Here is a 144179-nt window from a genome sequence, read left to right as displayed (position 1 = left end):
GAATTAGACTACTTCCTTTAGACAGGGAATACATACAAACATCTACCACCCCCACTGCTTTATCAGCTTTGAAAGCTGGAACAACACATCAATTTTTTTTTAATCTTACTTTTGATTAATTTGTAATACACGGAGAACATAAAACTCCATGTATTACAAAGAATTGAGTGGTTCAGTGAATCATAACCCTGTATTATGCATTTTTTGACACGGATTCCAAGATTCACCACTCAAGCTTTGCTCTTCAGGTGAATTTCTTGTCATCCATGTCTCGAACACATGATAAAGTGGTTATGATAGCCGATGCAGTCATAATGTTGTGCAGGTTATTTCCTGCCTGAGCAGCAACTCAACGAATCAAAGTGGAAGCTTATATTGCATATCCTTCTTCATCATAGTCCACAAAAACTGAAAAGGTAAAGTACAGAGATAACGTGAAGTTGTGTTATTCACTTCCAAAAATATCAGTCCCTATCAAATACAGGAATGTGACTTTAGGTTCTTGTTTGTACTGGATTACAACACTGGTTCAGTAACATGCAATGACTCCAAATCATTCCAACCTGATCAGACACAGTGCTAAACAAATGCTTACACTGCAGTTTTTTTATATGCATTTTGGAAATGAAGATCATGTCTATTTATTTATATATTTTATCACCCAGGTTGTCCGGCTGAGTTGACACCCATTTTCAGTGGAAGCCTGGAAGCACTATCTGGTTAACTGACTTGCTCACAGTCACACATTAGGCAAACGAGTGTAACAAGAATCAAGCTTAGCACTAAAGGATGATGCTCATTAGTAGCTCAGCCCATAATCCTAGTCACTAAACTGCAAGATGGAAGTACACAAACGCATGTGTGCATGCATGCAGAAATGCGCACATACATGCATATAACAATACAGATACACACACACACATACACACACACACACACACACACACACACACACACACATACACACACACACACACACACTCTTGCACATACACATTCACACACACACACACACACACACACACACACACACACACACACACACACACACACACAGGCACACACATTTCACACCTTACACTCATATGTATTAAGTATGATTTTGCATATATATGCACAAAGCTATGATTATATTTGTAATGTGGGTTATCAGGTAATCTTTCAAAGGCAAATCAGTAGAGACAGCATTCAAATTTTAAACTAAAATGTATTTCTCATTCATCAGAACACAAACCCCATAACAACAATGACATTCCTTTTTCAAATGTGGAAGAGGAAATTTAATACTCTAAGGAAACTACTAAATGTTGGAAAATTGGCAATGACTGAACAAATCAGTCTTTAGGGTTTATATAAATAAAGAAGTCAGTCAATGTATAACATAACATTTTAGAAGTGAAGATGGCAGAGTTATAAAATGAATTATTTTGCATTTTGCCTATTCAACAGGCTTATAAAGCAAACAACAATAACTTTAAGCGTAAATAGTAAACACTGAGGAAAACATGTTTTACTTGCTTTATGGATGTGTTAAATATTACAAGTAGATATTTAAAGAATGCTCAGACCCATGACATGACACTTAGCTGGCAATAATGTTATGTGTGACTATAATAGATTTACAGCTGAATGTCCAGTTGGACTATAAATTCATCCATTATGTTCTGTTCTTTAAAGAGGACAATCTTAACCTCTGGCTGTCAGCAATGGAAACAATATAGTTTCTGAGTGCCATTAGGGATCTTGGTTGTTTAAGCTGCAGCTTATGGGAAGGTATGTTTCAGGCCACATAACTGTTTCTGCTTTTACATCTTGGAAAAAGAGTTTTATATAAAGAAATGCCATCTTTCAGAAATGAATAATTGATGATTGCTGTCAGATTTCTACATATCAGTGCTCTTCAGTGACCCAAAAACAAAGACAGTATGCAGTTATACAAACCTACTGGAAAGTTACCATTAATATTGTAAATGCAAAGAAGTACTCTATTGCTGAATGTGGTTTTAGGAAAGCCTTTTATTTTATAAGCTGTACAGAGTGCTTATTTTGTATGAAAATTGTAAATTCAGAAAAAGTTTTTTATTTTACAAGCTGAGCAGAAAGTTTATAGTGTAATAAAGTTGTGTAACTATACAGATGAAAGTTTTTATTTTATATGTAAGGTGATGCATTTTGTAGAATAGCAGAGCAGATAACTATGTATTTTTACACATGTTCTGATTACCACAAATTGCTTAATATAACACATTTGAGACTTCTTTACTAGGGGGCTTACCTCATCGGCTTTGCACCAGAAATGCTTCAAAACATTACTGAAACATAACTAAATTTCTTACTCAGTCCAGTACTGAAAACACGCTTATTAAAAAACATTATTTTGGTGCAATGCAGTAGTCTGGATAATTCAGAATGAGTCAAGCAATAATTTCATAAAAACATTTAAATAAGGATCTCACCAAATTAATTATCTGAGTGAAATTCAAATAGCTTAAGGCTATTCAAAGCTCTAGAAGTGTGACTGCACATGCATTACAATTTGAAACATCACATCCCAGTGACAATGATTTTTAAAGTTGAACTTGGTTTGTTTCTTAATACTGGTCTCTAGCCTGGTCAGGTAGAGTCCAGGTCATATGAACTATTGCTGATTGCAGACAGATGATGATTTAAAACAAAGGACCCTATTTGAGTCAGTGATGTTGCATGCCTTACAGGAGCCCTTGGAACCATGGGTGTTTATCTGCAGGGATATACAGTGCCCAGTTGCAGTCTGGTCTTAATGGTAAGGGGGGGTGGGTTTTGCTACTGTTTGGTGAAGAACTGCTCTTTGTCATGTGTGCTTCAACTGAGTTTGCCAGAAGAGAGATCTGGATATATACCTGCCGTGCAGCACTAGACATCAGTGACTGGCAGATGAAGAGTCCGCTACGTGTGTAAGCGACATCTGTCACATCAACAGTTGACCAGCATGTACAAACTGCATAGCTGACGTGTGCTGGGAATTAAATATTCTGAGAAGTAACTGATGCACGATATTGGTAATTAATGATTTACAGTGGACTGTTCTACCTGAGAATACATCATGTCATATATCTGCCCAAGATAGGAAAAAATGGAGGAGAATCAGCACGTTGCTCGGTGCATTGTGGACTGTCTCGCTTTCTAACTAATGCTTGGACTATAGATTAAAATAAAGATTAGTACCATGGACAAAGTTCTTTTTACTACTGAACTTAAATGTTTGGCTCACAATTTAACTTGTTAAAGGATATACCTGGAACCATTATTGGCCACTCTAATAAGCTTAGGACATGTAGATAGTGGTGGTAACACTGGCTGGGTGGAGGGCTATGGTAACGTCATTCTAGCTCACTGTGGTTACATGCCAGTCCAACACTAACAATTACTGATGGATTTTTTTCTTTGTCTTAGTGAGGTTAAGATATGTAGTCATGTGACATGAGGAGAAACTCACAAACCTCTCTTTCATTCAATAAGTGTGTGAGCATCACTAGGATATGGATATTGCTGGATGTCCAGCCTGATGACTGGATAGATGAGAAGACATGAACTTAAGTCTATGAATTAGTCACTGTTGGTGGGGGTGGCACTTTTCAGAGTATAATCACTGTGACTGAGGGTTATGGCACCAGCTTACTTTTGAGAATGTTTCCAATGTATTTTTTTCTTCTAATCCACTTAGTGACCCTCCAGTGACAGTGTTTAGGTTCCTGTGGGATAGTATGATATTTTGGGGTGGAGAGGCTTCTCTTTCTATCTCATTTCCTTTTCTGTTTCATAAGTGGCAAGGCACCAATGTACAGCACGGTCTGATGTACTGCTGTAGCAGCCATGGGTATCTAATTTGGCTTGCAAAATTAGAGGGCTAGGCATTGATACTTTTCCTGTTTTCCATCTGTGACTGCATAGGACAATTTGATGATGTGAGCTAAAATGAATTATTACCTACTCATTTATATAATGAAGTTGTAAGGCTCCCTAATAAGAAAATCTGCAATAATAAGTTTATGCAGAGAGGGTAGTAAATCTACTGTAATGTTAGACTATAATGTTGATTTACAACATGTGTATAGATGTTATTCATGTAGATTAGTGATACATATTAGTTCTTGATGAATTGATGGTACAAAGGTGTGATGAGATTGTATTCTTGTAAATAGCCTGAGAAGCCATATAAAGGGGTAACAAATATTTCGGTACATGAAATATGTATCCCTGCTGTGGTCACCTGTCACAAGCAGAGCTACCAAGTTCAGCAGGCAGAGTTATGCCATGTTGGCATCCTTTTTTTAAGTAGCAGGAAAAAAGGGTGTTGTAGCTATATTGGGAAGGTCACCTTTATAGTTTGATGACAAATTTGTGGGTGGGTATGGGTGTTAAAAGAGTGGACCCAGTATGTTTATCTCTCCCAGATCTTCCAGAAGGTGAATCTGATGATAAATGTGTGTATGACTTTAAACACATGTTTACATGTGAATAATTTTTGTGGCTCATGTGCCTTAAAGGATGTAAATACCATAATGCTTTTAGAGTTTAGTGTGTCAGTTGAAATGTAGTTGCTGAGATGTTAACTGTCTTTTGCTATGCTGCCAGTTTATGAGTTATTAAAATTGCAATATAACTTTAAATGTTTGTGTCTACGTTAGTAGCACAGAACAAGATAACCAGATAAACACTGGTGTGCATCATGACCTGATGGCAGTGCTAGGATCATTTTTCCATTTAAAATGACTAAAAATAGTCATTCAGACCAGAAAACCATGTCAAACACACAAGAAGATACCAAAGACCTCAGAGTAAGCCAGTTTTCATATAAATAAAGTAATTTCACCAATTATCAGCCTTAAAATCACAAATAACTGAAATGTTTCAAAAAATGGTCACATTTAGCATTCCAGAACTGTTGAATTTCACAAAGCTATTTATGTAGCCATTATGGTGTCAACAATTTGCACTTGTCTGACGTGCAGCCAGGCTAGCGGAATAAACATTCTGTGCCAAAAAGAAATATTATTTACAAAATGGCACGCTTTCACAGACGTGTTCAACTTAAAAGAGAGCCTACTAAGTTTTTTCTTGGGCACTTGCATGAACTGTCTGAAAATTATGGGTTTGATCACTCAAACTGGAAAAATAATTGTGATAGGGCTGGTTGATGGTATGTTTCCCAAAAGTTTCAGCTGGAAGTAAATTAAACTTTTGGAAAAGACTATTCAGATTGCTAGACAGAATGAACTAATAAAGAGATAAAATGTTAATGTGTAGCTCAGCAATACATCTCAACTGCCTGGCATTTCTCAGAACATCCTGAGTTTTACTTTGAAATAACAGGTTGCTACAAAATGCTAAGTGACCCCTTTAAATGTTGACATTTTTAAAGTTTGATGACTTGTACCATTTCAGTCACCACTGTATTAGCCTGCTGATATCCCCAAGACCCAATATCACTAGAGGTAGGGCCAGTGTGTTATGGACTCAGTTGTGAGTTCTGAAGTGGAACACGAGTAAGACTGTAAATAGGCAGCTAGATCCAAGGGCAGGATAGTTTGTGCTGCAGCCTCTTTGTGCATTTAGATGGGACAGGAGGTAGGAAAATGTATAGTTTGAATAGGTTGCCGGCTGTTCAACACCAACTTTCTTTGTAAAGAAATGTTTAGGTGCTCCTCAAAGACAGGAGAGACAGTGCTCCTCAAAGACAGGAGAGACGATGCTCCTCAAAGACAGGAGAGATGGTGCTGGTCATTTTCCCTCTGCTGTTAATGCAGGTTTAGAAAGGTTGTCTGGTAGGTGATAAGTAGGTGTGTTCACTTGTATGCAGGTTATGAAAGGGGTAGGAGTGAGACTGAAAACAAGTAGCATGAGCTGAGGGTGGAGCAGTTTTAAGTCTGTCTGTATACTGTGTACAGATGCCAGAGAGGATGTAAGAAAGTATGTATTCTCTGAACAGAGTACCCAGCCAGTGAACAGATTTGGCAACACCAGTCCTCCGTCTAAGGAATAGTTAAGTTCCTTTTTGAAGTCAGCCATCAGTGATCAGACATTTTTTATCAGTATTATACTCCTTTTAAAAAAATAAAAAGATTTCTCTTTGTTGAGTAGATCTCTTTATACTCATATGTGTCATTTTATGTTATTTGTTAACTGGATAAGCACAGATATAGGTTAATATGTTCCAGATGCACCTGTAAGTTTCCATTTTTACACATACTTAAGTATGCTGATTTGTATTACTTGTATCATGGCTTGAAAATGAATATTTTGGTCCTTTGTAAAGATATTTAATACTTGGGTTTTGAATTTATTTAAAATGTACATGAACAATGCTAAACCCATTCATTATAATCTAAAGGTGTTAATGCAAGGAGTCGAAACAGGATGTTCCCTGCAAGTTCTCCTCATCCTACAGAATATAGATATCTGTGCAGTTACTGAAACTTGGTTTACAGCCTCAGAGAGCAATCCGGCTGTGCAATGTTATAATGCCTTTCACACATTTAGACCAGCTACTGCACAGGTAGGTTCTAAAGGTGGAGACGTCTCAATTTATATCAAGCATGAATGCATCTCATGGCTGGTCAAAGGATATGACACACTTGAGCTTCTCCTTGTCTAAGTTACCATAAGTAAAACCCCATACCAATTCCTTGCAAGTTATAAGTCTCTCTCTATGACCCAGGAAGTCCATACTACTTATGTGAACAGACAGGAGACACTTCTCATTCAACCAAACACAATAGTCATGGGTGAGTTCAACTGGGAATCATACACAACCTCAGACATTAAGGCTGAGAGATTCCTGGACTTTGTTAACATAAACACCCTGAAACAGCTTGTCTGCATGCCCAGCAGGGGTGCACGTATCCTTGTGAGGACCTCACAAACATGGGGAAATAATGCACTCCTCCTAGTGTAATGTCCTCATTGGTCGGGTTGGACCACAACTCTGCCACCTTTGAAATAAATATTAAGCTTGGGACCCCTGCTAATTGCAGATTATTTAAATAATACTTCAAGGTTAACTACCACCTACTAAGCGACAGTCTAGCAAAATTCCAAGCCACCCCTAGACTCTGAGAGCACAGCTGCCTATTCTTAATTTTTTACAGAAACCCTGTACAGTCATATAAATCGTTACACAGAGACAGTTTTACCTACCAGACATAAACATCGGACAACTTCCAAAAGCAAGCCATTCTGGTGGAATTGCAGTATAAATAGGTTGTATAACAAAAAAATAAATAAATAAAAAATAAAATCATTTCCAAAAACAAAAATGGCATTGACCAGTAAGGTAAAAGAGTCTTCATCATTCTGAACAAACAACTCAGAGAACTAATCAAGTCCACTAAAGCCAAATTTGAGATAAAAATAGCCTCTCAAGCTAAAGACAATCATAAGGCTTTCTTCAGTTATATACTCAGCCTTAAAGGCAACACCTAATAATGTGCTGAACTAATGGTAAATGGAACCACCTATACAGACCCAGAGGATAAAACAAATATAAGGCTGATAAATTTAGCTCTAATTTTACCTGCATCACTTCCAGTCATGCCCAGGTCCCCACTATTTCTCCACCAAACATCACTAGGGAGTAGGTGCTCTACTCACTATGCTCTCTAATGCCAAAAACACTGGTTTGAAGGGCCCTGATAATATCCCAGGATGCCACCTTAATAGTATGAAACATGGCCTGTCAGGCCTGCTAGAATCTCTATTTAAACATAGCCTCCAGACTGGTTTTGTGCCAAAGAAATGGAGGACTGCAACAGTTATCCTTCTAAAACAAAGGAAGGCCTTGCATGGACCTGGGGAACTACAGACCCATAAGCCCGACTTGTCGCATATGCAAAGCCATAGAAAAAATTATTATGGATCTGATAAACAATTACATGGAAAACCTACAGATACTGGACTCTACCTGATTCAGTTTTATTAAAGGCAGGTCATGCCAACTTAAAGTGATGGACTATTTTGAGAAGGTCACTTAAGCTATGGAAAAGGGTAAAACAGTGCACACTACCTACCTTGACTTGGCCAAGGCATTCAACACAATACCTTAGTCAGGCATTGTAAATAGACTTACAAAATGTTACCTAATGGATAGCCACAACTGTACTGAATTCCTCGGTATTTACAGGTTTTGAGGGCAAAATAATGGGGTGCCGTGAATTTCTGAGTGACTTCTTCAATTCCCATTTTTTTTTAATTTTTATTTACAGTTTTAAGTTATGGCTGACATTATCATGCATCACCAGCATATCCTGCAACATCATCAACGTGCAGCGGTGTGCGTGATAACATCAGCTTCATGAGGCAGTGCCTGACTGCCTTTCAGACTTAGAGATTGGGTTGGGACTGAGAGATGGAGAAAGATGAGTTCTGTGGCACACTGCATTTGTTATTGTTACTATAAAGTGACAATTTGCAGTTAGTATTGTTAGTATAAAATGTACCTGTAAAGTATGTGGACTGACTCTTGATAATAAACACATACATTCCAGCCATTATTTACTTTTGTTTTGTTTTCCAGCTGCTTGTTTTGTTTGTTGGTTACTCATAAGTTATGAGGCAAAAATCTAAACAGTTGAGCGGTATTCTGCCCTCATATGAAACAACTTTAATAAAAAGTGTAACTAGAAAGGAGTCATAATCGACGCTAAATAAAAAAGAACACATCGTGATTTTATAATTTGTTCTGAAAAGGGCTAGCAACTTGCAACACAGTAAACCAAAACATATACAACTCCAAAAAAATGGAAGATTGTTGCAGGAAATCAAAAAAATAGGCTTTTTCAAGGAGGATGTGCTCAATAACCATAAATAAAGGGAAGCTGTGTTACTATTGTTCTTCTGATTGAGCAGAACTGAAATCAAGATGCTTAGTGATCCACATCTTTACTTTAAAATTATTGCCATGCATTGTATCCATAAGCTATGTAAAAAAATATATATATATATATATATATTAACTTGTTCTCTTTTGTCAATTACAATATCCCTCCCTTTTGCTGTGGGCTGGTACTGCCTGCTGTCATTCATGTTGTATGTGCATTTCTGTGCTTGTAGGCACTGATGGCTCATTCTCCATGAAGAGGAGGAACTTAGGTGGCATGTAGGGGTTGGAATCTGTGTCCAATTTTTTGCAGATATTTGAGGAAAAATATGGCTTTTATGTTTCCTGGTTCTGTGGGAAGGTATATTTGGTATCAGTACTTCAGCCCTTATGTCAAGTAACCTTTATTGCTGACTGCAGTAAGGCGTTAGTTGAGCTTCGGTTCAAGGCTTTCCTATTTGCCTTTTCTGGTTTTGTTGCTACGGTTACCCAGGGCCATGTTTGACAACTACATCCTTAAAACAATGCCCATCCACTGAGGCTTGCATTCCGAGACATAAAGGCGCTTATTGTGTTTCTGTACAGGTGTTCTTGACTATAATATTTAATCAGAATTATCCAGATTCAGAGAGTGACATCACTAAATGTTTGACAATAGTAATTGTAGTTAATCAGTGACTACTTTGAGTTATCTTAGTACTGTCCTATCTTGTAGCTTCAACTGAGTTGACAAGAAGTAAAACAGTGGAATAGCCTTTAGATTTCCTTTTTGAGTGAATTTTTTTCTGCCGTGTAAGCATAATCTTTACAATACAAGATTTTAACATCTGGTAGACATTTGTGCAGTAAAATTATACTCCCAAGACTTTCATCCTGAACTAGATAGGAGTAAACTGACACTGAGATTTATTGGCCCATATTTTTACATTGCCTATTGAAGAATTTGCATGTTTTTTTTTGTTTATCTGAAGAATAAATGACTCAGATAGGAATGGTAACAAATCTTATTTTCTGTGAGTACATGCATAGATGTATACATTTCCTGTGTACATGGCTAACAAGTCACAGAAATATTGGACTTCATTTTTTTCGTGTTTCAGATGGTGTTAAATGCCATTGTTGAATAGACTAAAGCCTTGATTAAGGTCTACTGATTTCAAAACATCTGTCAGCAAAACAAATGATTCACTGTAATTATTACTGTGGAAAGAAATGGAGGCAAAGTTACCCTTTTATTTGTAGCTGTGTACTGCTTCTGCAATATGCCAAAAATATGTTGCATCATCATACTTTTAGATATTAGCATTTCTGTGTAGTCAGCTGGGTTAGAGAGACCTTTTATTGTAGGGAAGCATAGCTGCATCCAGAAATCTTTGTCATTTGATAAAGATGCTGGATTAAGAACCAGAACAAGAAAAACTTGCAACACCAAAAAATGAGCCCAGCCAGGAACACAGTACCACAGGAACTCCACCAAGGTAGTAAAACAACAATTTATTAAGCGCTTTCATCAGATTGTAACAAAAGACTTCATCAGAATAATAAAAAAACAAAAAACACTCCCTTTAAATACACTAAAAACTGTGAAAACACATGACATAACAGACCAATGAAACTAGTCAAAACACTAATTACCAGCAGACTTTCTCAATTAAAACTTGCAAAGAATCCACAAAAACATTCTTAAAGGTGAAATCCTTGATAAAGTAACATAAATTCAAGTAAAACACTCGTGTTACTTACACATAAAAGTACACTGTATACATATATATTTACTGTTTTAAAAAATACAACTATATACTGTAAGAATGCAGCCTAAGTAGGCTGCTAATGCTGATGTTGTCATTAATGCCTGGGGGGACACAGGCATTTAGTTTGATCTGCCAGCACAATTCCCTAAATTCCAAATAATTTTCCCAAGGACCTCCTCTGGGATACTTTTTGACCCCTTCTACAACTGCAAAAAGAAAGCTGTGTGATGAAAATGTTTCTGTGTGCTTGAATAAGGCATTATTTCTATTGCCATTAGGTATATCCCTGTGATGTCCATAAATTCTGTCCCTCAACCTTCTTTTAGTTTTCCCAATGTAAAAACCATTACAGTTCTGACACAAGGCAGCATAAACAACCCCTACAGAGTTACAAGAACATTTACCATTGGGTTTAATAAAAGTGAGATTTAATTTAATATTCTCACAGTTCTTGACCAGATAACATTGTGAACAACAGCCACATTTTTTGTTCCAAATCTAGTAAGATTACTGTCATTCCCAGTATCTCTTTCAAGTAATTGCTTGATACTAGAACCTTTCCTAAACACTATCTGTGGCATGTCACCCAACAGGTCTAAAATTGCAGGGTCACTCCAAAATGGTTGCCAGTTTTTCTTCAAAATCAGAGAAATACTTCGATGGTCATTGGAAAACTTAGTCACAAAGGGACAATAATATTTGAAGGGACCAGTTTTGTTATTGTTTTTTCAAGAACTGCTCGTAATGTTCCCCCTGTACTGTCCCCCAAAATGGGCAAAATACTTTTGTTGTTTCTTTTGCAAACTATCTCATTTTGTATTGTGGAAACCAAAGTTGTGGGATACCCTCTGGCCAAAAACAACTCAGTAAGTGTCTCACATTGTATAAGAAAATCTTCTTCTGTACTGACCATCCGGGCAATCCTCACAAATTGTCCCTTTATAATACCACGCTTTAAACATATAGGGTGATTGCTGTCATAATGTAATAAACTTATTACAATAAGTAGGCTTCCTGTATAGGTTACTAACAAAGCATTTCCTGTCAAGATCTTTTTTAATTTCCACATTTAGGTAATTAATACCAAACTCATTGTGTACAAAAGTGAATTTCAAAAAGTCAATGGTGTTATTCAAGTAGTCTAAAAAAAGTAATAGCATCTTCTCACGTCATTCCATAAAAAAAATAAATCGTCAATATATCGCAAATAAACTGTCCATTTATTCACAAACTCAGAATTAAGTAAGTACTTTTTGTCCCACATAAGCATAACGATGTTAGCAAAACAGGGGCACAAATGGCCTCCATAGCTATGCCTGTTTTTTGTAGGAAGTACTGCCCTTCAAAATAAACAAAGTTATTTTTTAATAATAACTCCATAAGTGTCACTAAAACTGCCACTTCACTGTTGTTAAACACTCTACTGTCATATAAAAACTCCTCAAACCATTCCAACCCAGTGATGTGTGGAATAACATTATACAAATTAGTGACATCCACGGTAAGAAAATTCACGTTATCTTGAAACACTACACTGTTCATTTTGTCCAGGAAATGCCAGGAGTCTATACAAATATGTTTTTTTTCCTTTTAAGATATCCTTAAGAGCAAAATCTATGTATTTCCCCAACGTGTGAGTCTTAGAACCGACTACACTCACAGTAGGTCTCATGGGGGGGGTGTTATATTGATTCTTATGTATCTTCGGAATTCCGAAGATACTTGGAACTTTGAGATATCTATTAACAAGAAATTTAAGCTGACCTGGATCCAATTGCCCTTGGTCACATAGATCTTGTAAAGTCAATCAATTCTATGATATGACAGATTGACAAAATGCTGTGAAACCTCTTCATAAGTGCTTTCATCAAACAGCAGAGAGTTCATTCTTTCAACATAATCCTGTTTACACATAATTACAACCCCTCCCCATTATCGGGCTTCATAACTCTTATTGTTCTGTCCTTACAAATGTTTACCAGTAAGTTTCTTTCACCAGTGGTTACATTATCAAAATTATTCTCATTCTTGTGGTTTAACAATGCTCTAAAGTCAAACTCAGAAAGTTTTTCAAACAATGTAAGGACATGGTGTACAGGGGGGTTGTAAATACTTTTTTTTCTGTAACTTGGAACATATCACATCAGTGCTGTTAAAAAGCAGTTTAAAATTTAAATTCCTAATGAATAATTTAAGGTCCAAAACTAAGTCAATAATGTTGAAACATTTTGCTGGCATAAAACTAAGCCCTTTGCTGAGCAAATCAGCTGCAGTTTGATCAAACACATGATCAGAAAAGTCGGCTTTAGCGTTACACATACCACATTAGTTTCAGAAAAAAAATTGTCCACCCTATCAGCCACATCATTGTCGAAAAGCAAGTGTTCAGTACCTTGATTAGACAAACAAGAGTAGAAAGAAATGTCCCTTAATTCCGCTGAGTGAACCTCCTGTTCCTCCTCTGATTGTGTGAAGGCTGAAATGTCCCTGAGGGCCTGTAATTCGGCTTCTGCCCATTGTTCCTTGTTCGTCGCTGATTTTGCAACCTCTCGGACCTCCGAGGTAAATCCCGTTCTAAAGGGGATTGCATGTCAACTTTGTCTGTTAAATCTCCACCCTCATTGTTTTCACTATTGGTCGAATTCGGATGATGGACAACATTCAAGGCAGGATTAGGCGGCTTAGCATAAGCCGAACCAGAAAGATAAGCCTTTCTGTCCCTATCCAGTTTTTTTCTTTTCTAGTCTTCACCTCACTAATTATTTTGTTGGTTTTAAGGAACACATCTCTATAGGTTAAAAACGAAGGATCAAACAACAGATCATTGTACAAAACTCTGTCCAGTTCAATGATCTCGTTTTGCAGCGTTTCAATAGATCTAGTGTTGAACTTCATAAATGTCTCCATAAGTTCGAACCCCTGATGGTCAAACAAGTCAAGTAATTCTTTGTGCATGGGAGAATCAGCTATAAGTCCTGTTGGATAAGTCCAACGTCTTAGCCCTTTCGGCACCACTTTATTCTTAACACAGTCCACAAAGTATAGATTCTCAAGCTCCAGTTTTTTACATTTAATCATCTTTTTTTCAAGACAAGTAAGCAACTGTTTGAAAGTCTGGACCTCAGAAGAGGAACCTAAATTTCCATTGAAAATAAAGTCCTGTTTCAACCAACAATGTATGTTAAATTCATTGTTAACTGCTACTTGTGTAGAAGACACATTAACAGTCTGCTGTGAACCAGTATGCACTGTAGTGGGCTGAGCCAATGCTAAACAACCCACCTGAGTAACTCCTGGTTGTGAAGCTGTCAAACCAGGAGAAACCCCAGTTGCTTGCTGTGAAAATTGCTGGGTAAGTTGTGTTAAAAGTCCAATATTCTCCACAGGATTGTTACCCAAGGTGATGGTTCTAGTGGAAGACTCCATCCTCAAGCAGGTCCCACCAATGAACAGTGACTAAGAACCAGAACAAGAAAAACTTGCAACACCAAAAAATGAGCCCAGCCAGGAACACAGTACCACAGGAACTCCACCAAGGTAGTAAAACAACAATTTATTAAGTGCTTTCATCAGATTGTAAAAAAAGACTTCATCAGAATAATAAAAAACAAAAAACACTCCCATTAAATACACTAAAAACTGTGAAAACACATGACATAACAGACCAATGAAACTAGTCAAAACATTAATTACCAGCAGACTTTCTCAATTAAAACTTGCAAAGAATCCACAAAAAAAAGGTGAAATCCTTGCTAAAGTAACATAAATTCAAGTAACACACTTGTGTTACTTGCACATAAAAGTACACTGTGTAGATATATATATATATATATATATATATATATATATATATATATATATATATATATATATATATATATATATATATATATATATATATATATATATATATATATATTTATTTACTGTTTTACAAAATACAACTATATATTGTAAGAATGCAGCCTAAGTAGGCTGCTAATGCTGATGTTGTCATTAAGGCCTGGGGGGACACAGGCATTTAGTTTGATCTGCCAGCACAATTCCCTAAATTCCAAATAATCTTCCCAAGGACCTCCTCTAGGATACTTTTTACCCCTTCTGGAACTGCAAAAAGAAAGCTGTGTGATGAAAATGTTTCTGTGTGCTTGAATAAGGCATTATTTCTATTGCCATTAGTTATATCCCTGTGATGTTCATAAACAGATGTGGGATTTGGGAAGATGTGGAATTGGCTCAAAAGTACTATGGGTAATTTGACAATATAGAGTTGTCTTTGGTTTTTGCAACATATCATGCCTCTCAGTCTCTCAGAGCAAGAAATCTGGACAAAGCCAAAAATAATGGTGAGACAAAGGCCCAACATAGGGACAGATTTTAAATATTGCTCCTGTAAACTTGGTTGCTAAAATAACAGCTTTTGCATTATTATGTATTCTCTGAGGGATATGAAGTCTAAAATTTAAATGTCTGCCATTATTTATTATTATTATTTAGTGACCTCAATCTTCATGTTGGCATCCTACAGTTTCATAGGAGTGGGTGGGGTTACATGATTATGTATGCAGATTTTTATGTTAATCAACATCCCGATTTTTGGCCAGTTGTACCTACTTTTCATGGGCCTTTGTATAGATTTTTGGTGTTTCCAGGTTGAGAGGTATGAGCCACAAAGAGGTCAGTCACTAGCAGAGTCCCAGAGGGATCAGTGCTGTGACATTTACTTCTTTGAAGTTAAGATGGACATCAAAGGCCTCTGACTGGCCAGGATCATAGACAACTGCAGACTAGGCATGGTCATTGTATCCCCTAAAGATATAGATACCCTTCAAAAAAGCCTGAAGCAGACAAAGAACTGGTGCAAGAGCCATGGAGTAAAACCTAATGTGAAAAAATACATAATAGTAGCCTTTGGAATGATGGTCACTCCTGGAAATTACCACATTGATAATACACCTATAAAAGTAGACCCAGTGGTGAGTGATCTGGGAATGCATGTTGTCAGTAACCTAAACTTTGACTACCATGTGTCTACTGTGGTGAGAAGATTGGTCTACATTGTACAACTCATAAGTAAAAGCATGGCACCCAGGTCCAAGGGTAATCTATCAGTGTAGTACCTCACAGAATGTGCAGTAGCAAAGCCTACCCCAATCACGCCTCCAGCCCTGTGGAGGCAGCAGCAGCATGATTATTCAAAAGTGTGCAGAATGCAATGTAATTAATATTCAGCATCTGTGCCGAAAGCAGCCCAATGTTTTATTGCAGACATTTAGTACCAAAAAATGAAATGTTTTATTAGGGACATAAAACTAAAATGCGTGTTGTTCATCACATTTCAGTCAGTCAATCGGGCAGAGTTCACACAACCAAACTGTTTCTCTAAACGAGACTGTTACATTTTAACGGCTAAAAATGTTTCCCGAAGATGCTAGCAGCACTGCTGCACAGCACTTGTTCAGTGCTGAACTGGTCACTTGGCCTTAAGGCATCCAAATCTGAAAAGAAGCGGGGGGTGTGAGGGGGGCACAGTACGAAGATGGAGTTCGTTGTGTCCATGAATATTTAGCAGTTTACATGACGTGACATGAATTACCATGCCTGTCAGTCTTCCTCAATACCCCCACCCATTTGGCGTGCCAATCAATTATGGCACACCCAAAGCTGTGCAGAACTAAGTGTGAGGTACTACACTGGTAGATTACCAATCCAAGAAGGTCATTGTTCCACTGTACTTGGCTCCCTCATGACCAGTCATTGAGTACAATGCAGCCTTCATCATGTACCTGACCAGACACTTGAAGTAGCTTGAGAGATCTCAGAGGGTCTTCATAAAAGGAATACAGGGAGTAAACAACACTTCCTATGTGGGCCATCTGAAACTCCTATCTCTGAGCTCCGTCTGTTTCAGACTGCTGTGTACCTACAATGCATCCTCTGATCCCATACTGATGGATTTGTTGCATATCTGCAAAACAGCCATGAGTGTGGGATCAGAGGATGCCACACTGATGGATTTGTTGTATATCTGCAAAACTAAAAGTATCTGAAATGCTAGCTAATGACCTAAACCTCATCTATGACATAAACAGGACAAGTTGGAGGGACAGGTATGTGTCTCATAGATTACCCCTTTTCTAGAAAAGGCTTCCAGTCCATGTGAAACAAAGCTATTCTCTGACTACATTCGATGCAACTTGGACCAGTTGATGAGAAATCACAAATTTACCCCTGATGTTTGGCATATATGTGCCTAATGTGTAGAAGCCTATATCATAATTTGTTAAATTCCCTGGAGTATTGACCCATGTCAGCAATAGTTTGGTAAATTTGGTATAAACTTGGCTAGATTTAAAATATCTCTTGGGCCAATAGCCTAGTAATCACCAATGAACCTGTAAACAGATGGGATTGAAGGTAGATTGTTTACCCAATCCTGAAGGAAAGACACTTTATTTTTGAAGCATTCTATTCTAAACATGTTGCCAGTCTATGCTGGTGGTTAATTCAGTTTTTATGCCCTCTGTATCTTCGTGGGGTACTCATTATGCTTTACTGTTGCTAAAAAAGGGTCTGTTTTGTCAGTAAGATTGCAGGATTCAAAGTTTACTTTTTGATACATGGTATAATATAATATTGTATGGTATGGCAGTTAGGCCAGTAAACTAAGGTTGTCAGCTGTTAATGCACTTCATCCATTGTTTAATTCTCTCAGCCTTCATTAACTACTGTGTGACCCTGAAAAAAATCACTTAGCCAGAAAGTGATCTTGGGCTGAGTCTGAAAAAGATCCACATAGAGTCCCTACCCTAGTTAATACATATATAAATAATATCCATTTTATTATTGTCAGCATTTTTTATTGCTGTTGCTGTTCTTGTCAGTTGCATTAGGTAATAGATGCTTTGATAATATGAAGATGAAAGAATTGAAGTTATTTGCTGATGATTTGGTCATGTTATTGTTAGAGGATATGTAACTCACTGAGATACTTTAAATCATATATTAACACATTTCTAAATCATATATTAATACATTTCTAAAACTGTTCTATCTTTTGTATGGTGAATATTTGTAAGTATTTGAAGAGGGGTGGCCATTTTATGTTAATCTTTCATTTACTGTACAGTTCTCTATGTGTCTGAAAGTATCATCCTGAGTTTGGCGTCTTACATTCCTGGAATTTAGAGGTCAGAGTACAGATAAGAATAAGATAAGTGCAAAGGTAGGAGTGTCTGCAGGTAAAGAAAGGTGTTAACATTGACTATGGAAGAAACTTATAGCTACTGCAGTCAAAACATTTTCCACTGGGGGGTTATAGGTTTATAGATTCATACCAGACATTTGAAGCCTCGCCTCTCTAGGCCCCAGTACTAGTTCCTTCTATGCTCCCTCTATCTATAAGGATCTGTGAAAACAGCCAGAGGGTGCATTTATGAGTCCCTAACTACTCATCAGGATTTTAAAGAGAGCTATGGAGTTACTTCATTTCATGTGGGTATAAGCTTATTTCATAGGTAGGGAATCCTTTATGAGAAGTATATATCCCAAAATCAGCCACAATCTACTCGAGCAGCCAAATAAGAGCCGAAGTAGCACAAACACAATTTATTGAACAAATGAACGCTGCTAGTACATGCATGATGTTCACTATTAGTGGTCTTAAGTTTATGTTCCATTTTCCTGATGTAAAAGGAATGGTTCTTTTTACATCGGGAAAACAGAACGTAAACTTAAGACCAGGATTTATGAACATCATTATGAGATCAGTAGGGCCAATTCATAAATTAACATGTTCACAAGCAAGTTATTTCGTTTTTGTCCTGGAAATTGTTCCGAAAGAAATTCGGGGGGGTATGTGGGAGGCAAAATTACAGTACCGGGAACTGTACTGGCAAATACTTTTGGAAGCCACCAGGGAACCCGGTTTAAATGATATGTTGTCCATTACATCAGTTCTAAAACTTAGATCAGCTAAACTGTAAAATCTAGTTTTGGAAAGGCAGTGGTTTATTTATGAATTAATCCATCATAAAAGTTTTTACATATATATATATATATATATATATATATTTCTTTTAACAATATTTATTAACCACATCTCATGTCCCTAAATGATTTTAATAGTATTACTGGATAGGAATTATTAACAACAACTGTTTTTATTCATTTTATTCAGTTTTAGCAAATATATGCGATTACAGCATGTAATTTGTTTTTTTTTTTCATTTAATACTATTCAAATGAGTGGATTGTCCAATAGTATTTGGGTTTTGAATTGTGTCATAGTATATAAATGGAATTGATGTTTTGTAATAGTATCTGAGGAAGTGATAGTACGAAAACGTATACGTGTACTAGCAGCGTTCATTTGTTCAATAAATTGTGTTTGTGCTACTTTGGCACTTATTTGGCTGCTCAAGTGGATTGTGGCTGGTTTTGATTTTTATTTGTGGCCATCCTTTGTAAGTATATATCCCAACCCAACACCCTAATAATGGGCGATTTCAACTACCCCACCATTAACTGGGAAAACTACTCATGTACCAACTCTTTTGCTCAATGTTTTCTAGAATTCATAAATTCCAATGCCTTGGATCAACTTATTCACACCCCCACCAGGGGCAGCAGTATCCTAGACCTGGTCATTACCAACATGGGAAACCGGTGTTCCACACCAGAGGTCAATTCCTCTTGGTCAGATACAACCACAAGCTAATCAGCCTAGACATCCACATCCCATCCCCACCCCCAATTAGGGAAACCATCATAAAAAACTTCTCCAAAGCCAACTTCACACTTCTTAAGACAGAAGTGGCAAACTTCACGACACCCATGCAGATGGACAATAGAGGTATGACTGCTGAATCCTACACAAATGCACTTTATAAGCACTTACACGAGTGCATGGATCATGCTATCCCTAATAGAACCAAGATGTTATCTCCAAAAAAAGGAAGCCAATCTGGTGGTCCTCTGCCATAAACAAACTCTACAACAGAAGAAAGAAACTGTTGCAAAAAAGAGTAAAATCCCATGACTGGAGGAACTCCCTGGTCAACCTCAGTAAGAAGCTGAGATCCCTCATAAAATCATCCAAAGCTAGTTACGAAAACAAAATTGCCACTGACTCTAAAGACAACCACAAAGCATTCTATAGCTATGTCAAGAATCTCAATGGGAACACTCAGATCTGCTCTGAGTTACAGCACAATGGTGCTAAATATACAGAACCAACTGATATTGCCAACATCCTAGCAGATAGGTTCAGTGCTAACTTTACCCCCCCCCCCCCACCCCCTAGAGGGCCCATCTTTATACCGGAAAAATGCAAAATTCCTATAATCATGGCTGCACAGGTAAAAAACACACTCTCCAAAGCCAAGAACACAGCATCCATGGGACCTGACAATATCCCAGGCTGCGTTCTACATGAACTACAGAATGAACTGGCACCCTACCTAAGTACCATGTTCAATCATAGCCTCAGCTCAGGCTTTGTACCCACTGAATGGTGCACCATGATGGCTATCCCACTCCACAAAGGTGGAGTCATGAAGGACCCTGGGAACTACCGCCCCATTAGCCTGACGAGCCTGGTCTGCAAGGCCATGGAACGTATCATCATGGATCTCATAAACAAAGGCATTGGTAATCTCCAAACTCTGGACCCTACCCAGTTTGGATTTGTAAAAGGCAGATCATTTCTCCTAAACCTGATTGACTTCTCTGAAGCAGTCACCAAAGCCATAGATGAGGGTAAAATGGTTCACACAGCTTATCTAGATCTCGCCAAGGCTTTCAACACCATCTCCCACTCTGGAATTATAGATAAGCTCACTAAACTAGGTATAAATCCCTATGTCACAAGATGGGTTGCCAACTGGCTCATGGACAGAACCCACACTGTGAAAGTAGCGGATTCCAAATCTGACTTCAGACCAGTGACAAATGGAGTACCACAGGGTTCAGTCCTGGGTCCTCTCCTGTTTGGTATCTTCTTCTCTGAAGTGCAGGCTAACACATAAGGTCTTTGGCTAACAAAGTTTGCAGATGACTGCAAACTAAGAGCCATAATCGAAACTCCTAATGATGTGTACAAACTACAAAAGGGCCTCACTGAGACAGATACCTGGTGTCAAAGCCATGGCCTGAAGCTCAATGCCAAAAAGTGTATTGTCATCCCCTTTGGTAAAAACTCTGTACCCATGAACTACCACATAGCTGGTAGTCTACTTAATGCCAAAAATGTGATAAGTGACCTTGGGACACAGGTGGACAGTAGTCTCTCCTTTGATAATCACATCACCACAGTGGTCAGAAAATCCTTCTACGTGGCTCATCTCATCACAAAAGGATTCTCATCCAGAAAAAAAGAGGTCATTGTTCCCTCTACTCATCACTCATTAGACCCATTATAGAGTACAATGCCCCTTTTGGTATGTACCTCACAAGATATCTACAACAACTGGAAAGACCACAGAAATACCTCACAAAGAGGATTACTGGCCTCAAACAGATGCCCTACACAGACCGTCTCAAAAAACTACAGCTTTACTCCATCGCATATCGCCTACTCAGGGGCGATCTCTGCTTAACATACAAAGCTATGTCAAACCCAGAGCTGTTGGACATGCTCCACTTAAAGAAATCCCAATCCCTCTGAGCTACACGGTCTAGGAACTTAAACCTTCTCACCACAATAAACAGAACATGTTGGAGGGATAGATTACTGTCCCAGAGACTTCCCATACTCTGGAACAGACTACATATCTATATCAAACAGAGCTCCTCATTAGTACTCTTCAAGAAAAATCTTGATGATTGAATGGGAAATGGGAAATTCACCCCAGGGATCACTTCTGTGGCTCTGCTTGACAGGGGCACAGGAAAATAATTTTCTTGGGTGGCGAAAGCCAGGGTACATTTTTTTGGCTAGGCTTATATAGGCCCTAGGGCCAATGGCCTAGTATCTACCTATGAACCTATGAACCTAACAGCAGATTGTGTTAATACAGCAATGTAGGTTTAGCCCCTTAGAATAGATCTTAGTGGTACTTCTGTTTTTGTTTTTTGAAGGAATAAAAGGTCAGTTTGGTTAGGGTTTTTCATAGTCCTCTAAGCCAAGCAGAGGTCACTGTATAAGAACCATTAAGCGGCAACAGTTAAATGAGAGAGATTTTAGTCACTCTGGAAAACTTAAGGAGCTCATACCGGAGATGTTTTGGGTCAGGAATAGTTGTGTTTTTTTTTTCAGGTTTGGCAGTATGTTTGGATAAGTATGTGCCAATGGGATTTTATTTTATTATTTGTTGGATTAGGGAGGAGTAGATGGGTGCAATAGCCTCCTTTGGTCTGGAGTATATGCCTTTTAGTAATTAGTTGGACAAAGTAGAAGGATTTCCTCAGAAATGTTTATACAGGGTAATCAAAGGAGAGATCATTGTCTACAAATGTATCAAGGTCTCTGATAAAGGTATCAGCTTTTCGTGAGTATCATTTATGTAGCCAGTGCAGTGGTGGTCCTATTTCTCAAGGCATACTATGCTGCATTTTTCTTTTTACATTGAAGATGAGTGTATGGTCATGACAGTAGGTACTGATGTGGTTCAGATCCTCTTTCAGGAAAGGAGTATCAATAGGAGAGCTAATGGTGGCTCTGAGTTTGTAGCTATGAGCAAACCTTTTCCATCATAGACCCTGAACATAAACTTGAACATCAGAGAAGTATATGCTGTAGAGGAGATGACCTAATAAGGAGCTCTGTTTGACACTTCTGGTGATATGTCCCTTAGAGGATAGTGTGTTGTTCTATGAGTTCAGTTTGCTGATGACATATGGAAATGTTGCATGTCTTCACAATTAATTGCAAGCAGCTAGCAAAATCTACAGTATAGTGTACTGTAAATCAAATAAATGGACAGTGACAATGTATTTTTCTGTGTTCCACCATGTATCTCAATAACATGTAGCTTTCTCAGTTAAGAAACTTCTTCTTTCGGCTTTTCCCGGTTAGTGGTCGCCACAGTGGATGACCTGTCCACTCATGATTGGCAGTGGAGTTTTAAAGTGTCGAGTTGTCAGCCTGGCACCCAACCTTCCACAGAAGGCACACACGCACACTCACGCCTAGGGCCAATTTAGAGTGTCCAATCCACCTACAGCATGTCTTTGGGATTAATATAAATAACAAATGACAAATTTTCTCCACTACAGGGTATCCTAGATTAATAATCCTACTATAATTATGCTGCTTAATCCTTGCTCTTTTTATGCTACACATTTTTATTTTGTAAGTCCTTGATTTGGCCAGAAGTAATTACTTTTTAATAGCCTTCGTCCAGCTTTACAGTGTCTGCAGGTTGAAAGGAATGGTACAGTGTCAGGTAAAATGCAAAGAAAATGGCAAATTCAATAAAAGGCATGATATTAATTAACAGCCAAACACTCATTTGAGGAACCACTCTAGCTAAAGCTTATTTAGCTGTTTTACTTTTTATTGTTAAAACTTCTTCAGAATGAACTCCCATTAAAAAATTCTCTATGACATGTATGAATTTTAAAAGGTTTTACTTTTTTATGCTTGACTGGGTAGAAATTGGTTATTTTAAAGGAGATGTTAACAACTTGTTTGAAGTGAAAAAAAACTGGGATGGCAACTCAGGCTAGGGGCAAACATAATCCTGAGTTAAATGACAATCTGCATACTAAACATATTACAAAAACAGAGATGCTAAATTATAAACCTTACCTACTGGTTTTACATATCATCATGTGACTATAAACTGAGTTATAAACAGACATGTTTTTAATGAGTACTCATTCTGAAGAAAGTCTTGGCAATGAAAGAAGAAAGAATTAATTCCCCCTCCCTTCTCTCTCTAGTAGGGTGCAAGATAGTTACAGGGTTCACTGGAACCATCACTAAAGTATGCACACAGCTGGATTATCCAAAAGGCAGTCTGAGCTCACTCAATCCACCCACCATTTATTTTGGACAAACTTTGTACCACCTCTGCTGTTGATTTTTAAGAGAGTGTTATTTAGTCAGTCTTTTCTGAGTGTATTTTAGCCTGCACACTGACTAGTCTGAAAACAAGTGCTTCGGTAGCCTAGTTTGAAAGCAATAGTCTTATAGTCTGTAAACCTTCCTTCACAGACATCCTGCTGGTTAGCTTTTACACTCTACTTCCTAACAGACACTAATTTTTACACTTACTGCTCTAACTTAAACAATTTTTTCTATGATACATTTTCTTCACTTTTTCCTAGACTTGCTTCCCCCATTGTTTATATCCTCCTGTCTTTTTTCAGTAGAACTGCATGCCTTCAAGGAAGTCACCCTTGGTCACCCTTCCTTTCTTATTTCACGTTGCCTTAGACAGTTATTAAACCACTTTCAGCTCTGAGCCAGTATTTGTGCACAGTCTCCATTGACTCAGTGCACTCAACTGTGTCTTTAAGCAAGAAAATTGTGTTTTTATTTTTCTATAGAAATGTCCCTACAATCAAATAGATATGTATGTAACAGTGAAGTCTGCACTTTGAACACTAGTCTGTGGGCTATATTTTTATATAAAGTATAAATATTTTGGCAGCCTAAAACAAAGAACTTTGCCCAGTATAATAGCTCCATTTTCTTAGGCCATAGCAGTTCTATTGGTACTTTCTCCATCAGCTGTGCTCCATTGATTATTTTTAGCAATATACTGTCTCCCTTCCTCAAGTTTATTTCTCCATTGCCCCAGATGCTTGTAACCACTTTCAGTTCTGAGCCAGTATTTTTCCTGAGCTGCAGCCCTGCATTTTGGCTTACTTTTTCCTCATTTTTTTGTTTTACTGACCTTTTTGGGGGGTAGTATTTGGAATTTGATATTCAAAGTTTGTGGAAACCTCCTTACCATTGCACAGTTGTTCAAAGAGTCAAGTGCAATCTGTACTGTTACAAGTCACCATTAGTCAGGTTAAGCTGATAATGGACTAACTCACCTATTAAAACTGTGTCTTAGAGTGACAAAATCTAGAGTTTCATCTACTGGCACAGTGGCCTTTTAAACTGCATTGTTCCTTTTACTTGTCTCTCTTAGCAGATCTGTGTCTGTTTAAGTTCAGTCACTGACTGTTTTTCTCTGTCTCTTTGCCAAGTTTCCAACCCGCTTCATTCACCCTCACTAATGCTCAGGATCACACCTCTACCCTACCATAATTCCCACCCACCCCCTCTTACTCAACATTTATACATCCTTAGCACAACTCACATATCCCATAAAGCAATATCATTGGTTTCACTCAAGTCACTCCACAACAAGTACAAATATGATTCTGTCATTGTCCATGTTGGAGTGAATGACTTGAGGCGTACCTCCCTGGACTACATGAAAAGAGACATGGAAGAGCTCTCGGATCATGTGGAGCAGGCAGGTATGACCCTAGCCCTGAGTAACACCCTGCCTTCGCCCAGAATGATACCACAATATAAGGACAAAATGATCGACTTTAACAATTGGCTAAGCTTCTGGTGTCATTCAAAGGGGATCCAGTATCTGTCTGCCTGGGATGACATGATTGACAGAGCACGATGCTTTGTCAGAGATGGTCTGCACCTGTCACCCCTGGGATTCAGGTTACTGGCTAAAGCTCTTGCCACCCCTATAGTGCCTTTTTTAGGCAAAGTTCAAAGGACAAAACCACCACCGCAACAGGTACAAGCATGCAAAATCTGAAGGTAATGCTACTCAATGCTAGAAGTCTAAACCTCAAAATGCATTCTCTCGAGGTACTCCTAAAAATGGAGAACATCGATATCTGTGCAGTAACTGAGACCTGGTTCAAGGATCCAGAGAGCACCCCTGCAAGACCAGGCTACAACTCTTACCACACTTTTCGGCCACCAAAGCAGGACCGAAACACTAAAGGTGGAGGAGTGTCAATATTCACCAAGGATATTCACACCACCAGGCTAGTTGCCCAACACAATGCATCTGAAATTCTCCAGGTGCAACTAACACTAGGTAAGACTGCAATCCAAATTGAAGCTTGCTACAGATCCCCCACCATACCCCAAGATTCTCACTACACCTTTCTAAATATACTGGAAAATATTAAGATAGAACCAAACACCCTAATACTGGGTGATTTTAACTACCCTGCCATTAACTGGGAAAACTACTCATGTACCAACACCTTTGCCCAACGGTTCTTGGAATTTGTAAATTCCAACGCCCTGGATCAACTAATCCATAGTCCCACCAGGGGCTCCAATATCCTAGACCTGGTCATTACCAACATGGGAAATCGATGCTCCACACCTATGGTCACCCCCTCGTTAGTCAGGTCTGACCATAAGCTAATCACCCTTAACATCCACATCCCACCCCCACCCCCCAGTAAGGAAACCTCCATAAAAAAACTTCTCCAAAGCCAACTTCATGCTACTCAAGTCAGAAGTGACAAACTTCATGACACTCATGCAGATGGGAACTGAAAGTTCAACTGCTGAATCCTACACTAAGGCACTGTACAAGCACATCCACTCATGCATAAATCGTGCCATCCTAAATAGAACCAAGATGCTCTCATCCAAAAAAAAGAAGCCAATCTGGTGGTCCCCTGCCATAAACAAACTTTACAACAAAAGGAAGAAACTGTTGCAGAAATGTGGGAAATCCCAGGATGCAAAAAACTTCCTTACCAGCCTCAGTAAAAACTGAGATCCCTCATAAAATCCTCCAAAGCTAGTTATGAAAATAAAATTGCCAAAGATTCCAAAGACAACCACAAGGCATTCCATAACTATGTCAAGAATCTAAATGGCAATGCTCATATCTGCTCTGAGCTACAACAGAATGGTATTAAATATACTGATCCCAAGGATATTGCCAGTATCCTGGCAGAACGATTCAGTGCCAACTTCACCCTCCTCTCACCCCCTAAACGGCCCATCTCAATACCGGAAGATTGCCAAATACCGGTAATAATGGCCACACAGGTAAAACACGCACTCTGCAAAGCTAAGAATACATCATCAATGAGACCAGATGACATCCCGGGCTGTGTACTACATGAACTGCAATATGAACTGGCACCTCACCTAAGTGTCATATTTAATCATAGCCTCACCTCAGGTTTCATGCCCACTGAGTGGTGCAGAGTTACAGTTATCCCACTCCATAAGGGGGGATCCACCTTGGGTCCCGGAAACTGCCGCCCCATCAGTCTGACGAACCTGATCTGCAAGGCCATTGAGCGTATTAAACAAAGACATTGGCAACCTGAAAACAAAGGACCCCGCCCAGTTTGCATTCGTGAAGGGCCGATCTTGTCTCCTGAACCTGACTGACTTCTTTGAATCAGTCTCCAGAGCCATAGACAAGGGTAAGGTGGTCCACACAGCCTATCTAGGCCTCGCCAAGGCCTTTGACACCATCCCCCACTCTGGAATCATAGATAAACTAACTAAGCTGGGCATTAATCCCTACATCACCCAATGGGTTGTCAACTGGCTTACTGACAGAACCCACACTGTAAAAGTAGCCGACTCCAAATCCAGCTCCAGACAAGTGGAGTACATCTGGATTCAGTCCTGGGACCGCTCTTGTTTGGCATCTACTTCTCTGAAGTACAGGCCAACACTAAGGGACTCTGGCTAACAAAGTTTGCAGATGACTGCAAACTGGGAGCCATTATTGAATCCCCAAATGATGCAGATACTCTACAAAAGGGCCTTACAGAAACAGATGCTTGGTGCCAGAGCTATGGGTTCAAGCTCAATGCCAGGAAATAAGAAGTTATGTACCTACCATAACGTTCCATGTTAGTTGTCTTCTTGATGGCAATGCTCAGATATGCTCTGAGCTAAAACAGAATGGCATTAAATATACTGATCCCAAGGATATTGCCAGTATCCTGGCAGATCAATTCAGTGCCAACTTCACCCCCTCTCACCCTCTAAATGGCCCATCTCAATACTGGAAGATTGCCAAATTCCGGTAATAATGGCCACACAGGTAAAAACGCACTCTCCAAAGCTAAGAATACAGCATCCATGGGACCAGATGACATCCCGAGCTGTGTACTACATGAACTACAATATGAACTGGCACCACACCTAAGTGTCATGCTTAATCATAGCCTCACCTCAGATTTTGTGCCCACTGAGTGGCGCAGAGCTACCGTTATCCCACTCCACAAGGGGGGATCCACCTTGGATCCCAGAAACTACCGTCCCATCAGTCTGACAAGCCTTATCTGCAAGGCCTTGGAGCGTATTATCATGGGACTTATAAACAAAGACATTGGCAACCTTCAAACACTGGACCCCACCCAGTTTGGGTTCGTGAAGGGCCGATCTTGTCTCCTGAACCTGATTGACTTCTTCAAATCAGTTTCCAGAGCCATAGACAAGGATAAGGTGGTCCACACAGCCTATCTAGACCTTGCCAAGGCTTTTGACACCATCCCCCACTCTGGAATCATAGATAAACTTACTAAGCTGGGCATTAATCCCTACGTCACCCAATGGGTTGCTAACTGGCTTACTGATAGAACCCACACTGCAAAAGTAGCTAACTCCAAATCCAGCTCCAGACAAGTGACAAGTGGAGTACCTCAGGGTTCAGTCCTGGGACTGCTCTTGTTTGGCATCTATTTCTCTGAAGTACAGGCCAACACTAAGGGACTCTGGTTAACAAAGTTCGCAGATGGCTGCAAACTGGGAGCCATTATTGAATCCCCAAATGATGTGGATATTCTTCAAAAGGGCCTTACAGAAACAGATGCTTGGTGCCAGAGCCATGGGCTCAAGCTCAATGCCAAGAAATTTATAGTTATCCGCTTTGGGAAAAAACATGTATCCGTAAATTACCATATAGGTGGTAGTACACTAAACACCGAAAGTGTGATAAGAGACTTAGGGACACAGGTGGACAGTGGTCTCACCTTCGATAACCACATCGCCACAACAGTCAGGAAATCCTTCTATGTGGCACACCTCATCACTAAGGGCTTTTCATCCAGAAAAAAGGAGGTCATTGTCCCACTGTACTCATCCCTCATTAGACCCATTATAGAATACAAGGCCCCATTTGGTATGCACCTCTCAAGACATCTGCAACAACTGGAAAGGCTGCAGAAATACCTCACTAAAAGATTCACAGGCCTAAAGCAGATGCCCTATGCTGACTGCTTTAAAAAACTCCAGCTATACTCTGTCACATATCGTCTACTCAGAGGCGATCTTTGCTTAACATACAAGGCCATGTCAAACCCAGAGCTGTTGGACATGTTACACTTAAAGAAATCCCAATCCCTCAGAGCCACACACTCCAGGGATCTAAACCTTGTCATCACAATAAACAAAACATGCTGGAGGGATAGGTTCCTGACCCAGAGACTCCCCAGACTCTGGAATAGATTGCCCATACATGTCAAGCAGAGTGCCTCTTTGGTCCTCTTCAAAAGGAACCTTGACGATTGGATGGGAGAAAGGAAATTCACCCTGGGGATCACGTCAGTTGCCCTGCTAGACAGGGGTCCAGGGAAGTAAATAGTGTGGGAAGAAATAGCCAAGGAATTGTTATGGCTAGGCTTGTATAAGCCCTAGGGCTGATAGCCTAGTACCAACCTATGAACCTATGAACCTATAAAAAAAAAACACTCAGTAGAATTACTCCAAATAGTAACACCCTCTCTAGTTTACCACTCAAGACACTCTCTCAAACTGCCCTACTCTTTCTCCTTATAGCTATCACATTACAACCAACCCAGTACCTTCCTAAATATTTCTAATCCTAATTTATAGTAAAGATAAAACCCAAGTTAAATAAGATGCCCCTAACTCAGATTATTCTACTATTCCTCCTAACTCTACTAGCCTTCATCACCAATTACCAGCTTCACCTCCTTCAAATACATAGGACTTCAACCTGTCCTCACAAAGAATATCAGCATCTACCCACCCTGTCTTTACAAATAAACCACATCTGATTTATTTATCTATAAATATTTTAAAAATTAAGTATCCAAATGTATGATCATATACCAACCAAGACCAAAATATAACTGGTCGCACTCTTTCCTCTGTAAAACATCAACTCAAAAAAGAGTTGTTCACCCCAGACCAGGTTCCACTGTTCATAAAGCATCTCTTCCAACCTTGAATAAACCTGTCACCTAATACCTCTCAACAATAAACAGAACCAAAACTCACCTTACTAAATATGAACCTAAGAAGTATGTGCAATAAAATCCATGGCATATATGCCTAACTTTGCCATATACACCTCATGAACTCCTGATGTAGTGATAGCTATCAAAAACTCGTTAAAAAAGAAATAAAAGGTAATGAGGTCACCATCCAGGATGTAATATACTTAGGCATGACAGACAAAACAAGCATGCAAGTGTTGTAGCAATTATCTATAAAAAACCCTAACCATCACCTTACTCCCACAGGAAATACCCAACATTAACCATGTAGAACTTCTTATAACACTCCTAAAAAATCAACAATAGGAAAGCAAACCAATTTATATACCACCATGAAATAACATTAATACTACTGAAAACATTCTGTTGTGGATATCCCAACAAATTAATCATGAAACTATAATACTTAGAGACTTAAATCTAGACTGGCAACTCATAAATTCGACTACCTCCACTGAATCCATAAACTTGTACAGTTTCAAACAATTAATAACCATACCCACTAACATCAATAAAACTTCAGGGAGACACTCAACATTGGACTGGATCCTTGCAAACAAAACAGACAAACTGAAACAAAGTAGGCTGCCTCTCAGATAGCATAAGTGACCACATACCAACATATGCAATTAGAACTCACCATAACCTATATAAACATATTATCTATAACCAAATATAAAATACAATCAATTTTAGCAAAAATATAGTTTAAATGAAACACTAAAACAATACAACTGGAATGTACTTAGAACAATACCACTAGATATTGCTGTAGAACATTTTAATAACATATTCTTACAGGCCTTAAATAATCTAGCACCAGTACATAATAAAATATTAAAGTCCAACCAAGCACCATGGCTATCAAAAAAAAAAAAAAAACTCATGATAAAAGGGATAAAGCTTGGACATTTTTTTATAAAAATAGAACTCAAAATGCCTTCCAACAATTTAGACATCTTAAAAACCTTGCAAAACTCCATGTCACACAGGACAAACATACTACACCAACCTACAAGACAAACATCAAAACAACCCAAAACATTTTTGGTCATTACTAAATAAACTACTCCACCCTGGCAAGACCATCACTCCTTCTCCAAAACAGACAATATGACCTACTCTGTCCCTACACAGTTTATTCCTACTTTAAACAATCAATATTATCTCACTTAGAGAGTACTACTTCTGCCCCCCATCTAACCCTGTCTAACCAAAACCACCCACAGCTCTTCAACTTTAGTCCAGTAGCCACTTCACTCATAAAGAAGCTGCTCCTTAAACTAAACAACTACTTCTGTGGCTGTAGACCAGCTACCATCAAACTACCTAAAAATGGCTGCAGAAGGCATAGCCTTCTCTGTGTCCATACTAATTAATAGGTCCATAGCAGAAATATATGTCCCATTGCTGTGGAAAAAATCCTATATCATACCACTTGTACAAAGGTGGCACATCTACAAAATGTAATAACTGCAGACTAATAGTGATTCTCTCCCCATTTCCAAAATCTTACAGAAATGCAGCCATATATAGCTAATGAAATACCTAACCTCAAATAACCTGCTGTCAGAAACTCAACATGGCTTTAGGCCCCAGCATAGTACCCCTACTGCTCTACCACAGTTTACCATTGTAATAAATCAACAAAGAAACAATGGTCTGCTTTTGTCCACTATGTTCTTAGACTTGTCAAAGGCATTTGATACTGTCTTGGGCCAGCAATTACTCATTTAACTCTCCTCAACAGGACTTTCACAAAACTCCTTGTCATGGTTTCTTAGTTACCTATCTTGAAGACAACAAGCTGTTAAATGGCAACAATCCTCCTCATCCTTTAAACCAGTTACTATAGGTGTCCCTCAGGTATCTATCCTGGGGCGTCTCATATTTAATATATTTAGGAATAACCTTCACACCTGCACTCATCATGATAGCTTAGTTCAGTAAGCAGATGACTCAACATTAATATGTGCAGCCTCAAAAATAAATAAGCTCTAAGACATTACCCAAAAGTCTTTCTCCTCTGTAGAAACCTGGCTTAAAAAATCAGCCCTCCTACTCATCTCTAAGAAAACTAGGTTAATGCTTTTTTCCTCAAAAATTGTCAAACTCAAAAGCAATCTTTCATAATAACGTCAGCAAATAATACTGTCCTTGAAACTATAACTCACAGTAAATCTCTAGGCATTATAATAGAAGGGAATCTCAAATATGACCAGCATATACTGCACACTATTAAATCTACACACCCAAAACTAGGTTTCCCTTATAGGATCAATGGATTCCTTACAGATACTGCAAGGAAAACTCTAGCCACCGCCTTCTTACCACCAACTCTCTTGTACGCCACTCATACCCTAACAAACTTAAACAATACTCAAAGAAAGAAACTTGCCTCCTGCTACAATAAAATAACTACATTTGCCACCAATCTTCATCGTAGGACCCATCATTGTCATAGATTAAAGCAATTAAACTGGCTTGAATTGCACAACTACCTAACATATTTTAACTAACTATAGCACACAAACTCATTCATCATCCTGAAAAATGCCCTGCACAAAAAACATATTACTGCCCTACTGTCCAGCAAGGGACCTCCTTTCTAGTAACAAATTATATGCTCACAAATAAGTCAAATAATCTTACAGGAGACTCGCTCTAATCTGAATACATTGCTAAACTCTGGAATAGTATCCCTACACAAATAAAATTCTCTGATAAACTCAACAGTTTTAAACCACTGTTTAAACATCTTAATCAGTTCTGGTCCTACACATGCTCATCACAAGGTTCACCGTGCAATACTCAATCTCTCACTGAAATGTCAAAACAATTTTTATACAAAACTGCTCCCTGTACAATCCACTAATTTGCATGTGGGCTTTTTCTTTAGTAACTCCCACCTCTGTATAATCTTAGAATGTATAAATGTCACTACTGTTTGTGTATAAATGTAAATAGAAATGTAACTACTCTGTGTTTAACTGGAACTAAGTAAACAAATGCAGTATAAACAAATGGAGCTTTTCTTCCTGGCTTCTGCTGAAAAAGGGTATTACCCAGTTGGACTTTTCTGGTAAACAAAGCTAACTAACTAACTAACTAACTAACTAACTAACTAACTAACTAACTAACTAACTAACTAACTAACTAACTAAATAAATAAATAAAATAAATACACTGGGGCTCCAGTGTTCTTCAAAGGGGTGTTTGGTTGTCAATCTAGATTTTCTTTGACACTGACATTACAAGACTGGTGTTTTTTAATTTTAAAAGCATGATACTGGCCAAAGTAACCATGTGCATGAGAAATATAGTGAATGCAATCTTGGCAAATGGGTCAGAGTAGTGTGCTACATATGGCAGAAGGTGTAAGAGGTGCAAAATGATGGACATTTTGTTGTCATGTGTAAAACTAAGCTTGTAAAAGAAGTAGCCACTGTGAATAAAGCTGAAAAAAGGTGTTTAGAAAACCTTTTCAGATTCATTGATTACTGTGCGAAATATTGAATCAGACTGTTGAGTCAAACTACTTATAGAAGTATCTGGAAGCATCCACAGTTATGTGAAGCAGAAACGGAGATATGTATACTCTGGGAGAAAAAGCAATTACATTGCTAAATTCCTGACGATGGCTAAGGAGGATGCATACAGTGTGACGTCCCTCTTCTGGGCCAGTAATCAAGAAGTCTCAATCCTCATCACTGACAACAGTGAGGGACATTCACTTGGAACAAAAATAGATAATACAGTATTTCCAGATGCAACTCTCTGCACAAAGCACAATTTCCCTTAAGAGCACACAGGGACCACACTCCAGACCTGGTTTTAGATGTCCTCTCCAGGCCCCAAATAAGTCTCCACCTTTCTTTCTGCAGGAAACAGTGCTCTGTGTCTCTGTTCCAAGTAGCTGACACACACAGTCTTTGAGATTTGATTTTCACACACACACACACACACACACACACACACACACACACACACACACACACACACACACACACACACACAATCCTGGGAAAAGCAGGCACAGATCTACTAGCTATTCCCCCCTCTGCCCAGACTATAAGGTAGATTCACTGCCAGCAACCAGCTACTTTATGGCTCTTACAAGGGTACTCAATTATACTGAGTGAAATTAATACTTATACAAATGGTAGTGTTTGACCAATGCAGCAAAGCTTTCATTGAGCGGCCACAGTGTCACCAAATAAATATAAGTACTCTCAAAGGTTAAAGTATTCTATAACAAACCAGCCACTATGACAAGTTTAAATATATTTAATAATAAATAATAAAAGAATATGAACATATTAAATATCTATTTACAATAGATACCAGAGTTTCAATCACAGGAAATATTAAAAATAACACAAATGGAAAGATTCACATAGATACAGAAAAACAATACTTAACTAATCTCACTATATTTTCCTGACTGATCTAAAGAATTACTGTCCCCTAGTTTACTTACTAGAGCAAGGCAAGATGAAGTGGCTGTGTGGTCCTTCTTTGTCAGGTTTCACAAACAGACTGCCCTAAGATATCTGTCTCATCTAGTATCATTTCAGTGCTGGATTACAGAATGACATCACAGACATCTGGTCATCTGACTTCTTGTTCCCACGCTACCCCCTTTATTAGAAATTGAACCAGAATCTAGCACATATGTGATATAATACACACACACAGAGCTTTGCTTAGATGTGTTATAGCATCTGGAAGGTATAAAGCCATTTCAAATACTTCCACCCTTCCAGGGTAGCAATTAGGTCTACTACAGTAGGATTCCTAGTCCTGTTTTTTACAGACATTTTGTCTCTGGCTGCAATCAGAACTGTAAGATATTATGTTTATGGCCTAAACCAGGTAATTTAATTTAATATAATTTCAGACTATTTTTCAAGGTTAGCTGGACTGAGATTAACCTCTTCTCTTCCAGTGTCTTCTGTTACAATATATTCATTACAACAGTTACAATACAGCGTGACATGCAGGTGTATTTATTTTCTGTCCAGCAGTTGGTACATTTTTAACACACGCAGCTTTACAAATACATTTTCAACACAAGTACCAGCACAAATCAGTTTGATATACAAATGACATATTTCTTTACAAAACTCCAGCTAGCTATGCACCATGTTGAGACCAGCAGCAGTGTTGGTGACCATAAAACAGTACTGGGAGCATGAAGACACCATGTAAGCAACCCCCCCCTTGCCTGTAGGCAAATGTATTATGCTTGTACATATGGACAGCTTATATGAAGTAAGAGCAAATTAATTGTAATTATATAGATGCAGGGGACATGAAATAGGTGTAACTTACACAAAATGCAATATTAAAATAGGGTTTGTACCATGAGAATGGGGGCTGCAATGGTTATCCCATTTCAAACCACACCTATAAGTCTGACTTGTCTAATTTGCAAAGCCATGGAATGAATTATAAGAAGGATGCATATCAACCTGTGATGTCACAGAAATAAGTACACCGTGTGTGTCATGATAAACACACTTGAAGGGCTCACAGCACGTCCCTATTGTAATGAATATAGACTCCCCTACTGTGAAGGGTGTTGCCTTATAAATATTGCCTTCTCACTGTGCCATAAATACTTTCTTTGCCTAAGCCACTCCTGTCTCACACAGGTTGTCACTCTGATTTGACACAGGTATGTGACAGACAGATGTTACCATATTCAAACCCCTGCCTCTCATTCTACACACTCTACAGAGCTGTTTATTGATGGCTTCTGCCACATGACATAGCAATGGATCTTGTCACAAATAAATTAAATTAATGTATGCAGCAGTGAAGCACATTTGAGAATAGTGTGTACAATACGATTTTGTCAGAATGATGACAATGAGGTAACTATGCTAATGTCCACACAACTGTGAGCACTGCAATATGAATATTTCTCATCCAAGGAAGCTGTTCTTGTTGTTTTGTTTAACAACATTGTCCCCAATCTGAACCACGCTTTATCTCTGTAGATATGCTATGCACATCATTACTGAATGCATGTGATGCAGCAGCACTCACATCATGACATTTGCAGAACAACTGTTTTACAGGCATGATAATACAAAATGAGTTGATATTGATAAAAACTGAGAATAATAACTTCATGCAGTGTTCTTTGTGTAATATCAGTACATGCATAGAATGTTGCCCTTGGCTGGAATGGACCAGCAAGCTACGCGAGTCCACTGACTACCAACATGTGTATGAATTACATGCGCCATAGTGGAAGTCTTAACAAAGCTTTTAACTCCGCCCATGTGAAGTCATTACAGCATATGATTGTGTTATGATTAGTATGAGATAAAAGGGCTGTAAGCAGTTTCTTCCACTGTAATTGTACACATTATAACACTTGCAGATGTCATTCATGCATAACAGCATTAGGACACGGAATGCTTACAGTTGTTAGCCAATGTGTGTTTTGAACACCTGACTATGTGATGACAGAACTATATGGTATTGGGAAGAATGACCATGCCATGCCATGGTGCCACTGGTGCTACAGTTGTGAGGTATTTGGTCTTTGAAACCATGACATTATGTCATTGCTGCTAGGGATATGTGTGCCTGTAATTTCCTTAAAATGTTGTTGCTGTATGTGTCTTTCTTACACGATATTGCCTGATCCTAGGTATACCCAAACACATATGATGCATAATATAGTTGTCACTGTGACAAGAAAATAGCAATCATGCACAGTGATAGCATAATCATGGAATCCAACACATGCCTTACTAATTCAACACCATACAGAACATAGTCTCATGTCCTCACACCACAGGAAAAACCTTAGCAGTTCTCATGGGAAAGCCAAATGTTATTCATTATCCAATAAAGCAATTCTATGTGACAAATGAGCACAAATAATTATAATAAGAATCCCCATCCATATATGTACACAAAAGGTAGCTGGCTGGCAGCATTGTTACCTACCTACACATTCACAGACATTCTGACACAAGTGAGTCTAAGATGTAATGGCTGGATTTGAACAGACTACTTAAGGTCACAAGGTTTAGAGCACTGCCAAAAATCACACACACCACATGAGATGTACCTATATAATTGTGTCAGTACACATTTGAATGGCTGACATCACTATTCCTTCATACGTTGATGTTCTAAAAATGTATGAAGGTGGTTGAATTGCACAGTAACACTACACAGCTACACACACTGCATACATTAGAAGCATTCTCTACATAGCATGACAGACAAATGCATATGCACAATAGTCAATCATTGCTAGATTCAAACCTCCTCCTCTCTGTATTTTATTCTAGAGACCATAATATCAAGTGCCAAAAACACAGGCTAACTCCTATGACCACTTTAATATGGTTCATTTTTGATAACATGATATAAGCATTGTGTTTCCAAAACGGTTTCTTACCTGGGGGGCACTACAAATCTATAGAGCAGCCATCTGTCAGGGAATTATGCTCTTAAGTAGAAGTTTAAATAAGGGTTGTTGTTGTAGACACAATTGTACATGACGATGCATATACTCACATTAGTTACCAAGTGTTAGACTTGAATTTCTTAGCTATCTTTTTACACATTTGACACTATACAAAATTTGCTGTAAGCACCACAGGAGAAGTCTGAGTTATAAGGGTATAGTGTGCACTTTTGACATGCTGACCTCATCAGTTGAATGCACAAAAAATGTTTCTGGTAAAAGTGGGATAAGGGGATAGAGGATTCCTCTCCCACTTTGAAATCTTCTCTTGACTGTAAGTTGATACAGCACATCTGTTCATGAAGTGGTAAGCACCTGATATTGAAGCCACATGCACAGTTCTCCACTGTGAGATTTGAACCTCCTACCTGTCTAGTCATACAGTCTAGAGAACAAAGTATTAGCCACAAGTGCCACAAGACAACTATAATTCTTAAAGGGAGAGAGTTCCCTTTTGACATGTTGATCTCATCAGTGTATTGCAGAGAAGATCTTTGTGGTAAAACTGGGATAAGGGGGATAGTGGAGTACTGACCCAGCTTAAATTTTTCCCTCACTGAAAGGGATACCACAAGTCAGCCCTGGAAGCTATATGTACCTATGTACCTGATATTGCAGACACACACACACACACACACACACACACACACACACACACACACACACACACACACACACACACACACAAACACATGTTTTCCAAGGTAAAGATTGAACCTCCTACCTATCTAGTTACACAATTTATAAAGCACAGTATTAGTTGCAAGAGCTACAAGAGAAGTCTGACTCTTAAGGGGAGGCAATGCACTTTTGACACAATGACTTCATAGCTGTGTTGTAGAGAGGGTATTTCTCTTAAAAGTGAGATAAAGTACAGAGGAAGTTGTGTCAAAAGTTAAATGTATTTTCCTCTGAAGAAGTGGAGACAGTACATTTAACAGTGAGGTGTTACTAGATCCCCTACACACAGAAGTACCCCACAGTGAGAATTGAATCTCTTACTATCTAGATACACAATTTAGAAAGCACAGGACTAGTCACAAGAGCCACAGGAGAAGTCTGACTCTTAATGGGATAGAGTGCACCTTTGAACTGATGACCTCATCGCTGAGTTGCAGAGAGAATGTTTCTGTTAAAAGTGGGATTAAGTGCAGAGGGAACTGTGTTGAAAGTTAAATGTATTTTCTTCAGTGAAAGTAGACACAGCACATTTGACATTGAGGTGTCACTAGACGCACATACACACAAGTTCCGAAGGGTGAGAAATGAACCTCGTATCTAATTACACAATCTACAAAACACATTATTATTCAGAAGTGCCACAGACAAAGTCTGACTAATGATGTGAAAATGCACATTTGTAATTAGTAAAACTTCACTGTTTGGAACAGCTGGCACTGTGCATCAGAGATTTTGGGACAAATGCATGCATGAGGCCAACATAACAGCACTGTGCTTGTCCCATGTAATGCAAACATTTACATACTGTCCCTCATTTGCATTGTGTTAGTACCAGGGACATGTACCTGTTTCACAGTATGGGATGCCAATGACAATCACAATTGTAAACCACAGGATTATCAGTCAAGCATTCCTGCTAGTTCATTCTGGGATGATTGCATCGAAATAGTAAATATTTATAGTGTCACTGCCACTTGTCATGCCTTATGTTTACAGAATGTGCATTGCTAATACAGACACTTCCTAAATATGACAATGCACTTCAGAACAACAGTGATGGGTTATGTATGAATAGGTTACACAACATATAAAACAGTTTCAAGTGTAACCATTGGAGTGCAGTCATACATTAACAGGCTGACCTAATTGAGTCAGCATCATTCTGAAATCCAGATACCTTGTTTTCAAAATTCAGTAAAGACATAAAGATTTTGTGCAACTTAAACAAAAAATTATTTGTTAAAAATACTTTTTACTCTCTTGCCTGAAGTGCAGCACTGGCAAGGTCAATTGCACTTCTGATGGCAGTTTTAGTGTATGGGTAATCATATGAGGTGTTCAATTGACAATCGGAATTAGTAGTACTCTATGATGATTAGTGTCGACCTTTGTGCAAATAAGCAGTATACACTTACAACTGAATCTAATGGAATGCAGAACAGATATGTATTATGGTCATGTTTCAGGTGTCATGATTTACACATTTGTCATGATAGCTGCTGTTCTTAAATCATTATATGTATGATGCAGGTGCATTACAATAAACATAAGGGTCCATGCGTACTATTGCTGGGGGAAACATGGCTTATGCAAATATTTTGGAATCAGTGATGTTTATTTTATGCCACAGAAGGGGTGGGAAGAAGTGGACTGTTGTTGACAGGAATACATATATAGATATAATAAGTGATTATTCTATGGTTCATTTCTGCACATATTTGTGCCATGTTGTGTTGTGTTACTGTTGGCTTTATCTTATTAATTATCCATGTATGCTCTATATGAGACAGGCTTCAGGACAGGGACCAAGCAGATTAATACAGCAGCAGTGTAATGGTGTGCTAAGAAAAGGTGTAGCCAACAGTTACACACACAGATGAGTCATAATAAACAGTCAAAAACACTTTGACATACATCTGGATTTGAACCTTGACATTATTCCAAGAAAAATCTATGGAACTATGTATTATCTAAGCACACCACATAGGAGCTACTACTTCATAAAGTTCAAATATGACAACAGATTGCAGAAAAAGAGAATGTATGTATTATTCTTCATTATCCTTATGTCAACTGTATGCTGTACATTCAATTCTTCAGCTTGTGCTATGAAGTGCTTGGTATAGGAAACAAGAAGAGTTTAAGAGAGTACAATCAACATTAACAGGATAAGAGTGTCTTACAAAATCTCCATATTGGGACTGGAATGTTTTTGCAAATGCTTTCTTGCTACACTATTCAAATAGTATGTTACTCAAACACTGGAAAGGGATATAAATGCAGACATTTGAAGTTAACCATATGATATGAATATAAAATGTCAAGAAATTAGAATTTGACCTACAGCTGTAATTAAATCCATGACAACATGCAAACTTATGCAGACAGGGGAATTATCTCAACATTCAACAGCCTAAGAGCTGTTAGAGTAATTGTTTCACAGTAGTCCCTTTACTTTGTAATCTCATAGTGCATAGATTTAAGCTCAATTGCATGAAAGTAAATGGACTACTGTAGCTGAAATTAAAATCTTCAGCTTTTTCCAAAGGCAGTTAAATGGCATTCGCTGTCTATCACCATTGGTGAATAATGACAACCTCTGCTCAAATGCTGAGGAAAAAAGTGAATGCTTTTTCATGGACCATATCTCTTCATGTATGTTGTATGTGATTCCAGTTTTTGACCAGATTAAATGTGTGAAAAAGTGGTTGATAGGACAGTGATGAAAATGGGGGTGGCAAGCAGAGGGTAGGACACAGGGGAAGGAAAACAGGAATTTTCAGGACGTTGATGGGAGAGCACTATTGCTATCTGCTTCTTCACAACATAAATATAGTATTGTACACATAATTTTATGACTTTGGAGAGTCACTACAGCAGGGATGGGTGACAACAACAGAATGATGTTGTATAGCCAATCGGACCAAATCAAGTGTGTTCAGATGACACTTAGGCAAAATGGAGAGCTATGTATGAGGCATAATTAATTTTTTGACAGCTTCCCATTTTTTTTTATTTTTGGAGAAGGAGAGAGAGAGAGAGAAAGAGGAATGTTGATGAAAGTACTTAGGAATGACAGGATCAGGTAGGTAGGTAGGGTAAGTTAGGTAGCAGGTGCAGACATACAGGACATAGAAAATAGACAGGGATGGTGATGGACACAAAGGGTTGGGGGACACCATGAATGGAGATAGATACAGAACTTTGGAGGCATAACCATGTCCAATTTGAGAACAGAGAGAATCTAGTCCTCACCTTCAGAACTGCCATCATTGTTTCCTGTATCAGCTGACTAGGTCAGTGTTGGACATGACACAGGACCAATTCAACATTCCTGATTCAGGCTCTGAGACCCGTCTCCACAATGCCCTTCACCAGCACTGTCAGCTCCTGTCAGGTGACAGACTTGCTACCTCCATTACTACTGCTCCTGGAGGGTACCATTGCACTAGCCACCAGGGCAGAGCTATCTGATGCAGGTGGAGCAGGTAGGGCAAGAGCTGTAGAGGCAATGCTGACAGGTTGTAAGTCAGATGTGCTGGGTGTCTGTGCTGCCTATGGTGGTGCTACCACAGCCACATGTGCAGGTATGATGGCCCAAACCCCAGTGGTCAGTCTAGCTCTCTGTGCTGATTGTCATTTTGTTTTCAGCAGCAATGTATGAAAAAAATTATAAAAAAATAAAAAAGAAATAAAAGGAGAGGTGGGGAGACAAAAAAGAGAGAAGTAGATCAATGACATGTCACATTACTTAATTGTTTTAATACATAAAACAATATGACAACTACATAAGTATACCTTGGCCACACCCATATATGATAGGAAGGCATGACTGTGTCATAAAATCAATAAATCACAATAGATGTGATATGACTAATAGTATCATGTATTTCACTGTGCCATATGAAATCTCTGCTTTCTAAAGGAATAACTGCATTTGCAAATATTGAATTGTTAATGCCATGCAGTATTAAAGTTAAAATATCTTATAAACAGTAGCCTATAAAACTTTAAATATCTGTTTCTAGTTACTGAACCCACACAAAATGAATCTGATGTACTCATTGCCTAATGCAATAAACAAGACCTATTGGATCAGGGCATGTAGGCTTCATATAAAACTTAAGATACGCCTGCTCAAGATGATATATAGTGATGGACTGATAATACTTATTTGCCTTGCAATCAGAACAAATACATACTAACTCTCTGCCCCTCTGAGATGCATTAGTCTCTCCTGATGTGCCTCATGGTTTTCTGCTCTCTGCTGCAGCAGTACAAAAAGAAAACAATATATATATATATATATATATATATATATATATATATATATATATATATATATATATGTGTGTGTGTGTGTGTGTCTACTTCAGTTTGTCGAAAACACAGTTTATTGACAAACAGAAAGTCGAGCCCATTTAAGCGAAAGTGCACTACATCAAAAGTGCACTTTCACGAAAGCCTATTCACCAAAGCACATATATCCTCTTTTCCCTACTGTAGTGCGATCTCAGAGTTAGTAAATTTAAGTAGGGGGAGTGTGGAGGGCACAGGGGGGCTTGCTCCCCTGCAAAACTGTGTGTTTTTTTTTTTAATTTTATTTTTTTATTTTATTGATTCCATGACTCGGCTTTCACAAAAGTGCACTTTCATTGATGTGCAATTTCATAGAAGTGGGGTCCTACTTTTCTTTTTCAAGATTATGTAATTTCAATAAAGAAAAGTAGACCATATATATATATATATATATATATATATATATATATATATATATATATATATATATATATATATATATGGTCTATATTAGAACATCGAAGTTTCAAACCTTCGAATGTTCTAATATCGACCCCTAAATATCGAAGCAACAGAAAACCAAATTTTTTTACTAGGGAAAGAATTCAGTTGTCCATTTCTGATATTTCGGCATTTTCAGCACTGTGGTGGAAAGTTACAGGTCGGGTTCAAGTAAGTGTGTGATTGAGTGCAGGTTAGGTTAGTTAGGGTTAGGGTGCGGGTTAGGTATGTGTGCGATTGTGTCGACATGAGGGTTAGGGCAGGTTAGGTGAGTTAGGGTTAGGGCATGGGTTAGATATGTATGCTTTTGTGTAGACATGAGGGTTAGGTTAGGTTAGGTGAGTTAGGGTTAGGGCACAGGTGAGGGGAGTGTGTGATTGTGATGGACCTTAGGGTTAGGGTTTGGGTTAAGGCAAGTGGATAGGTAGTGGTGTGTGTATAGTTTAGTGTAGGGTTAGGTGTAAGATTTTAGGTGTATGTGTGTGGATTGCCATTTGTTTAGTGTGCTGCTGTTGTGTGTATGTGTTTTGGAACAGCAAATTTTTTCCCTAGGAAAAATTTGCTGTTCTGTATGTTCGATGTTTTCAGCTTTTGCTGAATAGGGGTTGATATTAGAACATGTGAAGTTTTGAAACTTCGATGTTTTAATATAGACCCTATATATATATATATATATATATATATATATATATATATATATATATATATATATATATATATATATATATATATAAACATAATGAATAACAGTGTTGGCCAGCTAATTAACGCCATATCATAGTCAGGTTTTGGCTCAGTATACTTACACAACTAAGGGGTGTTAGCAGTCATAAAATCATCCTCACATTAGCTAAAGGGGTCCCTCTTGCACATCTTCATGTCACTGTAATGGTGACAACATTACTCCCCAGTGCATGGATGCAAGTTGCATGGAAGACAGCCTTAGCCAATTATTCTAAGCTTCAGCCTTATACTGAGACCCTGAAATATTCAGCCTATACTATTATATGGCTGTAGCTCTAATTATGGAGTGCCACAAAAATCCTGGACTCTTCAACACCCTACATTTGTGCTGTACATGTAACAACATTCCTACCCTCACCAGGCAGGTCTGCAGCCATTGAGGTAGAAATATGATTTGGAGTTGGTTCCCAATTCAAATCTTACATGTAACAGCTTGTGCTCAAAGATATACAGCATTGCCAACAGCATTTGTGCAATTGGCAGCACAACAATGGCTTGCCAGACACATTGGCACTAAGTACATCAAGAAGCACATAAGTCGTTAAAATGGCAGTGAGATTTGGCCATGTGTGTTGATCAAACTACTGATACATGTCCAAATGTTAAGCACTGATATGTTTATGATGCTGGTTATAATCATGGTTGGTTGGATGAAAAATAGTATGTCTTGTGACATATTGGCATGCTGGGAGTTGGACACTGGTAAGATTGAGAAGTACCAGTTGGGAATCAAACCCAAAAGATAAAAAAGGATAAAATGTTATACTTTCTTCACTGACTCTTACTGCCACAGGATAACTTACTTATTAATGTGGTAATTAGATGTATACTAATTTAAAACTGAATGCAAAAATACTTAGGAGATGCCTGTATGTCTGTGACTTTACTTTGTCATAAGACTTTATTTCTATGTAAAAGCAGTGTTTGTGTTTGTAAATACATCTCAGATGCATGCAGTAGCATGACCTGATTAAGAAATGGTGGGTTAGGTTACATGCATACTTTATAACACACATTGTTGTAAACATATGTGAGAGCTCAATAATTAGAACAAAATTATAGTGCACATCATATCTATGTATGTGCACGCTACATCAAATATTATCATTATCATGTTTAACATGATTGTCCCAAATTATATTGGGCTTCTGTAGCAAACAGTAATGATACATTTGTTGCAATAAACATAGTTATGCTACTCAGAGCATTTACTGTGACATTTTCAATGAAAATGTGACAAATGTCATTCTGACTCCCTCAGTAAAAGAATCTGTCAACTGGATTCGACTCCACCATCAGCTGGCTTTGCTCTTTAAGATCAATGCACTTACACCTTGTACCACAGTGAAAGTTACATGACAGGTGGAATTTCTTCATTGAATACTCTCTAGAGTGCTGATGGCTGTGCCCTGATGACAATCTTGCTTGCATTACAGAGGGAAGGCTAAAGAAAAATTTTCACTTTTTCCGTAAGCATTGAACCATATTGGTGTACTGCTGAGTGGGATGTAAATGCAAAAGGCATTAAGAAAAATGTCACAGAAAGAAAAGCTGGCAGGAAAATGAATTCAATTAATGGATATACCCAGCAATGATTAGAGCAAGAAGTGCATTACAATAACACAATTATTCCGCTCACATCACCTTACCACGTCAGAAGTTTATTTTTTGGCAAGCATTATCAGAACTGTGATTATGCCAAATAATGTGAAAGTTGACAGATAACAACTCACATGTTGTCAATGCTGAGAATAGTTGAGTTTTAAAACAACAACACAATGATATAACAACACTTGTGTAAATAAGAATTCAGAAGTCCGCTCTGAAAAATTATTAGTTAACTGGATTCAAAGTCCTTTTTCTCTTAGCTCACTGCACTTATACCTTGTGCCACAGATAAAGTTATCTGACAGCTACATTTCCTTCACTTAGTACTATCCAATGTGCTGACAGCTGCTTACTGCCACCAGATTTGTTTGCCCTACAGAAGGCAGCTTAAATTAGTTATTTTTCACTTTTTTCCTTAGGCAGTTCACTGCTAGGGACTGTTGTTAGTCCAGAGTACGCAATGCTAAATAGTGCTCAGGAAATAAAGGGGAAAAACAGTGACTGAAAGAGATGACCTTTCTTATGTTCACATAAAGACAACCATCTCTGGATTAGAACCCGTGGACACCAGGGCATTCCCAAGACACATTTCAGATTCTTATCAGTACATGTCATATACATAGTTAGACTGTAGATATAGAAATAAGGTTACATATTCTCAAGATGTGATATGGTATCAATTGACATTACTTAGTGCAACTGAAACAATTTCTGAGCTTTGTTTTATGTAATTTTCAGTCAGATGTGTGGATGACTGTAATACTGACAGCCAGGAAGATAAATCTTTCTTCCCATAATATAAAATGAAAAAAATGTAACCCTGAACCTCTTTTCTTCTCTTTGTGAACATCATTCCCCTATCTATGCTTGTCTAACAAGACTGCTGTGTGCTTTGCCTTGCAGTTGATATATGTTGTATTGATTAATCTACTTACTTAGTATTGCAGACAAAATTGTACTTAGAGACAGAAACTGTTGTTATAAAAAAAATCATATAAATATTAGGAATGTTGCTGTCCTAAGTCAATGAATGGTAGTCACAAAATGTCTTGTCAGTCCATTCTCCTTGGCACAACCTTGGTAAGTGTATATCATAAGGAGTTACTGTGAAAAACTGCTTGATACTGCAGGCAGACTAATGATTCACACTTGCAAGCAATTAGCAGTTAACCCTTCTCAATACTTGTCCTTGCAGAGGTAGGGCATGTACATGCAATTGTGTAGGTCCTCACACCCTGTTTACATTCCCTGCATTTAGTGCACAGTGTGGAATTTATAAATGCTAATGAGTTTGCACCTCATTTGCATACTCGTACAGCTGAGCAGGGTCAATCTGTGTTATATAAAAGTAATCTTGTAGGTAAAGAACTTGTATTGGAGTAGGAGAGGCTGTTCAGATCTGGAGAGCTCAATGCTGCTACTTACTGCTGCTTCTTTGAAAACGTGTTGCTACTTTCACAACTACTTGCTGCAAAGGTAGGTTGCTTTTGTCAACAAACTGATGTGTTTTAACCTTAGTTATACATTGAATTTCACAATACAAGTATTGCTTTACTGTCTACATTATTCTCAGTAGCTGATGGCATGGCCATGTGCACCACCGTTATTTGTTGACCATAACAGTATTTTTCTATGTAATGATGACAGTTTAATGGAAATTTCAATCTTTAAAGCTGACCACCTTGTTTAGAAGAATCCTGTATTAGTTATTACTAAAGTCATGATTTCTTGCATTAGTAGCAGTGACCATTTTGTTAAGTCTTTGATGTCTTCCTGACTGCCCCCCAAGGAAGTGGATATTACACTAAAAACTGTTAACCAATTTTCCTTGACAGATGTGCATTCTTTTTATAAATGATTCAATGTACTACAGATTGAAAGAAATGTTTGACCTGTTATGAATTTATTATCAACTTATTTCTTTATTTTACATGGGGGGGGGGGGAGAAATCTGTATTAGGTTGTGTGTACTCATGAAGCCTTCTTTTTCATGCATTTGGTGTATAATGGACAGATGCATTCATATATATTTGGAATTTAACCATTTTTTTTACTTATGGACTTTTTCTTTCCTATTATGTTTCCTCTCTTATAAGGTTATGACACCCAAGGCATCTGCATCATATAGGTTCATAGGTTCATAGGTTTATACTAGGCTTACTGCCCTAGGGCATTTATAAGCCTAGCCTAAAGTTATGTGGCTTACGCCACCCCTTATGTTAGAAATACTGTGCCCATTAGTTTGTTGTGCCTCTGTCCAGTAGTGACACAGAGATGATTCCTGGGGTAAACCTATGATCTCCCATCCACCGGTCAAGATTTCTCTTGAACAGAGCCAGCGAGGTGCTCTGCCTCACATGGACCGGGATTTTATTCCACAGCATGGGGAGTCTCTGGGTGATAAATCTATCCCTCCAGCACGTCCTATTTATATCCGTGCTAAGGTTTAAGTCTCTTGCTCTAGTGGTTTTGGTGGATTTGGATTTTTGAGGTGGAGCATGTCCATTAATTCCGGGTTGGTCATGGCCTTGTATGTCAGGCACAGGTCACCTCTGAGCAGACGGTATGCAACTGAATAGAGTTGAGTTTCTTCAGTCTGGCAGCATATGACAGGTTTTGGAGTCCCTTTATCCTTTTGGTGAGGAACTTTTGGGGTCTCTCCAATTGCTGCAGGTGTCGGGTGAGATACATCCCGAATGGGGCATTGTACTCGATCATTGGTCTGATAAGTGAAGAGTACAGGGGAACAATGACCTCACTTGATCTGGATGTGAATCCCTTCATGATCAGGTGGGCAATGTAGAAGGTCTTTCGAACCACTTTAGCAACGTGAGCGTCAAACAAGAGGCCACTGTCAACCTGGGTCCCCAAGTCCCTGATAACCTCTTCTGTGCTTAGTGGGTTGCCACCTATATGGTAGCTTGGGGTTACCTTGTTTTTCCCGAAGGGTATGACTATACACTTTTTTGCGTTTAACTTCAGGCCATGGCTCTGGCACCAGCTATCAGTTTCCGTGTGGCCCCTCTGAAGGATGTCTGTGTCCGATGTACTATCCACTATGGCACCCAGTTTGCAGTCATCTGCAAACTTTGTCAGCCATAGTCCTCCTATGTCCCTGTGGGACTCCACTTGTAACCGGCTTGGAGTGTGACATGGCTCCAGCAACTCTAACCCTGTGGGTTCTGTCCTTTAGCCAGTTTGCAACCCATCTTGTGAGATATGGGTTTACATTTAAGCTGGTAAGTTTCTCTATAATACCCGAGTGGGGTATTGTGTTGAAAGCTTTTGCAAGGTCAAGGTAGGCTGTATGGACTGCCTTTCACTCATCAGTGGCCTTGGTGACTGTTTCGAAGAAGTTGACCAAGTTCTAAAGGCAAGATCTGCCCTTGACAAAGCCAAACTGGGTTGGGTCCAAGGTCTGCAAGTCCCCTATGTCCTTGTTTATGAGTTCCATTATGATCCTCTCCATAGCTTTGCAGACCAGGCTTGGGTAATTACCAGGGTCCGTAGAGGCACCGCCTTTGTGGAGTGGGACCACAGTTGCCGTACGCCACTCCTTGGGCACATATCATGTGGTGAGGCTAAGATTAAACAGCTGCCTTATGTGCGGGTTTAGTTCTTCATTGAGTTCATGTAGCACACAGCCGGGGACCCCATCCGGTCCCATTGATGCTGTGTTTTTAGCTTTAGAGAGAGCAGCTTTCACCTGCGCATTTGAGATGTCTGGGAGGCTACTCTCAGTTGGGATAGTTATCTCTCCTTTTGGGGAGTGGGGGTGAAGTTTGCGCTGAACCTGTCTGCCAGTATGTTGGCAATGTCTGTGGGTTCAGTGATTTTTGTATCATTTTGGACTAATTCTGAGCATATCTGGGAGTTTCCACCCAGGTTTCTGACATAGCTGAAGAAGGCCTTATGATTGTCTTTTGAATCTATGGCAATTTTTCTCTCAAAGTTGGCCTTGGATGATTTTTATGAGGGATCGTAGTTTCTTGCTAGTGCTGATCAAAGATGCCTTCCCTTTTTGTGATTTTGCTCTATCATGTAATAGCTTTCTCCTCTTATTGTAAAGTTTGTTTATGGCTGGGGTCCACCAGACTGGACGTTTGCCCTCGGTGGAAAGAGTCTTGGTTTTATTTGGGATTGCCTGATCCATGCAGTCCTGAAGGTGTTCATAGAAGGCATTTGTAAGGGCTTCCGCAGCTTGGGTTGTGGTTTCCATTGGCTCGGGGGCCTTGAAGGATACCACACCTGTCTTGAGTAGTGTGAAGTTTGCTTTAGAGAAGTTCTTCACTGTGGTCTTTTTTGTTTGGGGTGGGAGCAGGATGTGGATTTCTAGTGAGATTAGTTTATGATCTGATCTCACCAATGAGAGCTATACTTCCGGTGTGGAGCATTTTATCCCCATGTTCGTGATGATGAGATCTAGTATATTTTCTCCTCTAAACTGCCATATATTGATGCTGAGAATGATGTGATCATTCAGGCCCTACATCACCATGGGATATTCATATTAGAGAGATGCAGGGGTGACAAGCATTTCCATGACCATATCTTTGAGCAGATGGTTCACAAGTTCATAGGATGTTGCTATGCAATTGACCCTAGGGTTTTTACAAGTTTAGCTGTTAAATCCCAATATAATATTAGATGAGAGATATCATCTATGCCCAAGGTTTTTTCTAGCAAAGAATACCCAAGGCCAGGAAAGAAACCAGGGCAACCCCCCTGGCAGAAATTTATGGTTTCCCATCTAGTCATCCAGGTTGCACTTAAACAGGGTCATGGAGGTACTCTGCTTGGTATGGATTGGAACCCTATTCCAGAGGAGTGACAACCTCTGACAGATATATCGGTCACTCCAGCAAGTTCTGTTTATGACACAGGCTAGACTGAGGTCCCTGGAATGGGTAACTGTAGTCCCATTTGACTTATGGATGTGCAGCATTTTCATTAGATTTGGGTCAGACATAGCAGTGTAAACTAGACATAAGTCACCTCCAAGTAGTCTATACGCTACTGAGTACAGTGACAGTGCCTTCAGTCTGTCTGTATAAGACATGTGCTGGAGACCCAGAATTTTCTTAGAAATCTCTGAAGTCTCTCAAGTTGCTGCAGGTGTCTGGTATGGTGCACACATCAAAGGGAGCATTATATTAAATAACAGTCCTAATAAGGGATAAGTACAGGGAAGTTATAACCTCTTTTACTCTTGAGGCAATGCCTTTGCTAATCAGGTAAGTGATGCAGAATGCCTTCCTCACCACAGTAAACACATGGTGGTTAAAGCTGAGGTCACAGTCAACTTGTTTTCCCAGGTCTCTCACAACTGAATTGATACTTAGGGTATTATTGTTTATTTTATAATCAGCAGGGACCTTGTTTTTACAGAAGGGAATGCTGATGCATTTTTAGCATCTAGTTTAAGACCATGGCTTTGGAGTATTCTGGCATCACTAGGGGATTTAATGATAGCACCTAATTTTCAGTCAGCCTCAAACTTGGTTAGCCACAGCCCCTCCTTTTTGGCCTGGCCTTCTGAAAAGTATATGGCAAACAAGAGGGGGACACAGCACTGTCCCTTGTGGTACCCCAGTGGTGACAGGTCTGCTGGTAGAGGTAAAGTCTCTCACTTTGATGTAGTGTTGTTGATCTGTGAGCCAGTTTGCAACTCACCTGACAATACAGGGGTTGATATTCAACTGGGTTAGTTTGTCTATGATGGTTGAATGTGGGATAGTGTCAAAGGCCTTGGACAAATCAAGATAGGCTGTGTGCATGGCGTTACCCTTGTCTATGGCTCTGGTCACATTCTTGAAGAAGTCCAGCAGATTTAGCAAGCATGACCTGCCCTTGAAAAAAACAAACTATGACAAATCCAGGGTTTGGAGGTCACCTATATACTTATTTATGTGGTCCATGATGATTCATTCCATTGCCTTACAGATGAGGCTGGTTAAACTTATGGGTCTATAGTTACCCAGGTCTGTTGCCACGCACCCTTGGAGGGGGATTAATAGTTGCTGTTTTCTGTTCAGTAGGGACAAAACCATTACTCAGGCTGTGGTTGTATAAAGTGCCTAATGGAGTAGCTAGCTCTTGTTTTAGAACATTAAAAATGCAGCCCTGAATGCCCTCTAGTCCCATGGGGGTTGTGTTCTTAGCACTGGAGAGTGCATTGATAATGTTCTCTTTGGAGATGCAGGGAGGAGGAGATGATGAAGACATGTTTTTTGTATGCATGGGGGTTAGGGTCTATAATTTTCACCAAACCTGTCTGCTACCAGGTTTGTAATTTCTGCAGGGTCAGTGTGCGATGCCATCTACAATTAGTTCAACACACATCTGAGTCCTACCTTTGAGGTGGTGGCTGTAGCTAAAAAAGCCTTATGGTTACTTTGGCTATGGTTGCTAATTTTTTTTCATAGCTGCTCTTTGAAAATTTTACAAGTTGTCTTATTCACTTGTTTACACTGAGGAGGGTGCTTTTCCAGTTCTGGGATCTTACTTTTGTATTTTTAGATGGCAGCATCTTTTGCTTATTGTATGATTTATTAATGCTAGATGCCCAACAGGATTGTTTGTTTTTTCTTGAGGATCTTGCTCTGATCCTATCTGACATGGCTGAGTCTATACATTTGTGTAGGTGTTTATACAGGGCATTAGTATATATTAGATCAAATGAACTGTCGACCAAATAAACAGTCGATCATATGAACTGTCGACCAAGTCATATAGACCCATATATATATATATATATATATATATATATATATATATATATATATATATATATATATATATATATATATATATATATTTAGATAGTCTACACTAGTGCCATTAGATTAATAATCCCAGTGCCAAAAAATAAAAAAAATAAAAAATTAAAAAAAAAAATTAAAAAAATCTACTTAGAGGCCTTTTGTGGGTTTTCCAGCTCAGAAAGACCAGGTAAACACATAGAGCCATTAGATGAATAATCCCAGTCCTCCTAATGTAATAGCACAGTAAGAGAGTGTCCAGAGTGGAGTGCTACCACAACCCCCCCCAAAAAAAACCCCATAAAGATATGGATAAAGAAGTGTACCTTAAACAGCTCATAAAAGAGTGATTATTCAATAAAAATACTTTGTTTTGTATAAATGAGTCAAGTGCCACTCAATTGTACAGAATTTATACAGGCACTAAAAACAAGATAAGCTGATTAATAAGCTCTCCAGTCAATAAAACTACATGTAGAAATCTCAAGTGTTTCCTCAACCTAGACAGACCAAGCTACCTCCCAGTGCACTAGAAGGAAAATCCACTAACCTCGATGAAAAAACAAGTCCTTGTTAGATTGTAAAAATACACTACTTTATCCAACAGGTAGATAGATAATGAATTCAGATGAAGTAAATCATTACAACAGATAATAAGAGGCAAAATGCACTTTTTTGATATAAGCACAAGGAAAGGCAAATAAATAAGTCAAATAAAAAAATTCAAGATAGCAGCAGTGTAGAAAGAGAGGAGCTTATTAAGCTCAATTTAAAGTAGGGTCGGGAAGCTTAAAATCATCAAGTTTAAAACAAAGACTGACAAATGGGGAGTGGGTGGGAAACCCTGGCAGGGATTCACCACCACCTTATGCCGGCTTGAAATCCTTCAGACAAGGACAAAGGCCCAGAACTTCACTTTGTATTTAAGTATCACTAGGGAAACAATTCAAATTAAACAATAACAAAAAGTGAAATACGAAACTAGATAATTTAACTGTCTGTCTCTCACACAGAATAAAATCACCAGGCCAAGATTTCTTAAAACAGAAAACAAAATGGAGCAGGTAAGACATAAACCAGCTCTATCAGTCAAAGACAAAAAATATAGCTTTACTTTCACACCCAGCAGGGAATCACCAGCAGTGTTATACCTTATGCAGGCTTGAATGACATTAATGCAGTGGGAGGCCATGGGCATACATATTCCAAAATAAGGCATAAGACCAGTAATATGATAATGGTGGCTAGACATTGGGCAGCTGCAATTGCCCACAAATGTATGGTTATATATATTTCTCACATAAACATTTGATTGTTGTTTATTCTATTTTTATTTATTTATTTATTGTTACTTACTTGTTATTGTAGGTGATCATGCCACTGTGGAACTCCTGCCTTCTGATGTCAGAGTATTGGTAGCCTCTGATGATGACTGTGGCAAAGAAGATGCAGAGTATGGGGGTGCAGAGGGTCAGCCTGACATTGAGGTTGTGCCTCCACCATCTCTTGCCCCTATTATGGAGATAGTCAGTACACTTAGGCATACTCATGACACAGAGACATCAAACATTGCACAGGCTGAGGGTGACACAGTTAATCATGGTGGTTATTCCAGTTGCAGAACTGGTTTATTCTCTTCATAGCCATCATGAGCATGAGACGCTACACAAGCAGGTTGTTAGAGGTGTTCAAAGGAGGCCCCTTGTTCACACTGCTCCTGATGTTGACATGTCAATAGGTGCCACATGATGTACGTGTAGGGCCATCACAGAGGCACAGGCACATTTCACAAGGGCCTCAGAGGAGATGGTGTAAGTACTAAACATTGTGCATTCTGATGTGCAGGACTGCCTAAACTATGTGGGTGATTCCTTGGACAGGGTAAATGACACACTGGATTGGGCAGTGTAATGGCACATTTTCTGGGGGTGGGTCAGTATCTATAGATCATAGATAGATTACTTCAAAGATTAGTACTAGGCTAACTGCCCTTGTGGGCCATTTCAAGCATAGTAAATTACCCAATTTGAGAATCAAACCCTGCCCTTGTGTTTGTAAGGTAAACACCTTAACCATTATGCCAACCTCCCACCCGAATGTGGCTGTAGAGCTGCTATACATCATCTGGTGTTAGTCAACATGACCAGGCAACATCCTGCTCCCATAGTGGCAATATTTCCACTGTTCCATCAGTAATTGCAGTCTCCACACCCAGACATGGTAGGCCATGTAGTCATGGTTCTGGATGTAATCTTGATGAGAGCTCATCCAGCAGACATCAGTCACAGTCAGGTAGCACACCAAATTCTAGCCAAGGCCATAGAACTAGCAGTACAACTTCTGGCAGAGGTAATTCTCGTGGTCATGATACTGAACTGGCTAGTCTACCATGCATGTCTCACACCTGTCTGAGATGCTAGTCTACCATGCATGTCTCGCACCTGTCCAAGATGCCAGCACATAGTGCTAGCACAATGCTTGATTGTTTATGTAGACACACACACACATTCAACAAATACTTGTGCAGACCACCTCACACGAACACTCTGCTTATCTAAGCAGTACTGTTGACTGCTAAATATATCTTGTTACTGGCCCTGAGTTACATATTGGTTACTTAAGGAATACATTTTTGTTTTACTTGCACACCCTCACTTTAGTGTCAGACTTGCCATCCTGTGTCCCCCATCCCATGCATGACTGTGCCCTGCCCCTTGCACATTTCTTTGAGACTTTGGGTTGCATGTATGATGCACAGAGTCAATAGCTAATGCTTGCTTACTCAGAACCTTCCTTTAATGTAAATTTATTGGAGAATAAACCTTTCTACAATATGATTATGCATTATGTGTATAGATGATAAAAACAACAGAAGAAATGCATCTCCACAATAGTGAGCTATGAACTACAGTCATGATATGAATGTAACTCTGTTGTAGTCACTAATGGCGCAAATTGCAAAATATTAGTTTTCAGTATGTAATGCTTTCTTTTGGGCACGGGAAAAGAGCCACAGCTTTATCACAAAAGAGTATGGATAATCTTCTCAACTATCCATGAGTATTGGAGAGGTGGGTTCTAACCATGCATCTATGATGTAATAGTGACCCTGCATGTTACACGTTGTCAAAGAAGGGAGTATATTTCATGTATTATATGGTGCCAGTGTCCATGCCTATGGCAAAACAGAGCAGGACAAACTCTGTCTTTAGATTACTTATGATGAAATATTGGTGATTTTATAATCAACCTGTTTATTTGCAAAAACAATGTTTGAGAAGCAAAATGCTTCAACAACAATTTAGTCAACATTTTATATAAGGACTAAAAGAGGATTAAGCTTGTTAATTCTAGTTTGCCTCCTTTTAAACAGGCTGGGGACATACATCAATGTAACTCAGAGGCAGTGAATTGCAAGAATGTTGCAGCAGCTAGAGTAAAAGTCTGCAGTACCAAAATCTGCTACCCACAGCACCACTTTGGACTTGTTGTCTATCACTGCTCTGGTAAGTAATTGGTGGTGCAGGTGGAGTAGAGCTGTGAGGGAGGAAGGATTCACAGTAAAAAAAAAAATGCAGAAGATGCAAAAGTTGTGCCGTTCAGTGGGATGGATTCCAAACTGCTGGTGTAATGAAACCAAACAGCCTCTGCCATCACACTCTTGCTATACTGAAAAGTAAAATTCAACCTATCCTCTGGATGTCATCATCCCACTGGGCTAGATTCATCCAGTTCAGCACCTCACAATGCCAGATACTGAACTGCATGAAGGCCCATTACACCTTAACAAGAAAATGAGATTCACTAACATTCTATGTTAATGAACTTCACTACATAGTCTGAGTATTGGGCTGAAGCAGGACTGCTAAATCTAGCCAAGGTCCATGAGTGAAGCATCCATTTGTATGTCGGACCTGGTACTGTTACCAGGTCTGACAACCAGGTACAGTTACATGGCCATGAGACCATCTTGTGCAAAAGCTCCACCTGTCATGGCCATGAGACCATGCTGTACACAGGTTTACCTGTCATGGCCATGAGACAATCCTGTGCACAAGCTCCACCTGCAGAGCAGATTGGTGAATACATTCATAATAGCCAGCCTGGCTGTCATACCTGTATTTATCTTGTCCAGGAAGAGGGATGGGGATGTGGTTCCACTAGCCCAATAGGAAATTCAATTTATTTTTTAGGAAAATGCTAAAGGCAGGCATCCATAGAGGAGTTTAAGTGACAATTAGTACTAAAAAGAGCTATGCAGAAGTGCAGTCCCAGGCATGTTTCCTCAACTACCCAAACCTTCAGAACAGTTCCATCTATTTGTGGAGCTACATACTGAAAGCAGTCTGGCTTCCTTCCAGGTACTGACAGCAGTGCCTAGCTGTACATACAGATAGAGCTTCTGCCTCACCAAGTGGCCCATTCATTTCAATAAGTTTCACCATTCATATGGCCTCTGACATTGGCAAGCCTTGCCAATGTACTCTACCAAATTATTTTGGTAATGTGAACCCATTTCCCTTTTGGAATTTGGTGTAGGGCTCCAGTAGTCCCCATTAGCATATGCTGACTTGGAACTGGAGGAGCCCTAGCATTTGGACTTGGACATGGCGCAACTGCTTAGTTTGGTATGTTATTCCACAACCTAGTCCTTTTGTTATCTGTCCCTTTAGCTAACTTCATTTTAACAAATGAGCATGAGTTTGTCAAAGGGAAAGCTGGCATGAACTTCCCACTTTGTGATGCAGCAGTCATTCAACATTTGTAGTTGTACTTCGGCAAGTTTGCTACTGTGCAGTCATAATGATGATGATGATGATGATGATGGAGTTTTTTTTTTATTTACAAAAACCCCCCACTATGCATACTACAAAAGCATTATGATTTCCCAGTAGTCTGAGGCTAGTACTCCTGATCCAAAACAAAGAAGGAGCAGAGGAAGGTAGTAACACTGGGTTGGTCCTGGGCAGACTTTATAATGTCTGTCCTACAGTGATCTATCAGTTTTTGCTGCTGTGACAGTGCTTTCAGTCCTGGTTGTGAGTGGAACATCATCATGTGAAAAACAGTTGATACCTGAATTAAGGTTTACCATTGAAATGCCGATCCAACTATGTGCGACGAATGTCACCGCGGTCGAATCCAATTGTGCAAACGGCAGATCCTCGCCCCTGCATGAACCATGGTAGCATGGGTGTGGAGGTGTTGTGCGGCCGGTAATGTCGAACGTCGAATGCCTGGCGGTGGCGAACAATTTTCACGGTTTCAGTTCACGTAAATACGTCGCAGAAGTGGCCGTTCGACCAAGTTCGATCGCTATTTCAATAGTAAACCCCTGAATTACATCACTCTGTAGCTGCAGCAGTGGGGTATTTATGTTGTTCATCAGATAGACAGATTTCATTTGATAGACTAAGAAAGCAAAGTCAACTGTAGCCCAGTACAGTGAAGGCTGTGGTTCCATTTTTCTGTAGAATCAAGTATTTTTAGACTTTTCTTTAATAGGCAGGTTAAAGGAAGCAGCTGGAACTGCTGTGTCATAGTTTTCTTTTAATTCTGGTGTAGACTACACCTGGTTCCCATCATATGTTCGAGGACTGAAAGTGTGACCCTTGGAACTATTAAAATTTAAGATTGACTTCAAGGAAATATATACTAACTCATAAATTGCTGCATCTCACTGTATTCTCTCTTCTCCAAGTTACATCAGCCTCAGTGTTCATATATATATATATATATATATATATATATATATATATATATATATATATATACATATATGTATATATATATATATATATATATATATATATATATATATATATATATAAAATATACATATATGTGTATATATATATATATATATATATATATATATATATATATATATATATAGGTTTCCTATCAGCATTTTGAATATTGCAAATGGCAAATTTAACTTTCTTTCCCAGGGAAAGAAATTGGTGGGCCGTCATTGTAGTTTGCTATATTCTCCACTGTGGTGTGGTCTCGGAGTTGGTATATTTAAGTAGGGGGGGTGTGGGTCACTGGGAAATAAATTGATGTTCTGTCAGTTCGCTCTTCTGAGATTTCGAACATTTCAGTTCTCATAGGGTGGTACTAGGCTATTGGCCCTATGGCCTATACAAGCCTAGCCATAACAACTCCCTGGATATTTCTTCCCACAGTATTTACTTCCCTAGACCCCTGTCTAGCAGGGCAATTGACGTGATCCCCGGGGTGAATTTCCTATCTCCCATCCAATCGTCAAGGTTCCTTTTGAAGAGGGCCAAGGAGGTGCTCTGCTTGACATGTATGTGCAGTCTATTCCAGAAAATGGGGAGTCTCTGGGTCAGGAACCTATCCCTCCAGCATGTTTTGTTCATTGCGATGACGAGATTTAGATCCCTGGAGTGTGCGGTTCTGAAGGATTGGGATTTCTTTAAGTGGAGCATGTCCAACAGCTCAGGGTTTGACATGGCCTTGTATGTTAAGCAGAGATCACCTCTGAGTAGACAATATACCACAGAGTATAGCTGGAGTTTTTTTAGATGGTCAGCATAGGACATCTGCTTTAGGCCTGTGATTCTTTTAGTGAGGTATTTCTGCAGCCTTTCCAGCTGTTTTAAGATGTCTTGTGGAGGTACATACCAAACGGGGCATTGTACTCTATAATGGGTCTAATGAGGGATGAGTACAGTGGGACAATGATCTTTTTTTTTCTGGATGAAAAGCCCTTAGTGATGAGGTGTACCACATAGAAAAATTTCCTGACTGTTGTGGTGAAGTGGTTATCGAAGATGAGACCACTGTCCACATGTGTCCCTAAGTGTCTCATCACACTTTCGGTGTTTAGTGTACTGCCACCTATGTGGTAATTAATGGGTACATGTTTTTTCCCAAAGGGAATAACTATACATTTCTTGGCATTAAGCTTGAGCCCATGGCTCTGGCACCAAGCATCTGTTTCTGTAAGGCCCTTTTGTAGAATATCCAAATAATTTAGGGATTCAATATTGGCTTCCAGTTTGCAGTCATCTGCGAACTTTGTTAGCCAGAGTCCCTTAGTGTTAGCCTGTACTTCAGAGAAGTAGATGACAAACAAGAGTGGTCCCAGGACTGAACCCTGAGGTACTCCACTTGTCACTTGTCTGGAGCTGGATTTGGAGTTGGCTATTTTAAAAGTCTATATTCTGTCAGCAAGCCAGTTGGCAACCCATTGAGTAATGTAGGGATTTATGCCCAGCTTAGTAAGTTTATCTATGATTCCAGAGTGGGGGATGGTGTCGAAGGCCTTGGCGAGGTCCAGATAGGCTGTGTGGACTGCCTTACCCTCATCCACAGCTCTGGAGACTGATTCTAAGAAGTCACTCAGGTTCAGGAGACAAGATCGGCCCTTCATGAACCCAAACTAGGTGGGGTCCATTGTCTGAAGGTTGCCAATGTCTTTGTTTATAAATTCGATGATAATGCGTTCCATGCCCTTGCAGATCAGGTAGTTCCCGGGATCCAAGGTGGGTCCCCCCTTATGGAGTGAGATAACTGTAGCTCTACGCCACTTAGTGGGCACAAAGCCTGAGGTGAGGCTATGATTAAACATGACACTTAGGTGAGGTGCCAGTTCATTTTGTAAGTTCATGTAGTACACAGCCCGGGATGTCATCTGGTCCCATGGATGCCGTATTCTTAGCTTTGGAGAGTGCGGTTTCTACCTTTGTGGCCATGATTATTGGAATTTGGCAATCTTTTGGTATTGAGATGGTCCCTTTAGGGGGTGAGAGGAGGGTGAAGTTGGTACTAAATCAATCTGCCAGGATACTGACAATATCCTTGGGATCAGTATATTTAATGCCATTCTGTTGTAGCTCAGAGCAGATCTGAGCATTGCCATTTAGATTTTTGACATAACTATAGAATGCCTTATGGTTGTCTTTGGAATCTTTGGCAATTTTATTTTCGTAACTAGCTTTGGAGGATTTTATGAGGGATCTCAGCTTTTTACTGAGGCTGGTAAGGGAGTTATTTGCATCCTGGGATTTTTCTCTTTTTTGCAACAGTTTCTTCCTTCTTTTGTATAGTTTGTTTATGGCAGGGGACCACCAGATTGGCTTCCTTTTTTTGGAGGAGAGCATCTTGGTTCTATTTGGGATGATACGATTCAAGCACATGTGGATGTGCTCGTACAGTGCCTTGGTGTAGGATTCAGCAGTCGAACTTTCAGCTCCCATCTGCATGGGTGTCATGAAGTTTGTCACTTCTGATTTGAGTAGCATGAAGCTGGATTTGGAGAAGTTTTTTATGGATGTTTCCTTACTGGGGGGTGGGGATGGGATGTGGATGTCAAGGGTGATTTGCTTATGGTCAGACCTGACCAATGGGGGGGTGACCACTGGTGTAGAGCATCTATCTCCCATGTTGGTAATGACCAGGTCTAGGATATTGGAGCCCCTGGTGGGACAATGAATTAGATGATCCAGGGCATTGGAATTTATGAATTCCAAGAACCGTTGGGAAAAGGTGTTGGTACCCGAGTAGTTTCCTCAGTTAATGGCAGGGTAGTTGAAATCACCCAGTATTAGGGTGTTTGGTTGTATCTTAATATTTTCCAGTATATTTAGAAAGGTGTAGTGAGAATCTTGGGGCATGGTGGGGGATCTGTAGCAAGCTTCAATTTGAATTGCAGTCTTACCTAGTGTTAGTTGCACATGGAGAATTTCAGATGCATTGTGTTGGGCAACTAGCCTGGAGGTGTGAATATCCTTGGTGACTATGGACACTCCTCCACCTTTAGTGTTTCGGTCTTGGTTTGGTTGCCGAAAAGTGTGGTAAGAGTTGTAGACTGGTATTGCAGGGGTGCTCTCTGGAGCCTTGAACCTAGTCACAGTTACTGCACAGATATCAATGTTCTCCATTTTTAGGAGTGCCTCGAGATAGTGCCATTTGAGGTTTAGACTTCTAGCATTGAGTGGCATTACCTTCCGATTTTGCATGCTTGTATCTGTTACGGTGGTGGTTTTGTCCTTTGAACCTTGCCTAAAAAAGGCAGTATAGGGGTGGTAAGAGCTTTAGCCAGTAACCTGAATCCCAGGGGTGACAGGTGCAGACCATCTCTGGCAAAGCATTGTGGTTTGTCGATCATGTCGTCCCAGGCAGACAAATACTGGATCCCCTTTGAATGACACCAGAGGCTTAGCCAATTGCTGAAGTCAGTCATTTTGTTCTTATACTGTGGTATCATTCTGGGCGAAGGCAGGATGCGACTCAGGGCTAGGGTCATACCTGCCTGGGCCACATGATCTGATAGCTCTTCCATGTCTCTTTTCATGTAGTCCAGGGAGGTACGTTTCAAGTCATTCACTCCAATATGGACAATGACAGAGTCATTGTTTCAATTGTATTTAATGTTTGTAGTTTGATTCTTTCATTGTCTGAAGAAGTTTACAATATTCAAGTAAACAAAAGCACTAACTTTAAAGTGTCTTGGTTCCAGCGTGTGTTTTTTCTCCATTTTTTGTTTATTTCAGTATATATATTTTTTGTTTATTTGTTTTTCTTGGTTTCATGGAGGAGAATTTCGTAGCCGGAACGCAAGTACTATTTGAGAGTTGTGATATAATCCCTATGAGTTCTGAACAGGGGACTAGTAGTGATTCTACTGCCATGGGGAAATTAACAGCCCTTATTGAGCTACTTTCTCAATGAGTGGATTGTTTAGCTCATCAGGTTGCGACAACCCTACCTCGGAGTGAAGTAAACACCACGCTTTCTGGCGTAAGGTGTTCAGCACAGAATTTGGCGTCCGGAAGTAGTGAACGAACCCTAGGATCGCAGGATCAGGGAAAGACTACCAGAACCCTAGGATCACAAGATCAGGGAAACGCAGGATCAACAGTTCCTAATCCAGTTATTCTATCTCCCAATGAAGTCCGGACACCTGTTTTTGATGACACGAGGAGTTGTGCGCATTCCAGCATTGTGAATTTTGCCGCAGTAAGTGCATTGACTACTTTACCATCCTTGAGCGACTGGTTGAAAGAACCAGCCAGTTTCATTATTAGTAACAATAACATGAACAACGCAAGTAATTCAGCATATCACAATGACAATAATGACACCTTATCTAGTAAATTGAAATTATATGACTTTAAACTTTTTAAGTTTAAAAAATTACAAATTGGGATCCAGTATTTGTCTGAATGTATCAGAAGAAAGCAAGTACCTAAAGGATTAAGGCAGTGGAAATACCCCATGGGTGTAATTGCGAATTCCCTTTTTCACAAAGAACTAATATGTCTGTTTGACAAACAAGGTGTGGAGTACATGGAATGTCTTGTAAAAGACTACGTTCGTCAAATTGACATTTTTAAGACTGAGTTAGCAGACTTGGATAAAAACATCAGGTCTGATTTGGATTTTCCTAGATACAAATTTGACTTTTTACGTATTTCTTCAAGCATGGAAAATGTGTTAGGTAGAATTAAAGAAAATAAATTGAAAAAAATGAACAGAGATTCTGCTGCATACGAGAAGGGTTTAGCTTACCCCTTACCACCATCTAATGGTAACAACAGGGGTAAAACAACAGAGGTTAATAATGCATCTGTGGATACAAGTGAAACTAATGATGATGTTGCAAATGAGTTTCCTAGTGTCACACAATTGAGACGCAGTGAAAGAATAGCAGATAGGCAAAGAAATTCTTGTTCTAATCAGGATACTAATCAAAATGACAACCGGAATCAGGGTTTTTATACCCGTGGGAGAATGGCTTCTGGGGTACAGCAGAACCAGAGACAGAAACAAAATCAGTGGAGAAAGAAAAAAGCAGAACAGGAGGAGGCGATGACTCCTACCTGCATGTTAAATTTGAAGAATGATGAGGGCACTGATGATGTTAGTCAGGGTTTACGTATCATGTTAAACACCACAGGGGGTTTCAAGATTTTTAACTACTCCTCATTTGTACCGGATTTGATGCTTATTGATACACTAGCTAAAGGTCTCACTTTTGTTCCAACTTACAGAAGTAAAATAGAAAGGACACTTGTAGATCTTAAAACTTTTACTAGGAAACTAAATTTGAATGTTTTATTGAGTAACACTGTTAGCCTTAGAAATGACTTCAAAATAGCTAGTGTGTTCAACCCAATTTTACATCCTACCATTGCCCTTTTTGAAAAAGTCTGTGAGAACGATTTTAGGAACATGATACATTCACACAAACTATTTGGTTTAGTTGAATCTAACATTACTCAGGTGGAAATGGATGCACTTGCTAGTTTAAAATTTGCAAACATTCGAATTATGAAACCAGATAAGGGGGGTGGACTGGTTTCTGTGGGCAAAGATGATTATATTTCTAACATGGAATGTTTACTCCATAGTGAAGCTTATTTGGAAGTCTCCTTAAATGAGGTAAATGGTGCTCACCATAAACTTTCGGGGTTTATTAGAGATCTCTTTATTGACGGGTGGATTGATATGGATCTATTTAAATATTTAGAGATTTCTTATCCGATTACCCCAAGTTTATTTGGACTTCCAAAAATTCACAAAAACTTAGAAAAGCCCCCCTTTCGTCTGATTATTGATGGACGACAATCATTAACTTATGGTTGCGCAAAATATGTTGATCTAAAATTAAAGGAAGCTTTAATGGGTGAGACACAGATCTGTAGGGACTCATGGGCATTCCTAGAAGCCATCAATGAAATTCCTTTTGACGAAAATTTCAACTTCCTCACGATCCATGTATGTGACCTATATACCTCCATTCCACAAGATATTGGGTGTGAATGGGTAAGGGATTTCTTATTGGAGAAACATTTGGAAGGCCAAGTTATTGATACCATCATTTATTTGTTAGAATTAGTACTTAAAAATAACTATTTCCTGTTTAATGAACATCTGTATCTAGAAAAAACTGGTGTAGCCATGGGTTCCCCATGTGGTGCCACTTTTGCAAACATGGTTATGGCATTTTGGGAGAAACACCACCTTTATGTGGATTCTACATTTAAGAATAAAGCCACGTGGTACACCAGATATTTGGATGACATCTTTGTTTTATGGAAGGGTAATAGCATTTCAGCTAGTAACCTTTTGAATAAAATTGAGAAACAGACTAATTTTTTGAAGTTTACTTGGGAATTCAGAACTGATCTGGTCTCATATTTAGATGTGGAACTAACAAAAGATCTAGCTAGAAAGAGTTTCACTTCAAAAATTTTCAGGAAGTCAACATACTCTAATGCCTTCGTACACTTCTCCAGTTGCCACCCACAACACCAGAAGAGAGGGGTTGTCAAGGGACAACTGGTTAGAGCCTCCAGGATGGCAACTTTGGATGAAGATTTCCTTCACGAATGTAATATTTAAAAAAAATATGTTTGTGAAGCGTGGTTACCCCATCAGGGTGATCAACAACTTGATTGAGGAAGTTTTGAACAAGAGGATTAGTGGTAGCTTCAAGCCGATTTTAAACATTAAGGAACCCAATAGAATGGCAGAACTAGTGAATGAAATAGCTGATGAAGGAACACAAGTAGTGGTAGGACACCTGAACACAGCCATATGTCCCCAAAGAAATTTGAAAAATGATGGGTCGATTGGCTTGACTTTTATCACTACATTTTCCTTGGACGCCTCTTTGTTAAAATCTATCATTTGTAAGAACTGGTGTCATTTGTCTGAGGATCAAAGTGTTAACAAACACATTACTGAATATCCTCATATCACTTTTCGGAGAGGAATTAATTTGAAGGGTATTTTAGAAAACAGTAAACCTTACTGTTACAGGCCACATTGTGGCATGTATAAATGCGAGAATTGTCTTTGGTATAAATACATCAAAGTGACTAGTTCAGTAATAGTGGGTAAGATGAAAATACACATTAAGGACAGATACAATTGTAACACTAGAGGGGTGGTTTACTTAGGGCTATGTTCCCAGTGCTTAGCTTTTTATGTAGGCAAAACGGATATACCCCTAAAAAATAGAATTTATGAGCACTGTTATGCTATTAAAAGGAAGAACGTTAATAATGCACTAGCTAAACATGTGCTTAGTTTTCCTGGTCATGATTTTTGTTTTTTAATAATTGACAAGATATCAGATAATGGTAGGGGTGGTCCTATTTGTCTAAAATTAGAAGAAAAAGAGGTTTTGTGGCAGTTAAAACTGAATGCTGCGGTCCCACCAGGACTCAACGATGTAGTTTCAATTAAAAGCATTTTAAAGCTCAAAGCCTTATTAAGATGAGAAATTTCATCTTTTCTTATCAGGCATATCTAATTCATGATGAATAATATATCTTATTTTTACTTTCTTGATTGGTTCTTCTGTGCTAATGTAAATGTACATATTTTTATTAGCTTAAATGACTGTTTCTTTAAAGTGAGGTGGGTTGTATTTTTTTAATTGATGACATCATTGTTTTAATTGTATTTAATGTTTGTAGTTTGATTCTTTTATTGTCTAAAGAAGTTTACAATATTCAAGTAAACAAAAGTGCTAACTTTAAAGTATCTTGGTTCCAGTGTGTGTTTTTTCTCCATTTTTTTTGTTTATTTCATAGTCATATTTTTACTTGTTGTGGAGTGACTTGAGTGCATGCATTATGTGGTGGATCCTGGCACCCGACAGGCAGCTGACTGTAATTTTCTCCTTGTTCAGGACATCAGTGTGCCTGACTATAGATTCACCTGTTACTAAAGTGTTGGGTACGTTGTCTTACCTTAGGAGCTGTTGTTGGGTGTTGTGAGCTATGTGTCACTTTGGTTGTGACTGGTGCTTGTTTGCATTTTAGCTTTGGAGGTCCTTTTTGCTTGGGCAGGTTAATGTTAAGGGCCTCTGCATATGTGGGTTTAGTGTTGCTATGTGTGGGTGTTGATGGTGTGGGTTTTGATGGGCTATGTTTTGCTTGAGTTATAGTGTAGGTGTTAACCTTCTCCTTTTGACTGTCTAGCACAATCTTGGCTGGAGAGAGCTTTGCTTCCAGTTTGGCTATGTAAGTGCATCTCTCACAGGTTGTAGTGCTGGGTGGCAGGAGGAGTGGGTTGTCCTTGTACATGAGGCAGTTGCTGTATTGCCCCAGTATGCCCAGATTCACCAGGTGGACAGGAGAAATCACTGGAAGCTGACCCCTGGACATGTCTGTTTAGATGCTTTTTTTGTAAAGTACAAGAGCTGTTTTCCCTTACCTTTGCAAGGTACTTTGCAATTATAGGCTGTTTAGTGCCTACGATTAATTTCTCCTTATTAACAAGGCGAGTTGAGTGCTTGTGTCAGTTTAAGGCTTCCTAGTGCTTTCTAGCAGATTATAGAGCAAGTGCTAGTCACAGGGGTTCAGAATTTAGTGCTACTACTGAGAAACCAGCTAGTTCTAAGGGAAAATTTGAAGAGCAGACTTTCTGGTACCTGGTATACTTTAACCGTAGCCCCGTGGTGCTGCACGATGTGAAAAAATGTGCAAACACATGCGTTTTTAAGCCAGAAGGTTGAAAGGGATAAAAATCAGCCCAAAATGGCTAATAAAATTACAATTTCACAGCTGGAAACCACTCCTCTAGTGTTAGATAGGCAGTACAATGTTCACCACTCCCACTGTAAGCAGTAGGACTTCCCTTTACCACAGCAAGGTTTGGATAGCTCTGAATACAGAAAATAAAGTCCTGAAGTCAGCAAAGCCTGGGATCTGGACTATACTTGCTAGGAAAGGCAGGAAATGAGCAAACAAGATAGGATTTTTTTTTGGTTAAACAGGCTAAACAATGCAATAATACAGTAAATAAACACAGAAAAGGCTAACACACTTGAGTGTGTAGCCCTAAACAGTAAATGCAATTAAAACTCTACAAAATTAGCAATTTAAAACTTTTTAAATGAAGCAAGGCAAGTGCACAACTGAAAAATGATTTAAGAGGCAGTAATACAGTAGAATAAGTAACTAGTCTACATATACAGAAAAGTCTATATATACAGAAAAGCAGCTAAAACTTACTAAAACAATTCAGATGCAGTGCAACCTAAAGCACTTGAGTTGTAGCGATATTAAGGCAAATACAGTTTTAATAAATGCACTAAAATATATTCTATATTTCCAAAATGTTTGAGAAGCACAGTCAGAACACAAGGAGATGCAGGCAATGTTATTTATTTATTTTTTAAGAAAGGGAGAAAGGAGGAACAGAAGGAAAGAAACTAAGTGGGTTGGCCTTCTCAGATGTACTCTTTGCATTAGGTAGAATGAGCTAATGAAATGACACTAGACTGGGGAAGAGTGTCCCAGGCTAAATTTACAGTAGGGGCGGGCAACTGTAAATTTAGTATAACAGCAAGACACCAACAGGGAGGGATGGTGGGGAACAATACTAAAGCTACTAGCCTACATTCTTTTAGACAGTAAACACTACAGAAATGTTTACTGCAGCAGAAGAACAGCAGTGAGCCACAAAATGAAAGTTTTTAAACAGATAAAAGAGCAAGGAGACTCTACAGAATACTTTTAACTGCAAACAAATCAGTTATATGATACACTCCTTGGCAAGAAATCAGAACAAACAAATAGGTGCTTAACAAGTACAGAAAAATTCCTGTTAATATCATTCACACAGTGAAACTAGCTATAAAGCTTTACAAACAGTGTGACAGTAAAAAACTTATTTCTCAGGCCCTGAAAGGCAGACAGTTTTAATAGTCTGTAGCAGGGATGGAAGGAATACAACCCCCTCACCACACACACACTGGCAGTGAAGGGACTTTAAATGTGTGATGGCAACTTTTGTGACTTCTGATAGGAAGATGACAACACCACACAAGAATAATTACTGATCTTTGAAAATAAGAATTAGATAACTCTGTGTTTTCCTGCAGCAGCATGCATTTATTCTTATTGGTAAGATACTCAAATTTTGTTTTGCTGTCAAAAGAAAAAAACACCACGGTCCAGTCCATTAATGACTGTGGTTTCTTTCTGCTCCACTGTATGTGCACTTGATAGAGACGCTTTCATAAATATCCCTGTGTCCATCCACTCACAACAGAGCTGTCAGTTTTGTGTTGCTTGACTCATGTCTTCACTATTGGTTCTTAATGGTGCCTTGCCTGAGGAAAAGTGGTTGTTTTCTGAATTAAACCACTATGTACTGCATCAGTCACTACTTCTTGTTTTAACAAATAATTTAGATATTGTTTTATCTGTTTTCCCTGCATAACCAACCTTAGGCATATGCCAACCAGGCAGCCACCTAGGGTGCTGCTCTAGCAGGTGCACTTTTCCAGTGATCTGGATGGTGTAGGTAGACCAGGAAGGGGGCACTGGGTGATGTGGTGGGGTGCTGTGGAGACCTTTTACCTAGGGCACCAGTTGACCAAAGTCCGGCCATACCTGCAGCTGCTACCAAATTAAAAGCTTTTGAATTCTTGATGGTGAAACAAGTTAGGTTTGCCTAGGTCAAATACTACTAACTCAACTATTGCTTACTTCATTTTGAAGTATATTTTATAGCACCCAAAAAGTAGTTCTCAGAAAAGAAGCAAGGGCAACAGCAGCACCCTTTTTAAGTATAACTTTATTAAAACAAGTGAAACATTATCTCAGTTCGGTGGCTGGGACAATGCTCACTGAAACTGTCAACAAGGGCAGTCATCCACTGTAGCTCATTGTCAGATGGCTAGATGGTATATATAAGTTAGAAGGTGTGTGTGTGTGTGTGTGTGTGTGTGTGTGTGTGTGTGTGTGTGTGTGTGTGTGTGTCTTGCCTCCCTGCAAAAAAGACACTGAAAAGAAAAGAACAATGTTTGAAATTCACTATTCTCCTGTATTTGTGGTCTTTTTTTCGGGGTGTTGGCACTCAACATTACAAGTGCCAACATTTCAATAGGGAGCTGAATTTCTTCTTTTAAGTAATCCCTCCAGGCAGGTATGTGATCCAAGTCCATTTACAAAATCAGTCACATTTCACTGAAACATACTTTCTGGCATGGTCAGTGTTTCCTCTGAGCCAATCTAGTTTAAGGATGATAAAAAAACCTTTCTGAAAGAAAAAAAAACTTTCTGAAAGAAAAAAAAATGTGCGATTCAGGGAAACAAAATTGTAAATGACTACATTTTGATGATGAACTGAGTATCATCTTATGAGTGGTGCAAAATATATGACAAAAAATATTAAGGACGGCTGTTGTTTTTTAGCAAGAAAAATAATGTATTTCATAAGGCTCCAGAAATGAAGCTTCTAAAAGAACATTTGTTGCCCATAATTTGACTCCTGCTATAGAACAGCTATTAATGAAACTTGTCACAAACGTGGCAGAAAAAAGATTTTGCACAAATGACATTTCATTTAGAACAAATTTTATTCTAGTTAAAAGAATGTTCCTTTACAGACATCAAAGATGACATAAAGTTATTGAGAACAAATGAGGTATCATTGAACGAAATCTGCTGTAAACCTCACACACAGACTAGATGGAGATAAATTGAGTGTACTTGTTTCTATGGTTTAATGTCAAGTTTTCTCTTACATTTTGGCAGATGGGACAAGTGACAAAAGTACTAATGAAGGGGGTTTTATGGGTTACTTATAGGTAACTTCTGCTTCATCTGTTTCTAACTGAAAAGTCTTTTGCTGTAATACACAACTGGGGGAGTTAACACAAGCTCAGGGAACCTAATACTAATATAAATAATAATAGAAACAATATGATGGATACAGTGCTTCCCAAGGTTAACTTAAAAGCAGAAGCCTACAATTAAATTATTTCAAAAATCACCTTGATGCACGCTGGGAAGTACAGCAGTTAAGTTCCTATGAGGTCATTACATTGTCAGCTAGACAATCAGGCCTATAAACCTATAAACTTATGAGGTAAGATTTTAGCCAATAACATACGTAGAGCTACATGTGTGCAGCTAAACCTCTTGCAAGGGCAGAGACAGAACATATTTCATTAGCAGTGACATACACTAAAATGATTTGCATATCCAGGAGAAAAAGCAGTAATTATTTACTTGCTGTTTTGGTGGGGTGTAAGTCATATTAAATAGCAAAACAAGGGTTGTCACAAGATTGCAAGAAGCTGGATTTATACAAGTGTAATAGTGTTGTGCATTGACATGAGTTAGTCACTAAGTCTGTGATTAAGAGAACAACAATTTCTAGTGTGCAAGTTCTACTTTCCTTATTGCATGCTTTGTGCATGCACTTTGAAATGGATGTTCTACAGACTAAGGAGAAGGAGACACCTGAGGATTAAGGTACTACATCATATAAAAACGGGAAATAAGGTTACCAGACCGTGAATGTGAAAGCAGTTTTGACAAATTGTCCTGACATTGCTAGATACCAGCAGGATGTGGCAACAGTGGGAAAGAGGACAAAAGAAATAAAGCTACTGCAATTCTAAGACATTCAAGGTCAATAAAAGTGATAATATTGTATCAGTTTCTTTTAAATGTTATATTACCCTCATGTCCAGGTGGGCACTGATATTTCAGTAAAGTTATTTAACAGTAGATTAGGTGCAAGATTAAATTACTTCACTTATAGCAAAACCGAACCCTATGTGCCATTTAGATATTGTTGTTTGCCTTGACATAAGAATCAGTGAAACGCTTTATTACAGAGGTGTTGTGCTCGCATTGTCTTCTTTTGGAAAATGTCGCACTAAATCAGCTAATGATGAGGAAGCAAGCATAGGGTTATTAACAATATGTGAAATTGAATTAAATGTACTGTATTCTAGTCTAAACCAATTAAAATACATTTCTGGGAATTTAGAAATGACTGTGATTTTTAAAGTGGGAATTTTCAGTCTTCCTTACTGGCCTCATGATCGTAGCTCTTTTACAGAAGTAAGATCACTATTTTCTTACTACAGTTGTTTTTTGAAGTAGTACTTCTGTTTTAACTTACTTGCAGTGGACAGAGGTCAAACCATACCTGAAGAAACTAGTTATAAATGACTATCCCTCCCGAGAGTCCCCACCTCTGTTGAGTACAAGTCTTTGCAAAGACAGATGACATAAAAATATTTTTGTGCTTGGTATATTTCTTTAAATTACCTGCTTTCCTGTAGTATGTGAAAAAAAACTTTCCGCTTAATGCTTCATATTAATCATGACTGGAAGGCAAACCTTTGATATGCTAGATTGTCAACTTCAATGCCAGTTAGTCAGAGCACTGAGTTCTCTGCAGATAATGTTAGAGATATGTGGTGGTCAGCAAGGAAAATAACAGCAAAGCCACAGATAGAATCATGTAGTACCAGAAAGGAGCCTGAGATTTTTGGAATGGGATGAGAAGGTGATACCAATTGTAATACATACAAAAATGAGTAAAGGCGTAAAGTGTGTATCCATCTCAGCAAAATATGCTTTTATATTTTGTTCCAATGTAGTGCAAGTAGTGCAGATTTGGGCACGGTGTGCTGCACAGGGCTAGTACAAAACAAATTATCCCTGGGATTCATTAACAATCAGTAGGCTTCATGTGAAGCCTACATGATTGCAGTGTGTTAGCAAGATGAGCAGCAGACCTCATTTTTATTTATATTTTTATGTTACATTTGTTTACCGGGAAAGTCCAACTGGATACAAGTCCTTTTTCAATGGAGACCTGGAGAGAAAAGCTCCTCATAAAGCAAAGAATTTCTGCATTTACATATACAAGTAATAGCAAAAAGCACACAATTATACAATTATACTAGAGTAAGAGATCTCAAATATGCAATCAACATATATAGGTAGCTGATATATTTCATAAAAGTGAATGCATTCAGAATAGAAAGTCTGTTTGCAGTGTAAGATAATAGTCAGTTAACATATTTCTGGGTTAAAAATCAATAGATAGCATCAATATACACATAATAGATTAAGGAGTTCACTTTCAGTGCTGGTACCCTAGCAACAAAGATAGAAAAACTGTTTGTGTGAATGCTGAGTAAGAAATGTAGTCTACCCAGGAGTATTATGGAATATGCATGCTGCTCATCAAGCTTACATGCTTCCAAGCACCATTTTGTGGCCAGCAGCAGTGCTGGTGGCCATGAAATGGTGCAGGGAAGCATGAGCACAAAATGTAAACAAGGCTGCTTACCTGAAGGCAAACTAATTATGTGAACACGAACAGACAATTATATAATGTAAGGACAAGTTGGTTACAAGAAATTAGATGCAGTGGATGCAAAACTGGGAGCATGTACGCAGGATACAATGTTAATAGTGTGGACAAAAGTATGAGGGGAGGGTAAATGGAGAAAATATACTCAGTTAATGCAGTCAAATGTGATTATGTTACAAAGAAACATTTTTAACAGAAAGACGCCTATAGTGATGTAATAAATATTCCTGTTCCCAATTCGCTAAAAACAAACCTATTAACAACGTATATGTGAGGGACACAATGCAACATTGTAAGAAAGGGGAGTAAATGTGATATTAATGATGATAACATGCCAAGTTGGTTCATTAGGGACTATTTGCATACACTGCAGTTATTGAATATGACGGGAATGTATGTTTGATAACTGCCTGTAGTGTTGTATTCTTTACTTCATCCTGTATAAACAAGGACTGAGTTTTTCAGATGTTGTGCTATGCACATTCGGAATGGGACATTTTTTTAACATTTGTTGTCATTGGACAGCCATATATGGGATAAGGTACCTTGACACATGTATCATGTGTTTTATATTCATGTACATCATAAATAGTGATATAATAGTACTCAAAATACACACGTGACAAGTGACAACATAGATCTGATGACATTCCAGTAGTTCAAAGTCATCATTCATAAATGGAGCGGATCTATTACATGATTATTCTGGGCATCCTCACAAGACGTTATAGTGGGCACTGCCATAATAACAAGTAAACAATACAAGTACACAAGACAGTGGGCTGGATTTACGAAAGCTTGCATGGAGTTGTAGAGTAGTGTAAGACGTCAAACAGGCAATATGTCTGCCGTGCGATCAAGGAACAGCCGGCAGGGGCGTGCACGAGAGCTGCTAAAACTTCTCTTGCATGGACAGCATCATGGTATGCAAATTACCTCATTTGCTGGTGAAAGCCATGCAAATGAGGTAAATTTGTGATCCAGGAAACACTAACCTGTCTGTGGAAGATTAGTGTTATTTGCAGAAATGTACTCCGTTGGTAACGGAGTACTGTTCTGCAAATAGCTAAATGGAGCTATGACAGCTCCAAATAAAGGATGCATACAGTTGAGGAAGCATGCCAATGGCCAAATATAAGGCCATTGGCATTTATAAATGTTTAAAAATATAAAAATCTAGCTTTTTTTTCTTGATCTCCGATGTTTAAGCATAGCGCAGCACCGCACAAACGTGTGACGCTTATAAAAACAAGAAAATAATTTAAAAAAGCCAAAAATAGGGATTTTCACTAAAAAAGCTTATTCTGCCATGCAGGTGAATGGCAGGCTGAAGACAACATGGCCACTGAGTAGTGGTTGCTAAGGGGGGGGGGGGGCTCAGTGTCAGAGATGTAACCATGCATTTGTAGGCAATCCTATGCAAATGAGGATAAGGATAGTGAATCCCAATTTTCCCCAGCATGTGAGCCATATCCCAAGAGTGTAAGAGTAGGAGTAGGTGAGTTGTAGAGTAGAATATAGGTGACATCATGAGGGGGGGTGTCAGACAGGCTGTAAGCTAATTGAAGCACAGTGGCTTATATTTGCTTTGAGTTGCTCAGGATTGCAAGAGGCATGCCTACAGTTGTCCTATTTGAAAACCTCAAACCAAAGGTGCACAATGTTAAAAGATAGGAAACTCCTTGCAAACATGCACACAGTGTGTGCGCGCATGTGCGCGTGCATTTGAGCTTGTATTCGTGGCGCTTCCCCCTGGGCAGAAACAGAAAGGCAAAAGGAAGGAAAAGAAGTAGTAGGAAGTTAACCAAGGAGAACTAGCAGAGCTGCCAGGTGAAATATATCAGAATCAGCCAATTACACAGGCAGCAGACTAGCCCAGCACCAGCCCAGCACATTAAACTCTGCAAACAGCATTCCCCCCTGTTTTTCCCCAAGAACTCTGCAACACTGCAGTATGCAAAGAGGGAAAGCTTAAAAAGCTTAAGTCAGACAAAATGTTAGGAGCTGTTTTTGCTATCATAAACCAACATGTGCAAGGTGCTGAGGGTGGTGATGTTGTGAATGCTGCTGAGCAACCCACAGTGAGGAGAAAGAGAAGAGTGTACAGCCCAGGGTAACCTACCAGGGGCTACATGAGCTGGAGATAGTGGAGCGCTATAGGGTGGACAGAGACCTCCTACAGCAAATTGTTGAGCTGTGCCGGCCATGCCTCACACACAGAATCAACAGAGGGGAACCCATCCCAGTGGATACCAAGATATGTGTTGGCATAAGAATACTAGCTATAGGTACCTTCCAAAGACCAACTGGTGATATGATGGGGATTTCACAGGCATCAGCATCCAGAGTACTCCACCAGTTCTTGGATGCCATGTGAGCACATGCCGGTGAGCATGTATATTTCCCCAAGTCCCATGAGGCATTGGCCAGCAATATGCGTCTTTTCCACCAAATAGCAGAATACCCTGAGGTAGTGGGTACAATAGACTGCATGCACATATGCATCAAAGCACCACCTGGTGAGTGTGGTAGGGTCTACATCAACCACAAGGGCTTCCCCTCCATAAACTGCCAGGTTGTGTGCGATGCCCAGGGCATAATAATGAATGTGTGTGCTGGCTGCCCTGGAAGCTATCACGATTCCCACATCTGGCATCTGATGCAGCTGTACCAGAGATTTTCCAATGGGGACATCCCTGATGGTCACCTAGTGAGGGATGCTGGATACACATTGGAGCCGTGGCTGATGACACCCATCAGAAATGCACACACACCTGAACAAGAACTCCATAATGAGGCACACGCACAAACAAGAAACATAATTGAGCTTGTATGTGGGATGCTCAAGTCACGGTTCTGGTGCCTGGACACATCTGGTGGAGCCTTACAGTACTCACCAACTACATGTGCCCAAATTGTTATGGTATGTGTCATGCTACACAATATGATCCTGCAGAAACAGCTGCAGCAGGAACAGCATGGGGCAGTGCCAAACAGCCCCCCACCATTGCCAAGGCCTGCACAGGCACAGCGTGACTCAGAGGAGGAACAACCTGAGCCTGCCCCAGTAGGCAGAAGAAGGTGTTCCCAGTCTGCCCTGGCCTTGGCAAAGAGGCAATGCATAGCACATACACTGACTCAGTAGGAACCCTGGAAACGACACCTCTCTCTGACTTGCACATACAGTAAAAGGGATGCCTAACTTGACACTACCTGTTTTCAAACATATATGCAAGTGTACTATGTGCATCCAACATAGGCAGCCCTGCAGCACCAGCTGAGGCATAAGTGCCCTATTTTTAGCAATATAAAGCACTGCTAAGCACATTTTGCCAGTATTGAGCATATTTAAATACAATTGCACGTAGCTGCGCACCGCGCTAACCAGCTCAACGTCGGGCAATGTTGAGCAACGTTGGGCAACGTTGGGCAAAGTCGGGCAAAGTTGAGCAAAATTGGGTAAACACGCTCACACCTTCTTTACTGTTCCTTAACCAGTCAGATCTGCCCAGCAGGAAAATAAAAAGCAGTGACAGAGCTCGAACTCAGGGTACTGTGCACTATAGTCACAGTATTGAACCCCTAAGCCATGACAGCATTTCATTGGCACAGACACAACTTAAGTCACTTACACATACCAGTTGAGGGGGTCACATACCTAACAGTCATAGCCAGCAGGACAATTTTAGACAAACGCAAACACAAACAAATGCTGTATCATGCCCTCTGAATAGGCATATTAGTAACCTCCCCCCAGGCCTTTGCAGACAGATAACAACAGGTCAGGCAGTGTGATGTGGGTTGGGTAGGCTATGAAGTCACAAACTAATATGCATGTAATTGGAAGCTAAGGTCTGTAGTACAGTGGTATGCCTCAAGCCAGTATGATAGGCAACAGTACAGACTGAAATGGAGTACCTGACATAGCAGTGCAGGCCTAGCAAATGTGCATAAGTGTCAGGTGTACCCCTCATCCTATGTACATCCACAGTAACAATCAGGTGTGCCCCCCTGGGTAGAAATGTACAAATAATAGCTGTCCCCATATGTAGAAATGTTGATAAATCTATGAAAATTGACTCATGGAAGCCCTGCAGGCACAGCGTGCTTCCTGTCGATGTACAACACAAAGGTGAGCCCTGAAGTAAAAACCAACTTGAATTTTCACACACATATATAGTATATATATGCCCATAGTGGGCATGCTCACACACTCAAACAAATTTAGCAAATGTCCGTCAACAACATGCTGAAAGGTCATGCTGGGCATGCTCACACACTTAAACAAATGAAGCAAATGTCAGTCAACATACTGAAAGGTCATACTGGGCATGCTCACACACTTAAACAAATGAAGCAGATTTCAGTCAACAGCATACTGAGAGGTCATACTGAGCATGCTCACACACTTAGGCCATGTCTGAGTACAGCAGTGGGCCACACATATCTGGCAGTTGCAGTTCTTACTCCAGACACTTGTCACTATTCACCAATCCTGCCTTGCGCACACAGTGATATGAAAACAGACCCATATAATATATTGGACCCCTGTCATAATCAAACTATGTACTACAAGTACTTAAGTTGTTCAAAGAAAGTGAAAATCCAAAAAAGATTAATAAATCTCCGATCAGTATCATCAAGAAACAATGAGCACTTCTAACATTATCCAAGCCATGTTCTGGCAAAAATATTGCCAAAGAGTCCATAGAGAACCATGAAGCTTTCTTTTGCTATGTCATAAATATCAATGTAAACTCATATATGTTCTGAGTCAGTGCAAAGTGTAAATGAATACATGTACATGACTGACATTGCCAACATCTTGTCAGACAGGTTCATACATATTTACCCCCCTCTCACTGACAAAAGGGCCCATTACCATACCTGAAGATTGTGAAAAGCCAGAAATCACATATACAATAGTTAAACAGCTCTATCCAAACCTAAAAACACGGTGTCTATGGGATGACATGGTGTCCCTGGCTGTGTCATATGTGAATTCCAAAACAAACAGACCCTGCACCTGAACAGTCTGTTGAGACTCACCCTCTGTACAGGATATGAAACTGTTGAATGGGTTGCAGCAATGTCTGGCACACTCCACAAGTGTTGGTGCACAACAGACCATGGGAACTATTGTCTTATAAGACTAATAAGCCTGATCTGCAAGGCCATGGAGTCCATCATTATGGAACTCATAAACAGAGCTATTGGGATCCTAAAAACACCCAACCCTACCCATTTTCTGGTTTGTTCAGGGGCAGATCATGGTCCCTAAACCTGCTAGACAGTTTTCAAGGCAGTTATCCAGGACATACACCAATGAAATGAGCTCCACATGGCCTACATAGACCTTGAAAAGCCCTTTTCCAACATCCCACACACGTCATACCCACAAAATCAACAACCTGTCCATAAACACGTATGTCATTTGATGGATTGCCAATTGGGGCACAGATAGATCCTATAAGGTAAGAAATGTGGTCTCCCTGTTGGACTGTAAGCTGGTAACAACTGCTGTCCCCCATGGCTCAGTCCTGGGACCCCTCCTGTCTGGTGTATACTTTTCAGAAATACAGTCAAACACATGAGGGCTATGGTTAGCAAAGTTTGTGGATGACTGCAAAAAGGTTGTCATAATCAATGTTTGGGACAACAGAGACATCCTTAAAAAGGGTCTTAGTCAGACAGATGTGGTGTCAAAATTATGGCCTCGAGCTACAGTCATACAAATACCACATAGGTGCCAACACCATAAATTTGGAGGTAATAATAAGGGATCTATGGACACATGTGGATAGTTATCTTTACTTCTAGAAATACATTCACAAAGTGGTTAGAAAATCATGCTATGAGTTCCCACAAATTGCCAAAGTCTTTGCATGTAGGTCAAAGGAGGTTGCCTCTACTCATCAGTCATCAGACCCATCAGAGAGTATCACGGCACACTTGCGATGAATCTGACTAGGCACCTTCAGCAGCTGGAAAGACCACTGAAGTACCTCAACAAGAGGATTACTGGCCTCAAACAGTTGCCCCATGCAACAAGACTGAAGTTAACTCAACCTGTACTCTGTTGCATACTGTCTACTCAGGCGATCTCTGCCCAACAGACAGGTCCATGTCCAATGCAGAACTGATGTACATGCTCTATCTGAAGTAAACCCAAGCTCACTGTGCCACATGCTCTAGGAATATCATCATCACAGCAATAAATAGAACATGTTGGAGGGATACATTACTAACTCACAGACTTCCATTGCTTTGGAACAGGCTCCCAACTTACATTAAGCTGAGTCCCTCACTGACACTCTTCCAGAGGAGCCTTGATGAGTGTATGTGAAACTGAACTGTCACACCATGGATCACTTCATCAGCTCTACTGCACAGAGGCCTAGGGAACTAACCCCATGTGTGGTGATAGCTGCACATTCTGGCCATACTAATATATGCCTTCAGGCAGATAGCCTATTACCTACCTATGTACCTATATATATGTAGCAGGAACACAGTATAATAAGCCAAAGATGGATGGGCAGAGATGTGTGTAAGAGGGTGACCATGACAGGGAGCCATCCAGGACTGTCCCACCCAGCACACATCTCAATGGCACAAAAGACATGAGGTGCACATCTCACCCACTGTACATAATAGCCACCAGTATCTGTAAGCATTACAGTGTGTGTGGTGCATATGCCTGCTGTACAACATGACTCTACAATGAAGTACACATCTACTATCTATAGACATGTACCTGTCTCATAGGTTCATAGGTATGTAGTAGACTATTTTCACGAAGGCATATATTAGCCTAGGCAAGTTGTGCAGCTTTCACCACCCCATTGGGTAGTCTCCTAAGCCCTAGTTCTAATAGTCAGTACCCTAAGCCCCTTTCTAGTGGGGCTGCTGATGTGACGCCTGGCGTGAATTTTCTGTTTCCCATCCACTCATCAAGGTTCCTATTGAAGAGTGTCAGTGAGGGGCTCTGTCTGATGTACATTGGGACTCTGTTGCACAGTAAGGCAAGTGTCTGGGATGGTACTCTATCTCACCAGCATGTTGTATTCATTGTTGTGGTGAGGTTCATATCCCTGGAGTGTGTAGTGCGACTCAATTTTGTTATCTGTAGATGGAGCATGTTCAACAGTTATGTGTTGGACATGGCTCTGTATGTTAGGCAGAGTTGCCTCTGAGTAGGCGGTACATAACGGAGAACAGATTTAGTTTTACCAGTTGTGTTGCATAACACAACTGTTTGAGGTCAGTAATCCTCTTGGTGAGGTACCTCTGTGGTCTCTCCAGCTGCTGGATATGCTTAGTCGAGTATATCCAAAATGGTGCATTGTACTCAATGATGGGTCTGATGACTTAAGAGTAGAGGGCCACCACTACCTCTTTTGATCCTGATGCAAACCCTTTGTTGATTAGGTGGGCCACATAGGATTTCCTAATCACTTTGGCAACATGGTTGTAAAAGGAAAGATGACTATCTACTTGTGTCCCCAGATCCCTTATTACCTTGTCAGTTTTTAGGGGGTAACACCTATGTGGTAGTTTGTGGGTACTTTGTTTTCCCCAAAGGGGATTACTATGCATTCTTTCTCATTGAGCTTGAGGCCATGATTCTGACACCACACATCTGTCTCATAGCGTCCCTTCTGGAGAATATTTGTGTCATCCGGGGAATCTATTATGGCAAACACTTTACAGTTCCCAGCAAAACTAGTCAACCACAACCTTCCTGTGTTGGCATGTACTTTTAAGAAGTCTATACCAAACAGGAGGGACCCCAGGACTGAACTCTGGGGGACGCCAGTTGTTACTGGTGTAGAGTGTGACATGTAGCCAGCAACTCTTAATTTGTGGGATCTATCTGTGAGCCAGTTTGCAATCCATCTTGTGATGTATGGATTCATGCTCAGGCTGGTGAGCTCATCTATGATACCTGACTGGGGAATGGTGTCAAAGGTCTTAGCGAGGTATAGGTAGGCTGTGTGAAGCTCCTTTCAATCATCTGTAGCCTGAGTAACTGTCTCAAAGAAACCCACTCAGTTCAGGAGGCGTGATCTGCATTTGACAAAGCCAAACTGGGTGTGCTCAACTGTGTGAAGGTTCCCAATGTCTTTATTGTTGACTTCCATTATGATTGGCTCCATTGCCTTGCAGATCAGACTTGTCAGGCTCATAAAGCGTGAATGCCAAGGGTCTTTTGTGGCCCCACCCCTGTGGAGTGGGAAGAATGTTGCTGTGCAACATTCTATGGGTACATATCCTTTAGAGAGGATGTAGAGAGAGGTGTAGGTATCCTTGATGAATATGGATACAAACCCATCCTATGTGCTATGATCCAGGTTCTGATGTTGGAAGGTATGGAATGAGTAGTATCCTGGTAGTGCTGGTGTGCTCTCTGGAGGCTTGAACTAGGTTTCTGTTACTGCATAGATATCATTATTCTCCATACTGAGAAGTGCCTCGAGTGTGTGCATTTGGAGGCTAAGACTTCTGGCAATGGGTAGAATTTAGCTCACTTTGTGGTTATTTGTGTTGGCTATGGGGTTTGGTTTGTCCTGAGTGACCGGTGTTCCACACCTGAAGTCAACACCTCATTGGTCCGATCCGAACATAAGCTAATTACCCTGCATATCCACATTCTGCCACCACCCCCCATTAAGGAAACCATGTTAAAAAATGTCTCCAAAGCCAACTTCATGCTTCTTAAGACAGAAGTGGTGAACTTAATGACACCCATGCAGATGGACAATACAGTTACGACTACTGAATCCTACACAAATGTACTTTAGAAGCACTTACATGAGTGCATGGATCATGCTATCCCAAACAGAACCAAGAGGCTATCCTCCTAGAAAAGGAAACCAATCTGGTGGTCCCCTGCCATAAACAAACTGTACAACAGAAGGAAGAAACTGTTGTAAAAGAGGGTAAAATCCCATGAGTGGAGGAGCTCCCTGGTCAGCCTCAGTAAGAAGCTGTGATCCCTGATAAAATCCTCCAAAGCTAGTTACGAAAACAAAATTGCCACTGATTCTAAAGACAACCACAAAGCATTCTATAGCTATGTAAAGAATCTCAATGGCAACACTCAGATCTGCTCTGAGTTACAGCACAATGGCACTAAATATACAGACCCAACTGATATTGCCAACATCCTGGCAGATAGGTTCAGTGCTAACTTTACCCCCCTTTCCCCCATGAAAGAGCCCATCTCTATACCGGAAGAATGCAAAGTTGCTGTCATCACGGCTGCACAGGTAAAAACCACACTCTCCAAAGCCAGGAACACAGCATCCATGGGGCCATACAACATCCCAGGCTGCGTTCTACACGAACTACAGAACAAACTGGCACCACACCTAAGTACCATGTTCAATCATAGCCTCACCTCAGGATTTGTGCCTGCTGAATGGTGCACAGCGATGGTTATCCCACTAGACAAGGGGGGAGCCACCACGGACCCCGGCAACTAGCGCCCTATTAGCCTGATGAGCCTGGTTTGCAAGGCCATGGAATGTATCATCATGGAACTTATAAACAAAGACATTGGTAATCTCCAAACTCTGGACCACAACCAGTTTGGGTTTGTAAAAGACAGATCATGTCTCCTAAACCTGATAGACTTCTTTGAAGCAGTCACCAAAGCTGTAGACAAGGGTAAGGTGGTTCACACAGCCTATCTAGATCTTGCCAAGGCTTTTGACACCATCCCCCACTCTGGAATTATAGATAAACTCACTAAACTAGGTATAAATCCCTATGTCACAAGATGGGTTGCCAACTGGCTCACTGACAGAACCCACACTGTGAAAGTAGCAGACTCCAAATCCAACTTCAGACCAGTGACAAGTGGAGTACCACAGGGTTCAGTCCTGTGTCCTGTCCTGTTTGGTATCTAATTCCCTGAAGTACAGGCTAACACAGAAGGTCTTTGGCTAATGAAGTTCACAGATGACTGCAAACTAGGAGCCATAATCAAAACTACTAACGATGTGGACATCCTACAAAAGGGCCTCACTGAGACAGATGCCTGGTGTCAAAGCCACGGCCTCAAGCTCAATGCCAAAAAGTGCATTGTCAGCCCCTTTGGTAAAAACTCTGTACCCATGAACTACAACATAGGCGGTAGTATAATTAACACCGAAAGTGTGATAAGAGACCTTGGGACACAGGTGGACAGTAGTCTCTCCTTTGATAATCACATCGCCACAGTAGTCAGGAAATCCTTCTATGTGGCACACCTCATCACAAAAGGTTTTTCATGCAGAAAAAAGAGGTCATTGTTCCCCTCTACTCATCACTCATTAGATCCATTATAGAGTACAACGCCCCTTTTGGTATGTACCTCACAAGACATCTACAACAACTGGAAAGGCCACAGAAATACCTCACAAAGAGGATTACCGGCCTCAAACACATGCCCTACACAGACCGTCTCAAAACACTCCAGCTTTACTCTGTCGCATATCGCCTACTCAGAGGTGATCTCTGCCTAACATACAAAGCTATGTCAAACACACAGCTGTTGGACATGCTCCACTTAAAGAAATCCCAATCCCTCCGAGCTACATGCTCTAGGGACCTAAACCTTGTCACCACAATAAACAGAACATGCCGTAGGGATAGATTCCTGTCCCAGAGACTTCCCATACTTCAGAATAAACTACCTATCTATATCAAACAAAGCTCCTCATTAGCACTCTTCAAGAAAAATCTTGATGATTGGATGGGAAATAGGAAATTCACCCCGGGGATCACTTCTGTGTCTTGCTCGATAGTGGTACAGGAAAATAAATTTCTTGGGTGACAAAAGCCAGGGTACCTTTTTGGCTGGGCTTGTATAGGCCCCAGGGCCGATAGCCTAGTACCTACCTATGAACCTATGAACCTTTAAGCCTTGCCTAAAAAAGGTAATATGGGGACAGCAAGAGCCTTGGCCAGTATTCAGAAGCATAGGGGTGACAGGTGCAAAACATCTGTAGTGAAGCAATGAGGCTTGTCTATCATGTCATCACAGGCAGACAGAGACTGGATCCCCTTTGAATGACACCAGAAGCTCAGCCAATTGTTGAAGTTTATCATCTTTCTGTTATATTGCAGTATCATGTAGGTGAAGGTAAGATGCTACTCAAGGTCAGGGTCATACCAGCCTGGGCTACATGATCATAGAGCTACTATATATCTCTTGTCATGTTGTCCTGGGAGGTATGTCTCAGATCATTCACACTGACATGTACAAAGAACACATCATATATGTACATGTTCTGGAGTGATGTAAGTACTTGTGTTATGTGGCGGATCATAGCACCTGACAGACAACTGACAGTAACCTTCCCCTTGTCCAGCTGATTGAGTGGAACATCTGTGTGCCTGACTATGAAGTCACCTATTACTAGTGTGTTGGCTATGTTGTTTTGCCTTAGGGCCTGTTGTGAGGCACACTGCTTTGGTGTAATATGTGTTTTCTGGTATGCACTTGGAGGTGCATGTTGCTTGCTTGTCTGCTTAGGAAGACACTCTCTCTTTTTCAGATTAATATTTGTATTCTCTGAGTATGGTAATGTGTATTTATGTGTGTGTTTTGCTGACGCTTATATTGTAGGTCTATGTGAGACAGTTGGTGTTGTGGTTGTATGACCCTACTCCTCCTGACTGTATTGTCCAGTATTGGGTTGACAGAGCTTAGCCACCGGTTTGACCCTGTGTGTGCCAGCATGTGGTGCATCAACCCATATATGATATGGTCATGGCCTATGCATACAATACACTCACAATACACCTAGTAAGATAAGCCTGCTGAGGTTAGCAAATGTGAAAAAAACCTTTGGATAAACTGTCAGCATGTAATGTCTGTATTGCACCCTGCAACTCCATATTGCTTGCTGAAGTGTAAAGACGTGCTTAGTTTGGATTAAGAACCCTGCACTTGCCAACTGTGTGTGTGTGTGTGTGTGTGTGTGTGTGTGTGTGTGTGTGTGTGTGTGTGTGTGTGTGTGTGTGTGTGTGTCTGTCTCTCCCTGGGGAGAGAGCAACCTTTTTGGAAACTACTCACACCCCTTAAAAGTGGTATACTCATCATTGTCAAGTCTGATGATGTCACCATCCTACAAATATACCTGTGGAAAAGTGACATTTCAGTAATGTGTGTAGAGTCTTGTGTAAATGTGTAGTGCTGTAGTATCATAATGTAGGTAGATAGGGGTTTGAATCCTGCCTTCCCAACTTTGTGTGTGTCTTCCTGGGGAGGAGCAGCATTGTTGGAGAATACTCACACCCCCTTAAAAGTGGTATACTCATCTTTGTCAAGTCTGATGACATCACCATCCTACAAATATACCTGTGGAAAAGAGAATTCCTAGTAATATGTATAGCGTGTCATTGAAATGCATACTGCTATAGTATCATAATGTAGGTAGGTAGGGGTTTGAATCCTGCACTTGCCAACTGTGTGCGTTTCCCTAAGGAAGGGCAGCCTTTTTGGAGAATACTCACACCCCTTAAAAGTGGTATACTCATCTTTGTCAAGTCTGATGATGTCACCATCCTACAAATATACCTGTGGAAAGAAAAAATCCCAGTAATGTGTATAGCACGTCATGTAAATGCATACTGCTATAGTATCATAATGTAGTTAGGTAGGAGTTTGAATCCTGCATTTACTAACTGTGTGTGTGTGTCTCCGTGGGGAGGAGCAGCCTTTTTGGATAATATTTACACCCTTAAAAGTGGTATACTCATATTTGACAAGTCTGATGATGTCACCATCCTATAAATATACCTGTGGAAAAGTGAAATCCTAATGATGTGTATAGCGTGTTGTGTAAATGCATACTGTTATAATATCATAATGTACTTAGGAAGGAGTTTGAATCTTGCACTTACTGTGTGTGTGTGTTCCAGGTGTGTGACACTGGTGGTCAATGTGGTGTGGGTTTTGATTTTTCTAGTGTATGACATATCACAATGACAACTGTATGTGCATTACACATGTAAGGTAGCTGTGGGGCAAAGCCATATACATACATGTGACCTCAATTATTTCATAGGTGGGTACTCTGCTTTCTCCATGAATGCATCTGTTATCTTTGCCAGAGCGTGCTGGCACTTTCCAGTCCTTAGGTCACTTCTGTATGCTAGTGACAAGCTTAGCCACTGCAGTGATCCCTGGGCTACGTCTTCTGTTTCACATCCACTCATCACGGTTTCTATTGAAGAGTGTGAGTGAGGGTTTATGCTTGAGGTATATTTGAATCCTGTTCCAAAGCAAGCAAAGTCTGGCAAAGATGACAAATCATTATAGGTGTGCAACAACTTCTGTGGATCTGCATGCAAACCCTTTATTGCTTATGTGCTCCACAGAGGGATTTCCAAAACCCTTTGGTAATGTGATTATAAAAGGAGAGATGACTAAACACATGGCTCTGTATATACATTAGTACCTGTTCCACATTTTGGGGGCTACTACCTATGTTGTACTCTCGGGATACTTTGCTTTCTAAAAGTGGATAACTATGCTTTCTTTGTCTTATAGCTTTACAGCACGAGTTTGACACCAGGTATCTGTCTCTATGATACCCTTTTGGAGGATGTGTGTGTCATCTGGAAAATAAAGTATAACCCACAGTATGCATTTTCATCAAACGTGGGCAGACATATCCCTACCATGTTTGCTTGTAACTAAGAAAGCTATATGCCAAACAGGAGTGGTCCCAGGACTGTGTGCAGGTGAATACCACTTGTTACTGACATAGAATTGTACATAGAGGCTGCAAATGTTACTGTGTGTTCTACATCTGTGCGTCAGTTGTCAATCCATCATCTAACAATTGTTTATGGTCAGTCTGTTCATAGGTTCATAGGTTCATACTAGGCTATCTGCCCTAGGGCATTTATAAGCCTAGCCAGAGTATGTCTGGCTTTCACCACCCATTTTAAATTAATTTTGCTATGCCCTTTTTCGAGGTTAGTATACTGTGCCTCTGTCTAACAGTGACACAGAAGTGATACCCGGGGTAAACCTACGATCTCCCATCCACTCATCAAGATTGCTCCTGAAGAGAGTCAATGAGGGACTCTGCCTAACCTGGACTGGGATTTTATTCCAGAGTGAAGGGAGCCTCTGGGTTATGAATCTGTCCCTCCAGCATGTCCTATTTATTTCAGTGCTGAGGTTATGTATAATACCAGAATGTGGGATGGGTATGAATTGCTGGTGAGCTATAGCTTGGCTGTGGACCTCCCCTCCCTCACCTATAGCCTTGTTAACTGGCTTGAAGTCTACTAGGTGTAGGATCCATGATCTGGCCTTTAGAGAACCTAAGTGGGTATGGTGCAGTATTTGCAGGTTCATAATGTCTCTGTTAATGAGTTCCATAATGCTGTGCTCCATAGCCTTCCCGATAACATTTGTCTGGCTTATAGAGTGAAAGTTTCCAGGATCTGTTGCAGTTCTACCCTTAATCAATTTATGTTAACATTTGCACTGGGTGTGACGAAGGTGGACAGGTTTAGGAATAAGTATATTAGAGGGTCAGCCCAGGTTTGAAGGTTAGTAGACCAAGCCAGATAGGCAGGATTAAGTTGGTTTGTACATGTGCTGAGGAGGGATGCAGAGTATATTGTGAAATAGATGCTAAGGATGAGGCTGTCAGGTAACAGGAAAAGTGGAATGTCTAAGTTGAGGTTTATGGCTGTGGTGAGAGAGGACATGCAGGTGGATGGCGTGACAGCACAAAATGCAGAGGGCAGGAAGAAATGGAAACAGATGATCTACTGTGGCGACCCCTAATGAGAGCATCCGAAAGGAGAAGAAGAAGACGTTGTAGCTCAACCCTTGTGGACTGTGAACACCATTACCGTGCGTCATTCCACAAGTATGTAACCTGTATAGAGGCTGCATCTGGACAGAGTGTTTAGGTGAGTGGTGACTTCATATGTCAGCTTATGTATGACACAGCCAGGGACACTGTCCAGTACCATTGCCACTGTGGTTTGGACTTTGGTAAAGAGATGTTTTAACTAGAGTGTCTGTGAATCATCATACATTCTTCAGGTCTGGAAATGTGGCCCTTGTGTAACGACAGGGTGGTGTAATCCACATTAAAACTGTCTGACAAGAAATTGGTAATGTCAGTCAGATAAGTGTACTTTGTGACCACTTACATTAACTGTGATCCAATCTGAGATTTCCCCTGTAGATTATACACAACACTAAAGAAAGCTTTAGTGTTGTCTTTGGAATCCTTGCCATTTTGTATTTTGAAGCTTGCCTTGTCTGTTTATTGAGGGATTGTATTTTCCCAATGATACTGACCAGAGAGGTTCTTGGTATGTAACTCTTTTTTGGTACAACTTCACACCTTCTATTATATATTTAGTTTATGGCAGGGGTCCATGAGACTAATGCACTTTTACTGTATAAGTGAGAATTTCTTGTGTTTGTGATAGCACGGTCCATGCAACCCTGTAGGTGGCAGTGTGCATTACTAAAGGATTATGCAGCTGGGACAGTGTTAACCTTAGTAATGCAAACCAATGACAGATAGCAACAACAGCATCACCCACAGCACAGTGTCAACCCATGTCATACACACACATGCATACTCCAGTTCCAAAATGTGTGTAGTACAATGCATACTGGCCACCAATAGAAACTATGGAGTGTTAACACTGGCCAATGCAGGACATGTCACCCTGCCCATGTGTCCAATATGCATGTACATGCAGACAGTGCACCTCCACCATGTTCACAAATGTACACCTGCAAATGTGTGTTGCACACACCCCACACTTACTATCCACTGTATAACGCATGCTGACACAACTACACACATCAGCCAAGTGGCACATGGGCAAACAAAACACAATTGGAATAAGCACTGGTGAAAACAATACAACATTGCTAATTACAGCTTTAATGCATCATGCCTGCTCAGCTACACCTTCAAGGACATCATTACACTTTACTTCTGACAACATGCTACACATCCAACCATTGCTATACTTTATTAAAGTCACCCTGTGTATCAGCACCATGTTAGCCTGTTCCTGCATCAATGTTACAGATGACAGGAGGTGGCACAGGTTTCATCATATGCACAGGGTGTGTTGTTGGTTTGCCAGAGGCCTACACTGAGCCGTACAATCGACATGTGTGTGTGAGGGCTATGAGTACTGTTATGGGCCAGTGTTTATGTAATGTGTGCGGGTATGTGTTTGCCCTAGGTTTCTGGTTTGTGTGTGTGTGTGTGTCTACATGCACACAGTTCCACCATATGGCTGCCATATACGGGGATTTGTGAGACAGCTACAGACTGTACCTGGCAGGCTTTACAGATCACCATCTCTGGCCATGGACATGGAACCTGTGCCTGGCATGGGTGCTACAGACAGTATCAGGTACTAATCCAGATTGGGTACTATCCGAAGAGGTTGACATATGTCCTCTGGATCCAGGTCCCTGCTGGGACTGGCCAGAGCCATGTGCACGTGGTCTGCTAGGACAGTCCTATGGACAGCCCCCCCCCAACATTGCTGGGGCTGGTACTTGCACTACAGGAGTGGCTGTGACTTGCTGGATGTCCACGGTGACCTCCAGCTGCTGATGTTGCTGGCATACATCCATGTCGACGTCTCAACCGTCCCGCACTGTCCTGACACATGGACATGACATTGTGGAGGACATCCAATGTCTCACCCCAACGTCTATCAATGACCTCAGTGTAGTTACGTATGGCACCTGCTAGGTCATGGATACGTCATTTACAGAGGTGTTATGAGCCCTCTGTGCCCTTAGCCCCTGTCTGGTGTACTGCTCCATTCGTGTCTGTGCCTCCATGACAGCCTGGAACATGCATGTGGTAGAAAGAGGTGTGGCACGTCTGCCAGTGGCATGATGACCAGCAGTGCTCTGACGAGAACCCCTGGGCATCTGCCTATGTGGTACCATTCCTGACATCTGGCTATGGCTGCTGTGTCCTGATACATGTGCCATAGATATCACACTGTCCTGGCCAGTGCCAACCATACACTGTTCCTCAGCTAAGGGCAATGGTGATGATGGATGTACAGGCAGTATGACTGTGTGCATGGATGGGGTGGAGACTTGTGTACTGTCAATTGGTGGCCCAACAACATACCCTGACAAACCTGTCTTTGCCCCAACACATCTATCCTCATCATCACTGTCTGTCTCAGTGACATCAGGTTCCCTGCTGTACTGAACCAGCCCCACCTCAGCACCTGTGATAGGAAAACAGGAAACACACTTTAAGACCTGAACATAACTTCAGACCACATGCACACATGCACACGTGCGCACTTGCACACATGCACACATGAGCATATGTGCACATACGCACATGCACACATGTGCACATGCACACACACAAAACTACACTCCTCCCTAAAGCAGACACACACAACACCAACAATCACAGAACATACACAATAGTAGGTGATGGTGGGGTACAGTATCACTAACAAAACAGTCATATCACACATGTCAGCATGCAGGACATGTGTTGCTCAACAGCATGCAGTGCAAGTGTAGTCACTCCTTGTTACTAACAGTATACATGGCTTTGATGCATGTGTTTTGTTATTAGGTGATGGCCCTCCCTCTGGAACACAATGCATACATGGACACAACATTGCTGTGCAGGTATTCCTAACCCTGTAATGTACTGTGCACCATAACTCACAGGTGTACATAACATTGCTGGATGTGTATATGTGTGTCAGATAGGTATCCAATGCTGATTACAGCCTCTGTGTCTTTAGCAAATAATTGTGGACACATTTTTAGCACATGCATGATGAGTATTCACACAACATCAACAGTGGTGCATGGATAATTGATGGAATACCATTCGGCCACATACCCAATGTACGGTACTTATGGTGAGTGTAGATCATATTGTGGACATGCGAGTCTCATCCATGACATGACATGCTAAAACACAACTGCATATTTAAACACTACACATACCCAATATGTGTCATATGACCTAGCCACTCAATAAGCATCACAAGGCATATATGTGTCAGTTGTGCAAATGGTGATTGGTATGCATATTGTTTAGAGGTGCATATGTGTGCGCACACATGCATCATTATGGTGTGTAACAATGACAGCTATGTGTAGTACTGTGGTTACAATAACTGGATGGGGTATAGTTCCATAGGCCATCATCATGAAGCATTAGGAGGTCACTCAAGGCTACAAATGTTTCACAAACCAGCACTAATCATGCTGTGCCAGAACTGTACTACCTTGGCTAGATTCCCCATTTCACAACCAGCTGTTACGTGAGTTTGTAAGGAGGCCAATAAGGAGCATTCCCTGACATGAATGTGCAGTGTGTTGCAGAGTGTTTAAATGCCCCAGGATAGGCCTCTACCCCTCAGGTATATTATGTGTAATGTGTGGATGAGATTTTGGATACTGGAGTGTGTCTTTACAGAGGGTTTGGGAATCCTTTATGTGTAGCAGGTTAAAATGCTCTGTGTATGACATAGATGTGTATGTTATGTGCATGTTGAGTATCAACTGTGCCTATCCAATGGTCACTACAGCCTAGCCACATTTGTTTGAGATGGTCTAGGTATTGCATGTGTTTGAGGCAGCTAATCACATTAGTGAGATGTGCATGCTCTTACACCAAACATGCACAGCATGCATTATGGGTAGGTGTGTTACATGTGTACATGGCCTACACCTTAACTATGACATGCACTTTTTATTTACAATAATAAATGTAGAACACACTCACCAGCATCTGTTCACTGCCTTGATGTCACCCCAGAGGGACCTACATAGAGAGGAGACAGTTTGTCAATGGCCACAACTGTGGCATTGCTATTGTGTGTTTGCAATCATACAGTACAACAACAGTTTACATTCACAGGGCTACAGATTATGTTCCAAATGATCAGTATTGCACAACAACAGGCTCCATATCTTTGAACGACACACTCCACATCTCACATATGCATGATCTACCAATACAGATAACAGTAGTCTACAGATATGCCATGTTACCTGCATGCTCCATGTGTGCTTGCTGGGTGGCTCCAACCTCCATCATGGTGTATGTCTGCTGCTGTTATTGTTGGGCAGGTGCCACCAGGCTCAGGAGCAGCTCCTCCACTCTAGCGAGGGGTGGTGGATATTAACACCACCTCCTGTTGCAAGCTGTTGTCTATGCACATCAACGGCACGCTGATGGACATGTCTCAGAAGATCACTGCAGTGGTGACGTACCTGCTCATATGTTCAGTTATGCAGGCCTACCTCATTGACCCTGCGGACAACATCTTGCCACATTGCAGTACGCTCCGGCTGGTCCTGGCTGGTTCGTGAGAACATGAGACGGTAGTGCTGAATCATACTGCTAGTAATGATATCATCTTCAGCACTACTGTAACTGGGGTTACTGCGATGGGCCATGATCCCTGGAAGACATAAATACAAAAATATGTCTGAGCAAGTCATATGGCACATTTAACATTATACAGTACAGATATCACTGAACTGCCATATACAGCAACCTATAAGCTAACCGAGAGTGAAATACTGTACTGCCACTTATCACTGCTCACCCTACAACTGCTTGAAAGTGGCTTGCTCACTCTGTATCTAATGAACCATGTTCTGCACAGCAACAAAATAAAATCACTCTATAAGACTATACAAGAGCACCTGGCACATTGTATGCAACATGATGCACCACCTAGCCACAGCAGATATACATCAAGCTGATGTGTAAAGAAATATATCATCCATCACAATCAGTGTAAGGTCCAGTAAATGTATTACTATTATACCACACAACTTGTTAATACCAAACCCATGGCCAAAATATGTGCACAATTGGGAATATAGGTCACATACTGCTGTAGTACACTATGAATGTTGCTAGATATGCAGTTATATGTTTTACCACACATATGTCAAAGGCCATGTTACAAACATACCCACACACACATCAGACATAATTGCAGGACACAAAGGTATGACAACCCAGATAAGCTTTCAGTGTGTACTATACAGTACTGTGTGTCAGTACTTACACAACCTTAATCTTGAGAAATGTAATCTGTGATGAATACAGGGACCACACAAATCAGTGGATGCAAGCCATGTGGACATACACCATACTTTGCTGTACAGGCCTAGAGCTTCAAGTAGTACTACAGTACACACAGGATTTGCATTCAACATCGGTACCAATCAATAATCATAGATGTAGTGCTTTAGTCTCCAATGACACACCCTAGTTAAAACCAAGGGACTTAATCACACTGTATGCAATAGCACTTGTTCTGCCTAGCAACAGAATACACAGCTTTTGCAAGGATCAAAGCAAGGACCCATAATACCATAACATAAACAGTTTCCCACTAAGCTATCCCACAGATACATATCTTTGATATATTCACAAACGTATTGACCATCGCAATAGACTCTATTGCAACAAGTAGATGTAGGTGTGTATGAGTGTGTATATATATATATATATATATATATATATATATATATATATATATATATATATACATATACACGTCCATTTGTCTACATATATATGTAGGCACATATACATTTCACCTTTCATAGTGAGAATATCAATTATACAAAGGATGTAAGGTGCACAGTAATGTAATAACATTGCACAGTCTTGGGATGAATGCATTGAAGGTGTTCACAGCCCAGGTAGCTTTAGCAGGCCTTACTGGCTTTAACATTGCAAACTGAACAAACCACCCACTGTGTTTAACCACCACATGTCATACACCAGCACTATATGCTGTCTTGTTTGCCACACACTAAAACCTTCATACAAATATGCGCCTACTGACCTTCACCAACATATATATCTCCCCCTTCACAAACAGTTGCAATATGTCCCCTGCTCTATGCACTTATACAGATGTGAATATATATGACACATATATATTTCTCTGTATGTGTGTGGCATACACACACAAGGTCCACACTGTTGTAAGTCCCTGGACTTCACAGCTGAACTGTTGGGCCTTGCTGCAACACAAACAGGTGTCACATATGAGCACACACTAACATTAGGGGGGTATATATGGCAACAGATGCTAGGTAAGCATACTAGACTACTACAGCAGTTGCCAATGCTAAGCTACACTTTAATATGACTATCATGCATGTGTTGTTCTGTCACACCCATGTTTATATAATGTTAGCACTAATCCCCCCAACAGCCATTGGCCACACTACTGTATAGAACACAGATAACATGGATCAGATCTTTGACATTTAATGCTGAGCTACACATTTCACAGGTATGTCCCACTGCCCACAGGTACGCACAGTATTGTCCATAGGAGTAATTAAGCAGAACATCTGTGCACAAAGAAGTACTGCTGTGAGCAGTGCAGTATTAATGTTTATTGGTAACTATGTTAATTTTCACACAGCTATGAGCAGTGCAGTATCAATGTTTATTGGTAACTTTGTTAATGTTCATACAGCTGTGAGCGGTGCAGTATCAATGTTTATTGGTAACTATGTTAATGTTCACACAGCTGTGAGCGGTGCAGTATCAGTGTTTATTGGTAACTATGTTAATGTTCACACAGCTGTGAGCAGTGCAGTATCAATGTTTATTGGTAACTTTGTTAATGTTCACACAGCTGTGAGCAGTGCAGTATCAATGTTTATTGGTAACTATGTTAATGTTCACATAGCTGTGATCAGTGCAGTATCAATGTTTATTGGTATCTATGTTAATGTTCACACAGCTGTGAGCAGTGCAGTATCGATGTTTATTGGTAACTATGTTAATGTTCACACAGCTGTGAGTGGTGCAGTATCAATGTTTATTGGTAACTATGTTAATGTTCACACAGCTGTGAGCAGTGCAGTATCAATGTTTATTGGTAACTATGTTAATGTTCACACAGCTGTGAGCAGTGCAGTATCAATGTTTATTGGTAACTATGTTAATGTTCACACAGCTGTGAGCAGTGCAGTATCAATGTTTATTGGTAACTTTGTTAATGTTCACACAGCTGTGAGCAGTGCAGTATCAATGTTTATTGGTAACTATGTTAATGTTCACATAGCTGTGAGCAGTGCAGTATCAATGTTTATTGGTTGTTGTTGTTTGTCTTCCCAGCCCAAGCCAAGAATCAAATGGGAGAACCTCTTGCTGTGAGGCAACAATGCTACCGCTGCATCACCGTGGAAGTCTATGTTAATGTTCACACAGCTGTGAGCAGTGCAGTATCAATGTTTATTGGTAACTATGTTAATGTTCACACAGCTGTGAGCAGTGCACTATCAATGTTTATTGGTAACTATGTTAATGTTCACACAGTTGTGAGCAGTGCAGTATCAATGGTTCTCAGCCAAGGAAGCTGTTCTTGTTGTTTTGTACAACAACATTGTCCCAGAATTGAACCACACTCTGTCGGTGTAGATATGCTATACAAATCATTATTGAATGAATGTGGTGCAGGAGCACTCACACCAAGACATTCACAGAACGACTGTTTCACAGACAGGATATTACAAATAGTGTTTATATTTATTTCTTCAAAGTAAATTTTGAGAATAATAACTTCTTATAGTGTTGTTTGTGTAATGCCAGGACATTCATAGAATGTTGCCATTTGCTAGAATTGAACAGCAAGCTATGGAAGTTTACTGACTAATAACATGTATGAATCACATGTACCACAGTGTTAGTCTTAACAAAGCTGTGAGACTCCACATATGTAAAGTCTTTCTAACATATGATTGTGTTGCAAATAATTTATATGAGATAAAAGGGCTGGGGGAAGCTTCTGTCACTGTAATTGTACACATTATAATTGTTGTGGATGTCGTTCATGCACAACAGCATAAAGACATGCAATGCTTACAGTCAGTCAATGTGTATTTTGAACACCTGACAATGTGATGACAGAAACGACAGGATATTGTGAAGAATGAACATACCACAGTACAAGTATTGCTTCAGTTGTGAAATATTTGGGTCTTTGAAGCTGTGACATCAAGTTATTGCTGCAAGGGTTATATGTGCCTGAAATTTCTTTAAATAGTGTTGCTATATGTATCTTTCTCACACAACATTGCCTGCTGCTAGGTATAACCAAATACATGTGATGTGTAGTGCAGTCATCACTGTGATGGGAGGATAGCAATCATGCACAATGTATGGATTCTAACACATACCTACCTAAGGCAACATCATACAGAACATTGTCTGGTGTTTTCATATCCCAGGAGAAGCCTTAGTAGTTCTCAAGGAAAAGCCAACTGTCATCCTATAACATCATCATAATCTAATAAAGTACTTCACTTTGAAAAATTAACATAAATACTTCTACTAGGAATCCCCAGCCATACACTGTACACAGCAAGTAGCTGAGTGACAATGTTACCTACCTGCACATTCACAGACATGTGACACAAGTGAGTCTAAGGAGTAATGTCTGGATTTGAACAAACTATTTAAAGTCACAAGATGCAGAACACTGCCTGAATTGCACACACCACATGAAATGCTGTTTTACAGTTGTGAGCAGTGAACATTATGTGTGGTTACCATCTTTATTCCTTAATATGCAGATGTTCTTCTAAGGAAGGTATGAAGGTAGTGAAATGCAAAGTAACACTACACAGCTACATGCATTAGAAGCTTTCACTACACAGCATGCCAAACAAATACACATGCACAGTAGTCAGTCATTGCTGGATTCAAATCTTCTCTGGAAGTTTACATAACAGGTGTTGCCACAGACACAATTGTGCATGATAGTACCCACAGTCATATTATTAAACGAAGGTTAGATTTGAACCCCTACCTAATTACACAATCTACAGAACACATAATTATCCACAAGCTCCATAGGAGAAGTCTAACTTGTAAAGGTAGATTATGCACTTTTGAATTGATGACCTCATCAGTGTGATGCACAGAAGATGTTAGTGGTAAAAGTATGATCAGGGATGGGGGTATCCTTGTCCATGTTAAAATCCTTCCTGCCTTGAAGGTGATATAACACCACTTTTCAGGAAGCTATACTTATTTGACATCAAAGCCTCACACACAAGTTGACCACTGTGAGATTTGAACCTCCTACTTACCTATTTAAACAAGCTATAGAACACAGCATTAGTTGCAAGCACCACAGAAGAACTCTGATTCTTAAGGGGAGATAGTGCATTTCTGACATGACCTCACCAGTGTGTTGCAGAGAAGATATTTGTGGTAAAAGTGGGATAAGGGGATGATGGAATACTCATCCATGTTAAAAGTCTCCCATGGCTGGAAGTTGATGTAGCATGAGCAAGTATACAGGAAGCAGATACAGGAAGCTATATGTACCCGATATTGCAGCCACACACACACACACACACACACACATTCACCATTGTGAGATTTGAACCTTCTACCTAGCTAGTTACACAGTCTAGAAACTGCAGTATTAGCGTCAAGTGCCAGAGGAGGAGTCTGACTTGTAAGGGGAGAGACAGTGCACTTTTGACAGGATGACCTCCTCACTGTGTTGCAGAGATGTTTGTGTGAAAAGTGGGATAAAGTGCAGAGGGTGCTGTGTCTAAAGTTAAATTTATTCTCTCAAGGGAAAGTAGACGCAGCACATTTGACATTGAGGTGCTACTTACCTGTCACTACACAAAGAATTATTTATTGTAAAAATGTTTTTACTCTCTCCCCGAAATGCAACATTGACAAGCTCATTTGCACTGCTGATTGCAAACGATTAGCATGTGCATAATCATATCTTAAGGGGCTGAACTTAGAATGAGAATTAGCAGTACTCTATGATGTTTCATGCCAACCATCCCACAAATAAGTAGTATACACCGACAACCATGTCTGAATCTGATGAAATGCAGAACAGATATATTTTATAGTCATGTTTCAGGTGTCATGATTTACACATTTGTCATGACAGTTACGTTTCTTCAAAACTGATATATACAATGCAGGTGTATTCTGAAAAACATGATGGAGCAAGCATGTTATTACTGATGGAAACATGGCTTATGGCAACCTGTTGGAATCAAGGAGGTTTACTGGATGACACAGAAGGGATGTGAAGAGGTGGACAGCTGGTGACATGAAAATGCATAATGACATAGTAAGACATTAGTTTATGGCTCATTTCTGTACACATTTGTGTTATGTTACTGTTTCCTTACCACCTTAATTATTCAGGCAAGATCTGAACTAGACAATGTTCACAACAGGGACCATGCACATTAATACAGCAGTAGGATAATATTTTGTTAAGAAAAATGTGTAGCCAACAGTTACACCCACAAGAGTCATACCAAACATTCAAAAACACTTTGGCATACGTTGGAATTTGAGCCTTGACAGTATTTCAAGAAAACATGTGCAGACCTGAGTATTATTCAGTGGCAGATTCAGAAGAGATATGGATGGGGGACCTATTGTCAGCTGAGCATCAACTGTATTTGTTGCTCACTTCTGCACATTCTAGGTTAAAGGAAAATCTTGCCTTCCTTTTCTCTTGATCCTGAGAGGTACAGCAATATTAAGTTGACTACTGACTTCAGCAAAAACAGTAAACATATTCTATACTTTCAGCTATGAATAAAAGCTGTGGAGAATTAAGAACTTTAAATCTAGCCTGTCAAGGAAGAAAGGAAATAAAATGTAGTAAAGTATGGGAAAAGGGATAATGCATATCCTAGGTGTAATGGAACTTCACGTCATCTTCTCTTTTGTTCAGAAATGGAATTAAGTTGAAAAATGTTTTTCACAAAATCAGTTAACTGGAAGCTTATTGAATTACTGATGTTATGAACAGAAATATCGGGTCTATATTACACCATCGCACACTTAAAAAGCAAATGATGATTAATCGACTCCACATAAGCCAAAGTTTACAATGTTGAAACCCCAGAACAGAGATTTTAATCACTGAATGAATTTGCTTAAAAGCCGCTTTGCTATTTTGCCTTTTCGCATTTTTATGTTCAATCAAGATACATTTGACAGAATGCGTCTGCGATCACGTAATAGGAACCTGAAATATCAATAGATGTTGTAAAGAATTAACAAAACAAAGCAGTAAATTAAAGGGAAACATGGAATTCAAGAGGAAAATGTGGTGCTAGCTAGGCATAACACAACTCAATATTTCTGTGCATATTCAATCCACTACACACATCTGTGAGCTGTAGACCCAAAGTTAGTGCACACTAAAGTAATTGTGTGAGAGCCTATGGACCCAAAGTCTTAGCAAACCAGCAGTCACAGTTTGTAAGTTGTGCCCTCAAAGTCACACCACACCACAGTCACTGTTTATATAGTGTAAACGCAAAGTCATAGCATATCCCTCAGAACCACATGCTCCAGGGATCTAAACCTTGTCATCACAATGAACAAAACATGTGGGAGGGATAGGTTCCTGACCCAAAGACTCCCCATACTCTGGAATAGACTGCCCATACATGTCAAGCAGAGCACCTCCTTGGCCCTCTTCAAAAGGAACCTTGACGATTGGATGGGAGAGAGGAAATTCACCCCAGGGATCACATCAGTCACCCTGCTAAACAGGGGTCCAGGGAAGTAAATATTGTGGGAAGAAATATCCAGGGAATTGTTATGGCTAGGCTTGTATAGGCCCTAAGGCCAATAGCCTAGTACCAACCTATGTAGCTATGATATCAAAGTCATTTGTAGAATGTGTAATCAAACTAACTGCAGATTCTGTGAGCTGTTAAATTAGTTATTTTGTAATTTGAGCTAGCTGAAAATTCCATGTAGTCCTGGTCCATGCCCACTCCTAGTCAATGTCACAATTCATAATATCAGGCAGTTCAAGTCTATTTGGATGCTTCCTACCAAATTTATGCACAATGTCCTTAGCTGCTTGAATTCTGTCTCTGTTTGCATACATCAATGCCAAACTAGTCATCATCTCTGCAGTCATAGTTGAACATGTATGCCTTGATAAGTCACAGTCTTTTGACTTGCTCTTTCACATTCACAGATTGTGATAGGGAATGTCCCACAGATGTTCAGAACTGCAGTTATATTTGGAAACAGGCATGGGTCACAGTTTTTACGTAACTGATAATGTTGTCTGGAAGCACATTGGAATGCCTCCACTTAATGTGCCAAGTGTGCAGTTCTGCTTGAAGCCCATCAGGCTGAGGCAGGTCATCCCAGAAGAAGCTTAGGTCCAATGTTGTAATATTAAAGTTATGCTGCTCCTGCATCATTATTTTTGGGATAAGCTGCAGGTCAAGTCTAGCTCTCTAATGCAGCTGGGAAAACCTGCCATCATTATTATTATTGTGATGCCCCTGCACTGGCCCAGTAATCAGGAAGCCTCTATCCCACCTCTGGCAACAGTGAGGGACATACACAATGGCAAGATGACAAGTACACACTCAGTAAAGTACAATTTCCCTTAAGAGCACACAGAGATCACAGTCTGGGGGCTGGTTTCTTCCTCTTTCTCCAGACCCCCAATAAGACTCCCCACTGGCACAGCTATAAGGTTAAGATCTCAGCTGAGGGGTCAAGCCAAGACCTCCAGCACCCTCTCTGTCCAACCTGTGCTTTGTGTCCCTGCCCAAGTAGCTGGCACACACATGCTATGAGATTTGATTTATATACAAACACACACACCTGGGGAAGGCTGGCACAGGTTTACTAGCTATTCCCCCGCACTGCCACCAACCCCTATTTATCAGCTACTATAAAGGCCCTTACAATGGGTGACCAATCCTACTGTGTAATGTTACTATTATCCAAATGGTAAGTGTGACCAAGACTAAGGCTATTTATGAGTGGCCTGTACAGTGTCACCAAACCCCATATAGGGGTTGGGAGTGTGGCCTAATGGTTAAGGTGTTTGCCTTACAAACACAAAGTGCAGGGTTTGAGTCTCACAAGGGATAATTGGCTAGGCCTAAAATGACTCGCAAGGGCAGTTGGCCTAGTACTGATCTATGAACCTATGAATCTATATGCAAGTACGCTAAGAGCTTAAATATGTCTCACAAATAGCCACAAAGATAAGTTTAAATATATTCAATAATAAATAATAAAAGAACAAGACAATACTCAATCAACACAGTAATCAGAATCACAGGAAATATTTTAAAACAACATTGCAGGACAGTCTCAAATAAATACAGAAAATATCTAAACTAATTTTTACTATATTCCTATCTATATCTAAAAGGGATACTATGCCCTAAGTTTTACTTACAGACAACATGCAGGCAGAAGTGCTGATGGTGGATTTTTCCAGGTCAAAGACAAAATACAAAATGCATTGTCTTTCTCTGAAAGAGTTCTTAAATTAATTATCAACATTTCTGCTGGGTTAGCTCAGATGACATCACTCTTTGTCACTTGACTTCCGTTCCCAGGCTAAACAGATACTTAGAATTTAAAACCTCTGTGTCAAAAATACATATCTCTCAGAAGTATGCAGCTGCTAGGAAATCATAGACCAATAAAAACAATTCTACATTTGAAACCTAGTAATTATTTCTGTTTCAAGACAATAGGAAAAACCTCTAGCTCTAGACATTGTGCTTGCTTACTGTGAGATAACACAATCGTAAAACATTTTACTTTTCAACTTATTTTCTTGAAATTTTGCAAGTTAACCCTGTATGTTCCAGCTTCTACTATTAAAACATACATTTGTACAGGTATATAGTTTATATACATTTCTATTCTTTTCCAGTAGGGTATACTGTGGTTACATTCTTGAAGCTCAGTACATAACATACAGTTCAACACACACTTCTACACCAGTAGTTTAATATACACATAACATATAGTTCTTTTACATTTGTAAGACAAACATATGAATCATATTAATATTCACAAATGACACACGACTATCCACAAAATTCCAGATAGCTGGGCTGGCAGTGTCACATTTCTATATAAGTCATATTATTTTCAAGTGACATATAATTATTTACAAAATTCCAGATAGCTGGACTGGCAGTATTGCCCTGGTGTCACATTTATTTATTTATTTATCAGACATTTTAACCGAGTTAGTCTATCTGAGCCAATGGTCCATTTTCAGTGAAAACCTGAGGAGAAAAGCTCCAGCAATATAAACATAAAAAGATAACATAGTGGGCAATATGCAAAAACCCAAGAAAAACAGGGCAGCAATACAACATAAGCAAAAATTACATATGCAGTAATCAGGTGAAACAATAACTGTAATAAAAATAAAACAAAATGAAGTAAATGCAACTAGTACATTTAAGTATTTACAATAATGACATATCTTACCCCCCAAAAAAAATATGTGGGCTGCAAAAGTAATGGTCACAGCCCTGCAGAAATGCTCTTTGGGATTTTCTGCTACTACATTACTTCTGTGTGTCTGCCTTGCTTTTGTTCTGGGTTTACTTGTCAGGACTCCTACTTTTGGCATGGCTTCCTGGTACCACATGGAATGATGTTTTTCAATATTCTCTCAAACATCTTTCAGGGCAGCTTTGTGAAAAGTTAATATAATTCATGGCCTTTACCACATCCAGGGCTGATCCCTGCAGTGAAGTGCTCAAGGCTTGCAAATGATGAAGACATTTTGCTATGATAACAAAACTTACTGTTAGATTTTATGAATATAAATCTGAAATTAATTATGTTGTAAATATGCTGAAAGAAAAGGCTTGCTTAAATGCAGAAACAAAGTTTAGTAATATGTGATCAGCAGTCACACTAAATGACCATGGCTTGGAAAAGGAATCTGCTGAATGGACATTTTTCCCTTACAGACTCAGAAACAGGATGTATGCAAGAGCAAAAATGCAAAATCTGCTTTTAAAGAACACTGACATGCTTTTCTGCATATAAAAAATGGACACAATATGTTTCCTAAAACAACAGGATATGTTTATGACACTGTGACAATGTGTTTAAAATATGTTTTGAACAGATTTTTTATACAAAGATCCAAATAAAATACAGGATGTTCACACTGTCAGAAAAGCTGATCTCTGACAATGTGTTTTCTCAAAAATATGTTTTTCTGCATAAAAAACAGGATATGCTTATCAGCATTGGTACAAGAACATATGTTCATATACACAGATCCAAATAGAATACAGAACAATGTGTTTCCTCAAAAATATATTTTTCTACATGGACATCAGGACACTGTTACAGGATATTCACACTGTCAGAAAAGCTGGTCTCTTACAAGACATTGTTAAACAAGGAGGATTAGTATTGTTTCTACAGGACTAAAACTGTATGTAAAGAGCTGTATAACTCCAGCTATGTTAGAGGTATGGTAGGGACACAAGTCCTAAGGTAAATGTTATATCTCTCACATCATCTGTACTATATGAGAAGTAAAGTTGGAACAGTACTTTAAGCCTGTAACGTGTTTCCGTTTGGTTTATTATAAAAAGTTATTTGTTACTGCTCTCTAAAGTTGATGCTGCAAAGTATATTCTCTCATCAGTGTATATTCTGCAAGTTTCTGCATGCAACAGACTGTGAATGCAAATATAACTAGACTTTGAATTTTAGCAGAATCCAGCCAGCAAGACTGAGTGTCTTAAGAACACTTCAAATCCATCACATCAAGCAAGCAAGCAGAGTCAAAATATTTTTTCAATGGCGAGGCAGCTGAGTGACTAGCTCCATATAATTTTTTCAATGGCAAGCTAGTCTGCATTTGAACCTACAATCTGCATTCAAACACAAGAGGAGTGATGGTAAGCCCTGCAGAGGGTCACTTCAGTTAAATTGCAGTAACTAACATTTGTACGTATGTGTAAATCCTAAACAGAAGTATTCCAGTTTATGCAGCTTGCAGTAGTAAAGTTTTCTACAATCCGTGAGACTAGTTCAAGAAATTCGTGCCATAATTGCTAAGAAAATATCCACTAGCACAGTAGTCCTCTGCCTGTTGTGCTTTCCCAGCTTCTCAAGTGACTTTGAAAAATTTCCAGCCATCTGCAACAACAGCCTGATCACCTGTTTTCTTGCTCACTGGTAAGGCTTTTACATTTTTAGTATGGTTGCTATTCGACAGTTTGGATATTAGATAGTCTGGATATTAGATTCGACAGTATGGATATTTTCATGCATAATTTAAGCAAATGTAAAAAATTGCTATGTTGGTATACACAGCACATTAGTAAATGTAAAACCTTATTAGGGCAGGTTGATAGTAAGGCATTATGCAAATGTATTACAATATTTGACTGGTATCTCAAAGAAAATCATGTGAAATATGACAAATGTTTATTGTGTGATTCAACAAAAACTGCATTTTGTGTATTATGCCATAAAATAATATTGCATCATATTGCTAAAAAAATAGACTGTAAAGACAGATCTGAAGAATTAACTAAGGGTAAAGTGTTTCCATTACATTCTGATGTTGAACAGTTATGTCCTGTCACCACATGTGAGTCAAATCAGTTACTGATAGAACCCCTAGTACATTTTGTTACAAAGGAATGTAGTAAACTTCTAAAAGACAGACATAATGAGTTCAGGAAGCTTAGACAAGTTATACATACATCTTTTCAAAAGTGCATAGGAGTTTCAAATTCAGCAGAACAGCTTACTAAAGAATGTCAGAAAGACCATGCAACATTACTGGAAATTCAACAGCAGTTGCAGAATAAAGGAAATAAATTAGCTGAACTAATCTGTGCAAAAGAAATATATTTTATAATATGTTTATGTTTTGAAAATGGTTAAACATACATGGTAGGATGGTAGGATCTGATGTCTGGACAAATCATTCTTAAATGTTTTACTTTCATTCAGTTAAAGCAAGACATCTATCAGTACTACAGTAAAGTAAAGCATATGAATGCCATTCATTAGCATAGTCAAAAGGTAAACAAAACTGTTCTAGTGTATTATAATATATAAAATTAAATAAAAATAGTTAATAAGAATAAAGCAAAGAATAATCCACGACCTTGAAGAAAGGAACCAGAACTCTGCTAAAGTCCACAAGGCTGTATTTTTATTTCTGAAGTGTTCCAAAAGTCACAGATAAAATCACACTGAAGTATTCCAAAAGTCACAGATAAAATCACACCACGCTCAGGCAGTCCTGAGCTTTATCAAGTGAAAACAAAATGCAGTATGCAGTAACCTCCATTAAATAGCCTAGCAATTATACAATTAATTAATTAGTAAGTCTAGTACTAAGGTGTGGTGCTTTGAGTTGGATGTTAAAAAAAATGAAATGTTTGCAACAACATCTGCACTTAAATAAAATGACAAACCATAGAAAACATTTTAAAATGCGAGTTTCCTAGGTTTCAGAACAAAAGTCTGAAGTCTGGTGATTGTTAAGGAATATGCTTAAAGATGTGTTTGGATTGTCAGTGAATTGTTAAAAATTTTTTCTTTTATTATTACTTTGCACTGATAAAGACATGCAATAAAATGCGTGAGATATTTTGATGCCCATCCATATACCATTTCATATAGAATTTGATTTATTAGTCAGAATCCTAAAACCGTGGATGTTCAGTAATTTAATATGCTGTGTGGGATGCTGTAGTATGAAGGGTGAGAGTTATAACCTAGCCCTCCTAAGCTTGAGGACCGGTTTAATGCTGATCATCCCATTCAGACCTGGTGGCTTCCCTGCATTCAGTCTCAACTGCCATAATAGTTCATGGTAGCCCAAGGTGGATTCCCAGTCACCACCTCTTGCATCTGGCTCAACCTGTTCCAGAACTAGAAACTGAATTTTGGGATCTGGGCAGGAGAGTGAGTGTTTATAGAAGGCATTGGTTTCCTTCTTCCTGGTCATGTCATAAAGATGCTCGTATCGTTTCCCTTAATTCCCTCTCAGTTTTGCCCACATAGAAACTGACAGTTGGTGCACATCCCCAAGTATACGACCCTCTAGAGGCACAGGTGTAAAATCCAGTGGGGTGTATCTTGTAGTTCCTAGGAGGTATGGTGCTGTTTCTTTAGATATGGCATGACATTGGGCACAGGCACCACATCTGAAAGTGCCCAGCCTTGGTTGTTTTACCTTCATCTTTTTCTTTGATTTCTTTCAAATAATTCCTTTAGATTGGCCCTCTTTACGAACAAAACTGGGTTTAGGTGGTATATAGTCTTTTAGTTCTTCAAAGGGTTAAAACCGCCAGTGATGTAAGATTGTTTCTTCAATTCATAGGAATTTGATGAGTATGTGTGTGCAAAACTGTTAGTGTGAACAGCATCCTTGTTTTGTGTATTGTTGGTCACTGTACACCCCCTAGTATTGGTTTGGGAAGGTCGTGCAGATTTACCTCTGCTGCTAGAGTTAGAAATAGTTCCAGAGGGTAACCTCCCTCCAAAAAAGTTTTTCACAAATTCCACCTCCGCATCAAAATCTTTCCCCGTACTGCATATTCTACTTGCTCTGATGAGCTGCCCCTTAATGATCCCCCTCTTTTGATATGGTGGGTGGGCACTTTCGAAGTGTAGCAAGGAGTTAGAAAATTAGGATTATTCTTTGCTTGTCTTTGGTTTTTTGTGCATTACTTCACTTGATCTTGTCTGCCATGGCCAATGGAGAAGAAACCTTTAACCCAGGAGAAACTCCTGAAATGCTGAAAACACTACAAATGATCTTCCGTGAGCAGGCGGAGTTCAACCAAGTACTGGTTGCACTCAAGAGCTCACTAACTTGCTGAAACCCACCACAGCACTACAAAACAACTTTGGATTAGCGGACCGGAAGAGGGTACAAGCTCCTATATCCTCCACGAACATGTCAATGGAACTAGTAATCCTGCTCTGAAACATAGAAACAAGGATGTAAACTTTACAAAATGCTGGACAACGCTTCACCTTTTCTAAAGGTAGTAATAACACTAACAATTTTTCTAACTTTGATCAGAGCATGGACTTGTTCAAGGACAAATTATACTCCTTAAGGAGTACACAGCTAGAGATAGACTATTTGAATGAATGTCTGAGAGTAAAGCTTTTAAATTTCAAACAATGTTCAGTATGGTACTGATTATTATTTTAACTTGTGTGAGATTTTTGATAAAGCTGGATTGAGATGTTGCATTTAATGGTAGAATATGAACTGAAAGCACAAGCATTAATGACTGAGCTAGACACTTTAAACAATGAGTTAACATCTAGTACTAATTTTAGTGCTTTTAAATCAAACTATGACAAGGTTTTTGATAATGTTGATGTTTTTTGTGATAAGATTCTTAACAGAAAACTAAGAAAATTAGAACGTGATCTCATCGAATACAGGGATGGCCTCGCCTACCCTAGCCCCAATGGTTACAATAAAACTTCTTCCAAAAACAACACCACAAACACAGATAGGGCTAGTGACACATATGACAGACAAGAGGAACCCCTTAGAAGAAGTGAAAGGCTAGCAGAGAAGAACAGAAGGGTACTAACAACCAGGATTTTCAGCAGAACCCGGCCAGACCGGGTTTGGGGACAGAGACAAAGACAGGCACCGAGGTCTTGGAATTTTGTTCACTAACAAACCACCACACACCCACTACCCTGACATCCCTGGATGACCCTACAACTGACCAAGCCCAAAATCTGGGTTTACACAATCAAAACCCTACTAATATTGAGGGTAACTGCACTATTTTAAGGAGAAACAACTTTGCCATATACAATTACGGACATGAACCTTCCTACAAATGCTTTTGATATTTTCACCCGAGGGTTACATTTTGTCCCAACTAAACCCATGAATTTAACACAAGCTCTGATAGATTTAAAAATGTTTACCAGAGCTTTAAATTTAAATTTGATTTTTAAAGGGCAAACACTTAATGCAGCATCCAACGCATTACAAGTCTCTTTAACCCCCACTACACCCAATAATTCTCTTCTTTGAAAAGTTAGTGGAGAATGACTTCAGGAAAGTATATAATAATCAAGAAATTCTACTTCATCCAAATTTTTCTGAACAAGAAATGAATTTTATTGAACACTTGCATGAAGAAAAAATCAGGGTCATGAAACCTGATAAAGGAGAATTGTCCTTATGTTCTCAGAGGACTAGAAGCCCACATGCACATTATGTTGCAGAATGACGAACAATACGACGGTTTCATGAAATGAGATCAATATAGCCTTTGCTGAGATTAAGTACTATCTTACTGACCTTCTATTACAACAGGCCATCAATGAAAAGGTCTATAACTACTTACATGTGGAAAAGCCCAGAATACCAGTCATCTTTGGGATACCTAAAACCCATAAAGGAATAAATCCACTACAATTCCGGCCGATTGTATCAGGAGCAGGTGGAGTGACTGAGCCCTGGGAAAATTTATTGATTACATGACTAAAGAATACACGCCTTTATTGTCCCACGTTTGCAAGGATTCTTGGCACTTCCTCCGGGACATTCCCACCTCTTGCTACTCCCCAGACACCTTAATGGTCACAGTGGACATCAAAGATCTGTTTTCCAGCATCCCTCATCAAATAGGTTTGGAATGGTTTGCCCAATTTCTAGGCCAGAAGACAACCCTTAGCAACAAAATGTCCAACTTGCTTACCGAAATGATGGAGATGGTTTTGTCCAACAACTTCATCTTTTTTAATGGTGAATTATAACGCAACGCAAGGGGTTGCCATGGGGCATCTTGTGCATCCTTCTACGCAAATGTAATATTGCACATGTGGGAGCATACATTCGTTCTAATACCCCCATGGAAAGATCACATTCTGTTCTACAGACGCTATTTGGATGACATCTGTATTTTATGGTCTGGCTCTGAAGGAACCTATCTGAATTCCTTATACACATCAATTCAACAACGAATTTACTACAATTCACACACACAGTGGATCAGCACGAACTTCATTATCTGGACATCACTTTACAAGGACTACAATCAGAAAACTTTCCATTCCAAACTACATCGGCAACATTTTCTAACTCCTTGCTACACTTCGAAAGTGCCCACCCACCATATCAAAAGAGGGGATCATTAAGGGCAGCTCATCAGAGCAAGTAGATTATGCAGTACGCAGAAAGATTTTGATTCTGAGGTGGAATTTTGAAAAAACTTTTTGGAGGAGGTTACCCTCTGGAACTATTTCTAACTCTAGCAGCAGAGGTAAAATCTGCGACATTCCTCTACAAACCAATACTAGGGGGGGGGTTTGTACCAGTGACCAACAATACACAAAACAAGGATGCTGTTCACACTAACAGTTTTGCACACACATACTCATCAAATTCCTATGAATTGGAAGAAACAATCTTACATCACTGGCGGTTTTAACCCTCTTTGAAGAACTAAAAGACTATATACCACCTAAACCCAGTTTTGTTCGTAAAAGAGGGGCCAATCTAAAGGAATTATTTGAAAGAAATCAAAGAAAAAGATGAAGGTAAAACAACCAAGGCTGGGCACTTTCAGATGTGGTGCCTGTGCCCAATGTCATGCCATATCTAAAGAAACAGCACCATACCTCCCGTCTAGGAACTACAAGATACACCCCACTGGATTTTACACCTGTGCCTCTAGAGGGTCGTATACTTGGGGATGTGCACCAACTGTCAAAGTTTCTATGTGGGCAAAACTGAGAGGAATTAAGGAAACGTATCTACGAGCATCTTTATGACATGACCAGGAAGAAGGAAACCAATGCCTTCTATAAACACTCACTCTCCTGCCCAGATCCCAAAATTCAGTTTCTAGTTCTGGAACAGGTTGAGCCAGATGCAAGAGGTGGTGACTGGGAATCCACCTTGGGCTACCGTGAACTATTATGGCAGTTGAGACTGAATGCAGGAAGCCACCAGGTCTGAATGGGATGATCAGCATTAAACCGGTCCTCAAGCTTAGGAGGGCTAGGTTATAACTCTCATACTTGACCCCCTTCATACTACAGCATCCCCACACAGCATATTAAATTACTGAACATCCACGGTTTTAGGATTCTGACTAATAAATCAAATTCTATATGAAATGGTATATGGATGGGCATCAAAATATCTCACACACATTTTATTGCATGTCTTTATCAGTGCAAAGTAATAATAAAGGAAAACAATTTTTTAACAATTCACTGACAATCCAAACACATCTTTAAGCATATTCCTTAACAATCTACAACCCCAACCAGACTTCAGACTTTTATGTTCTGAAACCTAGGAAACTGGTATTTTAAAATGTTTTTATGGTTAGTCATTTTATTTAAGTGCAGATGTTGTTGCAATGCAAACATTTCATTTTTGAGTTGGTATAATGACTAACTTTTCTAACATCCAACTCCAAAGCACCACACCTTAGTACTAGACTTACTAATTAATTAATTGTATAATTGCTAGGCTATTTAATGGAGGTTACTGCATACTGCATTTTGTTTTCACTTGATAAAGCTCAGGACTGCCTGAGCGAAAGTGCTTGTGTGATTTTATCTGTGACTTTTGGAATACTTCAGTGTGATTTTATCTGTGACTTTTGGAACACTTCAGAAATAAAAATACAGCCTTGTGGACTTTAGCAGAGTTCTGGTTCCTTTCTTCAAGGTCGTGGATTATTCTTTGCTTGTCTTTGGTTTTTTGTGCATTACTTCACTTAATAAGAATAAAGATTTAAAGTCACAAGACATGACATGCTTGTATAAAGATATACATATACAAGACAGACATGCATGTGTGTTCTTTTCATCTAGAGTACATTTGTTTACAATACACAAAAGCAAAAGGCAGACAACAGCAAATATAAATAATATAAATATAAATGTGTTGGTTAAACTAATATCTATTTTGTTTTTTACAATTTGTTTATAATTATATAGTAACACCAAACAGTTAAAGTTCTGAATTTAAAAAAAAAATCACAGATGGTATTATTCAAACAGTTTTTGTAAAATTAATGGCAGGACAGTTAAATAGTTAAATAAATAAATAAATAAATAAATAAAAAATACTGAAATCCATGTAAGGTAATTGTAAAATAATGTCTATTTATGTTGTATAAATGCATAGTTATGCAAATCACAATCACATTAAAGGAAAAATGCTAAAAGAATTAACTATAGTTTATAGAGTATAAAATGTGAGCTCAGACCTTCCTAGACTGAATGAATAGTTACAGGAAATGCTGGAAAGATAAGATAAACAACAAGACTGATGGCCAGATAAGTAGCTTGAGCTTTTCTAAAGCATCATTGTTATTAAAACATAATTATTGAAATGTTTACAGGCAACACTATTTGGTAATTGTAATAAAATGTCACAATTGTGCATAGATGTCACTGATAATCTGTTTGCAAGTAAATGTTAAAAGGACAAAAAAAACCTCAGTTGCATCAAGTACAGCCAGCAAATGGGCTATAGTATATATACAGTTCAAATCAATTGTGCAGGAGGGTGTAACTACCTACTAGAGGTAATATACAGTGAAAGCTTTATTTAGTAACCTAATAAAATAAATGTATAACCAAAGTGTTAGGCTGACATACATTCTATTCTTACAGCACAGGGCAGGAAAACAGTGCTGAAGTACTACAGGGGGAGGGGCACTTTCTCAGTTTTACACTGACTGTATAAGCAGTACTGCACAAGGGTCTGAAATAAAGTTACAGAACAAATAAACAACAAGGGTCTGAAATAAATCTACAGAAAAAAGAAACAACAAGGGTCTGAAATAAAGCTACAGAAAAAATAAACAACAAGGGTCTGAAATAAAGCTACACAAAAATAAATAATAAGGGTCTAAAATAAAGCTAGAGGAAAAAATATCTCATTCCTTCTTGACAATACTCTTTTATGAGAGGAAAAAACAGGTATTAGTGTATTAGAAATACTGGTAAACTGGATTAAACCTGACAGGATAAGATATTTTACAAGTTGTTAATAGCTATCATAATGGTTAAACAAGAGATGATTTAAAATTGCTTTATTAAAGCTATACAAGAGAGAATAAAGATATGCAAAATGCATAAATGTTTCTAATAGCAAGAATGGTCACTATTTTTAATATGTTTTTGGCAAAAATATGTTGGTTTAAAAAAACATCAATGTTTCTAATTGCTGAGTATGTAGTTTAAAATAACAGGACATATGGATATGGTATCTATTCCACTAGATATTTCTAAAGAGACAAACATTTTCCAAGATTTTGCTTAATATTAATGTTATTAAATTTGTAAGATTAGACTAAATGTACTTTATAGTCTTTGTATGTACAAATGCAGAAGAATTCAGTACAAATGAGATTAATGTCTAGTAATAAATATGTGTGAAAAACCATATTTAAATAAAAATGGGTCCAAGATACCTACAAAATTGAAATGCATAAATAGCAAACAGTCTATGTAAATACATACTGTACAGGATACATCGTAATAAGTTCAAAAGTAATTTGTCAAGTTGTAATATCACTGGTTTTACCCCAGTAAAATAATTGCTTTCAAATATTTATTATCTAAGCCCAGTTCAGTATTTTACCAAGATGTTAATAAGCATTTCGAAGACATGATCACAATGTTATGGTTAAAATGACATTGAAATTGTGTGTTTTCAGTAGTGTATAAATGCTTGCAGTAGCACATAGTTATTGTCTCTTATAGTTAATTCAACAGTTGCAAAGAGTTAATGAAACAGTTCTAAGTCATAAATGATGATTGCAAAAGAATAAATTGATCAAGTTAAACTAAAGCAGACACAGCTCATAACTGATAAAATATTTTCACAGAATGGTCTGCAAAAGAAAAAGATGTTAAATGCATTCAGTTTTGGTAGTAATACTTTAATATCATTGTATTAACTATGTAAAATTGCATTTTGATTTGTTGTATCAAACTAAAGGTTTGTTTCTTAATGTATTTTCTATATAAAATGTTTTGAGTATGTTTAAAAACAGAGGGAATTGTTAGATTTTATGAATATAAATCTGAAATTAATTATGTTGTAAATATGCTGAAAAAAAAGGCATGCTTAAATGCAGAAACAAAGTTTAGTAATATGTGATCAGCAGTCATACTAAATGACCATGGCTTGGAAAAGGAATCTGCTGAATGGACATTTTTCCCTTACAGACTCAGAAACAGGATGTATGCAAGAGCAAAAATGCAAAATATGCTTTTAAAGAATACTGACATGCTTTTCTGCATATAAAAAATGGACACAATATGTTTCCTAAAACAACAGGATATGTTTATGACACTGTGACAATGTGTTTTCTCAAAAATATGTTTTTCTGCATGAAAAACAGGATATGGCACAAGAACAGATGTTTTTTTATACAAAGATCCAAATAAAATACAGGATGTTCGTCAGAAAAGCTGATCTCTGACAATGTGTTTTCTCAAAAATATGTTTTTCTGCATAAAAAACAGGATATGCTTATCAGCATTGGTACAAGAACATATGTTCATATACACAGATCCAAGTAGAATACAGAAAAATGTGTTTTCTCAAAAATATGTTTTTCTACATGGACATCAGGACACTGTTACAGGATATTCACACTGTCAGAAAGGCTGGTCTCTTACAAGACATTGTTAAACAAGGAAGATTAGTATTGTTTCTACAGGACTAAAACTGTATATAAAGAGCTGTATAAATCCAGCTATGTTAGAGGTATGGTAGGGACACAAGTCCTAAGGTAAATGTTATATCTCTCACATCATCTGTACTATATGAGAAGTAAAGTTGGAACAGTTGTTTCCGTTTGGTTTATTATAAAAAGTTATTTGTTACTGCTCTCTAAAGTTGATGCTGCAAAGTATATTCTCTCATCAGTGTATATTCTGCAAGTTTCTGTATGCAACAGACTGTGAATGCAAATATAACTAGACTTTGAATTTTAGCAGAATCCAGCCAGCAAGACTGAGTGTCTTAAGAACACTTCAAATCCATCACACCAAGCAAGCAAGCAGAGTCAAAATATTTTTTCAATGGCGAGGCAGCTGAGTGACTAGCTCCATATAATTTTTTCAATGGCAAGCTAGTCTGCATTTGAACCTACAATCTGCATTCAAACACAGGAGGAGTGATGGTAAGCCCTGCAGAGGGTCACTTCAGTTAAATTGCAGTAACTAACATTTGTACATATGTGTAAATCCTAAACAGAAGTATTCCAGTTTATGCAGCTTGCAGTAGTAAAGTTTTTAGACAATCCGGAGTGAGACTAGTTCAAAAGAAAGGGGAATATCCACTAGCACAGTAGTCCGCTGCCTGTTGTGCTTTCCCAGCATCTCAAGTGACTTTGAAAACTGCAACAACAGCCTGATCACCTGTTTTCTTGCTCACTGGTAAGACTTTTTTTCTACGTCACATTTTTTAGTATGGTTGCTATTCGATAGTTTGGATATTAGATAGTCTGGATATTAGATTCGACAGTATGGATATTTTCATGCATAATTTAAGCAAATGTAAAAAATTGCTATGTTGGTATACACAGCACATTAGTAAATGTAAAACCTTATTAGGGCAGGTTGATAGTAAGGCATTATGCAAATGTATTACAATATTTGACTGATATCTCAAAGAAAATCATGTGAAATATGACACGTTTATTGTGTGATTCAACAAAAACTGCATTTTGTGTATTATGCCATAAAATAATATTGCATCATATTGCTAAAAAATAGACTGTAAAGACAGATCTGAAGAATTAACTAAGGGTAAAGTGTTTCCATTACATTCTGATGTTGAACAGTTATGTCCTGTCACCACATGTGAGTCAAATCAGTTACTGATAGAACCCTAGTACATTTTGTTACAAAGGAATGTAGTAAACTTCTAAAAGACAGACATAATGAGTTCAGGAAGCTTAGACAAGTTATACATACATCTTTTCAAAAGTGCATAGGAGTTTCAAATTCAGCAGAACAGCTTACTAAAGAATGTCAGAAAGACCATGCAACATTACTGGAAATTCAACAGCAGTTGCAGGATAAAGGAAATAAATTAGCTGAACTGACAGAGACTGGGAACTTCCTGCATACACAGTTAATCTGTGCAAAAGAAATATATTTTATAATATGTTTATGTTTTGAAAATGGTTAAACATACATGGTAGGATGGTAGGATCTGATGTCTGGACAAATTATTCTTAAATGTTTTACTTTCATTCAGTTAAAGCAAGACATCTATCAGTACTACAGTAGCATATGAATGCCATTCATTAGCATAGTCAAAAGGTAAACAAAACTGTTCTAGTGTATTATAATATATAAAATTAAATCAAAATAGTTAATAAGAATAAAGATTTAAAGTCACAAGACATGACATGCTTGTATAAAGATATACATATACAAGACAGACATGCATGTGTGTTCTTTTCATCTAGAGTACATTTGTTTACAATACACAAAAGCAAAAGGCAGACAACAGCAAATATAAATAATATAAATATAAATGTGTTAAACTAATATCTATTTTGTTTTTACAATTTGTTTATAATTATATAGTAACACCAAACAGTTAAAGTTCTGAATTTTAAAAGAAAATCACAGATGGTATTATTCAAACAGTTTTGTAAAATTAATGGCAGGACAGTTAAATAGTTAAATAAATAAATAAATAAATAAAAAATTAACTATAGTTTATATGGAGATAAAAAAACAAGACTGGATTCTAAATAAGCATTTTGAGATAAACATGATTTGTTTAAAACATAATTATTGAACAATTTACAGTTATTTATTGATTTGGTAATTGAAATAAAAATGTCACAATTGTGTACAAATGTTACAAATAAATTCTGTTAAAAACTGATTAAAGCAACAAGTAACTCAGTTATATCAAAAACAGCTACAAATGGGCAAGCAGGCATATATACAAGGAGGTATATCAATCAAGTAGGAGGGTGTAACAATTTATAGTAAATATATAACCAAGAAAATTTTATTTAGTAAACCTAACAAATAAAACATATAACCAAAGTGTTAGGGTTTAGTTTTTACATTTCTCCCATTTCACAGTATAGGGCTGACTGCAGGAAAATGTACATTAAGCAGGGGAGTGTATAAAGTTACAGTACACTGACACACAAAGCAAAACAAAGTCTCAGCCAAAAAATAGTTAACAAAATAAAGAAAAAAGGTCTGAAAGAAAGGAAATAAACAACAAGGGTCTGAAATAAAGCTACAGAAAAAATAACAACACAAAATCTAAAATAATAACCAAAAATAATATTAAGGGTAAAAAATGAAATAAAGGAAAACAATTTAAAAATAAAGCTAGAGGAAAAATAGAAAGTAGAGTAAACTTTTAGTTTCCAGACTGGAGAAATTATTTTATGAGAGGAACAAACCCGACAGGATACATTAGCTAAGATAATGGTTTTAGCCACTATAATTGAAAAACAAACAATGAAGTTATTAAAAGTCATAAAAGAGAGATAAAAGAAATGCAAAATGCATAAATGTTAATTTAATGCAGATGGTTAGCCTCATATTAATAGTAAATGTTTCAAATAAAAAATGTTTGTTTTATCAAAATATGTGTTTAATTGTTGATTATGTAGTTTAACATAACAGGACAATTGGATAAAATAATTCATCTCACTAGATATTTCTACAGAGACATTATTTTATTTAGATTTTAAAATTTATTAATGTTATTTGCTTAATAAGACGGGGTTATTATCTTTGTTTGATGTACAAATTGTGTATGTACAAATGCAGAAGAATCTATGTCAACCGAGATTAATAATAAATAATATATATGTAAATAAAATAATAAAGTCAGTAAATTTGATTCCAAGAAACCTACAACCAAAATGCTAACAAAAAACAAATGCATGTATATACATACCGCAAGTTGATACATCGTACGTTCAAAGCTAATTGTGTAATAATAATATCAATTGTAATTTGTCAAATTGTAATATCTTTTATTTAATATCTTCAGTTAGTCTAATTGCTTAAGAGATTATTGAGCATTTGAAGACATGGACCATTATAAAGTTAAGGTGAAACATTGAAATTTTACAGGGTGTGTAAATGGTTGTGTATAAAATAAATTTATAGTTTCTGTCAGTTATAGTTATTGTTTAGCTAAAGTAGTTAATGCAACTAGTTATAGTTTAAAATGAACAGGTCTAAAATTAAACATGATAAGTTAAAATAAATTGACTTCAAAGAACTAAAGATAACAAGGTAGCCTTCATGTAAAGCAAAAACAAAGCTATGCTAAAAATAAAATATTTAAAAATAGATGTCTTTAACAGTATTATTTAAGTAAAGTAATATTTTAATTTCATTGTATTTTTCCATGGTTTGTTGCAACTTGATGTTTGTTTATTAACTGATGTCTAGTTAAAATGTTTTTAAACAGAGGGAATTGTTGAATTTGTTTAATTTGAGTGGAAATTATTAGATTTATTAATATAAAATCTGAAAAATTGAGCTTGCTTAAATGCAGAAACAAAGTTTAGTAATATGTGATCAGCAGTCATACTAAATGACCATGGCTTGGATGTCAAGAACTTGCAATGACCATGGCAGACAAAAAAGACTCGCGAATGGATATTATCCCTTTATGACTGAAAACAGAAGGCGTAATTGCAAAATGGCAAATCATATTTAAAATAAAAATGGACACAATATGTTTCCTAAGGAAACAGATATGCTTGTAAAAACACAGATGCGTTTATGTTATGTTGAAAACACTGTTTTCAAAAATATAAAAATATAATGAAAATTGTGAAGAAAACAAAATAAAATAATTTGGGATGTTCACACTGTCAGAAATCAGATCTCTGACAATGTGTTTTCGATTCTGAGAATGTCAAAAAAAGTAAAAAAATATATATTTTCAGATACAACAGAATATGCTCATACAAACATTGGAAAGAGATCCATAGATGTCATATACACAGATCAAAATAAAATATTTTTTTCTACATGGGACATCAATATACATTTCTACAGGATATTCACACTGTCAGAAAGCAGGGTCTCTACAAGTCAGAACAAAGTAAAGGAAGATAGATATTGTTTCTAAGGGACTAAAACTATATAAGAGCTGTATAAATCCAGCTATATTAAGTATGTTGGTAGGGACACAAGTCTAAAGGTAAATGTATTATCTCTCAATCAAGGTAAATATGATGAGAAGTAAAGTTGGAACAGTTAAAGTTGGTAAAGTGTTTCCGTTTATTTTTTTTCGCTATTTATTTATAAAATTTCTGTTACTGCCTTGTGTGTTGATTATGCAGCATATTCAGTATATTCTCAGTAGATATTCAGCATTTCTGCATGCAACTAGCTATATGAACAAATGAAATTAATTCCTTGACCAGAGAATCAACAGTAAGACTGAGTGTCTTAAGAACACTTCAAATCCATCACACCAAGCAAGCAAGCAGAGTCAAAATATTTTTTCACTTACAATGAATTCAAAACTTGTGATGTTCTTTACCATGCCATTTGTTCGTGCAATGTCTTCATATCAACTAGACTGCTGAGTAACTTGTTCTAAGGCACAGACAACTGCTTGGTGCAGGGAAATAAAGACTTCAAAGGTATTGTGTTGTTCAGTCCATCTGGTGTGGTAAAAACTCTGCAGTTTAAGTTTGCTGACATCACAGTGTGCAATCTCTTCTTTTAGTATAGCTTCTGTATTTGGAGAGTATTCAGAGAATCACAGTCTCATCTGCTGCTCACATCATATTGCAAATTAGGTGATTCTCACAGGCTGCTACAATGCATCTATTTAGCTGATGGGATCCACACCAAAACCACAAGGCCTTTGGATACTGTGTTTCACTCCTTGGTCCTGCACCTTTGCATGTCCCACTCATACTGATAGCCAAATCAGAACACTGACTCCTTACCTTACATGAATCCAGGTGTAGCAAGATTTCTCTGTAAATTCTCTCACCTATGGAATCACTGCTGATGTCAAAGTATGTAACAAAATCTTCATGTATGATGACGTTCTCATCCATAAAATGGAGAGCAAAAAACAGCAGCTCCTTATTGGTGATATCATGGACTTCATCCACCATTACACAATACCATCTACCTGCCTTCTTGATGTCTGCAGCAATTTCCTTTTGAATCATATGTCCAGTGACAGAAATGATTTCATTTCGTATAGCCTTGGATCTGTAAGTAGTATTTTTATTTGCAGAACCAAAGTGCTGTCTCAGGATGTCATCTTCATTCTCAAGGTGGAACTCTAGCAAAGTTTGAAAGTTCCCACATTTTGCTGTTGTTATCACTCAAGTATCTGACATCATCCTTGTGTCCTTGAAGGGGAAAGTTTTGAGTCCTATATAAAACTGTTTCTTTGCAATAAATTTAGAATGATACGTTTCTTCCTCCTCCTGTCTGCTAGTCTTTTATTGTACCTAACCATAACACTTTCTTTTTCATGTAGCATAACTTTCTTGAAATTGTCTGCTCTGACTGCACAGGAAGCATAGATTTTATGGCCTGCTCCACCATCCTTAGGATTGGTACCATGCATTTTATTAAAAAAGTGTGGATCAAAAGCAAGCATTGCCTTTCTCCAGTTCTTGTATCCAGTTGTTGCAAGTGCACTTCTTTTTCAGTTTGTAGTAGTGGTGTCAAGCAGCACACAAGGCAAGCAGAATGCTGCATCAAGTGAGGCACTGTATACCAGTCCAGGGTAAGTTGCAATCCATGATGTCTGAAAGTAATGTTTCTATTTACCATACATGGTTGTTGGCAACGTTTTACAGATCCTGATGGAATAGTCAGCTGTCAGTAATGTACGTTTTTCTTGATCTGTCACCTTTTTGCTTAAATATCTTGCAGTGTCATATTGACAAATCCTAGGTGTATATATAGATACAAGGACACTGTCTGATGACTGTTCGTGGGCTTTCTGCAGGATCATAGTCCCTGCACATCTGTTGCTGTAGACAGATAACTGCTTCATATTGCTTACCCTCTTGACTTGCTTCTGTGAAACAGAATCAACAGATCTAAGTTATACAGAATGCATACACCTATTTTGTATGTGCAACATTATCCCTTAAAGTCTATACATTCCCCTTTAGCCTGTAGGCAGCTGTGTAAAGCATCCCAGAAAAGGGTTGCATCAGCTGAATTTACTATAGTTTTCAAGACCCAGTAGCATTAATAAGCTAAGCTACACCATCACTGAAACAATGCTCACTTTGATGTATAACATTTATAACTTAAAATTTCGATCTGCTGTTATAATGCATACTAAATTTATTACCCTGACATCTGATCCACAAATACAAAATCTGCAGTTAGCAGTAGACAGTTACCTCAGAAATCTATACTATGTGATTCATTATTGTTTATATGACCTTTGTTGTCTATACTGGTTACAGCTTACAGATGTGCATAAAACTCTATGTACCTTTTCAGAACATTCCCTGATTGCTGGAAGTATTATTTATTTATTTGACATTTGTTGACTGGGTTAATCCAGCTGGGACAAAGCCCATTTTCAGTGGAGTCCCAGTGAGAAAATCTCCACAGTAATTGCATACAATATGTTGAATAAGAATTAAGTTAATAAAACAAAATAAATGCACAGAATAAGTTCATTGGTTCATAGGTTCATAGGCTGGTGTTAGGCTATCGGCCCTAGGGCCTATACAAGCCTAGCCATAACAATTCCCTGGATATTTCTTCCCACAGTATTTACTTCCCTGGACCCCTGTCTAGCAGGGTGACTGACGTAATCCCCGGGGTGAACTTCCTATCTCCCATCCAGTCGTCAAGGTTCCTTTTGCAGAGGGCCAAGGAGGCGCTCTACTTGACATGTATGGGCAGTCTATTCCAGAGTATGGGGAGTCTCTGGATCAGGAACCTATCCCTCCAGCATGTTTTGTTCATTGTGATGACAAGGTTTAGATCCCTGAAGTGTGTGGCTCTGAGGGATTGGGATTTCTTTAACTGGGGCATGTCCAACAGCTCTGGGTTTGACATGGCTTTGTATGTTAAGCAGAGATCGCTTCTGAGCAGATGATATGCCACAGAGTATAGCTGGAGTTTTTTTAGATGGTCAGCATAGGGCATCTGCTTTAGGCCTGTGATTCTTTTAGTGAGGTATTTCTGCTGCCTTTCCAGCTGTTGCAGATATCTTGTGAGGTACATACCAAATGGGGCGTTGTACTCTATAATGGGTCGAATAAGGGATGAGTACAGTGGGACAATGACCTCCTTTTTTCTGGACGAAAAGCCCTTAATGATGAAGTGTGCCACATAGAAGGATTTCCTGACTGTTGTGGTGATGTGGTTATCAAAGGTGAGACCACTGTCCATCTGCGTCCCTAAGTCTCTCATCACACTTTTGGTGTTTAGTGTACTGCTGCCTATGTGGTAATTCATGGGTACATGTTTTTTCTCAAAGGAGGTAACTATACATTTCTTGGCATTAAGCTTGAGCTTATGGCTCTGGCACCAAGCATCTGTTTCTGTAAGGCCCTTTTGTAGAATATCCACATCATTTGGGGATTCAATATTGGTTCCCAGTTTGCAGTCGTCTGCGAACTTTGTTAGCCAGAGTCTCTTAGTGTTGGCCTGTACTTCAGAGAAGTAGATGCCGAACAAGAGCAGTCCCAGACTGAACTCTGAGGTACTCCACTTGTCACTTGTCTGGAGCCAGATTTGGAGTCGGCTACTTTTACAGTCTGGGTTCTGTCAGTAAGCCAGTTGGCAACCCGAGTGATGTAGGGATTAATGCCCAGCTTAATAAGTTTATCTATGATTCCAGAGTGGGGGATGGTGTCGAAGATCTTGGTGAGGTCTAGATAGGCTGTGTGGACTGCCTTACCCTCATCCACAGCTCTGGAGACTGATTTGAAGAAGTCAGTCAGGTTCAGGAGACAAGATCGGCCCTTCACGAACTCAAACTGTGTGGGGTCCAGTGTTTGAAGGTTGCCAATGTCTTTGTTTATAAGTTCCATGATAATGCAGTCCATGCCCTTGCAGATCAGGCTCGTCAGACTGATGGGATGGTAGTTCCCCTTGTGGAGTGGGATAACTGTAGGTGTGCACCACTCAGTGGGCATGAAGCCTGAGGTGAGGCTATGATTAATCATGACACTTAGGTGAGGTGCCAGTTCATTTTGTAGTTCATGTAGTACACAGCCTGGGATGTCATCTGGTCCCATGGAAGATGTATTCTTAGCTTTGGAGAGTGCAGTTTCTACCTGTGTGTCCGTGATTACCGGCATTTGGCAATCTTTTGATATTGAGATGGGCCCTTTAGGGGGTGAGAGGGGGATGAAGTTGGCACTAAATCGATCTGCCATGATATTGGCAATATCCTTGGGATCAGTATATTTAATGCCATTTTGTTGTAGCTCAGAGCATACCTGAGCATTGCCATTTAGATTCTTGACATAACTATAGAATGCCTTGTGGTTGTCTTTGGAATCTTTGGCAATTTTATTTTCGTAACTAGCTTTGGAGGATTTTATGAGGGGATCTCAGATTCTTACTGAGGCTGGTAAGGGATTTTTTTGCATCCTGGGATTTTCCTCTTTTCTACAACAGTTTCTTTCTTCTGTTGTATAGTTTGTTTATGGCAGGGGACCACCAGATTGACTTCCATTTTTTGGAGGAGAACGTGTTTGTTCTATTTGGTATGGCACAATTCACGCATGAGTGGATGTGCTTGTACAGTGCCTTAGTGTAGGATTCAGCAGTTGAACTTTCAGTTCCTTTCTGCATGGGTGTCATGAAGTTTGTCACTTCAGACTTGAGTAGCATGAAGTTGGCTTTGGAGAATTTTTTTACGGAGGTTTCCTTACTGGGATGGGGGGTGGGTGGGATGTGCATGTCAAGGGTGATTTGCTTATGGTCAGACCTGACCAATGAGGGGGTGACCACTTGTGTGGAGCATCTATCTCCCATGTTGGTAATGACCAAGTCTAGGATATTGCAGAATTAAAGTAAAGCAGATTAAGCATACATGACAATTAGAATCAACATTATAGCACAAGTAGGTACAATGCAGAGTTCAGAAATACAAATGGATATAATTGTAAGGAATACAAGATTGTTAAGAGTGTAGTTACAAATAAATAAGTAAGAATTTGTAAGCTTAATATTTAACTGATAACAAGTCATATACCAAATACAGCAAAGACTGGAGTAGTATGTAAAGATAAAAGGTAAAGTAGCGAAAATAATTTTAAAAAGAGTATAGAGGCAAATAGGAAGGAAAAGATAACTAGTACATTTTTAGATAATGAGGGTAAAAAAAAGGAGAGATAGAATAGCCAAGAGAGGTGAGCACTGTGTGATCTTGGTACTTGTGATGTTTGATGAATTCATTGTATGATATGAGCAAAAAGTAGCCCTGTATTGCAGTTGTTAATGAATTCCAGTAATGTACACTGTCCTGTTTATGAAACAGGCAGAAAGATTGTTAGCCAGCCTTTTGCTCTTCGCTTATAACTTCCCTCTTCACCCTCCACAGTGTTCCTCCTAGGACAAATCCATTTTGTAATTCAAATGTATTTGCCACAGTCATAGTCATAGTTTTATTTACTTATTTTAATGTGCAATACACATTCAAGAGGAAAGAAATGATACAGTAGCAAAATGTGGGAACTTTTGCAGTCTGCTGGAATTTCACTTTGACAGTGGTGATGAACTGCAATTTACAATTCCAAGACCATCTAATTGTTGTCCTCCTGTACTCCTCCTGCTTCATTCCACACTAGTAAAACATCTCGTGTTAGACATCCAAGCAAAAATCTGTAATCATTGCCTTCCCCTATTCTTCTTTGCTCTGACTATATTGACATCTTCTGACCTCATTAAAAACAACAAAGTCAATCTCCACATGACAGCACAATGGTCTTTCTGCCTCCCATGCATGCAGCCTGCTTCTTAAGCTCCACATCAAAAGAAAACTAAAGTCTTTCAGCTTTTCCCAGTTAGGGGTCACCACAGCAGAACTCCAGTCCGCTAATGATTGGAAGGGGATTTTATCAGTGCTAAGGTGCCAGCCCAATGCTCAACCTTCAAAGAAGGCACACCCATAACTACCTGCATGTCTTTAAACATCACTCAACTGTGGTGAGGACATGCAGACTCCACACAGAAGGCACTCCAGCTGCAAATTGAACCAGAGAACCTCTTGCTGTGAGGCAACAACGCTAACTGCTGCACCACCGCAGCATCACATCAAAAGGAAACTAAAAACAAGCAGCAGCAAATAGTATCCATTAGTAACTGTACAGCATACAGATTTATTGTTACACAGACACACACTCTGTCAAATATTATGGAAATTGGATTATAGCTAGCAAATGCACTGAAATGTAAAAAGCAGGCATTTTAACCACATATGTTAACCACACTGTTTAGGACATATGTTAATCACACTGTACTTTTTTGCTCTTTATGTTCATGGCTTTGGAATTACCCGCCCCTGCTGTAAATTTGATTTTGGTCACTCCTCCCATTTCCATTTCATCAGCTCAGTCTACTGAGTACAGAGAGAGCATTTGGGAAGGCCAACCCCCTTAGTTTCTTGATCTTCAACTATCTTCTGTTTCCTCCTTCCCCACCTAAAAAAAAACACTTTATTCAGCTGCTTTTACTGTAATTGTGTTATTCCTGCTTATTTTGCTTTGCTGCTTGCTCTTAGATGCTCAAGTGCTTTTATTCTACTGCATTTATTACTGCTTATTAGAAGCCTAATTAAATATGTCTGTTATTCTAAGCATCTTAGTTTTGGTTTTAGCACTTGGGCTTCAGACCAGTTACTTTACATTTAAGAAGGTTTTTGTGGTCTACACTCTCGTGTACAAACCCTTATCAAAACTCTCTCTCCATAAGTCTGCCCAAGTATTCGGAACACTATACCTGGACAATTCCCATCAGTTTTTCCTGTCAGCCTGCTCGACATGGACATACTGAGACAGTGTAGCAACTGCCTCATGTTTACTGACAGCCCTCTTCTCCCAGCACATAATTCTTCTACTTGCAAGAAATGCAGCTACATCAGTAACCTGGAATCCATGTTTTCTTGTTCCACAGTCAGTACTCCTGACAGGCAGGAGATTGCCAGCATAAACACCACACTACTCACATCACATAGTCAAGCACAACATACACCCACTCATGTGGAGGTCCTCAATAAAAACTTATCTAAACAGGAGAGACCTCCAAAGCACACTCAAAAACATTCCACACACAACACCAAACACATCACATACAACAGACAACACATCAGTGTCTCGCAAACACATCCCATAAGGCAAAACAATAAACCAACAGAGCTCACAAGGTGTAACAATAAACCAAACATACTAGTCATTGGCGACTCAGTTGTGAGACACACCAATGCCCCCCTCACCAGGCTCGATAAGGAGAAGGTCATGGTCAGTTGTATGTCTAGTGCCAGAATCCACCACATCATGCACGCACTTAAGTCTCTCCACAGCAAGTACAGGTATGACTGTCATTGTTCATGTTGGTGTGAATAATTTGAGATGTACCTTCTTGGACTATATGAAGAGAAACATGATTGAGCTCTCAGAGTATGTGTCCCAGGCAGGTATGGCCATAGCCCTAAAGAGCATACTAGTTTCACCAAGAATGATACCACAATACCAACAAAAAATAATAGACTTCAACAACTGGCTTATTTTCTGGTGTCATTCCAAGGGGATCCAGTATCTGTCAGTCTGGGATGACATGGTTGACAGGCCTTGATGCTTTGCCAGAGATAGCCTCCACCTGTTCATAGGTTCATAGGTGTGTACTAGGCTAATGGCCCTGGAGCCTATATAAGTCTAGCCCAAGAAGATTACCTGTCACCCCTGGGATTACAGATCCTGGTCAAGGCTCTTGCCTCCCCCATTGTGCCTTTTTTTAGGCAGTGTCCCAAAGACAAATCTTCCAACATAAAAGATCTGTCAAAAAGCAAATTGAAGGTCATACTGCTCGATGCTAGGAGCCTTAACCTGAAAATGCACTCACTGGAGGCTTTCCTCACACTGGAAGATGCTGATGTCTGTGCGGTCACAGAAACTTGGTTCAGAGCTGTGGAGTGCACCCCTACCTTACCAGGCTATACCTCATTCCACACATTCCGATCCCAAAATGAGGTCGGGAAGACTAAGGGTGGTGGAGTCTCTATCTTCATTAAGGACAGGTACACTAACAGGCTGGTGTGCCAGCATGACACACTGGAACTACTCCAGGTGCAACTGGCAGTTGGCAAGACACCCATCCAAGTTATAGCCAGCTATAGACCTCCGTACATGGCTCAGGACACCCACTCTTCCTAGCTGGATTTACTTGACTCCATCAAGGTGCCCCCTTAACACCCTGATCCTTTGTGACTTCAACTACCCCACCATAGATTGGGTGAACTATTCCTGCACTAATGCACTCACCCAATGATTCCTTGACTTCATCAGTTCTAATGCACTAGACAAGCTCATCTCATCCCCCACAAGGGGAGATTACATTATGGACTTGATTCTCGCCAACATGGGTGACCGCTGCACCACTCCCATAGTATGTTCTTCCAGGCTGAGATCAGATCATTGGTCTGTCTCATTTGAAGTTTCTATCCCATTCAACCCTCTCAGCCATAATCAGGCTAAAACACTTCTCAAAAGCTGACTACAGCCTCCTAAGAGAGGGTATCAGTAGCTTCACACCACCGGCCCCCTCAGTGGATGCAGACAACTATGCTGAACAGTATGCCAATGTAGTAGTATACAAGCACCTTTACAACTGCATGGACTCAGCTATACCAAACAGAACTAAAACCTGCTCCTTGAGGAAACACAAACCTGTCTGGTGGACATCCTCTGTCAACAGGCTTTACACCAAAGGGAAGATATTGTTGTCCAAGGGTAAAAAAGAACAAATTCCAAATTGGAAAAACTCCCTCCTTAGCCTCAACAAGCAAATTATATCACTAGTGAAAACCTCCAAAGCCAATTATGAATTTAAACTAGCATCCGAAACAAAGGGAAACCACAAAGCCTTCTTCAGTTATGCCAGAAACCTCCATGACAAAGCCCAGGTCTGTTCCGAATTAATACTTAATGGTATCACTTACAATGATCCTGTTGACTTAGCCAACCTGCTAACAGATAGGTTCAGCACAAACTCCCCCCCTTCCCCCTAAGGCGCTTTTGACATCCCCAATACTTGTCCTGCACATCACATCTCCATCGATCAAGTGTTAAAGGCCCGATCCATGGCAAAGAACACAGCTTCCATGGGACCTGATAGTATCCCAGGCTGTATTCTGCACCATCTCCAACAAGAACTAGCTTCACTATTCAGCACCCTGTTCAACCACAGCCTATGTACAGGCTTCATTTCAGCAGAGTGTAGAAATTCCATTGTTATTCTCTTGCACAAAGGAGGTGCCACTACAGACCCTGAAACTATCGCCCATTAGCTTGACAAGTCTGATCTGTAAAACCATGGAGCTCATAGTTATGGAGCTCATAAACAAGGACATAGGCAATCTCCAAACACTTGACCCTACCCAGTTTGGATTTGTCAAGGGCATATCTTGCCTGTTGAACCTGGCTGACTTTTTTGAGACTGTCATCAAGCTCCTGGATGAGGGAAAGTCAGTACATACAGCATACTTTGACTTGGCCAAGGCCTTTGACACAATCCCCCACTCAGGCATCATCGAAAAGCTAACACAACTTGGTATAAATCCCTATCTCATCAGGTGGGTGGCCAACTGGCTCACCGACAGGACCCACAGTGTCAAAATAGGTGCCTCCACCTCTGATAACAGACCTGTCACTAGTGGAGCTCCTCAGAGATCTGTCCTGGACCCCTATTCTTTGGCATCTACTTCTCAGAGGTCCAGGCAAAGACAAAAGGCCTGTGGCTGACCATGTTTGCAGACAGTTGTATGTTGGGTGCTGTCAATGACTGCCCAAATGAAGTTAACATATTACAAGAGGGTCTCACAGCAACTAATGACTGGTGCCAAAGTCACGACCTCAAGTTAAATACAAAAAAATGTGTCATCATACCATTCGGCAAAAACATGGCCCCTGCTGATTACTACATCAGCAGCAACCCCTGTAAGTACACAACCTGTGGTGAGAGACCTGGGTAGTCAGGTTGACAACAATCTCACATTTGACCATCATGCAGCAGCAGTGGTCAGAAAAGCCTTTTACTTGGTTCATCTCATAAGTAAAGGGATTGCATCCAGAAAAAAGGAGGCTATTACCTCTTTATACTACTCCCTCATTAGACCAGTAATTGAGTATAATGCCCTGTTTGGTATGTACCTCTCCAAACATCTGCACCAACTGGAAAGGCCACAAAAATACCTCACAAAGAGAATCTATAGCTTCCAACACCTGTCCTATGCAGACAGGCTCAAATCACTATCACTCTACTCAGTATCGTACAGATTTCACAGGGGTAATCTGTGTCTCGCCTACAAGGTAATCTCGGACCCTGCCCTACTAGAGATCCACAAATTTGTCCCAGGGGTTTCACCTGTGTCCCTCATTGACAGGGGCGACAGGTGCTGAGTGAGGTTTCTTTTTTGGAGATAAACTCTTGGCTAGGCTTGTAAAGGCCCCAGGGCCATTAGCCTAGTAACCTCCTATGATCCTATGATATAGAATTCCAAACACCAAAACAACAAAGATGAAAAAACAAATTGTACACAAAAGTGAAAAGAGTAAAGAAAAAAAAAAGCAAGTGTCTTTATAAGAGACTTTACCTCCCAGACCCCCTTACTATATATACTAAGATCCTGGTTACAACACTGCAAATTGTATTGTTTACAGTTATGAGTTAATTTCAACAGAAAGTCGTTGCAGACCCAACTCTCCTGGACCTGCTCTCTGCAACTCCAACATCTCCACCAGTAGTAAACTAAAGTCCTAAAGTTTTGCTGTCAGATAAATAAAACACGATGAAGGGAGAGTTTCATAATGCAGCACCTCCCAAACCCCTGGAATAAACTCCCCCTGCATGTTAATCATTGCTGCTCACTATATCCCTGTAAATATAAACTAGATGATTTGGGAATCCACAAATGTACTCCTGGATTGATTGGTATAGCCCTCCTGGAAAAATCAGGTGCAGCCTGAAGGGAGACACTAGCAGGTTGTGAGCTGTCATATTTGCATTTGCATTTGTACAGACTTGAGCAATGTCATTATAAAATAGCCAAATTTGCAGTAAACTAATAATAGAAAACATCACTAACTAGCCTCAGGGAATTAAATTGTTTATAAATACCACATCAAGTAACTCTTTCTCAGCTAACTACAATACACAGACTTCTCCATAAACCCAAAAATTGCCCAGCCCTTAACAACTTAATACAGCACTACTCCCCAGTACTATTTTATGCTCGAGGAAAAATCACTATCACTAATCATCTAATACTGCATGTTCTCTATATATACGAATAGTGTAGCTAAACTATAAAACACACATCCCTCTATAAGTGAAATCTATTCAGAATGCAACTAAAACTTCACCTATGAAAACTATGGATCTGCTGCTGCATATCTTCAGGATAAATGCCACTGTTATCTTCAGCTTGCCATATCATCAAACCCTTCCTCTTCATTCAGATTCCCATGCCCTACAACCACTATTTACCAATACATGAATAGTTTTACTACATCCTCTCAGCCATACAATTGTATTGCGACTCTGATCACCCCCTCATCTGCACTTCCACTATAAACCTTATTGTAACTATATACACACACACACACACACACACACACACACACACACACACACACACACACACACACACACACACACACACACACTCACACACACACACACACACACACACACACACACACACATATATATATATATATATATATATATATATATATATATATATATATATATATATACACATGGGTCTACTTTACATGGTCAGCTTTTCACAAAGTCGACTTTCATATGGCCAAGACCACATGATCGACTTTTGAAAAGCCGACTATGGGGAACTGCTATCTCCATATATTGAGGAATGACAAAAATTTCCCTCTTCCGCACTGTAGTGCGATCTTGGAGTTGGTATATTCAAGTTGTGGGGGGGGTGGAGCCCCCCATGGGGGGTGCAGGGGTGCTTGCCCCCCCTGCTAACAGTTTTAAAGTAAGTGTTCATTGTGTTTTTCGTGTTTATTTTACATGGTTGGCTTTCCAAAAGTTGATCATGTGGTCTCGGCCATATGAAAGTCGACTTTGTGAAAAGTCGACCATGTAAAGTAGACCCATATATATATATATATATATATATATATATATATATATATATATATATATATATATATAGATTTACTTTATAATGTCGAAATACTGAAATCTCGAAGTTCAGTATCTCGAGACTCTAAAGCTGAACATTCATAATATCGAAACCCCAAAAGCGTGAAATTCAAAATCGCGACTTTTAAATACACCCTCCAGCACACAAACAAACATACATACACTTTCCTCCCCACACTATAACAAACCAACAAAACACACACAAGCATGACAACACAAATACACACACCTACCCTACATATAACCAGGTGGTCAGGCCCCCCTGCACCCCCAATGAGGGGGGGCTGTGCCCCACAACCCCCCCTCTACTTATATATACTAATTCCGAGGTTGCACTAGAAAGACAAAGACACTAAACCCACCATTACATACTCTATATTCCCCTTGCACAAACACATCACATACGTACAAACACCACCACTCTCAACACTTATACACTGACAGTCTTACCTACCTACCCTAACCTACACCTAAAACTTCTCAACACACTCACATACACTCAGATCCCTACCCAAAACCCTTAAAAAAACAGCACTTACCTAACTCTCCACATATATCCACACATTGACAGGCAAGCCATATCCCACAGCACACTGCACCTTACAAACACAGCAAATCCCACATACCAAGCCACCACAACAGCAAATTCGACACTTTGAATTCGAGCAAGTGCAGTTTCGCTCAACTTCACTTTTGGTATTTTCATCTTGAGATACTGAAATCTGAGATTTTCAGTACTTAGAGATAATAAAGTGCTTTTATATATATATATATATATATATATATATATATATATATATATATATATATACATACATATATAAAATTATCTATAAACCTTCATTATATACCGCCTCTTAACTACAATTTTCTGCCCTAGGAAGTTCATTCCCTCACCACCAATTCTTTGAATTTCTAAGCACTAATTATTAACTGCAAAATCAACTTGGCTGAAGGAGTTTTATAAGATAGTAGTTGTAGGACTTGATTTTGTACTGTGTACACAGTCTTGTGTATGGTAGCCTTGCTATCTGGGAAATAGTATTCACATGAGCACCTATGAACTCCATGACTTATGTGGGGGAGAGCTGTGACTTCTCGTAATTGTCACAAGTGGCCCCCTTATGGACATCAAGTGTTTCAGCTTCATGGCTCCTGAATGCCCATGACTTTTTACTTATTAAATCTTTATGGATAAGTTTAAGCCAATAAAGCCAAACCATACTAACTGTGGGCATGCATGTTTCAGCCACCTTATTAACCTCAGCAGACTCCCATAGCTCCTTATGGCATCCAGATTTTTTTTTGTTGGATGGGTCTGGCTTCTTTAATTAAACAACTTACCATCTAATAATAGGCAGTATTAGAAAGTGCAAGGAATTATTTACAAAATAACACTAAGCTTACTAATCTAAGATGTACTGCAGTAGAGAAATTAATCAGTATTTGTCACTTATTATTCATATTTTCATGTTTCTTTTCATATTTTCGTAGCTGAGTGCCCTACATGCTTTTGAGAAATATAATGTGATATGCCATGGTGGAAGATGGGGAAATTCATTGTCAGAGTCTATTTAAATCACATTATACCTGATATAGGAGGTGCTGCCTCCTCTTACTCTCAGTCACCATCTTCCTTCATAGAGCAGTGCTTTCAAGAACTTTGCCACAAAGCCCTACACCTACAAGTTTACTGAGAATTGTGTCATTGTTTAATGTAAGCGTATTTATCATGAAGAAACTTTCTGCGTATTAACTTTAATCAGTTACATACATGCCTGCTCTGTGAAATAGTCTGTGCATTGTACTAAGCTGGCGACCATCCCCTTTTGCTTGACCAGCAGGGTATACTCAATATGCCAGTTATTTAGTCTCAGGAAATGACAGACAACCTGTTTTACTTTCACCTCTTTTTTAATTTCTTTGTTCTGGCTATAAGTTGATTGCTTTCTATTATAAATTGACCTGCCTAATGGCAAACTAACCTCTTTCTTATTTTTAGACTTGTCTAAAGCCTTTGATGCAGTTTGTCAGAGCAAACTTTTACTTCAAATGTCCTCACTAGGTCTGTCTCAGCCCACCCTTCTATGGCTCAAATACTACCTGTCTAATAGGTATCAGTCAGTAAAATGACACTCCACGCTCTCTGTTATTACCTCCCAGTCACCACCAGCATACTACAAGGCTCTACCCTTGGACCCCTCCTCTTTAACATTTTCACCAACACCCTCTATACTTTCACACAACAGACCACCCTAATACAATACGCAGATGATGCCAATCTCATTTGCACATCTGACAACATGGCACACCTCCAAAAAATTACTCAGGAAGCTTTAACAGCCACTGAAACATGGCTTCAGAACTCCTAACTCTCATGCTCAACCCAGAAATAAAGACCAAGCTACTAATATTTTTTTCCCAAATCCCTCTTTATGAAAAAACAAAATTTATAGTCCTTTCTCTTCATAATACAACCATTGAAGTCACTTCTCATAGCACACTATTAGGGGTGATTATGGTTGATAATCTTACATTCGACCTGCATATACAAAATTGCATTAGAAAAACTAATCAAAGACTAGAGATGCTTTACAGAGCCAAAAACTTTCTCACCGATGCAACTAAAACTACACTTGCCACTACTTATCTCCTCCCCACTTTTCTTTATGGTGCTCCTATCCTTACTAGCCTCCAGGCTTCACAAAAATTAAAACTTGAACAATACTATAATAAAGTTGATACATTTGCAGCACATACCCCTTTCAGACCTTGTCACTGTATTACACTGAGAAGCCTAAATTGGTTAGAAATGCCACATCAACTAACATATACACAACTTCTTACCACCTATAAAATTATTCAGCATCCATCTGCCTGTCCAGCAGTAAAAAAACATTCTGCGCAACTATATTCTCAGTCAGTCATTGTGATCCAGTGACCAAAAACTCCTGTCTGATGTAGAGCAGTGAGGAACACAGATTTTTTAAGACTTCAAAATGAGCATCCCTCATGAGTTACATTTGAGCAGTGTGAATCAGGGGCTAGAGTTGTACTCTGTATGTTACCAATTCTGTAAATATCTCAATAAACATGCACTTGTAGAGGAATTTATTACTGTCATGTGAAAGCATATGTCTAGTTAACAAAAAAAGTTCTAACAATATATATCTGGCTTGCACAGTTTCCAAGTTATGAGAATTTGTTTGAAGAAAGTTTAGCAAAAATATAATTTGGGATTTGTGTGTATTAAAATATATTATAGTATAAAGAATATGAATGAAATGACCATTATCACTGTAAAGAATACGTCTTGCTGATAACATTGCTATTTTTGTGCAGTTTTAATAACATTTACAACTCTTCACTATATATTTAAGTTTCTTCTTTCAAAGAATACTCCGGAATACAAAATGTTGTGTTACTAACACTTAAGTTATCTTAGTGAGTTAACACTCTTTTCAAATTAGCACAAAATTTGATTTGAAATCATTACATAACTGGACAAAGGTCAGTCTTGTGCCACAGATTGTGTAGATAAATTTTATTCTATTATAATTATTACTCACTAAGGCTGTAGATAAAAAAAAAGGTCTTCTCCTTAGCTCAATTATCACTGCCATGGAGATTTACCAGCAAGTTGACAGTTTACTTCAGTTTTCCAAACATGACCTGGCAGCTCCTGAAACAATAGTAACTGTGAAGATGATCAGCTCTGACGAAGAATGACTGTTCAGAAACTGTGCTTAAGGTTAAAAAAAAAAAACAGCAGCAAATGTTCTATGGCCAAAAGCTGCACTGCTTTGGAAGTAGAACATTTGCTGCTGTTTTTTTCTTTCCTATCTATTGTGAAGTGCAAAACAGAGGACATTTTCCACACCCCCCCTGAAAACAAAATGTTTATTTTTAATGTGGAAACCTACATATGCAATGGCTAACTGCACACCATTTATGCCACCCCCTACAAGATGTTCCCATACTGTTAATTTAAAGAATTAGAGTGTCTGTCACAGTTAGTTTTTTTAAGTTATTTATTAAGTTGAAGTTTGAAGTACCTGCACCACCCCTAACTCCTAGTCATGTGATGTGTTCTGATCAGCTGGCAGTTAGGGAATTATCCCTCTGCACCACAGAGCCAGGACCACTGCAGTTGTGGTGCTGTGGTAGCATTGTCGCTTCACAGTGAGACATCTTGTTCGATTCTCAGCTAAAGCGTCTTCTGTGTGGAACACGTGTGAATGGGCGTACGGGCAACAGTGAATGGGCAATGAAGGTTGTGTGTCAGAGCTGGCAACACGGCACATAAAAATCTACTGCCAGTCATTAGCGGAGCGGAGTTCCGCTGTGGTGACCCCTAACCAGGAAAAGCCGAAGACACAACAACAACCACAGAGCCGGGACCCATCTGTAACATCCAAATGACAGGAAATGTGTTACAAGTCTTCAGGGAAACACTTTATCCCCCTTTGAAACTGAAGAAACAAACATCTGTATCTGAATTCTTTTTTTTTTTTTTTTTTTACCTTTGTTACTTAAGTTATTGCTTTGGGACAGAGCGCATTGTCCCTTTGCAAAGAGTTAGGGCAGGAGCTACCTTCTTGCTGCAGTTTTCAGTGTCAGACAGAAATGTGCACTTTGTCCTGCTGATGAGCAATTACACTTGTGCTGCTTCACCCCTCTTGGACCTCCCAGGCTCGAGCTCATAATTCCTCAGCTGCTGCCTCTCCTTGGTTCCTCCTTAAAGCATTACCAGGGAACAACTCTCATCTAGCCCACTCACTGTGACTTTATGTTTTTGAGTCACCAGTGTTGAAGGGAGCCTTGTCTGCCATCGGTTCCTACCAGTGGAACAGTCACACAGCAAAGCACTCACGTGCAGCTTGTTAACAAAGTTGAACTGTGAGAATCAAGTCATTTCATCACAGTTCAATTGTGATTAGCTGTGCTTGGGAGTTGTGAGTTAAAACAGCAGCAGCAAAATGCTGCACCACCAAAGCTGTACAATAGTTGAGAGGTGGGGGAGCTTCAGCAAATCTGCCACTCATTTAACCACACCACTTAGGAAGTCATACTTCACAAAGTTCAAATATGACACAGATTGCAGAAAAGGAGAATGTATGCATTACTCTTCATTACCCTCATGACAACTGTATGCTGTACAGTCTACTCTTCAGCTTGTTAAACAGATTAGCCTGAATATGCACAGCTAAGTACAGTAGCGAGAAGGGCACTACAGTAATGCGGCAGAAAACAAAAACTCACAAGATTTTACAATAAGCTGCGTAGTGCCATTTAGCCTGAGTTGCAGTTGGTGGTCAGTGCCAGAGATTGTGCAAATGCAGAGGGAAAAAGACTAGTGACACAGAATGGAGAAGATGTACAGACAGGTTGATAGGGAGGCAGGGACCAAGTAGCTCTGACAAAAGCAGGATAATATTTGCTCATAACAAAAGGTAGAAAACAGCTACACATAAAACAGTGTACTAAAACAGTCAATAACACCTAGCTAATACCTGGATTAGAACCTCACAATTGAAGTGACAGTGAAATCTTACTGAAGTAGTAGGGATGAACAGAGAGAGAGCTGGAGAGAGAAATAGCTACAGTATTGATTTTGGGACATCTCGGTGTGTTACTCTTGCTTATTTCCTCATTACTAATCTGTTGTGCTCTGTACAATATTGCTATAGGGAGTAAGAAAGGGTAAGAGAATACAGCCAACATTATGACATAAGCAGGATAAGGAGGGCTGACTCAGCCACCCTGTTGGGGCTGAAATGTTTTTGCAAATGCTTTCTTGCTACACTATTCAAATGGTATGTTAATGAAATGTTTGACTGGAGAGAAATACAGACATCTGCAGTTAACCATATGATAGGAATATAAAATCTCATGAAATAATAATTTGACATACAGCTGTAATCGAACTCATGACATTATGAAAAAACATTAGTCTGCAGAGAGAGGAATTACCTCGGTACACAACATAGGAAAGTCTATTGCATTACATCCAGCAGCCTAAGAATTGTTACAGTAAGTGTTTTAAAGTAGTGTCTTTACTCTGTATTGTGCAGTGGATTGAATCACTTTTGGATGGAACAAGCCATAAACTTGCAGCTAAAACTAAAGTCTTCAGCTTTTCCTATAGACAATTACATGGCTTTCAGTCACTCAGCATCAGTGCAATGTGCCAACCTCTGGGCAAATGCTGAGGACAAAAAGTGAAGGCTTTCCCTGAATCATTTCTAGTCATGTGTGTTGTGTGTGATTATATTTTCTGACCAGATTACATGTGTGAGAGTGGAGTTAATATGATAGCGGTGAAAATGGGGGGGGGGGGGTAGCAGAGTGTAGGACACAAGGTAAGGAATATAGGAATTTTCAAGAGGGTGGTGGCAGTGCACCATTACAACCCACTTCTTTGGAACATAAATGTAGTATTGTACATACAATTTCATGACTTTGGAGAGTCACCGCACCAGGAGTGGGTGACAACAACAGAATACTGTTGTATAGTAACTGGACCAAAATCATGGGTGTCAAGATGACACATAGACAAAGTAGTGAGCTATGTATGGGATGGAATTTTTTGTGGGAGAGGTGTCCAGCTTTTTTTTTTTTTTTTTTTTTTGAGAGAGAGGAACGTTAGGGAAGGTGCTTAGAAATGACAGGGTCTGGTAGGTAGGGTAGATAAGGTAGCAGGTACAGACATGCAGGATATACAAGACATTCAAGGATGGTGATGGACACAAAAGGTTGGGTAACACCATGACTGAGGAAAAGTAGGGGACCTCAGAGGTGCTTCCATGTCCATCTTGAGAACAATGAGAATCTAGTCCTCACCAGATGTGGCATCATTCTGGCAATATGGTGACTACATTGCTCCCCAGTGTGTGGGATGCCAATTACACTGGAGACAGCTGTGACCAAGCTATTCCAAGCCTCAACCTTATACTGAAATCCAATACAATCCTCCTGCAGCAGACTATGGCTGTAGCACTTTACAAGGAATGCCACAAAAATCCTGGACTCCTCAATACCCCACCTTTGTGCTCTAAATGAAACACCATCCCTATCACCAGCTATGTCTGCAGCAGTCAGACTAGAAATATCAGTCTGAATTGGTGCCCGATTCAGATGTCACATGTAATAGCTTGTGTGCAAAGATGCATAGCCTTGACAACTGCATTTGCACAATTGGAAGCACAGGAATGGCTTGTCAAACACTTTGGCACTGATTACTTCCAAAAGCATAGAAAATGTAAAATATGGCAGGGAGATTTGGCCATGTGCAGTGGTCAAACTATTGAAACATGTTCCAGTGTTAAACAATGACATGTTTTATGGTGTTTGTTATAATCATGGTTGGCTGGAGGAAAAATGGTCTGACTTGTGACATATTGAGCTGTTGGGAGTTACACACTAGTAAGATTGAATAGTACCACCTGGGAATTGAACCCATGAGAAAAAAAGGATAAACTGTTATATTTTGCATATTAACTGTCAGTTTCTGAGAAGAAATTATTTTAACATGGTAATTAGAGGTATACTAATTTAATACTGAATGGAGAAATACTTGGCAAATGCCTATATATCTGTGACTTTACTTAGTCATGGGACTGCATTCCTGTGTAAAAGGCAGTACCAGGGATTCAATAAACTCCATGTAGGTTTTGCGCAAAGCATATTCATGCTGCTCATCAAGCATGGTTTCATGCCAGCAGCAGTGTTGTCGGCCAGGAAACCATGCAGAGCAGCATGAGCACAGAAAGAAGATGCACACAAGTTTGCTTACAGGCAAACTTGTGCAGTGAGATTGCGCAGACAGCCACAAAGACAACCAGTCTTAAAAATACTGCAATAACATCAGTAATAACACAGTAAAGAGGAGTGTACTCAGTGCAATGTGCAATAAAAGTATTATTTGAAGAATGAAATAATGAAGGGGGTTGGGCAAATACAAGGAAACGTACACTGGGCAAGGGAAGTGTGCTATGAAAATGGGCACAAACATGAATTATAGCAATGAATAAAGAGTAAAAGGGCATGATAAATATGTCAATGTCCCAAAATATGATACGCCAATGTATGTACACTTCCAGCACAAGCCAGTAACATACCATTAAGCACATATGTAGATAGCATAGCATTTACTGCTGTTTACACCTCCCGAGTAAGTATATTATGATATAAACACACATCATAATATATATGTGATGGTTACATAAGGCTACATGTCAATGGAGGTGAATGGTTGTGATATAAACATCACTGACATGCTCACTGGAGAGGACAAGGGCAAGGGTGGTATATACGCTAGGGGTATGTGCATACTCTGAAAATCTGCAAAATGACTTTCTTGAATATGACTCACATGTCACCATAGCTCTCAACCAATAAGGAACACATAACAACAGACTCCTGGACAGGCACAATCATGCACACTTTTACAATACTGCCACCATTAATCTGTGGCAATGACAAAGTATGTTAGTGTAACTCATACATGTTCTTCAGGAATAGATGTCTACAGCTGTAATAATTGTCAGTATTCTATAAGTGGAATTCAACATCCATTATCCAAAAATTAAAATTTTTTACTGGTTTAGGAGAGACATTGTTAAATTTGGATTTTAAATTAGGGCCAATCATGGGCAATTGATAGGTTTGCCTGACATATAGCCACAATCAACACCTGCAAAAATCAAACCCATGTCATGACCGTCATCACTGAGCTGTGTATTCACTGGGTACAACATAGAAAGATGTATCACACATGCATCTAGTAGAACATCTTTAAGGGAAGTTTGACGTGTCAAATTCTAATAGGTGAACATCCCAAAGAATAGTTTTGTATGGCCCAACAGATGTGTGGGAGCTCACTGTGCTAAATGTGATACACTTGACTAAAGCATCCCTGGCTGGCATAGTTATCAGCCATACGGATAACAACACATACAAACACCACACTATTATAAGTAGATTCCCTAAACACAGCTGTGTATTGAATGTATCCTGTACATGTAATACCAATGGATATTGTCTGAAGCATCAATGAATTAAGAAGTGATCTGCTGTAATGTACAGCAGTATATGATAATGATAGCAATGCATCAACTATGTCCATGTGCACAGAAATTACAGCATTGCAAAGTCAAGTGTCAATGATCAAGGGAGCTGTTGCTGTGGTATTGCACACATACCAGACAATATATGGTGCACCCTCTATGAGCACAGGTGAAACCTCAAGACATGCCACATGATCACTGTCTCCCTTACATTGCTAGTCAAAATGTTATACTACCTTAAAATCCTGACATATATCCATAAGTGTTCATGCAAACTATCGAGTGGTACTGATGTGATGTACTGGTATGTCCATGATGCAGTACAGTCACACTATAGCTGTACCAAGACTACAATTGCACCTCATAGGTTCATAGATTCATAGCTGAGTACTAGACTAAAGGCCCAAGAGTCCATACAAGCCTAGACAGATCTAACATGAGTGTAACTAGTTAATAACTAATATAATTAATAACTAGCTGAACAAAGTTTGGAGATGTATGAGCCTATGCTATGGTATGTAATACCAACTGCCTCTGTCCATGAGGGACATGGGGACCACCCCAGGAGTAAATTTATGATTATACATCCATTGATCTAGGTTGCACTTGAAGTGGGTCAGGGAGGGGCTTTGCTTTATGTAAATGGAAAAGTTGTTCCAGAGAAGGGGTAATCTCTGAGAGATGTATCTATCTGTCTAACAAGATTTATTTATGTCAGAGGCTAGGTTAAGATATTTGGAATGAGTGACCCTTATGTAGTTTGTTTTATGAATGTGTAAGATTTTCAACAGGGCCTGATTGGACACTGCTCTGTAGGCTGTCGGCCAGACACAGACCACCACTTAGTAGTCTGTAGGAGACAGAATACAGTGATAAGGCTTTCAATATTTCCAAGTAGGACTTGATTTTTATAACCTGCATCTTCCTAGCGAGAACACTCTGAGTTCATTCCAGCTGTTGCATATGTCTGTTGAGGTACATGCAAAAAGGTGCATTGCACTAAATTATTGGTGTGATCAGGGTGGAGTACAATGGAATTAAAACATCCTGTGATCTGGATGCCATTCCCTTACTTATGAGTTATACCAAATAGATGTACTTTTTCATCACTGTGGATACTGAGTTGTCAAAGTTCAGATTAGTATCACATGAGTAATCACAACATGTACCAGTGAGTCTACTCTTGGTGGGTACTGTCTATATTGCAATTAGGTGGGGTGTTTGCTTTACAAAAGGGAATAATTATGTTTTTTTATTAACTTTCTTTCCATGGCTCTGGCTACATTTCATTTCTGTGTGTTACTCATTTCAGCAGTATATCGGTATTGTTTGTGGATTCTGTGATTGACCCCAATTTGAAGTCAGCCGCAGACTTGGTCAGAGAAAGTATGTCTACATTTGCATTGACTTCTGAGAAATAAATACCAAACAGGAAAGGACGTAGTACAGAAACTAGTGGTATGTCTGGTGACAGGCCTCTTGCAAGAGGTGAGGTCACCCACTTTGACAGTATGTGTTCTGTTGTTGATCCATTTGGCTACCTACCTGGTGATGTAGGGGTGTATGCCCAGTTGAGAGAGTTTCTTTATTATGTCTGAGTGGGGAATTGTGTCAAATGCCTTGGCCATGTCAAGTTAGATGGGACGCACAGTTTTTCCCTCATCCATGGCTTTGGTGACCTTCTTGAAGAATTCAACCAGATCTAACAGACATAATATACCATTAATGAATCCAAATTCATTTGCTTCCAGAGCTGTGAGATAACCTATGTCCTTGTTGATAAGGTCCATGATGATTATTTCCATGAACTTATTGATGAGGTTATTCAGGCTTGTGTATCTATACTTTGCTGGTTATTTGATGGTCCCCCTTGTGCAGAGGGATGGCTTTTGCTGTCCACCATTCTGCTGGAACATAGCCTGTCTGGAGGCTGTTATTAACTAGGGATTCAAGGGTCTGCTAGGGCATGTTTACGGTTATTTATATACCAACCAGGGATGTTGTCAGGGCCTACTGATGCAGTATGTTTAGCCTTAGAGAGGTGAGAGATGAACTGGTCTCTTGAGATAGGCTGTGGAATGGTGACAATTATACTTTGGGTGACAACCAGTGGGGACAGGGGGTTGATGTTTGATCCAAATCTGTTAACTAGCAGGTTGTCTATTTCCTGTGGTTGAGTATGGGTGCTGCCATCCACAAATAGCTCTGTGTATAGCTGGGTATTCCCCATAAGATTTCTGATGTAGTTGCAAAATGCTTTGTGATGTCACCTCCAAATACAACATTGTGTATGAATCACATTCAACACAGTGCAACTGTTAATACAGTCATACATCTCAACCTAGTTCATGTCATTACAGTTGAACATCATATACCTATATGTTTAGCAGTGGAAATGTGTGAGCAATGGCCCTGACACCATATACGGCCACATAACAACTGTTGTGGAAGCATTTCATGCAGAACAATTAATGACACAAATGTGGACAGTCCCAAAATGTGTCTATGGAACACCTGAATAATCCCTGTGAATAGCAACACAATTGTGTGTACAATGAATTCTCCAAGGTTGAAAGTTAATCTGAACATGTCATATGTTTCTGTCTATAACAGCATTACAACATATGGATAAACATAGGTGTATGTGCCCATGTAATCAGTATGACGTAATATTACTATATATTTCATATATATATATATATATATATAACATTTCTAGATGCTAGGTATATACATGCACACCTGTGCCACACTGTAGCTGTCACTGTGATGGTTGAATGAGAATGGTGTAGAATGAGAATGGTGTAGAATGTTGATGTACTCCATTACAAGAACACGTCTTAGTAAACTCCAGAAAGATAAAATCACTATGAGACCCCTTTTATGTACAGAGAATCATTTGTATGTTGAATACAATTACTTTTTATAGATTTGTACAGTTTGTATATATGATGGCAGCCTAGTCAGGTGAATATTTTTTTATATTTATTATGAAATATTTCGATATTGTTGTTTCCTAGCCCTTTGTTATACTTTTTTATGGGAACATCATCATTTTCTCTGTCTGAAAGGTGACTTGGATCATTAGTGAAATAACTTATGATTTTATGAGAATTTTAGCTATGATTTGAATAGTTTCAGACACTTACATTATTTGTTGGGTTAACATTTTGACATTTGAACAATTAGCTTTAAATTAATGTATCTTATATTATATTACATTCACAAGTAATAGCGGCTTTGACTGGTTCTCCGAATATTTAAATACCCTGCTACACCTGTATTTATTTAATGTCTGATGAAGCATTGAAGACAATGTGAAAGCTCTCACTTTTTATCATTCATATATTAAATTTTGGTTTTATTTGGACTTCCTCAGCTGTGTTTGCTGTCTTACAGAGATTTTATCTTTGTGGATTTTACATTTGTGCTACTGAGACAGCTTAATTCTTGCAGCATTTGGTTTTGTATATATTGACATGTCTTAGTAAGGCAACAATATCCATACCATCAACCCATGTCAACAGTCCTCAGGAGGCATATTAATCCAGCTGTTATGGAAGGAACATGTAACCAAATGGCAGCAGTGACCATCAAGACAGTAGCTCATATCACAGATAGGAATGTACTGTTGTAGGGCTACAGTACAGCCACACCTCAACATAGCACATGTGGATAACAACATTGATATGTGCAATCTTCAGAGTCATAAGGCATTACTAGGCTAATGGTCAAGAGTATATAAAATCCTAGTCATTATTATACCATTTAAAATAAAATTGCTGTATCTATGTGTGGGAAGGTATAAGCTGCATGTGTGTATGTGTTTGATTTTATTACAAACTGCCTCTGTCCACATGTGACATGTGCACCAACCCCATGACAGAAATAGCCATCACAAATACAGTGGTCTGCAGATGACTTACACAGGGTAATGTAATGGCTCTCCTTCACAATTTGTGTATGCGTCTTTGAGATGATGCCATTGTCAGTGCTCCACAGAAAGGATATTATTCGGACAGAGGAAACAGATGATGTTGGGCTCATGGGGTGATATAAAATGCCCTCCTGTGTGGGAGTCAAATGAAAAGATATTCAAAACATTACACAATGACTGTAATATATGACAAACCACACATCAATTGACTGAGGTCAGATGTGAATACAACCCCTGTGTAAGTATACAAGCCGGATTCCATGCAATGTAAGACTAGCACCACTACAGATGTCTGACCTTAACACTCAGAGTGCATTTTATAGAGGATGACATCATCAGTGTATGCTGAAAAGAAGACGTTGGGAGGATTGTGTGACATAGATGTGGGCTCACATCCTGGTGTAAAATTGTCTCCAGTCTGATAACTGAATAAACACACCCACACTCAAGTTGACTGCTGTGAGATTAAAATGCCTACCCATCTAGTTACACAAGTTAGATAATACAGTATTTAACACTAAAGCCAGCACAGCCATCTGAGGTTTACATTGTCAGAGTGCACTTTATAGGAGATGACATCAGCAGTGTATGCTGTGAAGAAGATGTTGGGAGGATTGTGTGAAACAGATGTGGACCTACATCAGATTGTAAAATTGTCTTCAGACTGATAGTTGAATGATCAAACCCATACACAGTCAAGGTGACTACTGTGAGATTAGAACTCCTGTCAATCTAGTTACACAAGCTGGAAAATGCAACTAGTGCTATAGCACGTCTGGCTTTAACTGAGTCAGAGCACATTTTATAGGGGATGACAGCATCAGTGTATGCTGAGAAGATGATGTTGGGAGGTCTGTATGAAATTGCTGTGGAGTCATGTACATGTGTAAAAGTATTTTCTGAATTATACTTGAGTGAAGGCAGCAAGACCTGGAGTGAATCTCTTCTGAATACATACACTCAAGTTAATTGTTGTGAAATTCAATCCCTTAACTAGCTACACAAGCTAGAGAAGAGAGTCATTAATGCTTGTACCACAGCAGATGTCTGACTTTAGTAGTTTCAGAGTGCAGTTTATAAAAGATTACATCTTCAGTATATGGTGAGAAGATGATGGTGGGAGGGCTGTATGAAACTGCTGTGGAGTCATGTGCCAATGTAAAAGTACTTTCTGAATGATACTTGAGTGAGGGTAGCAGGACATGGAGTCAAGCTCTTCAGAACACATGCACAAGTTGGCTGTTGTGTGATTTGATTCCATACATAACTTGTTACACAAGCTGAAGAACACAATATTTAAACAGTCATGCCATCTCAGATGTCTGATTTTATCATTGTCACAGAGCTCTTTATAGGTGATGAAATCATCATAATGTCACAGGTAACATCTATGAGACTTGTGTGCAAAGGCAGGACTTGGGATATGAATGTGTGATTGTAATTTTGCAAAACTACATTTAAATACATCCTGTTCACCTATTTGAAAGAAGCTGTCATGTAAGCTTCTTACAGAACTGAACCATACATGTACCTTTTTCTCAAGATGTTGTTTAGATAACACACTCACACACACACACACACACACACACACACACACACACACACACACACACACACACACACACACACACACACACACACACACACACACACACACACGCGCGCGTGCGCACACTTTGGAAACACCAGTACTGCAAGGGTGATGTCCACATTAACAGACTTTACTGACAATAGCAATGTGATATGATCATGGATTACCAACGTTTAGTGTCAGTATAAATCCATACCAAAAGTAACAATGCAGTTATGGTCTGTATTTCTGTAGTCTGCTTGACAATGGCCCAAGTACTGATATATCATTTGCAAGTG

The sequence above is a fragment of the Protopterus annectens genome, chromosome 2.part2 (genome assembly GCF_019279795.1).
Source record: "Protopterus annectens isolate FY-2018-M chromosome 2.part2, PAN1.0, whole genome shotgun sequence".
In the NCBI taxonomy this organism is placed as follows: domain Eukaryota; kingdom Metazoa; phylum Chordata; order Ceratodontiformes; family Protopteridae; genus Protopterus; species Protopterus annectens.
Note: the sequence above shows the minus strand (reverse complement) of the source record.